Raw genomic sequence first — 144179 nt, 5'->3', positions numbered from 1 at the left:
TTCATATACCATGTAATCACCCAAAGTGTACAATCAGTGGTTCATAATATCATCATATAGCTGTGCAATTATCATCACAATTGACTTTTTGTGTGGAAAATAACATACACACAAAAAAGCAATACATTTCAAAGCACAGCTCGGCAATTAGTTGTAGAACAGATTTCAGAGTTTGGTATGGGTCACAATTCCACAATTTTAGGTTTTTATTCCTACCTGTTCTAAAGTACTAGAGACTAAAAGAAATATCAATATAATAATTCAGTAATCATACTCATTTGTTAAACCCTATCTTCTCTGTATAACTCCACCATCACCTTTGATCTTTCCATCCCTCTCTTTAGGGGCAGTTGGGCTATGTCCATTCTAACTTTTTCATGTTGGAAAGGGCAGTTGATAATATGGGATAGGGGGACGGAACTCGTTGATGTTCTGGAGAGGCTGGGCCCTCTGCATTTCAGGACTTCTCTGGTCCAAGAGCCCATCTGGAGGTTGTAGGTTTCTGGAAAGTTAATTTAGTGCATGAAACCTTTGTAGAATCTCATATATTGCCCTACGTGTTCTTTAGGATTAACAGGAATGGTTTTGGTTGAGGTTTGGCAAGCTACAATAGGTAGCGATGTCTAACTGTAGCTTGCATAAGAGTGACCTCCAGAGTAGTCTCTCGACTCTATTTGAACTCTCTCAGCCACAGATACCTTATTTCTTACACTTCTTTTCTCCCTTTTGGTCAGGATGGTATTGTTGATCCCATGGTGCTAGGGCCAGGCTGATCCCTGGGAGTCATCTCCCATGCTGCCAGGGAGACTTTCACCCATGGATGTCTTGTCGCACGTAGAGGGGAAGGCAATGATTTCACTTGCAGACTTGGACATAGAGAAAGAGAGGCCACATACGAGCAACAGAAGAGATCCTCCAGAAGTAACTTTTAAGCATACCTATAGGTAGGCTAAGCTTCTCCACTACATACATAAGCTTCACAAGAGCAAGCCTCAAGATCAAGGGCTTGGCCTATTGATTTGGCTGTCCCTAATATTTGACACAGTATCAGGGGTTCCCGAGGTGGTAAAGTTTAATGATTCCGTACTTTCTCTCCCCTCCCCCAAATGACTTTGCCAATACTTTTGGTTATCTGCTTAATATACTCAGGATGCATCCAGGCATTACAGTAAACTATACTGGATTACAGGCTCTTATTCTTATTCTGGGCTCCCTGTGTTTGGATTGTTTCAACGATCTGTCCAGACAGGTTAAGTTAGATTATGCTACAAAAAATTTAGGTTCTGGAGAAAATAAACCTTTCTTCCTTTGGTCTCAAAGAGTAAATGAGGTTCTAAAATATACCCAATGTCTTAATTACCTTAATTCTGAATTACCTTAATCTCAACCTGATTGGCTTCAATCTTATCTCTAAATACCAGGTTATACATATATAAAACTGCCTCTCAAACTCCAGAAATAACTCTGGACTAAATGTGACTGCTACAAGAGCTTACAATCTAGGCTCCTGTTTTTATGGTAAGTATTTTCTAAATGAGACCATAGAATATTTGCTCTTTTGTTTTCAGCTTATTTTGCCTCACCAAATGTCCCAGGTTGATTCACAATGTTGCACACCTCACAACTTCATTCTTTTTTGTAGTAGCACAATATTCAATCATATGTAATACCCTGTCATTCTCCAATCTACTTCTCAGTCAGTATATCCTTCAGCCACTTCCATTCATTGAGCATCATGTATAATGTCCAATGTCAACAGTCCATCAACACTCAGTTTTAGATAATTTCATTATTCTACAATGGGGATTTATTAGTTTACAAATTTACAGTTCAAAGGCCATGAAAATGTCCCAATTAAGGCATCAATAGGACAATAACTTCTCTGAAGAAAGGCAGCTGGCCTCTGAAGTTATTCTGTCAGATAGCAAGGCGCATGGCCAGTGACTGATGGTCCTTTGCTCCCAGGTGTTTTTTGCTTTCAGCTCTTGGTTCCAGTGGCCTCTTCTCTGAGCTTCTGTGGGTCCTCTCTTAACAACTCCGGGACTTTTCTCTCTAAGCTCTCTTTGCTTTTTTTTCTCTTTTATCCTCCCTTAAAGGCCTCCAGTAAAGGATTAAGACCCGCCTTGAATTGGGTGGGTCATATCTCAATTGAGCCAACCTGAGCAAAAGTTCCCACCCATAGCAGGTCCAGAATCACAGGAATGGATTTAAAGAACATGGCTTTTTCTGGGGTACATAACAGCTTCAAACCAGCACACTGACCAAGCAACCCTAAGATCCTGTCACAGCAGATTGGACTCTGGATTGGGGCTGGACTCATCAACTGAGTCACTAGCTGGCCTAGGGCCTGCGAAGGTGGTAACAACTGAGCAATGCTCTGCATCACCAGAACAGTATCTCCAAATGGACCACACAGATTCTTTGTCTCTTGTGGAGTTTGAACTTGAGACATTAAAAGAGACTCAGAAGATAGCACAAAGCACTCAAACATACACACCATGGGTGTCCCAGAAGGAGGAGAGAAGGGAAAAAGAGAAGGAAGAATATTTGAGTAAATAATGGTCAAAAAATTCCTCCCAACTCTTACGAAAGACACAAATACACATGTCCAAGAAACTCAGCATACTCTAAACAGAGTAAATCCTAGTAGACCAACTCCAAGAACATATTAATCAAAATGTCAAATGCCAATGATAAGGAGAATACTGAAAGCAGCAAGAGAAAAGCAATTCATAACATACAAGGGAAGCCTGATAAGACTCACTTCTGATTTCTCATCAAAAACCATGGTAATGAGAAGGCAGTGATGTGATATACTTAAGGGACTAAAGGAGAAAAACTGCCAGCCAAAAGCTATTGTTCACAAATGAGGGAGAGGAAACTTCCAGGAAGATGGCCGATTAGAGTAGCTTGAAATTAGCCCTTCTCCATGGAAAGGTTAGAGAAGGGACAGGAGGGTGACTGAGGTGGCAATTTGGGAGTGAGGCTGACCTGGGAGAGCCTTCTGCACCACATGCGGCAGCCGTGGTTGCAGAGGCCGAGGAAGTGAGAGGCAGAAAGCTGGAGCCTGGCACAGAGGCGCAGAGCCCGCGGGAGTGCACTGATGGGAGCTGGGGACTAGGAAGTAAGCCAGGCCGCGTTCCTTGGGCGAGCTACCCTCACCAGTGCAGCCCTGTGACCGGACACTCACCCACAACCTACACACCTGAACCCAATCAATCGCTTCCATTCCCTGTGCTCCAGGTGCCCCCACCCAACCAGCCCCCAGTACATGTACCTGCCCCCCACCCCCACCCCAAGTGCAGCCCAACCCACCTCTCCTACACCCCTCCTGAGCACTACCTCCCCCTCCCTGTTCCTTGCAGGCTGTTGCCAGCACATAAAGGCTGTGGGCACTAACCTCCACACCCCACCCCCAGCCCACAGTGTCACATAGCCTCACCCCGCCCTCCCTGAGCACAGCGCATCCTTTTAGAGACCCACGCATGCGCACAGACCCCAATCACGTTATTCAGCTCTGGGAACCGCACTTTATAGCAGTCCTAGAACTGCACATGCTCATAGCCCTCAGCCTCACTTCCCAGCTCTGAGACAGTGCTGACCCGAGCAGCTGGGTCACATCTGCTACCAGTCCACGAAGGCGTAATGCCAACCTGCTGCCACAGCTCTACGCATGCACACAAAGGGCCCTTGCCTTAGATCAGCACACACCAGGGTTACGCCCCCCAGACCGATGCACCCACGCAGCTACATACTCCCTGGAAGCTTGGCGCCCATGTTCACAATATCAGTGTAACAATTGCAACCTGCACCTATACCTGCCCTGAAACAAATCGCCGTACTGAGTGCTTTACCCCATGCCTTGCTCCCTGCTGTACAACCATCCTACAAACACAAGGCCTTAGACTACTGAAAGAAATCAATTCCCAAAGTAAATCAATCAACATATTTACATGCCACAAAGACAGCAGAGCACTCAGCATATCACAATGCAGACAGATATAGCCCTGCATAATGACCAAATTAAAACACCAGAAGAGACACAGACATAGGAACAACTAATCAAAGCTGTTCATACAACTCTACTTAATAAAATAAATGGGATAGCAAATGTCAAGAAGACGGTAGAAGAGTACAAAGAGGTATTTGAAAGAATAAATAGAAAAATAGCAGAAATCATAGAGATTAAAGACTCTGTTGACCAAATAAAGAACATACTAGAGGCACACAACACCAAGTTTGAAGAGACAGAAGAAAGAATAGGTGACATAGAGGACAGGATAATTGACTTTGAAGACTCAAAACAGCAAATGGCAAAAGAGGTGGAAAAAGTTGAATGGGAACTCAGGGAAATGATAGACAAAACAAAGCACTCAAATATAAGAATCATTGATGTCCCAGAAGAAGAAGCGAGCAGTAAAGGGCCAGGAAGAGTAGTTGAGGGTACAATAGGGGAAAATTTCCCAACCTTCATAAAGGACATAAATGTACAAGTCAAAGAAGCCCAAAGAACTCCAAACAGAATAAATCCAAACAGGCCTTCCCCAAGGTACATACTAATCAGTCTGTCAAACGTTGAAGAGAAGCAGAAAATCCGCAAAGCAGCATGAGAAAAACAATCAACTACATACAAGGGAAATCAAATAAGACTGAGTTCAGACTACTCAACTAGCACCCTGGAGGCGAGAAGGCAGTGGTATGATATATTCAAGATCCTGAAAGAGAAAAACTTCCAGCGAAGAATTCTGTACCCAGGTAAATTGTCCTTCAAAATTGAGGGAGAGATTAAAGTTTTAACAGACAATGAAGTCCTGAGAGAATTTGTCAACAAGAGACTGGCCCTACAAGAAATACTAAAAGGAGTTCTGCCGGCTGAAAAAAAAGACAGGAGAGGGAGGTCTGGAGGAGGGCATAGAATTGAAGAGTACCACTAAGGGTAATTTAAAGAATACAAAGAGAAAGAGGGAAAATAATATATAGATCTGACATATAAAATAAAAAGGATAAATGGTGAAATCAAGAAACGCCTTTTCAGTGATAACTTTGAATATTAACGGGATAAACTCAGCAATTAAAAGATGCAGATTGGTAGAATGGACTAAGAAACATAATCCAGCTATATGCTGCTTACAAGAGACTCATCTTAGACACAAGGATACAAATAAATTGAAAGTGAAAAGATAGAAAAAGATTTTCCATGCAAGTTGTAGCCAAAAGAAGGCAGGAGTAGCTATATTAATATTGGACAAAATAGATTTAAATATAAAGACATCAAAAGAGACAAAGAAGGATACTATATACTAATTAAAAGGTCAATTGACCGAGAAGATATAACAATCATAAATGTTCATGCTCCCAATCAAGGAGCTCCAAAGTACATGAGACAGACGTTGGCAAAACTGAAGGGAGTGATAGATCTTTCAACAATAAGAGTAGGAGATTTCAATACACCACTCTGCTCAGAACAACCAGACAGAAGGTGAACAAGGAAATAGACAAGTTAAATAACTTGATAAATGAATTACACCTAACAGACATACATAGGCCATTGCACCCAAAGCACAAGCTTATATATTTTTCTCTAGTGCTCATGGAACATTCTCTAGGATAGATCATATGCTGGGCACAAAACAGATCTTTATAAATTTAAAAATACTGAAATTATTCAAAGCACTTTCTCTGATCACAATGGGATTAAGCTGGATCTCAATAACCACCAAAGAACAAGAACATTCACAAATATATGGAGATTAAATAACACACTCTTAAATAACCAGTGGGTCAAAGATAAAATTGCTAGAGAAATCAGTAGTTATCTGGAGATGAATGAAATTGAGAATACAATTTATCAGAACTTATGGGATGCAGCAAAGGCTGTGCTGAGAGGGAAATTTATTGCCTTAAATGCCTATATAAAAGAACAAGAAAGAGCAAAAATCAAAGATTTAATGGCAAACTTGGAGGAACTTGAGAAACAACAGCAAACTAACCCCAAAGCAAATGGGAGAAGAGAAATAACAATGATTAAAGCAGAGATAAATGGAATGGGAGAACAAAAGAACAGTAGAAAGAATCAATAAAGCCAACAGTTGGTTCTTTCAGAAAATCAATAAAATTGATGGGCCACTAGCAAGACTGACAAAGAAAAAAAGAGAGACAATGCAAATAAGCAAAATCAGAAATGAGAAGGAGTGCATTACCACAGACCCTGAAGAAATAAAAGAAATCATAAGAGGATACTATGAGCAAATATATGCCAACAAACTAGACAACTTAGATGAAATGGAAAAATTCCCGGAGACACACAAACAAGCTACACTGATTCATGAAGAAGTAGATTTCAACAAACCAATCACAAGTGAAGAGATTCATCCAGTCATCAAAAATCTTCCTACAAAGAAAAGCCCAGGACCAGGTGGCTTCACAGGGGAATTTTATCAAACAATCCAGAAAGAATGAACACCAATCCTACTCAAACTTTTCCAAAAAAACTGAGGAAAAAGGAACTCTGCCTAACGCATTTTATGAAGCTAATATCATTTTAATACCAAAACAGGATAAAGATGCTATAAGAAAGGAAAACTACAGGCCAATCTCCCTAATGAATATAAATGCAAAAATTCTCAATAAAATATTAGCAAAGCAAATCCAACAGCACATTAAAAGAATTATACACCATGACCAAGTGGGGTTTATACCATGAATGCAAGGATGGTTCAACACAAGAAAATCAATTAATGTAATACAGCACATTAACAAATCAAAAGGGGGAAATCACGTGATCATCTCAATGATATCGAAAAAGGATTCAACAAAATGCAGCATCCTTTCTAAAGAAAACACTCCAAAATATAGGAATCAAAGGTAACTACCTCAATATGATGAAGGGAATATATGAAAAACCAATAGCCAGCATGTACTCAATGGAGAGAGATTGAAAGCTTTCCCCCTAAGATCAGGTATAAGACAAGGATGCCCACTGTGACCACTATTTTTCAACATTGTGCTAGAAGTTCTAGCTAGAGCAATCAGGCAGGACAAAGAAATAAAAGGCATCCAAATTGGAAAGAAAGAAGTAAAACTTTCATTATTTGCAGAGGATATGATACTATACTTGGAAGATCCTGAGAAATCTGCAGCAGTTACTTGAGCTAATAAATTCAGCAAGGTGGTGGGATATAAAATTAATGTGCAAGAATCAGTAACATTTCTATACACAAGCAATGACCTAGCTGAGGAGTTAGTTAAGGAAAAAATTCCATCCAAAGTAGCAACTAAAAGAATCAAATACTAAGGAATGAACTTAACTAGGGACATAAAGGACTTGTACATAGAAAACTACATAACATTGCTAAAAGAAATCAAAGGAGATCTAAATAGGTGGAAAGACATTCCCTGCTCATGGATAGGAAGGCTAAATATAGTTAAAATGTCAGTTCTCCCCAAATTGATCTACAGATTCAAACACAGGATCTATCAAAATTCCAACAACCTACTTTGAAGATTTGGAAACGCTAACTACCAAATTCATCTGGAAGGGAAAGGGACCCTGAATAGCTAAAAGCATCCTTAAAAAAAGAACAAAGTGGGAGGACTAACACTCCCTGACTTTAAAACCTGTTATAAAGCCACAGTGGTCAAAACAGCATGGTACTGGCAAAAAGACAGAAGCATTGACCAATGAGATCAAATTGAGAGTGCAGAAACAGACCGCCAAATCTATGGTCAACTGGATTTTTGACAAATCCTTTGAACTGGGACAAAATAGTCTTTTCAATAATTGGGTATGGAAGAACTAGATATCAACAGCCAAGAGAATGCAAGAGGAGCCCTATCTTACACCTTACACAAAAATTAACTCAAAGTGGATCAAACAGCTAAATATAAGAATTAGCACCATAGACCTTCTAGAAGATGATGTAGGGAAACCTCTTCAAGACCTAGTAGTAGGAGGTAGCTTCCTAAACTTCCTAAGCATGCCATCTTAAAGCCTCGGAAAGTATGTACAAGCGGTAAGAGAAAGAAAGAGGAGATTAATGTTGGCAGTCTGGACTTCAGCAAGAAGATTCTTTGCCCACCCTGGCACCTCCTGGAGAACATCATTGCTGGAGCAGCCACCAATAACTTGTGTTTATTCCAGGACAGAATCAACTAGCGAGGCCGATGTGAAGACCACATCTTACCTTGCATAATTAAGCCCGGCTGTTTTTTTCACCAGGGAAAAGGCATCCTTGTCCTCTCTGCTTATAATGGTGATGCATGTCCTTCCCCTGGAGACCTGGGAGATGCTGCCTCGCTGGACGCTGTGGGGGGCTCTGTCTTTAGGGAGGTGGGGCGTGAATGCCACAGCTTATGGAACCACCCACACGAGGCAGAATTGATGGCCCTGCTCAATAAAGGACATTTAAAAAAAGAAAAGATATGCTAAGAGACAAAGATGACACTATATATCAATAAAAGAGTCAATCCACAAGAAGAAAAAACAATAAAAAATATTTATATACTCCCCCCCAGAACACATGAGGAAAACACTGGCAAAACTGAAGGGAGGAAAAGACACCTCTTCGATAATAGCTGGAGACCTTAATACACTACTTTCACCAATAGACAGAAAATCTAGATAGAGGATCAATAATGAAACAGAGAACATGAATGATATGATAATTGGACTAAACCTAACAGACATACAAAACATTGCACCCCAAAACAGCAGGATATACATTCTTCTCAAATGCACATGCATCTTTCTCCAGGATAATGTGAGGGTGGTTCAACATAGACCACATGCTGGGCCATGAAACAACTCTCAATAGATTTAGAAAGATTGAAATCATGCAAAACATCTTCTCTGACCATAATGAAATGGAACTGGAAATCAATAACAGGTGGAAAAACTGGAAAATCTGCAAATGTATGGAAGTTAAATAACAAACTCTGTTAAACAATCAGTGAGTCACAGAAGAGATTGCAAGGGAAATTAGTAAATATCTTGATTGAATGAAAATGAGAAGACGAAATATCAGAACTTAATGAGATACAGAGAAGACAGCACAGAGAGGGAAATTTATAGTCCTAAATGCTTACATTTTTAAAAAAGCTAAAATCAGAGGCTTAAACTGCACACCTGGAGGAACTAGAAAAAAGAACACCAAACTAACCCCAAAGGAAGTAGAAGGAAAGGAAAAGCAATGATTACAAATATATGAAATTGCATATTAAAAAAAACAATATGGAGAATTAACTAACAAAACCAAAATTTGGCTCTTTGAAAAGGTCAATAAAATTGACAAACCTTTAGCTAGACTGACAAAGGAATTTAAAAAAAAAAAAGGAAGATGCAATTAAAGTCAGAAATGACGGGGGGGACATTACTACTAATCCTACAGAAATAAAAAGGATCATAAGTGGATACCAAGACCAACTGTTTGCCAACAAATCAGACAACCTAGATGAAATGGACAAATGTCTAGTAACACAAAAACAACCTACACTGAATCTGCAAGAAATAGAAGACTTCAACAGACCAATTACAAACAAAGAGATAGAATCGGTCATCAAAAACTTCCCCCCAAAAGTAAAACCCAAGATCAGAAGGCCTCACAGGTAAATTCTACTTGTCACCCCCCAAAAAATCAATACCAATCTTGCTCAAACTCTTGCAAAAAACTGAAGAGTAGAGAATCCTACCTAACTCATTCTATAAAGCCAGCATCACCCTAATACCAAAGCTGGATAAAGATACTACAACAAAAGAAAATTTGTAGACCAATTTCTCTCATGAATGTAGATACAAAAATCCTCAACAAAATACTTGCAAACCAAGTCCAATAGCACATCAAAAGTTTTATACCCCATGATCAAGTTGGTTTTATCCCAGGAATGCAAGGATGGTTCAACCTAAGAAAATCAATTAATGTAATATATCACATCAACAAGACAAAGGGGAAAATCCACATGATCCTCTCAATTGACACAGAAAAATATTTGACAAAATTCAACATTCCTTCTTGATAAAAACACTTGGAAAAATAGGAATAGAAGGAAACTTTCTCAATGTTATAAAGAGTATATATGAAAAACCCACGGTAACATCATACTCAATGGTGAAAGACTGAAAGATTTCCTCTAAAATCTAGAATGAGCCAAGGATGCCCACTGTTACCACTGTTATCCCACATTGTTCTGGAAGTTCTTGCACAGAGCAGTTAGGCAAGGAAAAGGGGTAAAAGGCACCTAAATTGGAAAGGAAGAAGTAAAACTTTCACTATCTGCAAATGACATGATCCTATATATAAGAATCCCAGAAAATCAACAACAAAGCTACTAGAGCTAATAAACAAATTCAGCAAAGCAGCAGGGCAAAAGAGCAACATACAAAAATCAGTTGTGTTTCCATACACTAGTAATGAGCAATCTGAGGAGGAAATTAAAGAACAGGGTCAGCATTTAGCAGGACAGTAGTGTCGCTAACTGTGCCTTTTTATAATCTTCTACAAAGTCACAGATCAATGTCAATGAGATATTTTATGATCTGGTCAGACACATAAATAGAGAAATACCAGTGGAAAAGAAGAACCCTGAAAAGAATCATATCTACTGCTCTAGATGTACAGCAGTCAGCAGCTCTGCGCTACATTACAAGAATGAAAAACTGTTGCTAATTGAAAAGTGCCAGCATTCTAGACGTCAACAAATAAATCTGAAGAGCCCGCTTCTATTTTATATATTATATGAAGAATTTAGATCTTATATTGGTTTGCACAAATTCCCTGGAGAACAAAATTGCTCTGTGTATATCTCTTGGAAAATGAGACAATAGTATTTCTCCTTTGCAATAGCAGTCATAACAGATGTCATAACAGATGTGAAAATAAATATACTTGACTCTAATATGATTATTTAAAAAGCATGGCTCTATTTCAAGTGTTAGATATTGCTTCTATAATCAAATTATTTCATATTAACCTTTTTATCATGATTCTTCCCTGTGAAGCACTAAAAACTTGAACCATTATACTTTATATCAGTAATGATAGAGATATGAAATTTCCCCTCAACTCATTGTAGCAGATAACTTTTTGAATCCTTGACTTCATTTTATATTTTAGAAATTGTGAAAAATCATTCTGTTATTATATTATAATTGAAATTGTGTATAATGCTTTGGAAAATGGGTCTTTTATAGGGGAAAAAACTGGGATAACTAACTTCTATGGTTTTCAAGGATAAAATATATAATATACTAAACCAACTCTAATATTGCTTTTTGTGTTTTCCTGTCAGATTAAATTACAGGTTTTATGGATGATTAAGTTTTAGTACATTTTAATTTGCTTTGTGTGTTTTTGTTATTGTTTCTAGATTGAAGATCCTTGTTTTATAATGACCAGATTGTTTTAAATGTGACTGGTCCACCCTTTCTGCCTGACACCTACAGAATATTCAGCTTTGAGCCCTACGAAGTAACCAGCGACTTCTCTGAAGACAGACCTCAGGCTTTTTATTCTGGATATGTTTGTTCCTACTATACAGTAAAATACTTCAGACTATATCGAATAGTTTTGTATATTCTCTCTTGGTCTTAAAGATTGCATCTTATTGAATGAAAATATCCCACTGTGTATTATATTTATGCATAAAAATAAATTTAATACTATATGAGGGTTTAATTTTTACTATTTCAAATCGGCCACAGCTTGTAATTTCATCAAGGGAAACCTATTGCCATTGTTACTTTGTTGGGTCTGAGCCCACCAATGAAATGTTTTGCAAAAATTTTCCAACTTGCTTTACAATAGATTGAAGGATCTGAGAGAGGTCAGTGAAAGTTAAAAAGACAAAGGAATGTGTCTATTGTTTTTGCTCTGACTATATGAAGTAGTTTAGTACTAGTATGGAAAAGATTACTAAGTTAAAAAATTCAGTTGGCTCTAGTGGTGCTTTTCTTTTCCTTCCCAGTTCCTTCCACTTTTCAAAGAACGGGGCTTAAATGGGACATGCACCTAGGGTAATATTGCCTAAACATTCTCCTTAGAGAAAAGTAAAGCAAACAGCTTGTTAGTCATTTAAGCGGTGGAGAAGGAAAGAACCAAGCTTAGGAAGCCCTTTTGTCCTTGAATATTAAGGAAGAGACCAGTCCCCAAAATTCTAAATCATTGCTTAGTATCAGAGCTGGATACTGTTTTGCTGTAACTGGGTGTGAAGAAGCACTCGCTCGTGCATCTGGCTGAGATTTTTCCAGGAGTGTGGTCAGCCCATCAGTTACTAAGTTGAAATTTAAAACTCAAATTTCAAATGTAAGTTCTGATCAACCTGAGAGAATGAAAAATATATATTGTAAAAAATATTTGGAAATTGTATTATTTTCATTTTCTAATAAAGCTTAGTTTTCTAACACTAAGATGAGAAAGGAAGGAAAGAAGGAAGAAAAAGGAATGAAGTTCTAATGCATGCAACAACTTAGATGACCCTTGAGGACATTATGCTGAGTGCATGCACAAAAGGACAAATATTGTATGATCTCATTGATATGAACTAATCATAATAAGCAAACTCATAAAGTTAGAATCTAGAATATAGGTGACCAGGGGATAGATTGGGGTAAAGAATGCGGCACTAGTGCTTAATATGTACAGAATTTCTGTTTAGGTTGATTGTAAAGGTTTGGAAAAGGACGGTAGTGATGGTAGCACATTATTGTGAGTGTAATTAACAGTAACGAGTTATTTATGTGTATGTGATTGAAAGGGGACTTTTTGGGCCATGAATGCTTATTTTCAGTGGAATGAAAGTAAGAAGATAAAACATGGGACTGTATGACACAGTGAGCCATGTTGTGGATAATGGCCTAAAACAATATTTTAATGAATGAATGAATGAATATTTAATATTCTTTCATCATTTGTAAATAAGGTACCACACTAATGCAAAGTGTGAACTATAGGGGAGTATTGTAAATCTTGACATACAAACAATAGGGAAGTAGATGGGAACACTGTAGTTTTTCCATGACATTTCTGTAAACCTACAACTTCTTTAATTAAAAACAATGATTTAAAAAGAAATTTTTATTGAGTGAAAGAAACCAGACACAAAGTACTACAAATGGTCTGATTCCATTTATATAAAATGTCAATATAAACAAATCTGTAGAGACAGTAAAAGATGAGTGACTATGTAAGCATGGAGAAAGATAGAGGGAATGAGTGGTGACTGCTGAGGGGAATGGGGTCTTTCTTTTTAGAATAATGAAAATGTTCTAAAATGTATTGTGATGATGCATGCACAACTCTGTGAATATACTCAAGGCCGTTGATTGTACACTTTGGATGGATCGTATGGTATGTGAATATTTCTCAATAAAACTGCTTACAAAGCGAGGGAGTGGGACTAGTAACTGTGGGTAAAGCCAGAAGTAGAGAAATAGTCAAAGAGAAAGCAATAAACAGAACCCAGCCATACGCTGAAGCTGGAGTGAGTTGAAACCATAACTGGTTATGAGATCAAAACCATTTGTAAACAAAAGTAAAGAAGTAACTTCCCCCACAGGTGCCTGCCCCACTTCCTAAACAAGAAGGGGAAGCTGTTCAAAATCACTACTACTCAAAGGTTCAATATGTTCTTTTTTGGCTGTTACTTGCATCTACTGTCATATCATCGTAGCCAACCTTATTAGATCCCAAAGTATCACAGACCTAAACTTGGGACCCTGGGACCCCAACTGGATCAGACAGTGTGAAAAAGAGAAAACTTTTCCAAACCTAAGTCCTGGTACACTGTGGTGCTGTTAAGCTAGCACTGAGAACCATTCTACCTGCTTTTACATGCAGTCATCAAGCTAGATCATGAGTGCCTGGAAAGCCGCTGTATCATTTGTTAAATCTTAAATTTTATACTCTTCTGTGGTTCATTTTTATATTGCACACTTAAAAAATTATATGCTTTTGTTATAATGACTATTTTTCTAGAGAATTTAGCATTTTAAAAGAAGAACCTGTTTTCCTCTGGTCCCACTGAATTACAGATGGACAGAGAGCTAGAAGAACGCTAATGAGGTCCCACCTCTCACCTCCAAGTTACAAGGAGGTTCACCTACTGAAGACAGCTGCATCCTAGCCTGGGCAGGCCTAGGGTAGGATGCCAGCCCAGCCATGCATCACATCAAAATACCCTAGACTCTTTGCCTGTTTGCAATATATGGGTACGGTTGAAGGAAACTAATAAGTGATAATGCAGGATATTATGGATGAGTCATAGCCAGAACCAGTACCATCCTCAAGTCTAAAGAGTTTTAAGGGGAACTGAATTTGAATACATCTGAGGGCTAAAATTTTACCAGGAGGAAAGGGAAGTCAAGTTGGTTTTGAGTAAGCCAGAGCAATGAGATCAAGAAAAGATTAACAGAGGTGAGGTGGTTGACCACGGAACAGTGAAACTAGACAGGGAGATGCTTATTACCCTAATGGCAGAGGAATAACAGATGTATGCAAACTCAGTCCACGCCCAAAGCTAGAGTCTTCCAGTTCCCAGGCCTTATTCCAGTCTCAGTGAGGCCCGAGCTATAAAGCCATCCTTGAGTTCAGTCTCCCTGTTATTATGAGTAATTTCACAATTAATCCCACAGAGGTTGCCCAAGTAAACCTTTATTCCTGGAAATCTAACAAGCCTGATTAAAATGAAAACCCAGACACTTATATGAAAAAAAATGTGTGCTTCCAGTATGAAGAAACGTTATCTCACTGAAAAAAAAATAAAAGATGTAAACAAAACATTTTGCTTGACTGACATTTATGAAGATATCATTTTCTCCCAAATTATATTACCATGATTGTAATCAAAATCCCAATGACATCTGAAACAAAATTATTCTAAAGTTCACCATAAAGGTTAAATACATGATAGGCAGGGCAAGATGGTGGCATAGTGAAGTGTGGAATTTAGTTAGTCTGCCAGAGCAGAATAGCCAGGAACAGTACAGAACAACTGCTGGGGAATATCAGTGACCAGACACACCAGACACACCAGCCTGGATCAGGTGGAACAACTGAAATCCCACATAGAACTATAAGTCCCCCAAGCCATGGAAGCTAGCACCCCTCACCAATGGGCGTGGCAGGCTGGTTCCCTGTGAGGAAAGGAAACAGACTTTACTAGCAGCAAGACTTTATCTCAACCAAGCTCCAATTGTGGAATTAATTAACAAAATCTGACTACTGAAAGCAGGCCCCCAGCACAGACAAACTTGGAATAAGCACTAAAGGAACTAGGAGTTTTTGCCCTGGAAGAGATGGGGTGGGGATGATGGCAGGGGGGACAAAAATCAACAGACACTTTTGGAGTTGGACAGCACAAAATATTGGGAAATGGCTGGACCCCAAGGAAAGGGGGGCACATAGAGCCTGGAGATACACAGAGCCATGTGTGAACTCAAACTCTTGATTGGCAAACTGGAGGAGGGTGGGTCCAGTTCCAAAAGATTTCTTTGCTTCTTTTTATTTTATCTTTAATAGCTTATTAGATAGAACTGCAAGCATTCTCAGGCTCCAGCACTGCTCCAGGCAAGGGTGGAATTAAGATGGTCTGAGAGACACAGTACCTAGTCATGTGAAAGGGGTAAATTCCCTAAAGGGCACATCTTCCCCAAGAAAATGGGGTGGGGCCCAGCTCAAGTGGAATCCCTCTCTCAAGGAACTTAGGCCCCAGGGACTAAAAACAGAAGCAATCAATGCCCACCTACTGCCTCACCTCTGTCTCAGCCACATCCCTGAAAGAGAGAGGTTGCTGAAATTGAAGGCACCACATCACTTTAAGCTGCTGAAAAGTCATGGGCAGACAATATTAAATATAAAATATTTTCAGACAAACAATCACTGAGAGAATTTGTGACTAAGAGAATGGTTCTATGCGAAATACTAAAGGGAGCACTACAGGCAGATAGGAAAAATGCAGGAGAGAGAGGCCTGGAGAAGAATGTAGAAATGAAGACTATCAGTAAAAGTAAAAAGAGAAAAAAAATTAGATATGACATATAAAACCCAAAAGACAAAATGGTAGAAGAAAGTACTGCCTTTGTGGTAATAATATTAAATGTTAATGGATTAAACTACCCAATCAAAAGATATAGACTGGCAGAATGGATTAAAAAGCAGTCATCTATATGCTGTCTACAGGAGACTCACTTTAGACCCAAGGATAAAAAATAGATCGAAAGTGAAAGATATTGGGAAAAGATATTTCATTCAAACAACAACCAGAAAAAGCAGGGGTGGTATACTAATTAGACTTCAAATTAGACTTCAAATATGAAACAATTAAAAGAGACAAAGAAGGACACTATGTATTAATATGAGGAACAATTCAACAAGAAGACATAAAAATCATTAATATTTATGCACCCAGCCAGAGTGCTCAAAAATACATGAGGAAACACTGAAGGGAGAAGTAGACACTTCTATCATAATAGTTGGAGATTTCAATTCCCCACTCTCATGAATGGATAGAACATCTAGAAAGAGGATCAATAAGGAAACAGAGATTTTGAATAATATGAACTAGACCTAACAGACATTTACATATTACGCCCCAAACAGCAGGATATACATTTTCTCAAGTGCTCATAGGTTATTCTGTAGGCTGGGTCACAAGGTGTTCTAGTTTGCTAGCTGCCGGAATGCAACACACCAGAGATGGATTGGCTTTTAATAAAAGGGGATTTATTTTGTTGGTTCTTCAGAGGAAAGGCAGCTAACTTTCCACTGAGGTTCTTTCTTATGTGGAAGGCACAAGATGGTCTCTGCTGGTCTTCTCTCCAGGCCCCTGGGTTTGAACAACTTTCCCCTGGGTGACTTCTTTCTGCATCTCCAAAGGCCTGGGCTGAGCTGCTAGTGCTGAGATGAGGAATGCTGAGCTGCTAGGCTGTGCTACATTGGGTTCTCTCATTTAAGCACCAGCCAATTAAGTCAAACGTCACTCATTGCAGCAGACACGCCTCCTAGCCGACTGCAGATGTAATTAGCAATAGATGAGATTCACGTACCATTGGTTTGTGTCTGCAGCAACAGAAATAGGTATGCTCACCTGGCCAAGTTGACAACTGAATCTAACTAACACACAAGGCAAGTCTCAATAAATTTTAAAAGACTGAAATATACAAAACACTTCATCAGATCATAATGTACTGAAGTTGGCGATCAATAACAAGGCAGAGAGCTAGAAAATTCAGAAATATATTGAGGATAAACAACGCATTCTTAAACCACCAGTGGGTCAAGCAAGCAATTACAAGAGAAAGCAGTAAACACCTTGAGGCAAATGAAAATGAAAACACAACATATCAATAGTTATAGGATGCAGAAATGCAGTGCTGAGAGGGACATTTATTTCCTTAAATGCCTATATTAAAAAGAAGAAACAACAAAAATCAAAGAATTAACTGTTTACTTGGAAGAACAAGAGAAAGAACAGCAAACTAACCCCTAAGCAGACAAAAGGAAAGAAATCACAAAGATCAGAGCAGAAATAAATGAAATCAATAATATGAAAGCAATCGAGAAAAATCAATGAACCAGAAGGTGTTTCTTTTGAGAAAAACCAATAAAATTGATGGACCCTTAGCTAGGCTGACAAAAAAAAGGGGGGGGGGGCGGTGTGCAAATAAATAAAATTATAAATGAAAGACAGGACATAACTACTGACCCCACAGAAACAAAGGAAGTAATGAGAGGATACTATGAGCAACTATATGCTAATAAACTAGACATCATAGATGAAATGCACAACTTCCTAGAAAGTCATGAACAACCAACATTAGCTTGAGAAGAAATAGTTGACCTCAACAAGCTAACCCATAAGTAAAGAAATTGAATCAGTCACAAGAAGCTCCCCCCCAAAAAAAGTTCAAGACCAGATGGCTTCACATATGAATTCTGCCAAGCATTGAAGAAATAGTACCAATCCTCCTCAATCTCCTCAAAAAAAATTGAAGAAGAGGGAAAGCTACCTAACTCATTTTATGAAGCCAACATTACCCTAATACCAAAGCCAGACTTCAACTACAAGAAAAAACCAAAGCCACATTTCAACTACAAGAATAGAAAATTATGGACCAATCTCTTTAATGAATATAGATATAAAAATGCTCAACAAAATACTTGCAAACTGAATCCAACAGCACATTGAAAGAATTATACACCACAGCTAAGTGGGATTTATTCCAGGTATGCAAGGCTGTTTCAACACAAGAAAATAATTTAACGTAATACACCTTATCAGTAAGTCAAAGCAGAAAAATCACATGGTCATCTCAACTCATGCAGAAAAAGCATTTGACAAAATTCAACATCCTTGAAAATACTTCAAAGGATAGGAATAGAAGGGAACTTCCTCAACTTGATAAAAGGAATATATGAAAAACCCACAGCTAGCATCATCCTCAACAGGGAAGACTGAAAGCTTTCCCTCTAAGATCAGGAACAAGACAAGGATGCCAGCAGTCACCATTGTTATTCAACATTGTACTGGAAGTTCTAGCCAGAGAAATTAGACAAGAAAAAGAAATAAAAAGCATCCAAATTGGAAAGGAAGAAGAAAACTCTCACTGTTTGCCCATGACATGGTATTATATGTCAAAAATCCCGAAAAATCTACAGCAAAGCTACTAGAGCTAATAAATGAGTACAGCAAAGTGGCAGGGTAAGTGGGCAGCACCCCAAAATCAGTACTGTTTCTCTATACTAGTGATGAGCAATCTGAGGAGGAAGTCAAGAAAAAAATTCCATTTACAATAGCAACCAAAAGAATAAAATATTTAGGTATAAATTTAACTAAGGATACAAAGACTATACATAGAAAACTACAAGAAATTGCTAGGACCTAAACAAATGGAAGGGCATACTGTGTTCATGGATTGAAAGACTAAATATAGTTAAGATGTAAATTCTACATGAATGATTTATAGATTCAATGCAACACCAATTAAAATACCAAAAACTTACTTTGCAGAAATAGAAAAACCAATAACCAAATTTATTTAGAATGGCAGGGTGCTCTGAATAGCTAAAAGTATCTTTAGAATGAGAAATGAAGAGGGAGGTCTCACAATACCTGTCTTTAAAGCATATTATGAAGCTACAGTGGTCAAAACAGCATGGTACTGGCATAAAGATAGATATTCTAGCCAATGGAATCTAATTGAGTGTTCAGAAAAGACCCTCTTATCTATGGACAATGGATCTTTAATAAGGCAGTCAAGCTAACCCACCAGAGACAGAGCAGCTGCTTCAATACGTGGTGTTTGGAGAATTGGATATTCATATGCAAAAGAATAAAAGGGTCTCCATATCTCAGACATTACACAAAAATTAACTCAAAATGGATCAAATACCTAAACATTAGAATTAAGACTACAAAACTGTTAGAAGAAAATGTAGGGAAATATAAATCTTGTAATAGGAGGCAGTTTCCTAGACCTTACACCCAAAGCATAAGCATTGAAAAAAGTAATAGATAAATGGGATCTCTTCAAAATTAAACACTTTTGTGCATCAAAGAACTTTGTCAAGGAAGTAAAAAGGCAGCCTACACAACGGGAGACAATGTTTGGAAACCACATATCAGATAAAGGTTTAGTATCCAGAATGTATTAAAAGATTCTTCAACTAAACAACAAAAAGACAAACAACCCAATTAAAAAATGGGCAAAAGACATGAACACAAACCTCTCAGAAAAGGAAATACAAATGGCTAAAAAGGCACATGAAAAGATGGTCAACTTCCCTGGCTACTAGGGAAATACAAATCAAACCCACAATGAGATATCATCTCATACCCACTAGAATGGCCATTATAAACAAACAAACAAACATGGTGCCTGCCCATGCAAAAAAAAACAAAAACAAACAGAAAACCAGTGCTGGAGAGGATGTAGAGAAAGAGGCACATTTATCCACTGTTGGTGGGAGTGTAAAATGGTACAACTGCTCTGGAAGGGAGTTTGGTGGTGAAAGTCAAACTCACCAGCAATAAGGCAGGACACAGAGTTCTGGCAAAAACTTTATTTCAGGGAGAAACTGAGTGACTCGGCACCATTTCAAGAGAGAAACAACCACCCCAAGGTGGGAGGGGATGGGTTTTGATGGCTTAAATTTGAGGCATTGGGTTTGATTCCTGGTGCCTGCCCATGCATAAAAAAGAGAGAGAGAGAGAGAGAGAGAGAGAGAGAGAGAGAGAGAGAGAGAGAGAGAGAGAGAGAGAGAGAGAGAGAGAGAGAGAGAGAGAGAGAAAGAAAGAAGAAACCTTGTCTGCCCTGAAGTGGCAGGGGATAGGTTTTTATGGCTTAAGGTTGGGGGTTTGGGGGGAATGGTTAGGTAACTTTCTATTGGCTTGCTTTCAGAATTAGGAAGTTAAGTTAGGAGTTGGCAGTGCTTCACTGGTAAAGACAAAATTAAGTGCTGCCTGAAGCATGCAGGGTTGTAACTATCTCTGCTGGAGGGTGGAGGTTGAGTCATGGGGGTTATTATAAGAGGGCAGCTGCTGGACTGTGAAAAGACGCAGGCTAAGGTGGGAGAGCTGTTCGAAATATTTGCCAGAGGTAGGTCACATCATGGAGGAAAGGGGTCCTGTTCTCCAGGCCTAGCAGGGGTTCCTCAGAAAGTAAAGTACAGAACCGCCATATGATCCAGCAATCCCATTACTAGACACACATCCAGAGAAACTGAATGTAAGATCACAAACAGACATTTGCACACACTAGTGTTTATACCAAATAAACACTGGAAACAGCCCAAATATCCATCAACAGATGAGTGGCTAAACAGGCTGTGGTATATACATACAATGGAATATTATGCAGCTGTAAGACAGAATAAAGTTACAAAACATGTAACAACATGGATGGACCTTGAGGACATTATGCTGAGTGAGATTAGCCAGAAACAAAAGGATGAATACTGTATGGTCTCACTGATATGAACTAATGTGAATGAGCGAACTTTGAGAGTTAGAGTTAAGAACACAGGTTATCAGAAGATAGAAATAGGGTCGAGATTGGGCATTTGGTGCTGAAGGAGTACAGATTGCGCAGTAGGACAAATTGTAAAAATTCAGAAATGGATAGCACAATACTGTCTGATGGTAGCACAGTAATATAAGTACACTGAATGAAGCTGAGTGTGAGTATGGTTGAGGGAGGAAGACTGGAGGCATGTATGAAACCAGAAGGAAAGATAGAGGATAAAGAACAAGATGGTATAATTTAGGAAGGCTTATAATGGACTTGAATGGGCATTAAATGTACAAATATAAAAACGTTATTGCGTGGCAGAGAACAAATGAATGTCAACATTGCAAGGTGTTGAAAATGACGGGCATACAGGAAAAGTTACAGTCAATGTAAGCTGGGGTCTATAGTCTACAGTGATGTTGTAATATGCTTCCACTGAAGGTAACAAAGGCATTATGCCAAAACTAAATGTCAACAAGCCGGGTACATGGGGGAGGTGTATGGATTCTATGTGGAAGAAAAGGAAAGGTCCTCATATAGGTTTGGTGCAAAGGCATGTCTGTTTACTTAGGTTGGATTGTATGATGTGTGAATAAAATTGGCTAAAAAATGACAGAAAAAAGTGCCAGAGAAAATGTGGAGAAAGATATGTTGTAGGAAGCTGAGAGGTGCAACCCCTTGGAGTGAAGAGCGGTGGTTCCACTGGAGTCTAGCGGTGGGGTTGTAGGATGATCCTGAAACCCCATTGCTCAGTCTATACCTGGAGGAACCGAAAATTGGGGACATGAATGGACATTTGCACACTGGCGTCTATGGTGGCAGTGTTCCCCTTTCACAATGGCCTAAGGGTACAATGACTGGGGAATAGAAGGGGAAACTGTGTTTGCATACAATGGACTACTGTGCGGCTGCAAGAAGGAGTGTGTTATGAGGCATGCAATTAGGTGAATGAACCTTGAGGACAGTATGTTGAATGAAATGGCAGAAACAAAAAGACATATATTATCATGCCTAATTCATAAGGACTAACTAGAATATACAAACTCAGAGAATTGAAGTTGAGCATATGGGTTATCGGGTTGAGGCCTATTGTAAAGGGTCGTAAATTGTAAGCTCTTACGGCAGTCAGGAATAGTAACTGATATTTCTAAATTCTGAGATGCTGAGCTGTTTGTGTATAACCTGGGCATTCCCTGAAATTCTGGGTACTTCTGTGACTCCTGAGACTCAGAGTTAGAGCTCTAAAGCAATGAAAGTCAGCATTACCCCATTCAGCAACTGTTTGAAAAGCTGCAAAAGTGATCAGACTTCATCTAGAGGTATGAATGAAACTGATCTGGATAGGACTAAGGTAAATCAGAATACTGGGTAAAGGATGATTTGGCCCATATTTTCAAACCTCAACCTCTGCACATGATCAAATGGAAAAATGTTTATTTGGTGCAAAATTGTTATTTTGGATAGCACATTATCTAGTTGAATGTGTATGGTCAGTATTCTAGTTTGCTAGCTGCCAGAATGCAACACACCAGAGTTGGATTGCCTTTTAATAAAAGGGGATTCATTTGGTTAGTTCTTCAGAGGAAAGGCAGCTAACTTTCCACTGAGGTTCTTTCTTACGTGGGAAGGCACAGGATGGTCTCTGCTGGCCTTCTCTCCAGGCTCCTGGGTTCCAACAACTTTCCCTGGGGTGATTTCTTTCTGCATCTCCAAAGGCCTGGGCTGAGCTGTGAGTGCTGAGAGGAGGAATGCCGAGCTGCTTAGACTGTGCTACTTTGTGCTCTCTCATTTAAGCATCCAGCCAATTAAGTCAAACATCATTCGTTGCAGCAAGCACGTCTCCTAATCGACTGCAGTTTCATGTACCATTGGCTCTTGTCTGCAGCAACAAAACTAGGTACGTTCACCTGGCCAAGTTGACAACTGAATCTAACTACCACAGTTTACTTGAAAACCATAAGCACACGGAGTCTTCAATAGGATGTGAAATCTTGTTGGTTGTACAGGTTAGTGTGATGTCCTGATATATCCCAGGGTAATTTGCACAGAGAATAAAAATGTATTTACAAAGTTCCCTTGGGGGACTAGAGAGAAAGGAGGAAATATTCAACTTCCAGGGAGTCCTGGAATGAGCTGGGGCTCAACACTATCGAAATGAGAAAGCCTTCTTGACCAAAAGGGGGAAGAGAGAAATGAGAAAAAATAAACCCTTAGTGGCTGAGAGATTTCAAACAGATTTGGCAGGTTATCCTGGAGGTTATTCTTACACCTTATATAGATATCCCCATTTTAGTTTATAGTGTATTGGAGTGACCAGAGGGAAGTACCTGAAACTGTTGAACTGTGTTCCAGTAGCCTTGATTTTTTTTTTAACTTTTAAAAATTTTTAATGTAACATATATACAAAGCAAAGAAATAAGAAAGCAATAGTTTTCAAAGCAGTCTTCAACAAGTAGCTACGGGACAGATCCCAGAGTTTGTCATGGGCTACCATACCACCCTCCCAGATTTTTCTTTCTAGCTGCTCCAGAATAGGAGCCAGTAGCCTTGATTCTTGAAGGCAATTGTATAATGATATAGCTTTTACAGTGTGACTGTGTGACTGTGAAAACCTTATGCCTGATGCTCTCTTTACCCAGGGTACAGACAGATGAATGGGGAAAAAAAAGAAATAATAGGGGGACATAAAGGGTAAAAACTGGGTAGATTGAAATACTGTCGGTCAGTGAGAGGGTATGGGATATGTGAGTTCCACACATGCATGTGCGTAACTCAGATTTATTTGGTACTTACTATATGGCTTTCTCTTCACTATATAGCCTTATGAGGAAAGTATTCTTTTCTGCACTTCACAAAGAAGGAAACTGAGATGTAGAGAAATTAGATTAACTTGTCCAAGGTCACAGCAGTGATGGTAGCAGAGCCAAGACTCATAACTAGGTCTGTCCAACTCCAAAGCCCACTATCTTAATGACCACCATGAACCATGAAACACTGACAAGAGATTAAGATCCCCAAAGTGATGACATCTCTTGTCTTGCAAAGCTTTTGCATCAAAAGAATAATATATGAAATAATAAACATTGTTACCTAAGCAGATTAAAAAATACAACTAGAAGAGCAAAAGAGAATGATTACGTTGAGTAAAGATCAACAACCAACAAATTCACTCACGTCAATGTTTTGTAAACAGCATTTATAATATTATAATTATCAGGATTTTTTTCTGACCCCTTTTATGCAGTGCTCTCCCAGAGAATAAAAGGACAGATACCTTCTATCACTTTGTAGCCCCAATACCTAGAATATGCAATAAATATTTAAATATACAAAGAATTCCCTAAGCATTAATATTAACATAAACATTAACATTAGAGCATGGAAGGCCCTACGTCACAGTCTTTACAACAGTAAAATGAAAGGGCGTCTTTTAAAATTACTTCTTAAAACTTAAATGTTTATTGTAGAATAATAATGAAGTATAATGTATAATAAAGTTTTAAAACTCAAATGCGATTATTTATATAAAAAAGGGAAACCATGATACATGCACACAGAAAAGTATATTGAACCCATCTACAAATGTTTATAAAGATTTTTTTTAATGGAGAATGCTCAAATTAAGCTAATCATGAAATGAAATTGAATACATATCATATGCAATTATATTTTTACATACATGGAAAAAAGACTGAAAGCAAAATAATGTTAACAGTGATTATCCAAGGGGAGGTGGGATAATGAGAATTTAATTTTACTTTTTTTTTTTTCCATTTTAATTTTTTTTTATTTTTATTTTTTTATTAACGGAAAGAAAAAAAAAAAAGAAATTAACACAACATTTAGAAATCATACCATTCTACATATGCACTCAGTAATTCTTAACATCATCACATAGATGCATGATCATTGTTTCTTAGTACATTTGTATCGGTTTAGAGGAACTAGCAACACAACAGAAAAAGATATAAAATGTTAATATAAAGAAGAGAAATAAAAGTAGTAATAATAGTAAAAAACAACAACAAACAAACCAACAAGCAAACAAAAACAAAAAAAACCCTATAGCTCAGATGCAGCTTCATTCAGTATTTTAACATGATTACTTTACAATTAGGTATTATTGTGCTGTCCATTTTTGAGTTTTTGTATCTAGTCCTGTTGCACAATCTGTATCCCTTCAGCTTCAATTACCCATTGTCTTACCCTGTTTCTAACTCCTGCTGAACTCTGTTACCAATGACATATTTCAAGTTTATTCTCGAATGTCCGTTCACATCAGTGGGACCATACAGTATTTGTCCTTTAGTTTTTGGCTGGATTCACTCAGCATAATATTCTCTAGGTCCATCCATGTTATTACATGGTTCATAAGTTTATCTTGTCTTAAAGCTGCATAATATTCCATCGTATGTATATACCACAGTTTGTTTAGCCACTCTTCTGTTGATGGAGATTTTGGCTGTTTCCATCTCTTTGCAATTGTAAATAACGCTGCTATAAACATTGGTGTGCAAATGTCCGTTTGTGTCTTTGCCCTTAAGTCCTTTGAGTAGATACCTAGCAATGGTATTGCTGGGTCGTATGGCAATTCTATATTCAGCTTTTTGAGGAACCGCAAAACTGCCTTCCACAGTGGTCGCACCCTTTGACATTCCCACCAACAGTGGATAAGTGTGCCTCTTTCTCCGCATCCTCTCCAGCACTTGTCATTTTCTGTTTTGTTGATAATGGCCATTCTGGTGGGTGTGAGATGATATCTCATTGTGGTTTTGATTTGCATTTCTCTAATGGCCAGGGACATTGAGCATCTCTTCATGTGCCTCTTGGCCATCCCTATTTCTTCTTCTGGTAGGTGTCTGTTTAAGTCTTTTTCCCATTTTGTAATTGGGTTGGCTGTCTTTTTGTTGTTGAGTTGAACAATCTCTTTATAAATTCTGGATACTAGACCTTTATCTGATATGTCGTTTCCAAATATTGTCTCCCATTGTGTAGGCTGTCTTTCTACTTTCTTGATGAAGTTCTTTGATGCACAAAAGTGTTTAATTTTGAGGAGCTCCCATTTATTTATTTCCTTCTTCAGTGCTCTTGCTTTAGGTTTAAGGTCCATAAAACCACCTCCAGTTGTAAGATCCATAAGATATCTCCCAACATTTTCCTCTAACTGTTTTATGGTCTTAGACCTAATGTTTAGATCTTTGATCCATTTTGAGTTAACTTTTGTATACGGTGTGAGAGATGGGTCTTCTTTCATTCTTTTGCATATGGATATCCAGTTCTCTAGGCACCATTTATTGAAGAGACTGTTCTGTCCCAGGTGAGTTGGCTTGACTGCCTTATCAAAGATCAAATGTCCATAGATGAGAGGGTCTATATCTGAGCACTCTATTCGATTCCATTGGTCGATATATCTATCTTTATGCCAATACCATGCTGTTTTGACCACTGTGGCTTCATAATATGCCTTAAAGTCAGGCAGCGCGAGACCTCCAGCTTCGTTTTTTTTCCTCAAGATGTTTTTAGCAATTCGGGGCACCCTGCCCTTCCAGATAAATTTGCTTATTGGTTTTTCTATTTCTGAAAAATAAGTTGTTGGGATTTTGATTGGTATTGCATTGAATCTGTAAATCAATTTAGGTAGGATTGACATCTTGACTATATTTAGTCTTCCAATCCATGAACACGGTATGCCCTTCCATCTATTTAGGTCTTCTGTGATTTATTTTAACAGTTTTTTGTAGTTTTCCTTGTATAGGTTTTTTGTCTCTTTGGTTAAATTTATTCCTAGGTATTTTATTCTTTTAGTTGCGATTGTAAATGGGATTCGTTTCTTGATTTCCCCCTCAGCTTGTTCATTACTAGTGTATAGAAAAGCTACAGATTTTTGAATGTTGATCTTGTAGCCTGCTACTTTGCTGTACTCATTTATTAGCTCTAGCAATTTTGTTGTGGATTTTTCTGGGTTTTCTACATATAGTATCATATTGTCTGCAAACAGTGATAGTTTTACTTCTTCCTTTCCTATTTTGATGCCTTGTATTTCTTTTTCTTGCCTAATTGCTCTGGCTAGAACTTCCAACACAATGTTGAATAATAGTGGTGATAGTGGACATCCTTGTCTTGTTCCTGATCTTAGGGGGAAAGTTTTCAAATTTTCCCCATTGAGGATGATATTAGCTGTGGGTTTTTCATATATTCCCTCTATCATTTTAAGGAAGTTCCCTTGTATTCCTATCTTTTGAATTGTTTTCAGCAGGAAAGGATGTTGAATCTTGTCAAATGCCTTCTCTGCATCAATTGAGATGATCATGTGATTTTTCTGCTTTGATTTGTTGATATGGTGTATTACATTAATTGATTTTCTTATGTTGAACCATCCTTGCATACCTGGGATGAATCCTACTTGGTCATGATGTATAATTCTTTTAATGTGTTGTTGGATACGATTTGCTAGAATTTTATTGAGAATTTTTGCATCTGTATTCATTAGAGAGATTGGTCTGTAGTTTTCTTTTTTTGTAATATCTTTGCCTGGTTTTGGTATGAGGGTGATGTTGGCTTCATAGAATGAATTAGGTAGTTTTCCCTCCACTTCGATTATGTTGAACAGTTTGAGGAGAGTAGGTACTAATTCTTTCTGGAATGTTTGATAGAATTCACATGTGAAGCCGTCTGGTCCTGGACTTTTCTTTTTAGGGAGCTTTTGAATAACTAATTCAATCTCTTTACTTGTGATTGGTTTGTTGAGGTCGTCTATTTCTTCTTGAGTCAAAGTTGGTTGTTCATGTCTTTCCAGGAACCTGTCCATTTCATCTAAATTGTTGTATTTATTAGTGTAAAGTTGTTCATAGTATCCTGTTATTACCTCCTTTATTTCTGTGAGGTCAGTAGTTATGTCTCCTCTTTCATTTCTAATCTTATTTATTTGCATCCTCTCTCTTCTTCTTTTTGTCAATCTTGCTAAGGGCCCATCAATCTTGTTGATTTTCTCATAGAACCAACTTCTGGTCTTATTGATTTTCTCTATTGTTTTCATGTTTTCAATTACATTTATTTCTGCTCTAATCTTTGTTATTTCTTTCCTTTTGCTTGCTTTGGGATTAGTTTGCTGTTCTTTCTCCAGTTCTTCCAATTGGACAGTTAATTCCTGCATTTTTGCCTTTTCTTCTTTTCTGATAAAGGCATTTAGGGCAATAAATTTCCCTCTTAGCACTGCCTTTGCTGCGTCCCATAAGTTTTGGTATGTTGTGTCTTCATTTTCATTTGCCTCTAGGTATTTACTAATTTCTCTTGCAATTTCTTCTTTGACCCACTTGTTGTTTAAGAGTGTGTTGTTGAGCCTCCATGTATTTATGAATTTTCTGGCACTCCGCCTATTATTGATTTCCAACTTCATTCCTTTATGATCCGAGAAAGTGTTGTGTATGATTTCAATATTTTTAAATTTCTTAAGACTTGCTTTGTGACCCAGCATATGGTCTATCTTTGTGAATGATCCATGAGCACTTGAAAAAAAGGTGTATCCTGCTGTTGTGGGATGTAATGTCCTATAAATGTCTGTTAAGTCAAGCTCATTTATAGTAATATTCAGGTTCTCCATTTCTTTATTGATCCTCTGTGTAGATGTTCTGTCCATTGATGAGAGTGGTGAATTGAAGTCTCCAACTATTATGGTATGTGTGTCTATTTCCCTTTTCAGTGTTTGCAGTGTATTCCTCACGTATTTTGGGGCATTCTGGTTTGGTGCGTAAATATTTATGATTGTTATGTCTTCTTGCTTAATTGTTCCTTTTAATAGTATATAGTGTCCTTCTTTGTCTCTTTTAACTGTTTTACATTTGAAGTCTAACTTGTTGGATATTAGTATAGCCACTCCTGCTCTTTTCTGGTTGTTATTTGCATGAAATATCTTTTCCCAACCTTTCACTTTCAACCTATATTTATCTTTGGGTCTAAGATGTGTTTCCTGTAGACAGCATATAGAAGGATCCTGTTTTTTAATCCATTCTGCCAGTCTATGTCTTTTAATTGGGGAATTCAGTCCATTGACATTTAGAGTTATTACTGTTTGGATAATATTTTCCTCTACCATTTTGCCTTTTGTATTATATATATCATATCTGACTTTCCTTCTTTCTACACTTTTCTCCATGTCTCTCTCTTCTGTCTTTTTGGTTCTGACTCTAGTGCTTCCTTTAGTATTTCTTGCAGAGCTGGTCTCTTGGTCACAAATTCTTTCAGTGACTTTTTGTCTGAGAATGTTTTAATTTCTCCCTCATTTTTGAAGGACAATTTTGCTGGATATAGGAGTCTTGGCTGGCAGTTTTTCTCTTTTAGTAATTTAAATATATCATCCCACTGTCTTCTAGCTTCCATGGTTTCTGCTGAGAAATCTACACATAGTCTTATTGGGTTTCCCTTGTATGTGACAGATTGTTTTTCTCTCGCTGCTTTCAAGATCCTCTCTTTCTCTTTGACCTCTGACATTCTAACTAGTAAGTGTCTTGGGGAACGCCTATTTGTGTCTAATTTCTTTGGGGTGCGCTGCACTTCTTGGATCTTTAATTTTAGGTCTTTCATAAGAGTTGGGAAATTTTCAGTGATAATTTCTTCCATTAGTTTTTCTCCTCCTTTTCCCTTCTCTTCTCCTTCTGGGATACCCACTACACGTATATTTGTACGGTTCACATTGTCCTTGAGTTCCCTGATACCTTGTTCAAATTTTTCCATTCTTTTCCGGATAGTTTCTGTTTTTTTTTGGAATTCAGATGTTTCATCCTCCAAATCACTAATTCTATCTTCTGTTTCTTTAAATCTGTCGTTGTAGGTATCCATTGTTTTTTCCATCTTTTCTACTTTATCTTTCACTTCCATAAGTTATGTGATTTGTTTTTTCAGTTTTTCTATTTCTTCTTTATGTTCAGCCCATGTCTTCTTCATGTCCTCCCTCAATTTATCGATTTCGTTTTTGAAGAGGTTTTCCATTTCTGTTCGTATATTCAGCATTAGTTGTTTCAGCTCCTGTATCTCATTTGAACTATTGGTTTCTTCGTTTGACTGGGCCATATGTTCAATTTTCTGAGCGTGATCCGTTATCTTCTGCTGGCGTCTGGGCATTTAGTCAGATTTCCCTGGGTGTTCGACCCCACAGGTTGAAAGATTTTTCTGTGCAATCTCTGGGTTCTGTTTTTCTTATCCTGCCCAGTAGGTGGCGCTTGTGGCACACGTTTGTCTACGGGTTCCACCAGTTAAAGTTGCTGTGGGTCCTTTAACTCTGGAAAATTCTCGCCGTAGGGGAGGTTCGGCCGCCGAAGCGTCTTGGAAGAATGCCAGCCGGCCTGGGGTTCCGAATGTGGGGAGGGTTGCCGGCTGCTGCAGCACGGGAGAGCGTCCGGCCGAATTAGCTAGTCGGCCCAGGGCACCAAGCGTGGCGGGAGGGCGCCAGCTGTCGCAGCCCGGGAGAGTGCACTATACCCAGCCGACGGGGGAGTCACGTGTTTGGAAGGGATCCCCCGGTCACTGTTCTCCGCAGTCTGGGGATTTCCGACCCAACTGTCTCTGTTGTTCCGGGGGGCCTCGTGTGGTGGGGGCACCAGCCGCCGCGGCCTAAGGGGACCGCCTGTCCAATTCTACCAGCTGGCCTGGGAAGGTGGAAGGGAGGGACTCCGGTCGCTTGCCGTCCCACCCAGGAAAGCCCGTGCCCCTTGGTGATCTCACCGGAGCTGGTTCTCCCAGATAGTCAGCCGTTCCAGGATGGGGTACTCCGTCCCTTTGATCTCCCTCGTGGCTCCGGGAGCTGCTCTGTATTATCTCCACTCCCCCAGTAGCTGTTCTGGAGGAGGAAAGGTGAGGGCGGCAAGGCTGTAGAGGCTGGTGGTGGAGGAGCTGGTGAAGGCGGGGGAAGAGGGCACCGTGGTGGTTGGAGAGCGGCCGGAGCAGGAGGGGGAGGAGGGGGGAGAAGGAGGGCGGGCGGGTCGGCTGCTGCGGGGCGTTGGCGCCGCGCGGCGGGCCGGCGGAGAAAGAGAGGGGAGAAGGAGGGCGGGCGGGTCGGCTGCTGCGGGGCGTTGGCGCCGCGCGGCGGGCCGGCGGAGAAAGAGAGGGGAGAAGGAGGGCGGGCGGGTCGGCTGCTGCGGGGCGTTGGCGCCGCGCGGCGGGCCGGCGGAGAAAGAGAGGGGAGAAGGAGGGCGGGCGGGTCGGCTGCTGCGGGGCGTTCTAATTTTACTTTTTAAGTAATTTTTTTCATTTTTTTTTAATTCTGGTAGCATACATACAACCTAAAATTAATTATCTCAGCCATTTTCAAATATACAATTTGATAGTGTTAAATACAATCTCAATGTTGTGCTACCGGCTCACCATCCAGCACCAAAACTCTTCCATCACCTTAAACAGAAACTGTAATATTTCCTTATTTTCACATTTCTAGATTCTTCACATTTTCCTCAGTGAGAAAAATTTTTTGAAAAATAAACTTTATTTTTCTAAAACAGCAGAAAGAAAGAGCAAGTAATTTGGTCTCAATCTAGAGTTTATCAAGAGGGCATTCTGAGGTTATTATCAAATGTTTGTATAGATTAAAGTACACAAACAGTGTTTAAACAATTGATAACTGCTATTGCCCAGGAGCAAATGCCCAGAGGAAGTCCAGTATGCATGTATAATTGAATCTTAATCTTATTCAAAAGAATGAGTCTTTGATAGACTTCAACTCTTTTCTGTAATATGTTCAGATAATTAAAACTCTGTTAACTCCAATTTAGCTTGTTTGACATTTTCAATTTTTAATACATTTAATTCCATTGTCTGACTTATGCCCAAACATTAGATAAAATAGTTAATGGTACTCACAATAATTTATTTAAATGACAAGTCATTATTCTAACACCTATTTGCTTATATGAACATTGGTGAACTGTAAAATTCAGCAATGTACTCAAGGTTAAATGAAGTTCAAGGGTGGGTCACAGTGGCTTAGCAGGCAGAATTTTTGCCTGCGTGCCGGAGACCTGGGTTCAATTCCCGGTGCCTGCCCATGCCAAAAAAAAAGATGAAATTCTAAAAGGACAAAGTTTGAAGATAACAGCTTTGAAGTGTGATGTTTGAAGGACTCACATTTTGATTTTGAAACTTACTGTAAATGTACAGTAATCAAACAGTGTAGTACTGGAATAAAGACAGATATATAGATTGATGGAAAAGAATTGAGAGTCCCAAAATAACCCTCATATTTAGGGTCAAACAGTTTTTGACAAGGATCCCCAGACAATTCAATGGAGAAAGAATAGTCTTTTAAATGATGCTGGGACAACTGGATAGCCATATGTGAAAGAAAAAGTTGGACCCTTTTTTTACACTATTAAAAAAAAAAAACTCCATGCTAGAATCAAAACAATAAAACTCTTAAAAGAAAACATAAAAGTAAATCTCATGACTTTGGGTTAAACAAAATTTTCTTAGCTACAATGCCAAAAACATAAGTGAGAAAAATAAACAGAGATAAATTAAACTTTATTAAATAAAAAACTTTAATGCTTCAAAGGACACCATCAAGACAGTGAAATTACAAGCCACAGAACAGGAGGAAATATTTGGAAAGCATAAGGGACTAGAGTATAAATGGATTCTTTCAGTACAATAGTAAAAAGACAAATGACCCAATTAAAAATGGGCAGAAGACTTAAATAGACATTTCTCCAAATATGTGTAAATGGTCAATAAGCACATGAAAAGATGCTCAATATCTTTAGCCATTAGGGACATGCAAATCAAAACCACAACAAGATACTGTGATGGTTGGGTTTATGTGTCAACTTGGCCAGGTGATGGTGCCCAGTTGTCTGGTCAGGCAAGCACTGGCCTATCGTTGCTGTGAGGACATTTCATGGACTTAAATCATCAGCACATTGATTGTATCTATGGCTGATTAACATAGGCAGTCAGCTAAGGGGAGTGTCTTCTGCAATGAGAGATGTTTAAGATAATCAGTTGTAGGCTTTAAAGTAGAAGTCAGAAGAGAGATTCTCCATTTCAGCTAGCCAGCCTTTCCTGGGGAATTCATGAAGACCTTCATCAGAGTTTCCAGCTCACGGTCCGCCCTACAGAACTTGGACTTGTGCATCCCCACAGTTGCATGAGATACCTTTATAAAATCTTACATTTACAGATATCTCCTGTTGGTTCTGTTTCCCTAGAGAATCCTGACTACTTCAGATACCATTTCACACCCACTAGAATGGCCACTATTTTTTTTTTATGGAAGATTACAAGTGTTATAGAGGATGTAGAGAAATAGACACTCTTGTTCATTGCTAGTGAGAACATAAAATGGTACAGTTGTTATGGAAAACAGCTTGGGGTTCCTCAGAAAGTCAAGTATAGAATTACCATAAGATTCAGCAATCCTACAGCCAGGTATATATTCAAAAGAATGAAAAGCAGGGACTTGGACAGATAGCTGCAACTGATGTTCATAGCAACATTATTCACAATAGCCAAAGGATGGAAAGAATCCAATTCTCCATCAACAGATGAATGAATAAACACAATATAGTATATATATATGATAGGATAGGCTCTTTTTTTTTTTTTTTTTTTTTTTTTGGTATGGGCAGGCACTGGGAATCAAACCCAGGTCTCCTAACATGGCAGATGAGAACTCTGCCTGCTGAGCCACCGTGGCCCCCCCAATAGGATATGATCCAGCCATAAAAAAGGAATGAGGTTATGATGCATGCAACAATACAGATAAACCTTAGAGACTTTGTGGTGAGTGAAATAAAATAGACACAAAAGGACAAACATTGTATGATCTCACTGATTTGAAATAATTAGGATAAGAAAATCGATACAATTCAGAAGTGGAATACAAGTTACCAGGGGCCATTATGGGGATAGCAAATGGAGAATCAATGCTTAATTTGTACAGTTTCTGTTTGGGATGAAGGAAAATATTCAAAACAAGAGCCCAAACTGCAATCAACTCAGAGTGTGGAATAGAAACATTTTCAGAAACACAAACACTTACCTTCCATGTATGCTGCACTTTGACAAAATGAGTTAATGAGATAGAAAATAGGTGGAATTTAACTAAGGGCTCCAGCTAAGAAGCAAGGGAAGGTTCAGGATGACAGCTCTTCCTCATGCCTAGAGAGCAATCAGTCCAGATTTCAGGGGGATGATGAAAGGCAGGGAAGGAGGTCTCCAAAGGGGTCGGGGGAAGAACGGACAGATTATTTTATGTGTTGAAGCCTTTGGAAAAATTGCTAGGCATTTGACTGATCTGTTGGGATATTTAGAAAAAAAATTAGCAGTGAGTACGTGGAACGCTAAGACAATGGGGAAATACGGTAATTATTAAACCAAGTAAATAAAAGTTATAGAGTAACCCTGAAGAAACCCTGAAAAAACATCCAACGATCCAAAAAATGACCCCTTAGGAAACAGCCATCATTTGGGTGCTTGCCCCATTCTAGAAATTCACGCCCAGTCCATGTTAAACAGTGAAGCAATGACACCCAAAAAAATAGCGATGTGGATGTAAGTGACATACAGAAGCTTATATAAAGAAATAATCACGAAACCTTGTGTCTGATGCTCCTTTTATCTACCTTGTCAACAGACGAGTAGAACATATGGAATAAAAATAAATAATGGGGGAACAAATGTTAAAATAAATTTAGTTTGAAATGCTAGTGGTCAATGACAGGGAGGGGTAAGGGGTATGGTATGTATAAATTTCTGTTTCTTTTTATTTCTTTTCCTGAATAGATGCAAATGTTCCAAGAAATGATCATGATAATGAATCTGCAACTATGTGATGATATTGTGAATTACTGATTATACATGTAGAACAGAATGATCAAAAGTTAAGAATATTTGTGTTTGTTTAGTGTTTTTTGGTATTTAAAAATTTTTTTTAATTAAAAAAAAAGAAGCTAATCATGGAAAGGGTTTATCAACTACCAAGGAAGGTCACTAAGGTTACATCTTTTCTATCTCTTTCCTCCTCTCCCCAATATCAAGGGATAAGCATAGGAAGAGTGGCAGTGCAAGGAAGCAGGACACAGGGACAAACGTACCCCCTCTCCTCAACTAGAGGCACAGGTTTAGCCTGTGCTGAAGAGAAAAGGTTTGAATCAAACAGGAATTGTGTTATTAAAATGAACAAAACTGGATCCTAGCAACAGAAAAGGGAGTTCTAATAACCAAGCAACTTGAAGTATTATGGAATCAGGCTGAGATATCATCAAGGAAGTTTGCTCTTCAAAGGAATTAAAAAAAAGAGAGAGGTTTGACATGGAACAGCAGCAGTTTTTGAAAACTAACAAAAAAATTGTTAGACCATTGCATTTAAGGCCAGTTACACAAATTAGACAAATATCGGATAAGTGCTATGCAAAGAATTGAAACAGATGTGATGTGATGTGATGGTGAATGTGTTACAGCCTTAGGATGGACAATCAGGAAAGCCACTATGAGAGGCTACAATTAATTTCAGGGCAGAGTAAAGGAACCAGTGATAGGAAAATTGGGAAAGAGGTGGCAATTTCCCAGAAACAAGCTACAACCAGGGAAAGGGCTGAGCTTGGTGTGTTTGAGGAACAAAAATAAGCCCAGTTTGGCTCAAGTGTGGAGGCTAGGAGAATGGCATGGAATGAGATCAGAAAAATAGGCAGGGGTCAGATCACAAAAGTTGACCCCAATGGCAGAGGGAGCAGGCCTCCCTCTTTCTGGTGACTGCAAGGCAAAGTTGCATTTTTTTCTAGTGGGCCAGATATGGGTCCAGAGGAAGGTGTGGTACCAGGGGCCCTGTCCTAGATGCCAGTCTGGAGAAGCAAGGAGACAGTAAGGGAGAGCAGATTGCCGGCAGCCAAGAGCTAAGGGGGGCATGATAGAAGTCAAAGGACCTACAGTCAAGATTCTCCACGGGGAAATTGCCAAAGAACCCACAAAAGCACACTCTTAGGGGAAAAGTGTTGGTGTTTAACTTTGGCCACACTCAGAGGACACCAGCTCCAAGCTGTATCTGTGAAAGCTAATAAGATGATTTTCTGCCCGCTTACATAGCCAACCCAGAGGGTCCATAGACAAAACCTAGAGAATAAGGGGGGCAAGTCAGGGCAGCAGTGAGAGCAGGTCATGCCTGCCAGAAACATACCTGAAAGAGGTGCAGCAGAAAAAATGGAGGGTAAAGCTCAAAGATAGTGAGGATTTAAGTTATTTTTTTCTTTTTTGAATACTTTTTAAATTGTAAACAATAAACAAACATATATTCTTGACATACAAACATTCTTTCTCAATAGGCTTTTTTCTTTTTTTCTTTTTTTTGGCATGGGTAGGCACCAGGAATTGAACTTGGGTCGAATTGAACCCAGGTCTCTGGCATGGCAGGCAAGAACTCTGCCTGCTGAGCCACCATGGCCCGCCCAGACATACAAACATTCTTAACATAGTTATAATCAATGAAGTTTTGACATTGGACTAGACTGAAAATTTTATCATCTGAAAAAGACAAGACTATTCAATAATATTCTTCTGAGTGGCCAGAAAATGCATGGGGCCAAATAATTCCTCCCGAGACCGGGAAGGAAAGAAACAAAAATATCAAAATGGATATGTCTGGGTGGCAGATTTTTTTTTTTCTTTCCTTTTGCTTCTTTCTATTTTTAAGTTTTTCTCTAATGATATTGTTCAATTAAAGTTTGTTTTTTTGTTGAAGAAAGTACTACACCTAATTCAACCAAGAACAACAGGGTGGTTTAAATGGCCCTTGAGGTGATTTTTTTTTTAATCTTTTAAAATTTTTATTTATTAAACATACCAACATACAAACACAAACATTCTCACCATATGATCATTCCATTCTTGATATATGATCGATAACTCACAATATCATCACATAGTTGCATTTTCATCATCATGATCATTTCTTAGAACATTTGCATCAATTCAGAAAAAGAAATAAAAAGAAAACAGAAAAAAATCCATACATGCCATACCCCTTACCTCTCCCTTTCATTGATCACCAGCATTTCAATCTACTAAGTTTATTTTAACATTTGTTCCCCTTATTATTTATTTATTTTTAATCCATACGTTTCACTCGTCTGTTGATAAGGTAGATAAAAGGAGCATCAGACACAAGGTTTCCTTGAGATGATTTTGAAGCTGATTGGTTTTGGCAGGTGGCAGCATGATCTTTCTGTTGGTGGGGGGAGAGGAGGCCCATGGCGTATTTGTGTAAAAAAAGGTTGGGCAGCTTGGCTGGAGTCAGTGTAAATGTAGAGAATAGTGGCAGAGAAAACCAGCAGTAAGGCTGTAGCTGGAGACACCTTTGTACACAAGCAAACAGTCTTACCCAAGTTCACTTAAGTGAGGCAGGGTGTTTGATAAGGACATGCAGAAGAACCCAGGAAAAGCTGACCAAAAAGGCCCAAGAAAGTGGGGACACTGAAGGGGGGCCCTGGATCAAAGGACACTCTGGGAACCTAAAAGGAAAGAGTGTGGGTCTTCGATTTGGGGCTTCATCTTTAATATGATTCAGCTGCTGTCTGCGTGTCTCCTGCATCTTTCTGTACTGCTGCCAGCGGGCATCTTTCTCTCTGCTCTGTAGGCTACACCCGGCCTCTTCCCTATCTAATTGGTGCAGCTCCCACCGCTAATTGCCTCATTCTCTTGGGATGTTTTAGCTCAATTCCTGACGTTGGGAAAACAATTGGGCCCGCTCATTATTCGGTACCAGTTCGATAACATTACAGGCTGGCGACCTTTAGGTTCACCCATGGGGCCGGAAGTAGGAGAGTCCCGTGAGCATTTTGACTGTGGGGTGGGGGCTGAGGACAGAAAGGTACAGCCATCTGGGACAAATCATAGCTGCCTTAAGGCTGCCTCTTCAGCAGGAGCGGTGGCCGGGGCATTTCCATCTAACGAAGGGATCTGAGCCCATTTGGGGTTGGTTATCCATTATAGTAAGGAATGGACCAAAATATGGAAAGTGCTAAATTCCAGAGTAAGAAAATCTCTACTTAATTGTGTAGGTAATAGGGACTTTAGAAGTCGGTTCCTGTCTCTCTCTCTTTGGGCACAGTAGGGTGGATTTTGGGTGCAGGCTAGGCATTCTGCTTTTTCTTTCCTATAATTCAAAAGGACAGCTACCTCCCCATGGAACTTTCACAGAGCCTAGGGTATCACTCAAGGAATACAGGATAAGAGAAATGTCTGTGTGAAAATTCCTGATGCTCAACAGTAAGAGCTCTAACATAATTGCCATCTAACACAGGTAAAAAGAAACCATTCGAGGATATAAAATCCACCAGGATGTAACCTCATGCATGAGTAAGCCCAGACTATGAGGTGAAGAAGGTATCATTGCTTTTTGCTGCCACAATGTGTAAAGAGCAAAAAGAGAATGCAAATATTTTTACCAAAGGTGAAAAAATTTAGGAGCTGGCTGTTTGAGTAGGTAAGTGGCCAAATTTGAGAAATAAGGAAGATATAGAGGTTTTCATGCTCTGGACAGTTGTCCTTGTAAGATTCTGTCAGACAAGGAAGGCATACATTATGCCTTTCTCAGCCATGAACACATTATGAATACTAAATATTCAATGACAAGAAGAATCTGGTAAACTCTAAAAACTATATTACAATTGGTGATTTTTTTTTTTGAACCTTGAAGACAATGCTGAGTGAAATAAGCCATTTATGAAAGAATAAATACTGTATGATTCTGCTTTTATGACCATGGTAAAGGTAAACTCAGAGGTTTATAGTACAGAATATAGAAGACCTAGAGATACACGGAAGCTAGAAATGGATGAACAGTTAGCTAATGTAAGGGAATAGATAGAAGTGAAGGTCTTCTATTATTTATCTATGGTAATAAATATTGCCATGATGAAGGGGAACATGATTGAAAGGGGTTGTCTAGACCCATGCATCCCACCAATTAACACTACAAATATAAATAACTTCTTGCATGAACTCCTTCAAAGGTATGAATCTTGTACAAATTGGGTATAATTTCAAGGTATAGGGGGGAAATGTTATTGCATGTTATGGGCTATGTTTAACAGAAAACTTTAACAGTACCTCAGCAATATCAGGGTAAATAAAGGGGGAGGGACAGGAGTTAAGGGTAGCACATTATTCGATCATACGTATACATCATCTTTCACCCATCCACTTCTCAGTCAGTGCATCGTTCAGCCACCTCCATTCTTTGGGCATCATGTGTAATGTCCAAAGTCAACAGTCCATCAACACTTTCAGTTTTAGATAATTTCCTTGTTCCCAAGAGAAAGATGACCAATAAACACACCCTCACCAAATAGGAAATCCAAATCTTCCCTTAATTCTTGTCCCGAAGTTGTGAGGCATGCAACATTGTGAATAAACTTGTGGGATATTTGGTGATCAAAATAAGCCAGAAACAAATGGGCAAATATTGTATGGTCTCATTTAGAAAATACTTATAAGAAAATTGGGGCCTAGGTTGTAAGCTCTTATAGCAGTCACATTTAGTCCAGAGCAGAAATGGTTATTTCTGGATTTTGAGAGGTTGTACTGTATGTGTATAATCTGCTGTTTAGAGATAATATCGAAGCTGATCAGGTAGAGATTAAGGTCATTCAGAAAACAGGGGTAAGGAAGACATTATCTATATCTTAGAACCTCATCTACTCTTTGAGACCAAAAGAAGAAAGGTTTATTTTCTCCAAAATCTAAATTTTCTGTAGCACATAATCTAACTCAACCTGTGTGGACAGATCATTTAAACAATGCAAACATAGGGAGCCCAGAATGAGAATGAGGGCCTTTAATCCTGTATAGCTTAATGTAATGCCTGGATACATCCCAGAGTATATTAAGCAGATAATCAAATAGTATTGGCAAAGTTCCTTCAGGGTTGGGAGAAAAAGTGTGGAAGTATTAAACTTTACCACCAGGGAAACCCTGGGTACTGTGTCAAACATTAAGGACACCCAAATCAATAGGCCAAGCCCTTGATCTTGAGGCTTGCTCTTGTGAAGCTTATGTGTATAGCGGAAAAGCTCAGCCTACCTATAGGCATGCCTAAGAGTTACTTCTGAAGAACCTCTTCTGTTGCTCAGATGTGGCCTCACTCTCTCTAAGCCCAACTCTGCAAGTGAAATCATTGCCCTCCCCCTACATGGGACATGATATCCAGGGGTGAAAGTCTCCCTGGCAGAATGGGAGATGACTCCCAGGGATGAGCCTGGCACTGGCACTGTGGGATCAATGACGCCATCCTGATCAAAGGGGAGAAAAGAAGTATAACAAATAAAGTATCAGTGGCTGAGAGTTCAAACAGGGTTGAGAGGCTACTCTGGAGCTCACTCTTACACAAGCTTCGGTTAGACATTACTGCCTATCGTAGCCTGCCAAACCCCACCAAACCATTTCTGACAATCCTAAAGAACACTTAGGGCAATATATAAGATTCTACAAAGGTATAAGATTCTACAAATGTTCCATGCAGTAGAGTAACTTTCCAGAAACTTAGAACTTCCAGATGGGTCCCTAGACAAGGTAAGTCCTGAAATGTAGTAAGGCAGCCTCTCAGAACATCAAGTAGTTCCATCCCCCTATTCCATATTATTGACAGCCCCTTCCAACATGAAAAAGTTAGAATGGGCATAGCCCAAATACCCCTAAAGAGTGGAAGATCAAAGGTGATGGTGGAGTTATACAGAGAAGGTAGGGTTTAACAAATGAGTATGATTGCTGAATTATATATTTTTAGGTAAAAACCTAAAATTGTGGAATTGTAGCCCATACCAAACTCTGAAATCTGTTCTACAACTAACTGTTGTGATGTGCTTTGAAATTTATTGCTTTTTTTGTATGTTTTTTTTTATTATTATTTTTTTTACATGGGCAGGCACTGGGAATCGAACCCGGGTCCTCGGGCATGTCAGGCAAGCATTCTTGCCTGCTGAGCCACCGTGGCCCACCCTGTATGTTATTTTTAACAAAAAAGAAAAAAGTCAATAGCAATAATAAATGCACAGCTATATGATACTTTGTACACTTTGGATTACATGGTATGTAAATATATATCAATAAAACTGCATTAAATTAAAAAAAGAATTAGTGATCTTTAAAATCCATTCAATAAATAAGTATTAAACACATACCACATTGAATGGTCTTTGCCAAAGGCAGGAAGAGTCAGGCTTCAATAGGTGTTTAGTAAGTATTGATAAACTATAGTCAATAAAATAACCTTCAGTATGATTTCTCAGGAACTACACGGCCCTCTTAACTTCTAATTTTCATTTGAAATAAGTTCCTCTGTCTCTACTATTGTTCAGTGATCTATATTCTTAGATTTAAGCCATTGAGTCTTCAATATTTTCTACAAAGGGTTCATTTTAGCATCAGACCAAGTTTTAGAGTTTCTAATAATGTTGTTATATTCTCCCTCCCACAATCCTACATTTGTAACCCGGAAGTTAGGATGTAAGGAATGGTTTTGGTTTCTGAATCATTATATAGATATTCCTTTTTGCCTTCTGGTATATTGGAGTAGACAGAGGGAAATACCTGAAATCTTTGAATTGTAATCAACTGCCTTGATCTCTGATGACTTTATCTTTATTTTGTGCTCTTGTGATTGTAAAAACCTTGTGACTGACCCTCACTTGTACTCATTTTATCTGGCTTTTCCACTTTGGAGTCTTGTGATCACTGAAGACAGCCCAGAACTAACCCACCCAATTCCAAAGTTATCTTGATAATCAAAACTGATTTAAACAAAATGGGCCTGCCTGACATGCACAGGAGTTTAGACTTAAACATCACACCCATCGTCATTAAGGCTGCCATTTTCTTACACACATTTTGTGACTAAGCATGTAATCAATCTTCACATGCTCAATAATTAGATCACCTCCAATCCCATCATCTGGAGCCACTGTGCCCATTACCCTAAAACCTGCCCATTTTTTTGATACTATGAAACGATCAGAATTACTGCAGTTGGGGAAGACAGATTATTGGGCCAATAAGGCATCTGCTCTCCTGTTTCGTGCCTAGCAATAAACTTTCTCTCTTCCAAACCCAGGTATCTCAGGAATTGGTCAGAGTGCATCGGGCAGAGAACCCAGCACCCTTGTCCAGTAACATGTTGCCAAGTGATCCTGCTTATTTTGATAATCAATTTTTCCAGATAAAGTCAACTGCTGAATCAGTGTGTGGCTCACATAAATATTCTAATAATTAAGCCAGGAAGGTATAGTAATTCCAAAAGTGAAAGGACAGAAATAAAAACGAAAAGCTAGAAGTCCTTTATGTTAACATTTTATTTAAACCAGTACAAGCACCATGCTTAACAAAACTGTCCAAAATAAACATGCAGTTTGAACTAGCAGAGACTGAAACCACAGCATCAAGTTGTGCCAGTTGTTGATTTTGTTAAACGACAGGGAACCGTTAAAATTCACAAGATTGACCACTAACGTTTCAAGCCTCCGGAATGAGATTATATCAGACTATATAAAAGAACTGTCCTGGCATGTTAGTGTTCTCAAACAATATTCAAGTAATTACCATGTGTATGAACAATATTCCAAAAAGCAAGAAACAGTTTCCATCATGGCCCTAATGTAGTTTTAAATATTACACGAACATGATCATTGATCTGAAATGCCAAATGGTGTAACAGGAGACAAATTTCTCAAGAACATTCAACTTGAGAGCACTGGTTTTAAGTGACCTAGAAGATTGCTTATATTCTTCCAGAAATACAAAAGAAGATTTGACCAGAAATGTTTGAGACACTCCTTCACCTAAGTTGTAAAGGCTCAAAATCTACAAAGTTTCCAGTATTTTCAGTCTATTGAACAAATAGGGAAAGCAACCATACTAATATATGAATTGATAGAATACGAGTTACTCTCTACTTCCACCGAATATCAGCATTTAAACTCTTATGAAAACATCTACTCACCACTCGTCCACATTATGGATTAATGATATTGCTCGGGTTTTAAAAGTAGTCCAAACATTTTAAGAATGCCTTCCCTTCTGTCTATCAGTGAGGGATAAATGACCAAATTTAATTTGGCAATAAACACCCCAAACTGTAAATTCTTAGTTAAGTGTCAGACCAGGATACAGTTATGGCTATGCCTGACTCCTGAAAACAAGAGATAAAAAGGGAGGGAAAAGTGCTGACATTTGCTACAAAGATTTTTTAGTAACGACATAAAAATTTAGCAACACCCTTTTAAACTATTTAACAGTATATTTAACTGCACGAGGCATTTAGTAAACTTTTTAGAAATAGACCATTCAAACATTTATTGTAAAAGTCAATTTAAGAAAAACAGCCAGTTGACCAACTTTTTTCTTAACATAATTGCTTCAATACCATAACAAACTGAATACTATTCAAAACTTAGACATTTTGGAATTTCAGCACAGTAACCTGAGAACAGTTTTTTTCATATGTAATTTAAGTTGCCACAAAAACCATACTAAAAACATACCATAATTACTAGCTGGTTTTATTCTGACAACATTAGATGCTATGCAGAATGCAAGGCCAACATTTTCAAAACTAACCATGAAGGAGGTTCCCAGGATCAAAATCTGCTGCCAAAAAAGAAAGATTAAGATTTAAGACTGAATGGGAATAGCCTATACCAGAATGCTATGGAATGTTACAACTGGAATTATGAAATCTGAAATTACTACTTGAGAGGAGGCAGAAAAAGAGATCATATATTTTGAACAATGCAAAATTTGGTCACATGAAAGGGAAATGTAGATAAAAGTTTGTGAACATTTGAGAGCACTGTATTTGTAAATCTCCTTTTAGGATATTTAATAGTATACAGAGGGAGTAAAAAATTGTGCTACCAATTACCTATTCTCAATCTGTTGTCTTGCAAGATACATGCTTTTGATAAGGACAGTCAGACAAGCTCCATAAAACATGGTTTGTCACAGCAATTTGTCACTGTTAGGGAAGAGTGAACTAAGAGTTCTATGTATGGAAGGTCAATATTATCTGATAATCTAACATTATGGAAGATAGAGCTTTCAAATTAAAAAATACACACAGACAAAAAAACCCCACCCAAGACAAAACAAGGAACCTCATATAAAAATGTTTTACAACACTAATTTTTCTTATTGCTGTGAACCAGGGGAAATAAAATTTTAATTCCTTCATTCAAAAACATTAAAAACACTCTCCATTCTCTTGGATCACATTTGCATTTCAACTGAATTCTAAACGAGAAGCTATTCTCCAATATGAAAATACTTGTTTAAAGAATTCATTAACTTCCTGGATGAAGTTCTCTCTCTCTGGAAATTATTGGAATAAAGACTCCTTTCCATTCATTATAAGAAAAGCAAATAACTGCTCTAATACTTTCTCGTTCTATTGCTTCTTGATTTATAGATTAATGATACCAAATAGTTAAGTTCTAAGTGTTGGGAAGAGAAAATGCTGTATTCAGTATTGTGAAAATTCCAACTATCTTTACCTCTATATTAAAGTTGGCATAGAAACCTCAAAAAGGACAAAGAACATATCAATGGAAAATATGCCAACATAAAAAATGTCTCTTCTAGTTCTGAAATGTCTAAGATATTCTTAATATAAGAATTCACTCACCAAATTAGTCTCTACATAGTCTCTAGGCCTTGAGTCAAATTAATGTTAAATAGTTTTCTTAAACGTTTGTTAAAGTACACTATATATGAAAATCCTTGTTTTATGACAATTAACTAGACTAGTTAATTATTCAGGTGTCCAATTTAGAATATCTTCTGACATTCAGGATATAAGATAGGATTTCTATTGATATGCTAATATTATTAACTATGGTCAGTTTTAAGATAAGTAATTTTTTCATATGGCACAAACCTAACCACAAAAATACCTAAAATTATAACTCTCAACTGCCACGTATTCACCAATGCAAGCGATAGTGGGAATTTTAAAAATATTAAGTTGATTTTATTACAAATTTTGGATACACATACTAGAAAACTGTTTTATTTGGACCCTTTACAAAAGTATTAATTTCACCAAATCTAGAATACCGGCAGTGAAAAAGTTTTTAAACTAACTTTAAAGTTAACAAACCAAAGGCACAGTATTAACACATTTAAAATAACTAGTTTTCTTAGAATATTAGGAGGTACTTTATAAATAAAGTGTTATTAACCTAGGTTAAAAACTATCTAGAAATGACATAATTAGGAATGAAGCCCTTGATTAGTTACAACCCACCAATTTCTAAGACTAAGATGCTATTTCCGTAAGAAGAAAACCCAAAAATCCTAACTTTATCATAAAATCTAACTCCCAGATCTGAAGAATGAGTGAGTGATAAAAATAGTTTCTGAACTTGATTTAAAAAGAGGGAACCAAAAAAGGTACGGCTTGATGAAAAAATGTACTTCTAATGCAGATTACACAACAGGAAATCATTATTCATGGCTCAAAACTGGGTCACTCAAGTCTTTAACCTCAAATTAATTTCAAAGATTTGACAAGTGATAATATGCTATTTTCATATATAAACTGCTAATATCCAGTATTGGTCCAAAGGAGGCAACTGTTGTCTATCACAATTGAATATTCACTTTCCAATGGTGTCCGTAAATAGTAACAAATTCTGAACCATACATTATAGAAATTAGTCACAAGAGTGCAAAAAGTCCCTGGAGAGAAATAGTCCATCGAACAATTACAAATATAAGGAAACACTTTACAAAGTTTCATTACTATGAAGATAATTTCCTCTTTGTTCAAACTTTGCACAAATGAAAAATTTTTCTTTGCCAGTACAGCCTATATACTGGAAAAGGAAACAAGACTGTAAATAACAGTGCAATTTTAGGCATAAATAAGTATTTATGTCTGGTTCCAGTATGGTCAGGTTAATACATAAATACTTTAGAAACACAGAAGTAAGTTCACATTAGTGGAAAAATCCAAGTTTCTCGCGTAACCACTCTTCAGTTAGATCCTCGGTATTTCTTATTTCAAATACCTTAAGGAAAAAAAAACTCAGGTTATACTCTAACACTCTCAAAAAAAAAAATTAAAACATATATTTGAGTTTTAAATACCAGATTCTGCTACCTTTCGTACTGGTGATGATTTAACCTGTGTAAATTAGATATACCTTTTGGGAGGTTCTTTACTTCTTTTAAGTGTTAAAGTATAAAGCTATCAAACCTTAGCAATCAAAAGGGCATAAAATCTAAATTCCCTTATAAGCACCCATCAAGGAATATCCTAAAAGAGCAATTCTGTAACTCTCACCCACTCGAAGAGACAAAGAATTCTCCACATACACAACTAAAATCAGCCTAATTAGGAACTGGAGGGACATATACTGGTCCTCCGCAGTTTGAGCTTCAAATGGAAAAATGGAAAAAACAGTTGCAGGTTGCTTAGACAAGGATGGAAAAGAGATCCAAAGCCACACATCTCCAGCTAGAATTTGAACTAGCACACGTCCAGAAAGTATAATGGATTTCAACTTCAACCATCTTCTTTTTTTTTTAAGAGAAGATATCTCATGAGCAAGTCAAAAATAAATACTACCTTGGTTAGTTCAGCTGTTTGGACTAGCTTATTCTTACTTCCAGCATACATCATCTGTTGTTCAGGTTTACATCCTGGAAGAGTTTAGTGTAGAAATGAGACTTAGATTTTGAAAATGATGGACTTTCATTATTTATTTTTTTTAAATGACACACTTTATAACTGAATTTACCAAAAAACCCAGGCTAAATATATACCGGTTGTATTTTGAGAGTCTTCTATTGAATACTGCCACATGGACAAAGAGACATAACTAAATTATAAATAAGCAAGTCTACAGGGCAGCAAAAATAAAGGAGACTAGATCTATGTAGACCCTCAATTTTCTAGGGATGCACATATACACACACACACACACACACACACCTTAAATGAGGCTATTTAACATACTTCATCTTTAAAAACAGCACAAAATCTGTCTATAAAATTTGTTTAATTACATCAGGGCCACACATGCATTATTTAAAGAAATTCACTTACCAACAGGACTGGAGAAAATAAAGCACAAAGGATATGAAACTCTTCCATCATCATGTTGATATTTATAACTATACACAATGAAGGTTTTTCTGAAGTTAAAGAAACTAAAGTTGCTGCTTTATTTGAGCCTGGCACTTAATAAAATTCTGAAAGAAAATACACAGCTGGGGAATTACTGAGTGACAAATTTCTAACCTATCCATATAAACCACACCATTATTCATTATCTTTCCATAAAATCATCACACTAATGCATCAACTTCTCATCTTTTCTAATCAAGTGCGCATACATGCTTTCATCTGGTTATGACCAGAGTATAGAAGGAAAGATTCCAAAATATTTATCTTTTAAAAGTTGACCAAATAAGCTTCACAAATAAGTCTGACCTCTGAAAAAGATAAATCTTTTTAAGCGACAAAGAAAAGGATATCGAGGTTGTCGTTCAGGTAGTTCATCTTTAAGTTCATCAGGTGAAATGCCCTAAAGCCGTAAGGGAAAAGCAACTTTTAAACATTTTCTTACCCATAAATCCTTAAGATGATACAATTATCATCTATTCTACTTGTAGTTGTAAATTCATAACATGCCACAAAGTAAAATTTTATTTAACTAAATTTACATACACTAAGATCACTAACCTTTTAATTCAATCAAAGCCAATTCCATTTATTTCTGCTTATTAAATAAGCAAGAGGCTGTGAGGCTCAGTAATGGCCTATGCTATTGTTCCAATTATCAGAAAATGCTGAGTGAGATACACCGACCATCCAGAGGAAACAACAATGTCTGATTTAGGGGAAGAAGAATTCAATTCTTTTCACTCTAAATTAGCTATTTAATTTGCCAAACTAAATAGCTGTAAGTATTTAGTTTCTTAAGTACTATTCAACCAATTAAGAAGCAAGCTACAAAAGTTGACTTGGTTTTTACTGGGCATACAGCCTTAATTTCTATCACTTATTACATTGGGTTTCATTAATGCTATAAAGATGGTGGTTAACTTGCATCTGATGTTCCTTTTATCTACAGTTTGGACAGATGAATAAAACATATGGATTAAGAATAAATAAATAATGGAGGGACAAATGTTAAAATTAAAAAATATATACATTAGATAGAAAGAAATACTACTTGGTCAATGAGAGGGAGGGGTAAGGGGTACAGTATGCATGAATTTTTTCTTTCTATTTCTTTTTCTGGAGTGATGCAAATGTTCTAAAAAATGATCATGGTGATGACTATACAACTATGTGATGATATTGTGAGTCACTGATTGTACACCATGTATGGAATGTTTGTAAAGGATGTATGTGTTTTTACATTGTTGTATCAATAAAAATTTAAAAAAAAAAAAAAAAAAGATGGTGGGCAGGCCATGATGGCTCAGCAGGCAGGAATGCTTGCCTGTGATGCCAGAGGACCCGGGTTCGATTTCCGGTGCCTGCCCATGTAAAAAAAAACAAAAGATGGTGGTTATCAAGACAATACTCTAAACAGTAATTCGCATATGCTTTTTATGCATAGTAAGCATGTACTTAAAGGAGATTCAGAACTAAGTACATATGACAACATTGCTTAATATGTAATAATAGTTTAACTATAAAATTTTATTTATCCGATAGAACAAACCTCAAGCTCCTCATCCAGTACCACCAGGCGTTTATCCTTGTCAATTTTCACTAAAATAAAAACACAATAAATGTAAACTATGATTCTGTGTGACCTTGACCTACCTATTCCACAGACTCAGCCCTTTTTATTTCTTTTCCATCTAAAATTAAAACATCAACAAACCCAAGCATCAAACTCTTTAGCAGTTTTGGTTTATGGTCTATTAGCTTGCTTTGCTTTGCAAGCACTTAGCTTTTAAAAACTTTTACCCACAATCCACAAAATCACAGCACCTTTTTGCTTATTTATGTCAGCTCCTTAAATTTATGTATGTATATGAAGAACTCGGTAGCTTAAACACTTATTTTTCTTCCTAGAAAAATAAGAAAAGGTTTGAAAGGGTACTGCGATTTGTGAATGGTCTATGTGCAGCATCGTTTGAACTTCAAGGGAATGTGAAAGAGGGTTGAGGAATGCGTAACTGCCTGATTCCCAGCTTCTCCAGAATCAGTATTTCATGATGCAGTATCACTATTCTGAAAAAGTAAACTACCAAAATATCATAGATATCTATATTCAAATACATTTAACAAAACAACCCAAAGCCTAATAGAAATATTTTTAGATAATCTATGTCTCTATTCTTTTCCATTTGTCTGTAAAGTTGACCACATTTTTGTTTTTTACACCAATTTCATGGTAATCCTATGAGATACAATGATTTCAAATAGCTTTACTTTTTGTGGTAAAACGGGACTGACATACATTTTCACTTTAAGAACTATATGCTTATATTGTATTTATTTGTAATAGAACCAGAATTCATGACAAGTTTTCATTTTCTTTGATTAATTCACATTTGCCAAATGCACCTCTGTTAAGCGCAGTCAATAGATTTTTATATTTTTACCCCCTCATCCTTCATCTTTCTAAATCACTACTCACATATTAAATATTATCTAAGAACAAAGGAACATTTGTATAACATTAGATAAGGAACATTTTTATAACATTAGATATGATGCATAATGGGGGAAATAATAGGTAAATAATTCTTTCCATTTTCAGAAGTCAATGACACTTAAAAGTACTGTCTAAGAAATCAGGATTCAAGTCCAGAATTAGAGTAAGGTCCAAAGTCACTTTGAACACAATACTGAGCTTTACCGTTTCAGGTTAGGCATAAAGATTTCTGTTAAGTATGACTGGCCAGGCTATTCTTAGTTTCCTGAGGAATTTAAGGATGGTGCTGCATAGGTCACTACAAACGGGAATCTTTATTCCCCAAGTGACCAAGAAGACTGTCTTCTCCAAAGCTGTGTAGGCAGCTGAAAGGACTGCGGAAGAGATGGGACACTTCATCCCATTAGCTGTTACTTACTTCTAAAAAATGATCTAAAAAGAGAAAAATGTTAAAAGGAAGAAGCAACATTACTTTCTAAAGGTTCAGTTTATTCAATGTAGCTGTCAGTACTGACAGACCAAAGCTAACTAAGACCATAAAACTTTGGGACACACTTTTAGCTTACTTATAATAGCAGCGTTGTTTGTTTCTTTGCGAAAACGAAACTTTCTTAGTTTTTCCACTAAATCTTCAGCAACATCACAAACCACCAAAGACTCACTCTAGAAAAGAAAAAAACTGTGTATAAATTGCTATGATTTTAATATTTGTACATGTTAAAGTTATAAAGCCAATACATTTAAAAAGCTACACTGATAGCTATAAATGTCAATTACGTGAAAAGTATTCAAGTGAAACAAATGAACTCTTAGGAAACTTTTAAATCTACCAAGCTTTGGATCTACATTATTTAATCATACATATTAGTTCATTTTATATGTAGGTATACTACGATTTTATATATGTAATATACTATACATATGTAGGGTATACTATGATTTTTCTCTTTGGCTAGTAAATGACTCAAAGAACCAGACACATCATAATGTGTAATTTCATCAGAATTGGAGAGGAAGAGAAGAATATGGGAAAAGTCAAGGATTACTGACCACTGTTAGAAAATAAGGCAAGTATAAGATTTCTGCACTAAGTAGAAAGAACAGGAAAATCATCATATTGTATTTAGAATTAATAAGGCCTTGGTTCATTTGTGGGCTCAAAACCAAGAAAGAAAATGCAAATAACTAAAGTATGAAAAATAAACCATACCAGTAAAGACCAATAAAATTTTTAATTTTAATTAAATGACTATAGGGATAGAAATAAAGGAGCTTATTAAGATGGTATGAAGGTAAAACCAGATAAAACAAATATAAAAGACAAACAATGCTCAAATTTCCCTCACTCTCTTGAATTTTTATAGTTGGTTTGACTGAGGTTCCAAACAAGTTCACACACTTTGGTCTCTTTAAATATAGGTTCCCCCTGCTTCAGGGTAATTGGAACACATGTGAAACCAATGCTAAATACATGTTTCATCATAACCTAAAAGGATTAAGGCTTCTACATTTTTAAGTTAAAATTAAAATTTAATAAAAGCCTGCTTTTTTTTGATCCTGTAAAAAAAAGGATTTCATTGGGCAAATGAAAACATACATTAAAAGAGGAAATGACTATCAATTTTAAATTGTTCTTGAAATTCAGAATGCTGGTAATATGTACAGTGCAATCTACTGTAAGCCATGCTATCATCCAATCAAAGTACATCCTATTGAACCAATAAAGAATGCCCCTACAGGAGTTATATACTTTCATTCTTTTAGTTCTCTTTAGAGAAAGAGATTTCAAGTCACGTGGAGCTTCCTAAAGCTAGTATTCAACCCATACATTTGTTTCTATTTTTCAAGAAAGCTACAGAAGTAAAAAAAACTAGAAATTCCACTTTCTCTTCAACCAAAGGTAGAATCCATTATCAAAATAAACAGATTCTTTTTGATTAGGCAAAGACCAGTTTGTTACGAATATTATCTTTCAACTATGACACTGTGAACTGCTTGTGCAATCTTCACATTCTAACGATCAGAAACTAGGGGAGCACAGGTAAAATTCAGTTGTAGAATTCTTGCCTGCCATGCAGGAGACCTAGGTGACTCCCAGCCTGTGTACCCCTACAAAAAATTTAAAATTAAATATGAGAAACCAAGTGGAAAATATACTGTGATTAATTTGTTTGGTTCTTTCTGCATTTTCACTAGTCCCAATATCACAGTATAAGGTACAAAATTTCTTCCTACAAGAAAGACGACTCAGGCTTAGCCAACTCTAATTGCTTACAATTTGTAGAACCCTTAAGTATGATGCCCTGAAGACAACAATGGTAACACACAAAGTAAAGTGGAGAGTTGAGCTCAAGTTTTCATTCATTAGTTTATTCATATAATAAACGTTTATTTTTTTTTTTTTTTTTTTTTTTTTTTTTTTTTAAAGGAAAGACAGAGAGAAGGAAGGAAGGATAGAAGGAAGGAAGGAAGGGAAACATCTTTTAAACATTTTCTTGTTTTATTGTATTCCGTTTCTCCGTTTTTGTTACATGGGCTGGGGCCGGGAATCGAACCGAGGTCCTCCGGCATAGCAGGCAAGCACTTTGCCCGCTGAGCCACCGCGGCCCAACGTTTATTTTTTATAAACTTTTTTTATCATGAAATATAACATATTCAAAAAAAACAATAAATTTCCAACTATACTTCAACAAGTAGTTATAGAACAGATTTTAAAGTTTGGTAAGGTTTAAAGTTCCATGATGTTTTGCTTTTTCTTCTAGCTGCTACAAGACACTGGAGATAATTAGAAATATCAATATAATGATGCAGCAGTCGTACTCATTTGTTAAATCCTATCTTCTCTGTTATATTCTTCCTTCTCTTTAAATAACATGTATACATAAATGCAATAAAGTTCAAAGTACATCGCAACAAGTAGTTGTAGAACAAATTTCAGAGTTTGGTATGGGTTGTAATTCCACAATTTTACATTTTTATTTTTAGTTGCTCTAAGGTAATGGAGACTAAAAGAAATATCAGGATATTGATTCAGTATTAAACCCGACATCATATAATGAACATTTAATGAGTGCCAGGCTAAGTGCTAAATTCTAAGGATACAGCATATAAAAAATAAATATAAGTAAGCTATTGTCCTCACAGAATTTATATTATAGTGGGAGTGCAGGAATTAAGAAGCATGTAATTTTAACAGGGGTATTTACAGTAGTTCTCACGAGGAAGAGGAACAGACTTCAGTCGAAAGGATGAGGCAGAAAAATGTAAAATTACGGAAGTGATAAGGGCTAGGAAGGAGAGGCATACGATGCTGAGAACTTATGACTTGGAACAATAGCATAGTCACAAGAGGCTTCCCCGGAATTCTGGCATTTGAAGGTCCAAAATTGCCTGCACAAAAATCCCTCTGATTAAAGTGAGCACAGCACATCCCAGACAATGAAAAGTCGATGCGACTTAAACATAGAGAACAAACAGGCACATGGGACTAAAGGAAGTTGGTATGGGCTGGAGAACACAGGGTCCAGTGTATTAAGTGTATTGGTTTCTATCCTATAAGCAAAAGAAAACCACTAAGGTATTACAAGCAGGGTGGTAATGGAAAACATGATCTGATTTGCGTTCTGAAAAGATCGTATTTGCCGTAGTGTGGACAAGAAACAGGCACAAGGCCATTATATGGGAATCATGAGAAGCCACTTTCAAGTCTGTCCACCAAACAGTCTGGAATAAATACTAGCCATTAAATACAGCAAGACTAGCAAAACTTGTCCAGATGAGAGATGGAGTGTAGCTTAAACAAATTGATGAGGATAATAATGAACAGCAGTAGGTAAATACTGTTGATAGTTACTATGTATTAAACACTGTGGGAAACGCTGTGATACATTCTTTATACTCAAAACAATCTCATAAGATAATGTTATTATCCCCATTTTGCAGGAATTAAGGCTTAGAGAGGCTAAAGATCTTCCCCAAAGTTTACCCAGCTAGGAGTCAAAATTTAAGCCAGGAAGCCTCATCTTTAGTCCACTCTTCCATTCTCTTTACCATTACAAAGAAGCAGGTCATAGATCAAATACTGGGGCGGTGAGGATGGGGTTGGTGGTAAAGAAAAGTGTGATGACTCCTTCTGGCTTGTATAACACATTGGATAATTCTATGTTTCACTGAGCTAGGGAGCACTGAGAGAGGTCAGGTTTGAGAGGAAACAGCATGAGTTCTATTTTGGACAAACTGAAATGGCTCTGAGGCACCCAAGTGGGAAAGGGCTTCCCAAGGGATGTCAATTAAGTAGTTGAATATAAAAAGATCTGGAATAGATCTCAGAAGCAAGATCTGAAATACAAATTTATGAGTTACCTGCATATCGGTTAGTGGAGAATATAGAATGGAAAAGGAGGACCCAACTTAGAAAGACTCCTACTTGTGATGTCTACAGAAAGGAAAATAATCTGCATGGGAGACAAATGGACCAGCAGAAGTGGGAGAAAAACCAGTGTGCATGAGTCCTGCATTCCAGAAGCCAATGTCACGGAAGAGAATGCTTCAAAACGGAGACAGTGGTCAGTCTGGAATGGAGCTGAAAGGTCAGGAAAGATAGGAACGGAAGAGTCCCCTGGATTTAGTGGCCAATACAAAACCTATTCAATGGATATGGGTTGAGAAGTGAATGGGAAATCAGAGACTGGGCAGTGTTTTTTGTTTCTAATGAAAGAAACCGGAGCATATTTAAAAAACAGACGGGAGCGATCCACAAAATCCTTCCTGGGCAGATGCCTTAGTCCTCCACTTTATTTATGAGCGTGGACGGCCCAACCCAGATGAGAAAAGGAGCCAAGGCCCTGAGACCCGGTGAAACGAAAGCGTCTGAGAATCACTTGCAGGCCAAGCACCAAAGCCTTATCCACTGCTATAATCCGAGGAGAAAGAGAATGAGGAGAAATTCTCAGAAGCACACCGGGAGAAGGTGGCAGAAGCTAAGACGAGACCCTGAGAATGGAATCAGAATCCAAGCCCTCGGTGCAAACGTTACCAGGCGGGGGACGGTCGGGCCTCCCGGACCTCTGGGCCTGGCCCTGGCGGGGAAACTGGCGCTGGGAGGAGCGCTCCGGCCTCCTCAACCCTTCAGCTCAGGGGTTGGCAACCCTGCCAGAGGGGACCGGTGAGGGCGAACCCCCCCCCCCACACACAAGCCGGCCGCACCCTCGTGCCAGAGCCCGCTGGGTGGGCGGCCCTGGGCCGGGCTGGGAGGATGCTGCCCTTGGGCGCGGCGGCCATGGAAGGCCAAGTTTCTGGCTGTGGGCGACCGCCAGCCGCCGGGGCGGAAGCAGCAACCCACCCACCCTGGGCGCCGGGCGCCGGGTGCCACCACCCGCTCCGGAAAACAGGAAAGCCCGACGGGTTGGCCCGGCCCTCGGGTCCCCGCCCTCCTCCGGCGGCAACTCACCATTTTCCTTCCGGCCGTCAGCAACCTCTCGGCTTCCCCCAGGCCCCTTTAAGAATGGCGCGGCGGCACCTCCCTTCCTGCCCGGCGCCCGGCAGAATCGCTCCCACCTCCCCGCGCGGCCGCGGCGGGCCGGCACGTGACGGCAGACGGAGGGCGGCGCGGCTCAAAATTTGTCGGAAAGCGCGCGCTAGCGCGCCTCTCCACCCTCGGGGGGAGTGTGTTCTCCCCGCTGCAAGGGAAGAGCGGTCCCCAGGCGCCGCCTTCCCAACAGCCTGGTGCATGGTTCCTGTGAACCGTTCCCTGGGCTCTGAGAGGCGTTCCAGTGACACGACTAAGTTCGTGTGTATGGACTGCAGCCTCCCTTCCTCTTAGGCCCCTCCCAAAGCCCGTGCCCGACCCCCACCACCTTCCAAGACGTGGGTAACGCGTTTCTTTTTTTTCTCCTCGGCGGTGTTTTATCAAATTGATAGGTCAAAATTTTCTCTCCTTCTGCTGCTTGGTCCAGTGAGTCGCCAACCTCTCGAAGCTCTCCTGCGCGTCCCGCCTGCGTGTGCACGGGCGCTTGTCGATTTCGTGTCCTTTCGTGTGTCCCGTGTCCTGCCGACCAGACCGCGTGGACAGCAAGGCCTCTGGCTCGTTCGCGTTTGCATCGCTTGTGGAGCAGGTCCACTTTGAGATGTGGTTAAGAAAGTGGTGGGGAAGAAGTTTGTGCTAGGAAAAAATTCATTCAGGTATCTTCAACAGAAAAATCTGCGTGGGACAGGACCTTACCGTCTCTCCCCCAGCTCCTAGCACGGTTCCCACGCCACCGTAGGTGTCCTGCGAAGATTTGCTGAACCAGTGAAAGGTTCAGAGAGATAGGAAATTCCAGAACATGATTCTCTCTGCATCCTGCTTCATTAATATTAGACTTATTTTAAAGTTTCTATTAAATGTTCAGACTTAATGAACTGTAAGCATACTAACAAATAACATTTAATGGGGGTTCAAAATATATGAACGACTTTCACATAGTACTTACATTTTCTTGTTTGTTAATTAGAAAAATAAAAGTATTAGCTGTAAGAAATCCCACAACTCAGCCACAGTCTCATGGTAATCCACCCCCATAATACTTTTTACTGTGGGAAGAAAATGGATACATTTAGCACATTACCATGTAAGAAATGGTGGGAGAGTGAATAATTAATTGTTACTGGTCCATGAGCAATGTTATTTGACAACTTTAGCATAGGTTCTCTCCCCTCCCCCTATCCTTTCCTATCTCTCTCCCCTGCTCTTGGGAGGAATTGGAGGAAAAGGTAAGAAAATTGACATTTAGCCCCGTCATCACACCTGATAAATAGTGTGTTTTTCTTTGTTTTGTTTCCTAGGTGGTATCAGCTAAGAGATAGACTGGTCTCATCCTTAATCCAAGAGAGATTGGCAAGAATGGTTTACTGACAAGAAAAGCAAACTGATGAAAGTATGATTTGTTTTATTATATGGGGAGTATAAAATGAATATAGACTATTTAGACATTTTGTTTGAATTCAATCTATAATAAATATTTAATAATCAGAAAAAAACAGCTATCTAAAATAACCTTTAGGTATGTTATTCTGGAATAAAAAAGATTCTAGAATGTTTTCCAACATTTTTATGCCTTGAGAGACTTAAACTAACACTAGGCCTGGGCACATGCCCAAGCTCTACTTGTGCAGAAAGAACGTACCCAACAAAGTCTAATAAAGAGTCCGAGAACTTAACTACGGTATGAATCGCCACCAAGTCCCAGACTAACTGCTGAGTAGCTCGTATAAGGGACAGACCCAAACAGCGTAGCAAAGACTGAAAACTGAACTGCCATTGTGTGTCTTGATTGTGGTGATGAGTACACAATCTCTATGTGTTTGTCAAAACTCATAGGACTATATACCCAAAAGAGTGAATGTTACTGTATGTAAATTAAAAAATTTCTTTAATGAAAGGAATAGACTGTGGGGACAGAGGCAAAAGCAAAGACCATTTAGGAGGCTGTTGTAATAACCAAGACAAGACTCGGCTTGACTCAAGGTAGAAACAGTGATTTGGTGGGAAGTGCCCAGAGCCAGTAGGATTTTCTATGTCAGAGTGTAATACATTGAATTATGTACCCCAAAAAAGATATGTTCTCAATCTTAATTCACATTCATCTAGGTGAGAACTCATGTGTAAATAGGATCTTTTGAAGGTGTTCTTTTTAATTAGGGTGTGATGCAACTGAGTCAGGCTGAGCCTTAATCTCTATTAGTGGAGTCCTTTATAAGCAGAAGAAATTCAGACATGGGCAGAGAAGGTCATACAGGAACAAAAAGCTGTAAGGCAGCAGAAACCAGAAGAGCAGACACAAGAGGGAAGGGAAGGAGGGAGAGAAGGAGAGAGAATTAAAAACCCAGACAAAACTCATAGGAAAGGGGATGCAAAGATAGTTCAGTGATAGAATTCTTGCCTGCCATGTTGGAGACTCAGGTTCGATTTATGGCCCGCGAAAACAAACAGGCAAAGAAAGAAAGAAACAAATTCAACAAATAAAAGGATACTCACCTGAAAAAAGAATGAAATGTGACTCCAGGTATATAGGATACAAAAGCAAACTCATTGGAAAAAGTTGTTAAAAGAAAAATATAGCATAGTTCTGGTCATGTATTATAAATACCTTAATTGAGGGGTTAGTGCTTCCATATTGTTAATTTTATGACAATATAAAATTGCTATGATGTGTAGAAAATTCAAATAAAGACATTAATTAAAATGTAATCATTATACTATATCATAAGTTCGTGATTTTAGAAAGTCAGTGAGTGTAATTGCAGTGCTCTTTAAAGAACATATTATGCTTGAGATTTCCTCTTAAATGGTATTAAAAAGCGATAACCTTTTGGTATTATCACCCATCATCTGAATCCCCTAGCTCCTCCCCTCGCCCTGCTGCCTTCTGCTTTTCGAAGAAGAGTCTCCCTGTGTACGGCTTCATTTCATCCACATTTAAACTTCTTCCTCTGGGCCAAGATAGCCATGCTTTTAGGCTTTCACATCTATAATTCAATGAATTAAACCATCCCGGGAAGGGGTATGACTTTGGGCAATCCCTGAAGGGGCTGACAGCTGAGGGCTGAAAAGTGGCATTTAATGTACACCATCTGGTACAGGAAGTGGAGACAATGACATAAGCAAAGTATTGCCCAGTGGGAAGGAAGGAAAGTATCCCCGACGGATGTGGTGGAGAGCCTGGGAAGGAGAAGAGGGCTAGATCAAGTGCATTAAGCAGTCTCCCCACCAGGTCTGGCTTCCTTCTCCTGGCCAAAATCTCAGGATGGGTAGTGCAAGTTGGGGAGCGGTTGTAGTAGAAATATCCAAATAAATATGTTACTGGAGAACCTGAAGAGATTGGAGCTGGAAGTCCGCTTTCCCTCTGAGAAAGGAGGAGAGGCCTTGCATTTGGCTCAGCACATTAACGTGGTGCAGGACCAGTAGCATCATTGGTGGAGGTGGCCTGGTTTGGTAGCTTGAGGTAACTGTTAACAGTTTATCGGTGATCTCCATTTGACATGAGGGTATATCTGCATATTCGTACATCCCCCCCATAAGTGAAACTGGAAATGGCAACATGCTGAGGAACCAGAAGAGCTAAGAGGCTATGATGTGTGCGGGTGTTACTGACAGAGGTAAATGACGGCGGCTCTGGGTTTCCGTACTGTGCGCCAGCCCATTACCTACAAAGGCCGGGAGGAACTTGTTGCACCTGCATGAGTCCACAGGGGCCATGCAGACCTGAGGTCCCATTATCCCCATGCCCACCAGGAGACCACGTGAACGCCCTGTAATTCAGATGCTATTTTAGAGAGAAGAGAAGAGGGAGAGAGGGAGAAGACACTAAGAATTTCATTGAAAGAGACCAGCTTTCTGATAGGGGCAATTAAACTTGAGACTAAACTATCTTTAATTGATAAATTTAAGTGCTCCTTCTTTTTCCCCTTTTACTAATCAGTGGAGTGAGGATTCAAGAGCAAAACTAGGTCAGTTATAGATAATAAAGAAGAGCATTCTTCCTGTTCATCTGAGAGTTTTTAGTTTTTATGCTAATGTAGTTACTTGGTGCTAAGTAGTCTAATGGACATGTGCTTCTTTCATTGATTTATTAATTCAATAACTGTGTATTGAGCAACCACCAGACATATGCTAATCTCAAACATTAATTAGGTATTCTTGTGCTTGAAAGCTGGGTATCTAAAGGCTAACCAGGAGTGTTCAGACACATCAGGGTCAGGAGTGCTCCCGTGCAAGATACACATGGGGTGCTAAGGGAAAGGCATCTCTGAGGGTAGGGAAGGATTCAGAAACACTTCCTGGAGAAGGGAACTTCAGAGCTGAATGTTTAAGGATAACTAGAATTTACCTGGAGAAGGAGAGAGAGGAAAGAAGAAGACCTTTGCAAGGAGAGAAAAGAGCATAGGCATACAGAGAATTCCAGGATCTGCAAATTCCCAACTTCATTGATTTTAGGGTTCATTTTCTCTCCCAGGTTTTAACTTCTCTGCAATCAGAATGCACCTAACCATTCAGGGCATTTTACAATTTCATTCTTGGTGACAGGTAAAATAAAGTTGACTCTTAAAGCAGATTACCCCAAAGCAAATGAAGCTTAAGCTTTGGGAACTTTTTATACTTAATTTTGTTTTTGTGATTTTGTGTTCACCTTCTTAAAGTGTATCCTGATGGCATACACATCAAGCCTCACAAATCCTGCATCCATCTCTAGTGTTTCCTAGAAAATTGTTAATTAAATAGGACTAAAAATTAGGATTTGTAGGGAATGGTAAAAAGGAGGAGAGGAGATCAGGAATGAATAATGAGGGATTAGAGAATTTAAGATCAGATTTCAGTGCATGACAAACACATTCGTGCAATTGATGGTAGAAGCCAGAAACCTCAACTCCTGCCTCTCTCTTATCCTTCATGTACAAACCATAATTAGGACTAGGACCTGGATACTTCTTCTATGGCAAACACTCCTAGTTCTCCCCCAAACTGTTTCCTCCTCCTTCTACAAGTAATAGAACCTAATAGTTAGTTGGGCACATGGCTACCTTGAACAAAGACTGTTTTCCAGTTTTCCTTACAGTTAAAAGTGGACATGAGGCTGAGTTCTGGCCAATGAGATATGTAGTATACCCTTAAAGTCACCTTAAACGGAAGTAGTGTCTCATTCTTCATTCCTTTCCTACCCCCTGTTAATAGGAATATGGAGATGATGGCTGGGGCTGCAGCAGCCATCATGGACCATAGGGTGAGGTGACCTTGGGAATGGGGGCCACATATGGTAGAGCAAACAGAAGAAGCCTGGGTTACTTACACTGTGGATCACTATACTAACCCTGCATTGCCTACTGTATTAGTTAAGGTTCTCTAGAGAAACAGAATCAACAGGGAACACTCGCAAATATAAAGTTTATAAAAGTGTCTCATGTGACTGTGGGAACACAGAGTCCTAAATCCATAGGGCAGGCTGTGAAACCGACAATTCCAATGGAGGGTCTGGATGAACTCCACAGGAGAGGCTCGCCAACCGAAGCAGGAAGAGAGCCTGTCTCTTCTGAATCCTCCTTAAAAGGCTTCCAGTGATTAGATTAAGCATCACTCATTGCAGAAAACACTCCCTTTTGGCTGATTACAAATGGAATCAACTGTGGATGCAGCTGATGTGATCATGATTTAATTCTATGAAATGTCCTCATTGCAACAGACAGGCCAGCACTTGCCCAACTAGACAAACAGGTACCACCACTTGGCCAAGTTAACGCATGAACCTGACCATGACACCTACCTTTGCACTTTTACCTGAAAGGGGAAAAAACTATTTTGATTAAGACAGTCTTGTTTTTGGCTTTCTGTCACTCACAGATTAAATTATTTCTAAGTAACAGTCTACTTTGCTGCAAGTCATCATTACCATCCTAATCAGAGTTATCGGTATTTTTTTGTCTTGACTTTCAAAAGAGTCTATTCACTGATACCCCCACATTCACTCCTGTCCTTCCTGACCTTCCCATCAGTTTTCTACAGAATAACCAAAGTGATTGATTCAAAAGGCAAACTGATCTCCACTCTTCTTCTTCAACCCTCTTAGAGGCTTTTTTTATTACTTTTAGGGCGAGTTGAGTTCATTAAAATGGCAAGACTCCAGCAGAGTCTGGGTCCTACCTCTCTCTCCCTCTTCGTACCAGTCCCCTCCTCACCATCCAGGCTTTAGTGACATTGGCCTTCCAATTTCTTGGGTTTGCTGTGGTTTCTCCCACCTCAATGCCTTTGCATGTGTTACAGCTTTTTTATATATTTATACAAATAAAAGTTTATTGTGCAAAATTAAGGCTGCCTGTCATTTTCAAATTCAACAAAGCAATGTCATGTCTTCGAGGTACCAAATGGACTTCCTTAAAACCACGTAACTGATTAAACAGCATGAAGAACATCATCCTATTAGTCTCTTCTGGTAAGTTATTAAGGACTAAAATAGAATTTGGAGGATAATCAGGAACCTGAGGATTTGGTGTTGTATTTCCTTGGGTGTTGGTTGAATTTGGTGTTCCCAGACCAGACTTTCTGTTTGCAGTTGTTGCAGTCTGTTCCACAGTTTTGGCTTTTTTCTTTTCTTTGTCAGTAAATGTGCCATGTATTTTAGATATTGTATCAGAATCTGATTTTGCATACTGGATTTGCATTGGTTTACCATAAAATGGAAATCCTTGTAACTGTCTCCAGGCGTTTGTGGATGAGCCCAGTTCCTTAAGTATATGGAAGACCTGCCCCCTCGTCCTCATAGTCTTCAAAGCTACCATATCTACCACATGGCCAAACTGAGAAAACAGGGCATACAGGGATCCTTCAATTCTTCTGTTTAAATTTTGTCATTCATATTGTTGATATAAATTGGGTGTGATTGGGACTGATATCCATGTTTTCATTTAAATTGTCCAAATAACCTGAGGCCTGCACAGTCTCCTGGCATGTGTTGTAGCTTTTGTTCTAAGTGCTATTCTGTCCTCCTGTCCCTTTGCATGATAAACTATCAGATCTCAGCTCAACTAACTTTTCTTCGGAGAAGACTTCCCTGATCTACCTCACCAAGGCAACTAGTTCTCCCATTATATATTCTCATAGATCCATGAATCTCCATTTAATAGCTCTTACTATAATTTTGTCTTTACATTTTCATCAACATTCTTTGGTTAATGCCAGTCTTTTCTATTAGATAATAAGCTCCATGAGAACAGGGAAATGCCATTGCCTTAGTTTGTTAGGGCTGCTGTAACAAAGTATGAAAAATTGGAGGACTTAAAACAGAAATTTATTGTCTCACAGTTCCATTTGTTTATGACCCTATTTCCAAATAAGGTCATATTTATAGGGGAGACTCCTTCCAACCTTCTGGTGGTTTCCTGGCAATCCTTGCTCTTCAATGTCTATCTCAGTTGTCACATGACATTCTTCTCTCTGTGTGTGTCTGGGTATCCTCGCCCCTTCTTATAAAGACACCAGTCATAGTGGATTAATGGCCTGCCCTACTCCAGGGTGGCATCATTTGAAGTGAACAAATTCCATTTGTTTATGACCCTATTTCCAAATAAGGTCATATTTATAGGTATGGGGGTTAGGACATCAACATACATTTTTTAGGGGAAACACAGTTCAACTTACAACAACTTTTGCTTATTATTGTTTCCCTAGTGCCTATTCCAGTGTCTGGCATATATCTGATACTTGGATATTTCCTGAATTAATAAATGAGAAATAAGTGGGAGTCAGATCATGTAGAGGTGGGTATGCCCTTCATTCTCAAGGAAATATAGTGTGACATGCAAAGGTTTTCAGCTGTGTTGTCAGATAATTGTTTTAGTTTGTCAAAGCTGCTGGAATGCAATATACCACAAATGGAGCGGCTTTTAAAAAGTGATTTTATTAAGTTGCAAGTTTGCTGTTCTAAGGCCATGAAAATGTCTAAATTAAGGCACCAACGAAAGGTTACCTTCACTCAAGAAAGGCTGATACCATCTGGCACACCTCTGTCAGCTGTAAGGCACGTGGTGCTGTCTTCTAGCTTTTCTTCCTCATTTCATAGCTTCCTTCCCCAGGGGTATTTTCCTTTTGCATGTCCAAAGATCTTTGGTTGTGTGGGCTCTGTCAGCACTAAAGCTTTTTCCAAAATGGTTCCATCTTAAAGGACTCCTGTAAGCAACCTCACCTTGAATGGGTGGAGATATACCTCCATGGAAACCATCTAATCAAAACTTACCATCCATAATTGGGTGGGACACATCTTCATAGAAATAATAAAAAGATCCCACCCAGCAATATTGAATGAGGATTAAAGAACATGGCTTTTCTGGGGTACACGACAGTTTCAAGCCAGCACAATAATGTATTATGGAAAATCATTTTTTGCCAGCAGTGTGCAGAATGCTTTAGAAAGAATCTATGTCGGAAGTAGGGTGACAAGTTACAAGTGGGAAATGACAAGGACTTGAGTTAGGGTTGTATCAGTTCCTATTCTTTCTGAGAATTCTTCAGATTGGATCTCAGTTTTTCATATTGCTGGTTTGGAATTTGGTTTTCATGGCCTGGTTGGCGCATTGTCTTTGTCCATCTTTTTCCATCTTCCAGTGTGTTGCTGCTGTAATTTTGTTTCCTGCTCTTGTTTTTGTTGATTAAAAAAACAAAAACAAAAATGCTTTGCTATAGTTTTAGTGGAATTTTGGAAGGGTGCAAAATTAGGTGCAGGTATTTAATATACCACTTAAGCCTGGAAATCTCTACATTTTATGTTATGAAATTCTTTATTGTTTTATTATAATAAAATTGCCTTTCAAATTGGCCACATTTTTGTTAAGTGACAATAGCAAATGAGGGCAAAATTTTGGATGAAAGGTGGAGACTGCAAATTAGTTTTGAAGGGCAGTATTTCTCCAGAATTTTTAATATGTGCATAGTTTTTGAATCCTAGGAATTTATAGTAAGGAAATAATTTAGCTTTAAGGATGCTAATTACAGTGTTGTTTATAACAATGAAAAAAATTGGCCAACAATTGAGAGTTGATTTAATCAACTATAGTACTTTCACAAGCTAGATACGTAATCACTAAAAATGCTATAGAATCCAAGTGATGTGACGGTGGCTCAGTGGCAGAATTCTCGCCTGCCATGCCAGATACCTGGGTTGGATTCCTGGTTCCTGTCCATGCAAAGAAAAAGAAAAAAAAAAAAGGGAAATGTTATAGAACGAAAGCTTCTTACATAGTGCAACTCTACTGAATACATGATCATTTTCTAAGGAGCGTGTGAAGCCACAGAACAAACTTAGCTCATCTTACTACCCCACCATCAATTTTATTGGTCACTTGGGAGTGTGGCTGACATTACTAGTTGCCTATCCTGAGGTTCATTCTCCCTTTCTTCCTTGGTAATAAAATCCCTCTTTGTAGATTTTGCTGATCAGAATAAAAGACATTTCCTGGTCTCTGTGTGACTTTGGGATTGAACTGAAACCAATGAGATGTCAGTGAAAGTTTCATGAGGGACTTCTAGAAGGCTACCTAGATGCAGCTGACTCAACCCAGATAAGGGGATGGTTGAACATTTCTCTTGTAAATTACTATACTTAAAAGCTTCTGCTTGGTTAAAAATTATCCATAAAAATATATGGATAGATAGACAGATATATAAAAATTAGAGTGAAAACGAATACAAAAAATGTTCAAATATCTGACTAATTCTAATTTGAGGGATGTAGGGGGAGGAGAAAAAGAGGGAGGAAAGTTGATTTATTTTTGTGATTCTCTTGGATACGAAATGCTGTTTTTCCTCTATCATTAAATCAATCTGAAAAGGTCGACAACCCTTATATAAGTTGCTTGTGGTAGAAACTCCTTTTGTTTGTTTCTTTGTTTTGTATAGTGCCTATTAGTAAGTCTTCCAGATAACACAAGAACAGGTGTGGGGTTATCTTACTTTGTAGAATCCCGGATGCTGACCCGACTCCTCCTCCCAAATTTGCCTGGAATCTAATATGCAGGATTTAAAATCGGTGCACTTGGATTTCGGACTGTGCCGGGGCAGACTAGCCGAGAACTCACTTGCTGAATATCAAACCCGGGAGTCCCCGGCAGGACAAGTAGGGGCTCTGCCCCCCTGCCCGGGCAGGAGCTTGCGAACCAACGAAAGGGGCGTGGCGTAGCGAACCAAAGAGAGGGGCGTGGCGTAGCGAACCCGACGAGAGGGGCGTGGCGTACCCTTTAGGCGACGTCCTGATTGGTCTGCCTGCTCCGAAGGGCTGACCCCGAGTCTAGCCTACAAGAACTCCAGGCTAGCACCGAGCTACAAAATTTGTCCTCTCCGGGGCACCGTCGCGCCTGTGTCCCGGGCCCAATGGGCTGGGCTGGACGCTGGAGTCCGGCTCAGCGAAGGAGAGGAGCCTGATGGCCGCGGTATTTCTGGTGACGCTCTATGAGTACTCCCCGCTTTTCTACATCGCGGTGGTCTTTACCTGCTTCATCGTGACCACCGGCCTGGTATTGGGATGGTAAGTATTCCGGGGCTAGGGGTAAGAGGCGGACAGCCGCGGGATGAAGGAGCGGTGGGCTGCAGGGTCACTGGACGGGGGCGTTGGGGGCAGTGGGGAGCCAGCGCCGACGGCTTCGACCGGCCCCGGGAAGAAAACGAGGTGGGCACGGCTCCTGCGTCACTGCCCTGCACCACGGTGCCTATCCCGTCGCGGGGGGCGTCTGGACCGGGTGAATTGGGGTGTTTTACCTAGCTTTGTTTCCAGGTGATACAGCGCCAGAAAGGGGCTAGTGCGAGTACTGCGTTAGGATGCTTGTCCAACAGGCTGCTTTCCAATGGACGCCTACTGTGTGCGCGGGATAACTCAGTCAAGGGTACAGGGCACTGTCTTACTTGGCCTCACATCTACCGAATACTCCACATTTTGAAATGTGATTTAGTCGCTGGAACTATAGAATCCTAATTTTAGTGCTGGAAGATAGCTGAGAGATTGGTTGCATTAGGGAATAGAGCTAGTTTACCCTTTGGAGACCAGGAGAACAGACAGTTAGATAATACCCCAGCAATTCTTCTAGAGATTCCAAAATTTCTTTCTTGAGATGCCCCTGTATCATTTTAGACAAACCTTATGAATACTGCTGGTGGAAACCATTTTTTTCTCCCACATAGTTTTTCTAGACCGCAGCCACCAAAGTTCCTTTGGAAATACGGTGTTTCCAAATAGGTCAACGGTAGCTCTAAATGGATCACATCTGTGGCCTGGGACATAAGAGAGAGAGCTCCAGTGAGTGGAGAGACTTGAGCTGGATTTTGAAGAATGAGTAGTTTGAAAAGTAAATGGAGAAGAGAAGGTAATTCAGAGAACACAGCATGAGCACGGGGGAAGAGGAGATACATGCTGATGAATAGAGTAGGCTGTGTAGAAGGAGTTAAAAAATACTCTTTGATCACATATATGTGGTTATTTAGAGAATGTGCAGACCGTTATCAGTTTCTGGAAATATATACAACCTTTAGGAACTAACCAGAGTATCACTATTTCTACATTGTCTCCCATCCCACCAGCAAAAGACTGTAAAATTCCTTGTTCGGCAGTGGGGGAGGGGTAAGGCCAGTCTTACACAATTTGTTACTCTTGACCCATCAAATTTTACTGCTGTTTTTCATTTTCAAGAAAGTTTGTAGTTGATGTTAAGACGTTGCCCAAGTGAGGGTAGGCCATGGTGGCTCAGCAGGCAGAGTTCTTACCTGCCATGCCAGAGACTCAGGTTCGATTCCCAGTGCCTGCCCATGCAAAAAATAAAATAAAATAAAAGCCACTCTAATTGGTGCTGACTTCGACAAAGTATATGGTTCCATGTACTAAAATTGGAACGATACAGAGGAGATTAGCATGGCCTCTGCACTCAAGGATGACATGCAAATTCGTGAAGCGTTCCATATTTTTCAACTTATTAAATTCCCCCTTTAAAAGCCAAAAAAAGAAGTTGCCCAAGTGAGAAAAGCAGTCTTAACACAGGATTTCTTTTTTTTTTTAATTAAAAAAAAAATTAACAACAAACAAACAAAACAGTAAGATATTCCATTCTACATATATAATCAGTTAATTCTTAATATCATCACATAGTTGCATATTCATCATTTCTTAGAACATTTGCATTAATTTAGAAAAAGAAATAAAGACAACAGAAAAAGAGATAAAACAATAACAGAAAAAAAAGTTATACATACCATACCCCTTACCCCTCACTTTCATTTACCACTAGCCTTTCAAACTAAATTTATTTTAACATTTGTTCCCCCTATTATTTATTTTTATTCCATATGTTCTACTCTTTTGTTGATATGGTATATAAAAGGAGCATCAGACACAAGATTTTCACATTCACAGAGACACATTGTGAAAGCTATATCATTGTTCAATCATCATCAAGAAATATGGCTACTGGAGCACAGCTCTACATTTTCAGGCAGTTCCCTCCAGCCTCTCCACTACATCTTGAACAACAAGGTGATATCTATACTTAATGCATAAGAATAACCTTCAGGATAATCTCTCAGCCATTGACAGTCTCATTTCACTCTTCCCCCTTTTGGTCGAGAAGGTTCTCTCAATCCCTTGATGTTAACTCTCAGCTCATTCTAGGGCTTTTCTCAGTCCCTTGACGCTGAGTCTCCATTCATTCCAAGATCTCTGTCCCACGTTGCCAGGAAGGTCCACACCCATGGGAGTCATGTCCCACGCAGAGAGGGGGAGGGTGGTGAGACTGCTCATCATGTTGGCTGGAGAGAGAGGCCACATCTGAGCAACGAAAGAGGCTCTCTTGGGGGTGACTCTTAGGCCTAAATTGTAAGTAGACTTGACCTATCCTTTTGGGGTTAAACAAACCCCAAGACTGGGGGCTCAGCCTGTAGCTTTGGTTGTCCACACTGCTTGATTAACACAGGATTTCTTAATGACTATAATGTTAATGTTATTTTCTTAAACAATTTTCTTGCACTAAGAACAGTAGGCAACTAGTTGATCATTCCATTATATGCTTAAAATTTTATTTTCAATGGGTCAGCTAATTAGATATCTGTCTTTAGTATTGGGAAAGGGAAATTGATTGAAGGCTGTACTGATAGTGGTGGGTGGAAAGTAGTTAGGTATCTCTTTTCTGGGACAGTTAAGAGACAGACCTTGAAGTCAAACAGACCAAGGTTCAAGTCCTGGCTCTGGCTCTGCTAGGCTTAAGACTTGGTTTGAAACTTTAATGATTGCCTAACTCCCTTATTTAGGTATGACTTATGCAAAGGTGGAATCCCAGGTAATTGTAGAACTCTCTTTTTGGATGTCTGGGCTAAGCACTGCTGAGGCCACAAGAAACATGTATGTGCTGGTCACTTCTATTCTGATTTTGGCCTAACCAGTCACCCTGAGCCTAACTCAACAATTCTTGATCTGGATTAGCTTCACCCATGTAGATAAAACTTTTTACTAGTGTTTATATGCAAACCGAAGTAAGTCAAGGCCACAGATTCATCAGCTAGAAATGCTGAAAACTTTGGACACACCGTCTGGATTTCATTAACAGCATCTTTCCAGTAGTACCCTAGGCAGAATGGTGAACCAGTTAAACCACCATGCTTTTCATCCTTTTTTAAAATCTCTATTGGTCTTTTTTTTTTTTTTAACTTTATTACTGCTCTGAGTTTCTCATTGCTTCCTCTCTCCATTGCTGCTCTCTTTTCACTATATGGGAGTAGAGAAAGAACAGGAGCACCTGGTCATTGGAACCCCAATAGCAACAGCAAAAAATCATGTGACTGGAAGTATGGTATTTCTGCTTAATTACATGGTGGCTGCTGTGAGCATGCTTCAACTAATAGCTTACATTTATTAAGCTCCTACTATTTGCCAGGCACTGTATAAAAGAAGTCCAAAATGCCATATCCATGCTTTAATAATCAAGGACTCTGACTCAGCAGCCTGGCTTCCTCTTGACTGTAGGTTATTAAGCTGTTGTGTCTCGGCTTCAAGCCACCCTTAGGTACTTTGTTTTTTGATGTCAGGGTACAACCTCTAAGCCACATTTCTCCTGTGCCATTCCCTGATTGAAGGGAAGGTTAGGTGCCCTTGATGAAGGAACCAGTACTGTCACAAGTGGATATGGTGAATTGAATCATCCTCCAAATATATCCCAAAGCCTATTGCCTCTCAGCTGCAAACACACCCTTCTGTGATCTGCTCTGTGATGCTGAGGCTAGGACTTTGCAAAACACTTTTCCATTTTGCTAGTTGGCTCTCTGTTAGGCTCTGCCAAAGGCAAGGGTGAGAAAGAGAATGGAAGGCTGGAGGAAGAAGACCTCTCTGACCATTTGTTTCCTTTTCCTGCTCTGTAACACTGTAGCAGTTCTCCTTCACCCTAGCAGTGACAATGGGCCTCAGTAACAGCAGTTAATTTTAGCTTACAATTTTTCCTCCTTCCTAGAACCAGCCTTATTGTAATCCTTCAGAGATATCCCATTACCTGGCCACCACTCTCTCCAGCTTTGGGGGATCCCTTCTCCAAGCTTCTAAATTGTAATAATTTCAGAATCTTTCCTTTGTATCCCCAGATCTAGCCCAGATCTAGGAGTATTAACTGCTTCCTGCTAGGATACCTCAGTGTTCTCATCTTGCCATTTTAGTTCTCCTGTGCTTGGTTAACAATACTTTATATTAAATTGTTTATGTTTAAATAATTGGTGCAGTTCTTGTCTGCTGCCAACCTTGACTGTTATACTGACCTTGGCTATTTTTCATCTCACTTGTAAATACTTCTGGTTGTATGTGTGATGAGGTTGGTGATGAGGTGCAGATTCCGTCTTAGGAAAATAATTTAACTTTAGTCTGTATATGTGTAAGGTGTTAAGTATGTGATGCCTGCATTGGCAAGAATTTCTTTTTAACAACCTAGAAGAAAACACAAAACTGTTAGAGCTTTCCAGAGCTTAGCAAGCCTTTAAGATCACCTATTGCACCTTTCTTTTTACAATTAAAGGCACAGAATTTTAGAGATTGAGTCACTTTCTCGAAGTCCTGCTCTTAGCATGGCAGTTCCCTTAGGTACAACCTTCCTCCCAGAGATTTTCACATGGATGGTTTTTATATGCTGATGCAGTCTCATACAACTAGCCAACTGAGAACATCAATTCCTCTGTCCTTGAGAGATTGCACAGGAGAGAAGGCCCCCCAAACTAACAGCTGCCAGTGTGTTTTCTGATTGGTTTCAGAACTGAAGGCTGAAGGGATGATAGAAATTGTTTACTTTTGAGCCTGAAACTTTAGTTTCAAAATAACATTTATTCATGAGGGACTTCAAGAAACTCTAGCCACAAGGAAAGGAGGTCAGTCTTACTGATTCACCTGCTGGCAGAAGTTTAGGAAGTGTGAGCAGAGTAAGACGTTTGTAGTACTCAATATTTTGTAGTAATTCACTGAACTATATGTCTGTTTTGTTTATTTTCTGTATGTATGTTGTCTTTCACAATAAAAAGCTTAAATAAGAAAAAATAATTTAAAAAGTCAAAGATTGAACAAGATTCATAATCTCAATTTTAAAAGATGGATATGAGCCAAGTCAGACCCTAGAATATTAAAAAATGTAGACCCAAGATTAAGCATGAGAAATGAGAAATCCAGAGAGGTGAATTTCTTTTAATAATAGGTGTGCTTTGCCAACTCTTGATATGATGCTTTGGATAGACATGCTTAGAGAGAACTGACATTTTGCATCTCAAATATTCTGGAGTGTATACAAAGCCACAGAGTGGATATGGTGTATCTTCCTAGAACATTGCTTTTATGTAAAGATTTAGAGAAAAAAATAATTTTTTCTATTAAAACTAGTTATACCATAGAGTAAGACGTATTTCAGAGAAATTTCATGTTCATATTGGACTACTTCCAGATATTTCCCCAAATCCCTGATGTTTTTGGATTCTGGTCCTTATGTCTTGAAGGATTCTTTAGTTAAAAGTTTTGAGTGCAACATGATAAAGTATGTGAAAAAACAATGCTTGAACCTACTGTAGAAAGGAACACCACAAGATCTGAGTTCTGGTTTGTAATGTTGGTAGCATGAGTATAAGGAGCCCAACAGTGAAAGTTAAAAAAAAAAAAAAGAAATTGAAGTATTAAAGTGGTGAGAAAGGGGCTAGGGAGTCTGAGTATATTCAGAATGGTGTTTTCCTTTGTTTTTTGTTTTTTTTTTGCTCAAGGCGTGAAGGAACGAAGGAAACGAGGGGAAGTGTGGTACTATGTCTGTAATAGAAAGGTAATATTTTGTGTTTCATTACTCCAAATTTCTGATAACTACTAAAAGACACTGGAAGAATGATGAACAGTGGAGATGTAAGTTGCATGTTAGTTGCTTCTGAGGATCAAAGAGGAGGGGTTACTGGATTTCTTTTTTTCTCTCTAGCCCTTCTCTGCCAACCCCTAACCCCACTGCATTAACAATATCAACTGCTAAAACCAGTTATAAATACTTTACAGGTGGGGATGTAGTGGGGTGCATTAACAGAAAGACCACACAATATCGAATTGCAAGCCAATTAGGAGTCTTTATTAGCCTGCCAGCGACTGCCTCAGAAATCCCAAGAAGGAGGATTCAGAGAGCAGCACCGTGGGGCTTGCAAGGTGGACTTATAAAGGCTGAAACGGCAAGCTTATTCACAGAAGCAGAGAAGTGGCGTTTGTTTCACAGACCCACATCCTGGTTTTGCAGCTGTGAGCAAGCAAGCTTATCTACAGAAGCAAAGGGTGCTATTAGCTTTTGCGAGAACAGGTTTGTGTGATTCCCACATCCTGACCCCATTACCGGGTGTTCTTCATGGGTCTGGGGGGGACTTTCCACTCGGCTGGGGTCGAGCTCCTGATCCTCTACAGGGAAAGGACTTACAAAGAGGTTAAGTGATTGCTTAGGTCACATGGTTATTGTCTTGTTCCTCATCTTAGGAAGAAAGCTTTGACTCTTTTTCCATTAAATTTGAGGCTAGTTGTACATTTTTATTAGTTTGAGGAAGTTCCTTCACATTCTACTTTTTTTTATGTTAATAATTTTTTTTTGTTTTTCTTTTTTTTAAATTGTGAAATATAGCACATATACAAAAAAGCAATAAATTTCCAAATACATTCTAACAACTAGTTATAGAACAGATTTTAAAGTTTGGTATGAGTTACAATTCCATGATTTTTTGTTTTTTCTTCTAGCTGCTCCAAGACACTGGAGACTAACAGAAATATCGATGTAATGATTCAGCAGTCATTTGTTAAACCCTATCTTCTCTGTTATTATACTCCGCTTTAAATAACATATATATGTAAAAGCAGTACATTTCAAAGTACATCGCAATGATTAGTTGTAGAACAGATTTCAGAGTTTGGTATGGGTTACAATTCCACAATTTTAGGTTTTTATTTCTAGCTGCTCTAAGGTACTGGAGACTAAAAGAAATATCAGTATAATGATTCAGCACTCATACTTATTTGTTAAACCCGACCTTCTCTGTATAACTCCATCACCTTTGATCTTTCTCCCACTCTTTAGGGGTATTTGGGCTATGTCCCTTCTAACTTTTTCGTATTGGAAAGGGCTGTTGATAAAATGGGATAGGTGGATGGAGCTAGTTGGTGTTTTGGAAGGGCTGGCCCCTCTACATTTTAGGATTTATCTGGTCCAGGGACCCATCTGGAGGTTGTAGGCTTTGGAGAGTTACCCTAGTGCATGGAACTTTTGTAGAATTTTATATACTGCCCTAGGTAGTCTTTAGAATTGGCAGAAATGGTTTTTCTTGGGATTTGGCAAATTATGATAGGTAGCAATGTCTAACTGAAGCATACGTAAGCGTGACCTCCAGTGTAGCTTCTCAACTCTGTTTGAACTCTCCCAGCCACTGATACTTTATTTGTTACACTTTTCCCCATTTTGGTCAGGATGACATCATTTATCCCACAGTGCCAGGGCCAGACTTATCCCTGGGGATCATCTCTCATGCCACCAGGGAGAGTTTCATCCCTGGATGTCATGTCCTGTGTAGGGAGAAGGGCAATGATTTCACTTGCAGAGTTGGGCTTAGAGAGAGAAAGACCACATCTGAGCAACAAAAGAAGTCTTCTGGAGGTGACTCTTAGGCACACCTATAGCTAGGCTAAGCTTCTCTGCTACATACATAAGCTTCACAAGAGCAAGCCTCAAGATCAAGGGCTTGGCCTATTGATTTGGGTGTCCCTAATGTTTGACACAGTATCCGAGGTTTCCCTGGTGGTAAAGTTTAATAGTTTCAAAATTTTTCTCCCATCCCTCAAGAGACTTTTCCAGTACTTTTCATTAACTGCTTAATATTCTTTGGGATGTATCCAGGCATTACATTAAGCTATACAGGATTAAAGGCTCTCATTCTTATTCTGGGCTCCCTGTGTTTGGTTGTTTAAATGATCTATCCAGACAGGTTGAGTTAGATTATGTGCTACAGAAAACCTAGGTTCTGGACATGATAAAACTTTCTTCCTTTAGTCTGCAAGAGTAGGTGAAACTATAAAATACAGGCAGTGTGTTCCTTACCCCTGTATTCTGAATTACCTTAATTCCAACCTGATCAGCTTTGTTCTTATCTCTGAATACCAGGTTATACGTCTATAAAACAGCCCCTCAAAATCCAGAAATAACAATTACTACTCTCGACTAAATATAACTTCTATAAGAGCTTACAATGTAGGCCCGGGTTTTCTTGTATTTTCTAAATGAGACGTACACTATTTGCTCTTTTGTTTCTGGCTTATTTTGCCTCACCATATGTTCCACAGGTTCATTCACATTGTTGCATGCCTCACAACTTTGTTCCTTTTTGTAGCAGCGCTGTGTTCGATCATATGTTTACACCATCATTCACCAATCTACTTCTTGGTCAGTGTGTCTTTCAGCCACCTCTATGTACTGGGCCTCATGTATAATGTCCAAAGTTAACAGTTCATCAGCACTCTCAATGTTAGATAATTTCATTGTTCTCAAGAGAAAGATAGCCAATAAACACATCCTCACCAAATAGAAAATCCAAACCTCTCCTTAACTCTTGTCCCTCCCCCCATTATGTACCCCTGGTGTTGCTGAGGTACTGTTGATGTTTTCCTGTTAAACATAGCCCAGACCATGCAGTATCATTTTCCCCCTATACCCCAAACTTCTACACTCTTTGTACAAGAGTCATATCTTTGCAGTAGTTCGTGCAAGAACTTATTTATATTTGTAGTGTTAATTGGTGGGACACATGAGTCTATACAATCCCTTTCAGTCATGCTCACCTTCAATATGGTGATATTACTTATAGACCCACTAGTGAACCACCTTCACTCCTATCTATTCCCTTACAGTTAAGTTCAACCTCATTAGCAAACTGTTCACCCATCTCAAGCTTCTGTGTATCTCTAGGTTCCCTATATTCTGTACTATAAGCCTCTGATTTTACCTTTATCATGGTCATAAAAGTGGAATCATACAGTATCTGTCCTTTTGTGTCTGGTTTATTTCACTCAGCATTATGTCCTCAAGGCTCATCCATCTTGTCATGTGCTTCAGGACATCATTTTGTCGTACTGTACTGCGTTCTATCATATGCATATATTACATTTTGTTAATCCACTTGTGTTGTTGGGCACTTGGATTATTCCGTCTTTTAGTGATTGGGAATAGTCCTGCTCTGAACATCGGTGTGGAAATCTCTGTGTCACGGCTTTCAGCTCTTCTGGGTATATACTGAGTAGTGTTTTGCTGGGTCATAGGGCAACTTGATATTTAGTTTTCCGAGGAACTGCCAGACTGTCTTCCATAGTAGTTGTGCCATTATACATTCCAAACAGCAGCCCATAAATGTTTCTCCACATCCTCTCCAACATTTATAGTTTCCTGTTTGTTTAATAGCAGCCATTCTTATAGATGTGAGGTGGCATCTCATTGTAGTCTTGATCTCCATTTCCCTTATAGCCAATGAGAATGAGCATCTCTTCATGTGCTTTTTAGCCATCTGTATTTGCTCTTCAGAAAAGTGCCTATTCATTTCTTTAACTTGCTTTATAATTAGGTTGCTTGTTCTTTTGTTGTTTTGTTGTATGATTTCTTTATGTATATAAGATATCAAACCTTTATCCAATGTATGATTTCCAAATATTTTTTCCCATTGAGTTGCTGCCTTTTTGAGAAAGTCTTTTGAGGCACAATAGCATTTGATTTTGAGGAGTTCCCATTTATCTATTTTTGCTTTTGTTGCTTGCGCTTTGGGTTTAACGTTTAGAAAGGTTTTTGTATCTAGTCCTGTTGCACAGTCTGTATCCCTTCAGCTTCAATTACCCATTGTCTTACCCTGTTTCTAACTCCTGCTGAACTCTGTTACCAATGACATATTTCAAGTTTATTCTCGAATGTCCGTTCACATCAGTGGGACCATATAGTATTTGTCCTTTAGTTTTTGGCTGGATTCACTCAGCATAATATTCTCTAGGTCCATCCATGTTATTACATGGTTCATAAGTTTATCTTGTCTTAAAGCTGCATAATAAAAAAATAAAATAAATAAAGTTTAGAAAGGTACCTCCCATTACTAGGTCTTGAAGATGTTTCCCTACGTTTTCTTCCAGGACCTTTAAGGTACTGGTTCTTATGTTTAGATATTTGATCTGATTTGAGTTAATTTTTGTACGGGGTGTAGGTAGGGGTCCGCTTTCATTCTCCTGGTTCTTGACATCCATTTCTCCCATGCCCATTTATTGAAAAGACTCTTTTGTCCTAGTTCAGTGGATTTGGGGGCCTTGTCGAAGATTAGTTTATCATAGATTTGGTGGTCTATTTCTGTGCTCTTGATTTGATTCCATTGGTTAGTACTTCTGTCTTTGTGCCAGTATCATGCTGTTTTGACCACTGTGACTTTATAATAGGTTTTAAAATTGGGGCGTGTTTATCCCTCACTTCATTCTTCTTTTTTAGGATGCTTTTAGCTATGTAGGGTTTCTTTCCCTTCAAGATGAATTTGGTAACGAGCTTTTCCAAGTCTTCAGAATAGGCTGATGGAATTTTAAGTGACACCGTGTTGAATCTGTGGATCAATTTGGGTAGAATTGACATCTTAACTACATTTAACCTTCCTATCCATGAGCATGGAATGTCGAAAAGTTTAGATCTTCTTTGATTTCTTTTAACAGTGTTATGTAGTTCTCTGTGTACAAGTCCTTTACATCCCTAATTAAGTTCATTCCTAGATACCTGGTTCTTTTAGTTGCTATTTTGAATGGAATTTTTTCCTTACTTGACTCCGCAGTTATGTCATTGCTTGTGTATATAAATATTGCTGATTTTTGCCTATTAATTTTATAGGGTTCTCCAGAGAAACAGAATCAACAGGGAACACTTGCAAATATAAAATTTATAAGTGTCTCGCGTGACTGCAGGAACGCAGAGTCCAAAATCCACAGGGCAGGCTGTGACGCTGACGACTCCTATGGATGGCCTGGATGAACTCCACAGGAGAGGCTCACCAGCCGAAGCAGGAATGGGACCTGTCTCCTCTGAGTCCTCCTTAAAAGGCGTCTGGTGATTAGATTAAGCATCACTAATTATAGAAGACACTCCCCTTTGGCCGATTACAAATGAAATCAGCTATGGAGGCAGCTGACATGATCATGACCTAATCCTATGAAATGTCCTCATTGCAACAGACAGGACAGCACTTGCCCACTCAGATAAGCAGGTACCACAACTTGGCCAAGTTGACATATGTCCCTAACCATGACAGCCTGCCACCTTCCTGAATTTATTAGCTCAGTAACTTTGTTGTAGATTTCTCAGGATTTTCCAAGTACAGCATCATGTCATCTGCAAATAATGAAAGTTTTACTTCTTCCTTACCTATTTGATGCCTTTTATTCCTTTTTCCTGCCTGACTGCCCTCGCTAGAGCTTCTAGTACAGTGTTGAACACTAGTGGTGACAAGGGGCATCCTTGTCTCTGTCCCAATCTTAGAGGAAAAGCTTTCAGTCACTCAACATTGAGTACAAGGCTGGCTGTGGGTTTTTCACATTTGCCTCTTATCATGTTGAGGAAGTTATGTTTGATTCCTGCCTTTTGGAGTGTTTTTTTCAGAAAATGATGTTGAATTTTGTCGAATGCTTTTTTAGCATCAATTGAGATGATCATATGCTTTTTCCCTTACTATTTGTTAATGTGCTTATTACATTAACTGATTTTCTTGTGTTGACCCATCCTTGCGTTCCTGATCTAAACCCCAGTTGGTTATGGTGTATAATTCTTTTAATGTGCTGTCTTTGATTTGCTAATATTTTATTGAGAATTTTTGCATCTATTTTCATTAGGGAGATTGGCCTGTAGTTTTCCTTTCTTGTAGCATCTTTTCCCAATTTTGGTATTAAAGTGATGTCAGCTTCATAAAATGAATTAGGTAGAGTTGCCTTTTCCTCAGTTTTTTGAAAAAGTTTGAGCAGGATTTGTGTTAGGTCTTTTTGGAATGTTTGATAAAATTTCCTTGTGAAGCCATCCGGCCCTGGGCTTTTCTTTGTAGGAAGATTTTTGATGACTGATTGAATCTCTTTACTTGTGATTGGTTTGTTGAGATTTTCTATTTCTTCCTGAGTCAATGTAACTTGTTTGTGTGTTTCCAGGAATTTGCCCATTTCATCTAAGTTGTCTTGTTTGTTGGCGTATAGTTGTTCATATTATCCTCTCGTGATTTCTTTTATTTCTTCAGGGTCTGTGGTAACACACCCCTTCTCATTTCTGATTTTGTTTATTTGCATCCTCTGTTTTTTTCTTTGTCAGCCTTGCTAGTGACCCGTTGATTTTTTCGAAGAACCAACTTTTTGGTTTTATTGATTCTTTCTATTGTTCTTTAGTTCCCCTATTCCATTTAACTCTGCTTTAGTCATTGTTCTTTCTCTTCTGTTTGCTTTGAGGTTAGTTTGCTATTCTTCCTTAGGTTCCTCCAGGTGAGCAGTAAGTCCTCGATTTTTGCTCTTTCTTCTTTTTTAGTATAGGCATTTAGGACAAAAATTTCCCTCTCACCACAGCTTTTGTCGCATTCCATAAGTTCTAATATGTTGTGTTCTCATTTTCTTTTGTCTCCAGATGGCAATTGATTTCTCTAGTAATTTTTTATTTGACCCACTTGTTGTTTAAGAGTATGTTATTTAATCTCTCTATGTTTGTAAATGTTCTTGTTCTTTAGTGGTTATTGATTTCCAGCTTCACTCCATTGTGATCAGCGAAAGTGCTTTGAATAATTTCAGTGTTTTTAAATTTATGAAGACCTGTCTTGTGCCCTAGCATATTATCTGTCCTGGATGTTCCCTGAGCACTAGAGAAGAAGGTATATCTTGGTGTTTAGTGGTGTGACAACCTATATATGTCTGTTAGGTCTACTTCATTTATCAAATAGTTTAAGTTGTCTATTTCCTTGTTGATCCTTTGTCTCATTGTTCTGTCTATAGAGAGGGTAGTGTATTGAAGTCTTCTGTTATTATTGTTGAAACATCTATTGTTCCCTTCAGTTTTGCCTTGTTTGCCTCATGTAATTTGGTGCTCATTGATTTGGACCTTAAACATTTATGATTGTTATATCTTCTTCGTGAATTGTCCCTTTTTTAATATGTGATGTCCTTCCTTGTCACTTACAGCATCTTTACATTTAAAGTCTATTTTGTCTGATACCAGTGTAGCTACTCCTTTTTTCTCTTGGTTACAGCTTGCATGGAACATCTTTTTCCATCCTTTCACTTTCAACCTATTGTATCTTTGGGTCTAAGATGAGTCTCTTGTAAGCAGCATATAAATAGATCATATTTTGAAATCCATTCTGTCAGTCTGTATCTTTTAATTGGCATTTAGTCTGCTGATATTCAAAGTTATTACTGTAGAGGTAGTTCTTGAATCTGTCCTCTTATCCTTTGCTTTTTATTTCTTTGTTAATTTATTTATAGATTCTTTTCCCTCTTTATCTTTTTATTGTTTAAGTTACCTTTACTGATACTCTTTAGTTCTGTACCTTCCTCCATACCTCTCTCTTGTCTTTTTTCAGCCAGCAGAAATCCCTTTAGCATGTCTTGTAGGGCAGGTCTCTTGTTAATAAATTCTCTCAGCATTTGTTTGTCTGTGAGAAATTTAATCTATCCCTCACTTTTGAAAAATGACTTTGCTGGATAAAGAATTCTTGGCTGGGAGTCTTTGTCTTTCAGAATCTTAAATACATCTTACTTCTGCCTTCTTGCCTCCGTGGTGCCTGTTGAGTAGTCTGAACTTAGTCTTTTGTGGCTTCCCTTGTATGTGGTGAATCATTTTTCTCTTGCTGCTTTCAGGACTTTATACTTCTCTTCAGCATTTGAGAGTCACATTAGTATGTGTCTTTTAGGAGGTCTATTTGGATTTATTGTATGTGGGGTTTTTTGGGCTTCTTTGGTATGCATATTCATGTCTTTTATAAGAGTTGGGGTGTTTTCCCCCGTTATCTGCTCAACGAATCTTCCTAGCCCTTTACTCTTCTCTTTTCCTTTTGGGACCCTGTTGATTCTTATATTTGAGTACTTTGTGTTCATTTGCCTGAGCTCCATTTCTGCTTTTTTCCCATCTTCTTTGCCATTTGTTCTTTTGTACATTAGAAATCAGTTGTTCTCATGGGTTATCAGGTTGGGGCCTATTGTAAAGGGTCCTAGATTGTCAGCTCTTACAGCAGTCACATATATCCAGTAGGTGTAAGTGTTAATTCTAAATTCTGAGATTCTGAGCTGTTTGTATATAACCTGGTCATTCCCAGAAACTTCAGGTATTTATGTGATACCGAAGACTCTGAGACTATGAAAGTCAGCAGTACCCAATATAGGAACTGTTTAAAAAGTTGGAAAAGTGATCAGACTTCAAGTAGAGATATGCATGAAGCTGATCTGGATAGAACTAAGGTATATCAGAATACAGGGTAAAGGATAATATTTTAAAACTTCAACTTCTGTGTGAGACTAAGAGGAGAGATGTTTATTTTTTGCAAAATTTATATTTTGTGTAGTGCATTACCTTATTTAACTTGTATGTCAGTTTAGTTGAACATCACAAGTACAAGGAATCTTGAGTACGGCATGAGATTTTGTTGGTTTGTCCAGGTTAGTGTGATGCCCCGATGTATCCCAGAGTAATTTGGGCAGTGAATAAACAAGTATTTGTAAAGCCCCCTTGGGAGACTGGGAAGAAAGGAGGAAATATTTAACTTCCCCATTTAGAAAATTTCTGATATTCTCACAAGCAGTAGGGACAACCAAATCAGTAGGCCAAGACCTTGTTCTTGGGGTTCATCCCTATTCAATTTATTCCTGCAAAGGATAGGCTAAACATACCTAAAATTAGGACTAAGAGTCACCTCCAGAGAACTTCTTTTGTTGCTCAAATATCACCTCTCTCTCTAAGCCAACTTGGCAGGTGAACTCACTGCTCGCCCCCCCCCACGTGGGACATGACTCCCAGGTATGTAAATCTCCCTGGCAGCATGGGATAGAAATCCTGGGATGAGCCGGAACCTGGAATCAAGGGATTGAGAAAACCTTCTTGATCAAAAGGGGAAGAGAGAAATGACACAATATAAAGTTTCAGTGGCTGAGAGATTTCAGACAGAGTCGAGAAGTTATCCTGGTGGTTATTCTTATGCACTATATAGATATCCCTTTTTAGTTTATGGTATGTTGGAGTGTCTGGAGGGAAGTACCTGAAACTGTTGAACTGTATTCCAGTAGCCTTGATTCTTGAAAATGATTTTGTAAAGATACAACATTTAAAATGTGATTGTGTGATTATGAAAACTTTGCGTCTGATAGTCCTTTTATCCAGGGTATGGACAGATGAGTAAATAAATATGGGTAATAAATAATAAGGGGGAAAAAGGGGAAAATAAATTGGTAGATGGAAATAGTAGTGGTCAGTGAGAGAGAGGGTAAGATGTATGGTATGTATGTTTTTTTTTTTTCTTTTTCTTTTTCTAGAGTGATATAAATGTTTTTAAAAATGATCATGGTGATGAATACACAACTATGTGATGATACTGTAAGCCATTGATTGTACGCCATGTATGGTCTGTATGTGTGTGAAGATTTATCAATAAAAATATTTAAAGGAAAAATAATTCAGTTGTCCTGTCCTCTAGTTGGCGTATTCTTTCTTTTGCCTCTTCAAATCTGCTGTTGTGTGCCTGTAGTACAGTTTTAACTTGTTCTGCAGTATCTTTCATCTCTGTGATATTTGCTGTTTTTCTGTTTATTCTTTCAAATTCTTCTTTATGTTCTTCTAGTGTTTTCTTGACATCCTTTAATGCATTAGCTCATGCACTGAATTTATTTAGGAGATTTTTATGACTGTCTTTGATTAGTTGTTCCACATTTTTTGTCTTGTTGGTGTTGTAACTTGCCCCTTGGCCTGGCCATGTCTGCCTTCATGTCCGTGACCTTGTGATTTTATGTTGGCTTCAAGGCATTTGAGTGTCTTCATAAGGTTATTTTGGAAGTTGATTTCCCTTACCTGTCTGAGGTTTTGTATTTGCTTGCGTTTGCGTTAAAGGTCTCCTTTTGCTCTTGGATTGTCAATAACTCCCCACCAAACAAGGCTGGATCTCATGCAGCAGATACGACTCTACTTGAAGATCTCTTGAAAGTGAAGCTGATAGGCTGTTTGCCAGACTGCACTTTCTGTGTCTTCCCAACAGATGGAGTCTTTGGCCACCTTTTCCCTTCAGGCTTCACCTCTCCTGGACTGCAGAAGTCAGCTGAAGCAGGATGGAGACCTGGTGCAGTTCCAGCCAAGGCTGCTGGTCTCGGCGTACACGGAAAGCTGCCAACCTCTGGGTTGGGTGGTACACAGTGTGCACCTTGGGGGAGAATCTGCTTGTGGGCCCAGTGGTCCTGGTGGTTGCGTGACTCCTGTATGGGATGACCTTGGGCTGTAGGACTGAGTATTGTGTGTTTAGTTTCTAAATATTTGAAAAATTTCCAGATGCCTTTCTGTTATGATTTATAATTTTATTTCATGGTTAGCAGAGAACATAGTTTGTATGATTTGACTTCTTATAAATTTATTGACTTATTTGTGGCCCAGAATGTGGTCTCTCTGGTCAGCGTTCAGTGTGCACGTAAAAAGAATGTTTACTCTGCTGTTGTTGGATATCTATAAATGTCAGGTCATATGGTTGATGCTGTTGTTCAAGTGTTTGGTATCCTTACTGATTTCCTTTTTTCTGGTTCAGCCAATTATTGACTCGATCAAGACTGTTGAAATCTCTAACTATAAAAGGATTTTTCTATTTTTCCTTACAGTTGTTTTTGCTTCATTTTCTGAAGTTCTGTTAATATGGTGCATAAACATTTAGGATTGTTGAATCTGCTTGATGAATTATGAGATGGCTGTCCTTACTCCTAGTAATATTCTTTGCTGTGAGGTTTACTTTGTATGGGATTAATATAGCCACTGCTGCTTTCTTCAAATTAGTGTTAACAGTTATATCTTTTTCTGCTATTCTGCCTGTAACCTATTTTTGTTTTTATATTTAAAGTGAGATTCTGGTAGGCAGCATATAGTTGGTTCTTGCTTTTTTGTCCATTCTGATCATCTCTTCCTTTTAATTGGAGAGTTTAAATCATTCATATTTAATGTATTTTAATATATATTATTTAAAGTTACCATCTTTCTATTTGTTTCCTAATTACCCCATCTATTCTTTGTTTCCTTTTCCTTCTTTATCATCCTTCATTTGCATCAATTAAGTAATTTATGTTATCTCCTTTCTTGGTTTATTAGCCAAAAAAAAAAACTTTAAGTGGTTGCTTTAGGATTTATAATTTATCTCTAACCTACCAAGTAATTTTATACCACTTCATATGTAGTAAAAAACATCTTACAATAGTATATTTACTTTCCTGGCCTTCCTGGATTTTGTGATATTATTGTCATATATTTTACTTGTGCATATGGTATAAAACCCCACAATGCATTGATACTGTCTTTGCCTTACCTGACTTTTTTCTAAAAGAGATTTAAATAATAAGAAAAATTTTTTTATATTTCCTCACACAGTTATCATTTTGGTTTTCTTCACTACTTTGTGTCAGTCCAGGTGGTGTCATTTTCCTTCTTCCTGAATGACTTCCTCTAATGTTTCTTGAGCATATCTGTTGGTGAGGAATTCTTTCAGTGGTTGCTATGTCTGAAAAGGTATTTATTTTGCTTTTGCAAGATATTGTCACTGATATAGAATTGTAGTTTGACAGGTGTTTTTTTTTCCCAGTTATTAAAAAATGTTCTGTCTTTTGTGTTTCCGATAAGAAAGCTACTGATTCTTGTCTTCGTTCTTTTGTATATAGTGTGTCATTTTTCTTTGGCTGCTTTTAAGACTTCCTCTTTATCACTGGTTTTAAGCAATTGGATTGTGATATGCCTTAGTATAATTTTCTTTATTTCCTTGTCTTGGAGTTCACTGAGTGTCCTGGACCTGGGGAGTCATAGTTATGCACAAATATGGACAATTTGGAAACATGATGTATTCAAATGCTTTTTCTGGCCTCCGCCCTTCCTCAGAAGGCTTCAGTTGTATGTGTATTGGACTGCTTGAAGTTGTTCCTTTGCACATTGATGCTGTGTTCATTTTTGTTGAGTCTTTTTTTCTTTTCCGTGTTTCATTTTTGATAATTTCTATTGCTATGTCTTCAAGTTTACTAATCTTTTATTCTGTAATATTTAATCTGCTGTTACTCCCATTCAGTGTATTTTTCATCTCTAATATAGTTTTCATATCTTGAAGTTGATTTGGGTCTCTTTTTATGTCTTCCATGCCTCTACTTATCATGCTTTCCTATTACTTACTTCTTGAATATGTGGAATAGCCATAACAACTATTTTAATGTTCTTGTGTACTAATTCTATCATCTGTATCATTTCTGTGTCTGATTAGGTTTCCCCTCTTTGTGGGTTTTATTTGTAACTTTGTATGCTTGGTAATTTTTGTTTGGATGCTAAACATTTTGAATTGAACCTTATTACATGCTGGATATTTTTGTATTCCTTTATCTTGAACTCTGTGTTAGGATCCAGTTAAGTTATTTGGAAACAGTTTGATCTTTATAGTCTTGGTTTTGTGTTTTGTTAGGCAGGACCAGTGTATTGATATCCATCTGCTCTATAAAATTATATTTATTCATGTGTTTCAAAAGTTCTTAAATTGTCAACCTAAATTTTAGTGGAAGAGTTTTTTTTTTCCTTTTCTTTTCTTCCTTTGTCCTGATCCTTACTGTCTAGTCATTTTTTCTTATAACATTTTTTATTGTTAAATATAATATTTATACAAAGAAAAAAATCAATGATTTTTCAAAGTATGCTTCAACGAGTAGTTATAGAACAGACTTCAGAGTTTGTTATAAATTACCATTCTACTATTTCAGATTTTTCCTTCTAGCTGCTCCAAAACACTAGAGACTAGAAGAAATATTTTTTTCTTTTTTTTGAACAATAACCTATATATATAAAAGCAATAAATTTCAAAGCACAGCATAACATTTAGTTGTAGAACAGATTTTGGAGTTACCATTCCACAATTTTAAGTTTTTACTTCTAGGTGCTGTAAGATACTGGAAACTAAAAAAATATCAATATAATGGTTCAGCAATCATACTCATTTATTAAACCCTACCTTCTTTGTATAACTCCACCATCACCTCTTATTTTCTCCTACTTATTAGGAGTGTTTGGGCTATATCCATTCTATATCCTTTCGTGTTGTAAGGGGCTGTAGGTAATGTGAAATAGGGGGATGGAACTAGTTGATGTTCTGGAGAGACTAGCCTCTCTACATTTCAGGACTTATCTGGTCTAAGGACCCATCTAGAGGTTGTAGGTTTCTGGAAAGTTACCATAGTATGGGGAACCTTTGTAGAATCTTATATATTGCCCTAGATGTTCTTTAGGATTGGCAGAAATGGTTTCAATTAGGGTTAGCCATTTTTTCTTAAACTTTTTATTTTGAAATAATTTGAAACTTACAAGAGTTACAAAAATAACACAGAAACAATACATAAAATTCCTAATATGCCCCCCACCCAGATACCCAGATTTGCTATTAACATTTTGCCACATTTATTTCCTTTTTCCTCCCTTCCTTCCTCCCTTCTTTCCTTCTTGTCTGTTTTCTAAACATTTGAGAGTGGGTTACATACACCATGTTACTCTAACATTTAACACTTCTATGTGCATTTCCGAAAACAAGGACACTCACTATGTAAGCACCATAAGTGTGGCTATCAAGTTAAGTAAGTTTAACACTTGTAAAAAGTATACAGTCCATATTCCAATTTTTTCATTTGTCCCAATGCTGTCATTTTGGACATGTTGTCCTTTATTAGATCCAGTCCAGGATTATGTATTGTATTGCATTTAGTTGTTACTGTCTCTTTAAATTGTGGTAACCTATATACAAGTCTAAAATTTCCCATCTCAACAACTTCCAAACGTACATTTCAGTGGCATTAATCACATTTGCAATATTGTGCTACCATCACCATGATCTATTACCAAAACTTTTCCTTCACCCCAAACAGAAACCCTGCACCCATTATGCATTAACTCCACACTTTCCCCTTGCACCTGGTAACGTGTACTCTACTTTCTCTGTGAATTTGAATATGCTAGTTATTTCATATGAGTGACATCATACAAAATCTGTCAGTTTGTGCCTGTCTTCCTTCACTCAATGTCTTTAAAAGTTTATCCATGTTGTAGCATGTTTCAGAATTTCATTCCTTTTTATGGCTGAATAGTGTTCCATTGTATGTATGTATCACATTTTGTTTATCCATTCATCTATTGATGGATATTTGTCTTGCTTTCTCCTTTTGTCTCTTGTGAATAATGCTGCTGTGGTCATTAGTCTACAAATATCTGATTGAGTCACTACTTTCAGTTAATTAGGGTATATACCTACAAGTGACATGGCCAGGTCATGTGGTAATTCTATGTTTAACTTTTTGAAGAACTACCAAACAATTTTCCATAGCTGTTGTATCATTTTATATTTTCACCAGTGTTCTAGTTTGCTAGCTGCCGGAATGCAATATACCAGAAATGGAATGGCTTTTAAAAAGGGGAATTTAATAAAGTTGCTAGTTTACAGTTGTAAGGCCGAGAAGATGTTCCAGTTAAAACAAGTCTATAGAAATGTCCCATCAAAGGTATCCAGGGAAAGATACCTTGGTTCAAGAAGGCTGATGAAGTTCAGGGTCTCTCTCTCAAGTGGAAAGGCACATGGTGAACACAGTCAGGATTTTTCTCTCATCTGGAAAGGCATGTAGCAAATACGGTCAGGGTCCCTCTCTCATTTGGAAGGGCACGTGGCGAACACAGTGTCATCTGCTAGCTTCTTCTGGCTTCCTGTTTCATGAAGCTCCCCGGGAGGCATTTTCTTTCTTCATTTCCAAAGGTCGCTGGCTGGTAGACTCTGCTTCTCGTGGCTATGTCGTTCTGCTCTGCTCCCTCTGAATCTCCATTCTCCAGGATGTTTATTTTTTGTTTTTTGTTTATTTTTTATAAAAGTTTCTTTTATAGAACTCCAGAAACTTATCAAGACCCACCCAAATGGGTGGAGACATGTAGTCACCTAATCCAGCTTAACAACCACTCTTGATTTAATTATATCTCCAGGGAGATGATCTGATTACAGTTTCAAGCATACAATATTGAATAGGGATTATTCTGCCTTTATGAAATAGGATTTAGATTCAAACATGGCTTTTCTAGGGGACATACATCCTTTCAAACCAGCACAACCAATAATTAAGAGGATTGCTATTTCACCACATCCTTGCCAGCACTTGTTTTCCACGTTTGAAATAATAGCTGTTTTATTTAGTGTGAGATGGTATTTCCTTGTAGTTTTGATTTGCATTTTTTCCCCTAATGGATAATGATGTTCAGCATCTTTTCTTTTGCTCATTAACAATTTGTATATTTTCTTTGTAGAAATGTCAATTCAAGGGCTTTGAACATTTAAAAATGGGGCAGTTTATCATATTTGTTGCTAAGTTTGTCCAGTCATTTTGCAGTTACCTCCACCCATCTTCCCAAGCCCCATTCTAGGACCATGTACTATAATATGCGCTTCTGCCTGATATTGATATTGGCTTAGCCCAGCTCCTGGTTTCAAGTTGTGAACCAGGCTCTGGCCCTTGTGTTGAGTAGACAATCTGTAAGGCACCCATACTATGTAAAAGCTTGCTGCCATTGCCTGCTGTCAGACTCAGAGCCCATCAGATCATGGCGTCAGTCTTATTCATTATTTTATGTTTCTTTTCCTTTTCATATTCATAAATATATTTGTCTTTGAATCCAACTGTGTCTTGTTTTCCAGTATTTTATTATGAAGATTTTTAAACATACGGAAAACTTGAGAGAATTATATAGTGAATACTTATATGCCTATCCCTTAGAGTCTACAATTTCATTTTACTGTAATTTTGTTATTACCTATCTGTCCATTCATTCATCCTTTTATTCACCCATCAGTCCATCTTATTTTGATGAACCTAGAGTAAGTTGTGTTCTTCACTGATAAGTATTTCACCATTGCATATTATTAGCTAGAGTTCTATATATTTTTTTAGTTCTTTTTTTCTTCTGAGGCAATATTTACATCCAATGAAACTTACATATCTTAAGCATACTATTTGCTGAGTGTTAACAAACATCTATAAAACTATCAACTATGTGGTTATAACATACAACTCAAATGCCCATCAAGATACTGAATGTTACCTTCACAGTAGAAAGCTCCCTTATGCCCTTTCCCAATCAATCCTACTTTTACACCTCCAGAAGCAATCTTTTTAAAAAAATTTCCCCAACAGATCAGTTTTGCCTGTTCTAGAATATCATATAGTGGAATCATATAGCATGTACTCTTTTGTGTAAAGTTTCTTTTGCACTGCATGATGTTTTTCAGATTCATCCATATGGCTGTATCAATAGCTTGTTCCTTTTTAATGCTGAGTACTGATTTCTTTGGATAAATATACCACAGCTTTATTTAATCATGTCATCAGGGTCTTTTTTTTTTTTTTTTTGCATGGGCAGGCACCAGGAATTGAACCAGGTCTTTGGCATGACAGGCGAGAACTCTGCCTGCTGAGCCACCATGGCCCACCTAGGGTCTTTTAATTTACATTTTTATTTTGTATCTATCACTGTTATATGTTTGAGTAGTAAGAACTGCATCAAAGTCTGAACATAAATGTGCCATCTTAACGTGAAGTCTTTTTTTAACTGGTATGCTTTCTTTTTGGGTTATTTTATTTAAATTGAGTAAATTTAGCTGCTTTATAATTTTAGTAGGAATGGAGTTCCATCTCTTTCATTTTTCTGTCTAAGTCAGTTTAATATGGATTATCAGAATTTACGTTTTTATATGATTAAAAAATTTTTTTCAATGAAATTATTAAATATGTAAAATGTTGATAAACCGATTAAAAGCATATGATATTATTAAAATCCCTGAAGCTAAGCTATATAAGAAATAGTAAGCTATGCACACATGGTAAATTATGAAGAAATGTTGGTTATAATAATGCAAAGCTAGTTCAAAGCAAGAAAAAAGGATCAAATATGATATCATATTTAATAATATAATTTCTATAATATTTTATTAGTAATATCAGAGACATTTACTATAGTTTTACATATGTTTATAATAAAACAAAGAATATATAAAGCAAAAACTTAACATTACATTTAATGGGAAAACATTAGAGAAATCTTTTTTAAAAACAAGGTAAAAATAAGGGTGACATGTCACCACATTCTTGTTTGAAGAAGAAATAAAGAGAATAAAGTTAGAAGCGGAATAATTAAATATTTTCGCACTCTGCTTGTATGCCTGGAAACGTCAAAGAAATTCCCCCAAATTATCAAAGGTATAAAAGGGCGATTACAAAAATTATTTGCTAACAACTTATGTATAAAACCAAGAATCGAGGTGAAATTATAAAGAAAATTATCCATTTGCAAGGGTAACTACTAATAAAAAAATACTTGTGGGTCAATTTCAATAACATCTTCCCAAACAGCCCCTTTCTGAGGAAGGTGATTATGATGTCCCATTTTAGTTCTCCTCCTTTTCTCTTAAAACCATACAATAGATTGAAGCTTTCTGGACCATGTTGATCCCTTGGAAACCCTCCCATCTCCTCTCCTAGCTGATCTAGTCTCTTTACCCAGTGGTTTCTGGTTGGCTGAGCCCCTTTGAGCTCTTTCATCTCTACCCTTTCTCCCTCTAAGGCATAGGGAAATAAACCCTGAATTCAGAGCTCTCCCTCCCTGCACTGCCTCATTTTGTCACCGTCTGGCTCACGGTGGCCATTGCAAATGCACCTTGAAGAGATTAGGAGCCAGAGGAGAGCCATGATGCTGCGAGCCCTCACCTTGGCTGCCTTGCTGAGTCCTGGAGGAGCTGGGCCCCCTAGGGTGAGTGCTCGGGAGGACCAGAGCTGTGGAATGGGAGAGGCAGGCCCCAATAAGTAGGGGCTGTTTTCTTGCCTATTCTCTTCCTTCATGATTCCCTTATTTGAGGTTCTCTTTTGCTTCCTCTCATTCTTACAACAGTAATAGACACCATTTACCAGGTGCCAAACTTCATTTCAGCCTCACAACAACCTTTTCAGGAAGGTAGTTATTATCCCCATTTTAGAAATGAAGGCACTGAGGCTAAGAGATTAAGACATGTGCCAAACATCCTGATGTCAGAGCCGGTGAGTGGAGAGGCAAAACAATGCATCCTTTTCTTTCTTTCTCATAAATTTCAGAGTTAAATCTCTTTTTTTAAAAAAAATTTTTTAAACATAACAACATAACATTCTTACCATATGATCATTCCATTCTTAGTATATAATTAGTAACTCACAATATCATCATGTAGTTGTATATTCATCATCATGATCATTTCTTGGAACATTTGTATCAGTTCAGAAAAAGAAATAAAAAGAAAGCAAAAAAAATTCATACATACCATACCCCTTTCATTGATCACTATCATTTCAAACTAAATTTATTTTAACATTTGTTCCCTATTATTTATTTTTATTCCATATGTTCTACTCATTTGTTGACAAGGCAGATGAAAGGAGCGTCAGACACAAGGTTTTCACAATCACACAGTCACATTGTGAAAGCTGTATCATTATTCAGTCATCCTCAAGAAACATGGCTACTGGAACACAGCTGTACATTTTCAGGCAGTTCCCTCCAGCCTCTCCATTACCTCTTGGATAACAAGGTGATGTCTACTTAATGCGTAAAAATAACCTCCAGGATAACCTCTCGACTCTGTTTGGAATCTCTTAGCCATTGACACTTTATTTTATCTCATTTCTCTCTTTCCCCTTTTGGTTGAGAAGGTTTTCTGAAACCCTTGATGCTGAGTCCCAGCTCATTCTAGCATTTCTGTCCCATGTTGCCAGGAAGGTCCACACCCCTGGGAGTCATGTCCTATGTAGAAAGGAGGATTTGGTGAGTTTGCTTGTCGTGTTGGCTGAGAAAGAGAGGCCACATCTGAGCAAGAATTAAACCTCTTGAAATAGGAGTCTGCAATGCCTGCTTTTGCTTTTCTCTCATTTTGTTAAGTCCTCAACCCATTTAATTCTCCCTTTTGCTGTAACCACATCTCTGAAGCTGCCCTCAGTGTGACTATTATGACCTCCAAACAGAAACCAGAAACCCCTTATTTGCCTGTAGCTTGCTTCTCTCCTTGCTAATATGCTGACCATTTCCTTCTCCCTGGAACACACTAGTCCTGTGTCTTTGGAGAAAGTATTATTTGTAAATGAAGGACTATATTTGATGTTTTAAAAGTTCTCATCCAATAAATAATTTGAAATGGTCTGTACATTAAATATGTTGTTGTGTATCACATAATCTAGACAATTTAATAATGTTATCATGATTTTACTGTTATATTAAGTATAATTTATCTGTGATCACAATATTCCTTTTTTTAACAGTGCAACTCTTTGTTTTCAAGAATATGTTGATTCAGCCTACTGAGCAATATATTACAATTACGTGGGTTCTCTAATCTCTTTTAATTCTAAATTAATCCTGCAATATAATACAAATTTGGATTCTTAACCTTTTTTTATAAAGCCTATTTTAAAAGGAATAGATAATGAAGCACAACATGCTTTATGTATAACAAGATTTCAACATTTGTTTAAATTATATTTTATTTTTTACTTTTCTTCAGGTTTGGTTGGGATGTTCCAGTAATTCTGAGAAACTCAGAAGAAACCCAGTTCAGCACAAGAGTTTTCAAAAAACAAATGAGACAAGTCAAGAATCCTTTTGGCTTAGAGATCGCTAATCCATCTTCAGCCTCAATCACAAGTTAGTGACTGGTTTCCAAGTGTTTTCACTTATTATGTGCTCTTTTCTTAGCCCCTTTTATTTTCTTGCACTATGTATTTTCTCCAAACTTTAGCAAAAATTTGTTGCTGGGACTGTACCACATATTGGAGATACAAAGTTGAATAATTTACAAACTTTGACCTAAGAAACTCACCAGCTAATAAACAGACATAAATATGTATACAAATGAGAAGATGTTAATGAGAACTGTTAGGACACTGCACCATTTACATTGGCCTTCAGTCAAGTGAGAAATGTAGGGGATAGTGTAGTCTAAGTACAGTTAGTATATGGTTGTTAGCCTTCTAAAGACTAACTGTCCTTAACTCTGAAATGGTATTTTGATATTAATTATTTTGGTATAAAATATAATTTTTGTTGCTGTTAATAATAGATGGTAGTTGTTGGTTATATACTTCCCTGGAAAAATAAGTTGTCTGTAGGGCCATCAGAGAAACATTGGTAGGAAATGGACTGAGTTATAAAGAAAGAAGTGGTTAAGTGTGCTAAGGAGGGGACACCTGTTCAGGAAAGCCTCTTTTTTCTCCCTCCCTCCCATTCTTTCTTTTTTGTTTCTGAGTAGTCTTGAAATATAAGTAGATGTTTACTCTTAGGGTTGGGTGGAGATCTAGGTACAGGGAGAAGCATGAATAAAGCACTGAGGTAGGATAGAAACAGAATAATATATTAGAGAAACAGTAAGAGAGAAGCGTCTAGGACGACTCTGGTTCTTTGCTTAGGTCGTTTGTAGACAGATCCCATAACTGAGTCAGGGAGTGCAGTAAGAACGGAAGACAGTAACAGTGTACGGCTTGAAGTGCCTTTATGACAGTGAAGTAGAAATATTGAGTAGGAAGTTCTAGATATGGTTCTGTTGTTTCATAAAGAGTTTTAGGCTGTGGCCCTTCTACCTTTTAAACTTGCTCATATTTCTCTTATCTTTAAAAACAAATTAATGATAAATGCACATCTATATGATGATATTGTGAACCATTGATTGTACACTTTGAATATTCCATTGTATGTGAATATATAATATATATATATCATAAAAAACTAATTAAAAAGATCAAAGGAGAAAGTAGAGTTATAAAAGAGAAAATAGGATTTAACAAATGAATATGATTCCTAAATCTTTATATTAATATTTCTTTTAGTCTCCAGTGTCTAAGAGAAGCCAGAAGGAAAAACCAAAAATTGTGAAATCTGAAATCTGTTCTATAACTAATTGTTATTTAGGTATGCGTTGAAATTTATTGCTTTTTTTGTATAAATGTTATTTTTCACAATAAAAAATTTAAAAAACAAACAAGCCAACCAGAGCTTTCTCAGCTTTTCATTTTACTCAGTTTTTAATATTTTATTTTTCACAATAAAAAATTAAAAAACAAACAAGTCAACCAAAGCTTTCTGAGCTTTTCATTTTACTTAGGTTACTGCCCTATTTCTGTTTTTCACTTCACACACAGACATTTGCCTTCCACTCTTTTTTTTTAAGTTTAATTTATTTTATTTTTTTAAGATTTTAAATTCTTTATTCTTTAATGTGGTGCATGATTACATCAATTTTTTTCTCATATAGTTGTGCATTTATTATCATAAATTTTTTTTGGTGAAAAATAATAGCTATAACAAAACAAATTTCAAAGCATATCACAACAATTAGTTGTAGAACAGATTTCAGAGTTTCGTGTGGTTTACAGTTCGACAATTTTAGGTTTTTACTTCTAGCTGCTCTAAGATACTAGAGACTAAAATAAATATCAGTATAAAGAGTCTGCACTCATACTCATTTGTTAAACCCGATCTTGTCTGTATAACTCCACCATCACCTATGATCTTTCTCCCACTCTTTAGGGATATTTGGGCTGTGCCCATTCTTACTTTTTGATGTTGGAGAGGGTCTGTCAGTAATTTTTTCATGTTGGAGGGGGCTAGGGGGATGGAACTAGCTGATGTTCTGGAGAGGCTGGTTCCTCTACATTTCAGGACTTATCTGGTCCAGGGACCCATCTGGAGGTTGTAGGTTTTGGAAAGTGACCCTAGCGCATGGAACCTTTGTAGACTCATATGATGCCCTAAGTGTTCTTTAGGATTGGCAGAAATGGTTTTGGTTGAGGTTTGGCAAGCTATGATATGTAGCAATGTCTAACTGAAGCTTGTGTAAGAGTGACCTCCAGTGTAGCCTCTCAACTCTATTTGAACTCTCTTAACCACTGATACCTTATTTGTACACTTCTTTTTCCCCTTTTGATCAGGACAGCATTGTTTATCCCACAGTGCCAGGGCCAGGCTTATTCCTGGGAGTGATCTCCCATGTCGCCAGGGAGCCTTTTACCTCTGGATGTCATGTCCTACATAGTGGGGAGGGCAGTGATTTCACTTGCAGAGTTGGGCTTAGAGACAGAGAGACCACATCTGAGCAACAACAGAGGTCCTCTAGAGGTCACTCTTAGGCACACCGATAGGTAGGCTAAGCTTCTCTGCTACATACATCAGCTTCACAAGAGCAAGTCTCAAGACCAAGGGCTTGGCCTATTGATTTGGGTGTCCCTAATATTTGGCACCAGTATCCAGGGTTTCCCCGGTGGTAAAGTTTAATAGTTCTGTAATTTTTATTCCATCCTTCAAGGGACTTTGCCAATACATCTTGATTTCTGTTTAATATACTTTGGGATTTATCCAGGCATTACATTAGGCTATATAGGAGTAAAGGCTTTCATTCTCATTCTGGGCTCTCTGTGTCTGCAATGTTTAAATGAGCTATCCAGACAGGTTGAGTTAGATTTTGTGCTACAGAAAACTTAGGTTCTGGGCATAATAAAACTTTCTTCCTTTGGTCTCCAAGAGTAGGTGAAGTTCTAAAATACAGGAAGAGTGTTCCTTACCCCTGTATTCTGAATTACCTTAATCCTGACCTTCATTCTTATCTCTGAATACCAGATTATACACATACAGCACAGCCTCTCAAAATCCAGAAGTAATAATTACCGCTCCAGACTAAATGTAACTGCTGTAAGAGTTATAATTTAGGCCCCTGTTTTCTTATAAGTATTTTCTAAATGTGACCATGCAATATTTGGTCTTTTGTTTCTGGCTTATTTTGCCTCACCAAATGTCCCATAGGTTTATTCACAGTGTTGTATGCCTCACAGCTTCGTTCCTTTGTGTAGCAGCACAATATTCAGTCATATGTATATATCATCGTTTGCCAATGTACTTCTCAGTTAGTGCATCCTTCAGACACCTCCATTCATTGGGCATTATGTGTAATGTTCAAAGTCAACAGTCCATCAACACTCTCAATTTAGATAATTTCATTGTTCCCATGAGAAAGATAACCAATAAACACACCGTTAGCAAAAAGAAAATCCAAAGTTCAGCTTAACTCTTGTCCCTCCTTGGTACCTGTACCATTACAGTACATAAGTGTCCCAGTTTCTCCACATTCTCTCCAACATTTGTAGTTTCCTGCTTGTTTAATAGCAGCCTTCTTTTTTTTTGTATGCCGTGTGGCGGGGTCACATTTCATTCTTTTTCCATGTGAGTATCCCATTATTGCAGCATCATTTGTTGAATTATTTGTTTGTTTTTGTTGGTTTCCTTTGTTTGTTTTAGGAAGTGCGTGGGCCAGGAATCAAATCCAGGTCTCCCGCATGGGAGGCAAGCATTCTACCACGGAGCTACCCTTGCATCGCCCTCTCTGTTCATTTTTAAACAGTTTTATTCACACATCATACAGTCCATCCAAGCATATAGACATGCCCTAGCCACCACAATTTATCTGAAGAAATTTCCTTTTCTTCCACAAGGAATCCGTACCGCTCCCCCATGCCCCCTCTACCTGTTAACTTTTCGTTTTGGCATAATGCCATTGTTACATTCAGTGGAAGCATATTACAATGTTACTGTCGACTGTAGACCCTAGTTTGCATTGATTGTACTTCTTCTCATATACCATCTATTTTCAACACCCTGCATTATTGACATTCATTTGTTCTCCCTCATGCAAAGATGCTTTTTTATTTGTACATTTAATCATCATCGTCCACTCTAGGCATTTCTAAATTCTCAGTCTTTATCCTCTATCTTTTCTTCTGGTTTTGTATGTATCCTCAGCCCTTCTCCTTCAATCATACTCAAATTCAGCTTCGTTCAGTATACTTATATTATTGTGCTACAATCCATTTCTGAATTTTTACAGTCATTTCTGTCACACAGTCTGTATTCCTTCACCACCAATTACCCAATCTGTACCCTATTTCTATCTCCTGATGACCTCTGTTCTTAACTTTAACTCTCAAAGTTCACTCATTAGCATTAGTCTATATTAGTGAGACCATACAGGATTTGTCCTTTTATTTCTAGCTAATTTCACTCAGCATAAAGTCCTCATGGTTTATCCACATGGTTACATGCTTCGTGACCTTATTCTGTCTTACAGCTGCATAATATTCCATTGTAGGTATATATCACAGCTTGTTTAGCCACTCATCTGTTGATGGACATTTGATCTGTTTCCATTTCTTGGCAACCATAAATAATATTGCTATAAACATTGGTGTGCAGATGTCTGCTTGTGTCCTTGCCCTTAAGTCCCCTGAATATATACCTAGTAATGGGATTGCTGGATGATATGGCAATTCTATACTTAGCTTCCTGAGGACCTGCCAAACTCCCTTCCAGAGCAGTTGTACCATTTCACATTCCCACTTTTTCCACATCCTCTCCCACACTTGTCGCTGTTTTTTGATAATGGCCATTGTAGTGGGTGTCAGATGATACCTCATTTTGTGCACATCTCAGGAGGGGTTGGGCAGGACTGTGTACCTGCCCAGGAGAGGTAGATTGGGCTGGGGCAGGGGCGTGTGTATGCGCAGGGTGGGGGTGGGGGCCAGAGACTTGTGGGGTTGGGGGGAGGGGTTTAGGGTGGGGGCACTTGGAGCCTGATGGGGGACGGGTGACTGGATTCAGGTGCGTGACCTGTGGAGAGAGTAGTGGGGCGGGAAACGGGGATGGCGCACGTGAGTGTGGCGCATTAGCGAAGATAGCTTGGCTCACTTCTTTGTCCCCATTTCCCTTTCTGTACACTCCTGAGGCTCTGGGCTTCCATTTGGAAAGAGGTGCATTAGGCTGTTTGCACTGGAAGATTTCCAGTTCTCTGCGTCTCAGTTCTTCAGCTTCTGCAACCAGGGCCACCCTGAGTGGTATAGAAGACTCTCCCAGTGGAATTGCCATCTCATTCGCCTTCCTATCACTTTTCTGGCTGTTCCTTAGGGCAGGGGTGAACTTGATGTATCCTCTTCTGGCGTCATCCTCCCCTGCCTACTACTCTTAATGTGCTTTCTTTTTAGTCCTCAGTGCAGTATAGTGTGATTTTTGTTTACATCCCTCTACTGAAATGACTTCTCTAAGGTCATTACTTACCACATTTTCTCCCCATCTCAGACCCTATAAGCCATCAAATTCAGTGAATGGGAGTGACATCAGCTAGACAGTGGAGTGACACATTCCAGAGTTCCTTTTCCCTACAGAAGTTAAAAAAAAAAAAAAAAAAACTGGCAGCAAATCTTTCTCAGACCTCTGGAAAATAATTAAAGGTTTGTAATAATGGGTGAGTCCTGAATCAAGAAAAAGGCAACTTAAAATGGTCAGTAGACCTCGTGGCATCTCTGCCAGCCCTCCCCACATCCCCTCCCAGCCTTGTGTGGGTGCCTGGTCTCAGTTCTGGAGGGAGCAGAGTAGCCTGCAACATGCTAGGGTGCATGTGTGTCTGTACCATTCTGTCTGCTGGCAGCCTGAAGGACTGAACCAGGATGATGGTGGCGAGGTTGCCTTCCTAGAACTTGCCCATCATGTAGAAGCAACTTGCTGGGCAGCCGATACACTGTAAGAAAACAGTCAAGTAAAAGCTGTATGGGGCAAAGGATTACCTGTTTTTAAGACGTTCAGTATCCACACAGAACCAGGAAGAAATACTATTTCCTCAGGAAATGGGACATTTGCATCTCTGTAAACAGTTGAATACCTAGGCCACAAACACATGCCCCGTACAAGATGCGTGTTCAGAAAAGAGAGGGAGGACCATTTGCATTCTTCTCAAGCTGTTCTTTAGACCTCTTGTGAGGCTGGCTGAAGACTGAAGGAGAGCACTTGCTGAAGCTGGTCTGCAAGCTCTGGGAAAAATGTTTGATTGTTGTTGTCATTAGCATCTGACATTCAAGAAATCACAGTCATAAAATTAACTGTATATAAGCTTAAGGAACAGACATCTTAGTGACTAAATTCCAGAGAGGATGCATTAAAATACTAGGATGTCTAGTGTACAACAAAAGATTACAGGCGGGTAATCTTTTATAGGAAACATCAGCTCATGCAAAGGAACAAAATAAAGCATTAGAAACCATCAATGAAGGACATTTTGCATATAGCTGACAAAGACTTTTTAAAAATGGGCTTGGGTGGGCAGTGGTGGTGCTGTGGTAGTTCTTGCCTGCCATACCAGAGACCTGGGTTCAATTCCTGGTGCCTGCCCATGCCAAAAAAAAAAAAAAAGGGCTTATGTTTGTTCAAATAGCTAAATGAAAATGCAGAAAAAGAAGTTAAGGAAATTGAAAAAAAATATATGAACAAAAAGAAAATTTCTAAAAAGTAATAGATATAAAGAGGAACCAAACAGAAATACTGAAGCTGAAGACAACAGTAACTGAAATAAAAAACTCCCTACAGAGAACTAACAGCTGATTTGAGCTGGCAAAAGAAAAAAAAAATCAGTGAACTTGAAGACAGGATAATTGAAATTATTTAGTCTGAGTGAAAGGAAGAAAACAGAGCTTAAGTGATCTGTGGGGCACCATCAGCTATACTGTTATACAGTTTATGGGAGTTCCAGAAGGAGGAAAAAGGGAGAAATGGGCAGAAAGCATATGCAAATAAGAAATGGGTGAAAACTTTCCAATTTAATAAGAGGTATGAATACATACATCCAAGAAGTTAAATACAGCAAGTTAAACACAAAGAGACCCACATTTAGACTCCCAATCAAATTGCCAAACGCCAAAGACAGAGAGAGGCTGCAAGAAACACCACATCATGTACAATGTTGCCTCAATTAAATCAAGTACCAATTTCTTAGTGGAAGACATGGAGACAAGAAGGCAGTAGGATGACATGTGAAAGTGCTCAAATTAAAAACTGCCCACCAAAATTCTATATCTGGCAAAACTGTCCTTCAAAAATGGGGGAGGAATTATAACATTCCAGACCAACAAAAGCTGAGGTATTTTGCCACTAATAGGCTGGCCCTACAAGATATGCTAAAGGAAGTTCTTCATGTAGAAAGGAAAGGACACTAGACCATAGGAAAGCTGCATGAATAACTAAAGATTTCCTTAATAGTAATTACATGGGTTAATGTAAATGCCAGTTCTGTTTTACTTTTGATTTGTAACTGTCTTTTTACTTCTTACCAAATCTAAAATCCAAATGCATAAAATTTTATGAATCTATGATTTTGGACACAATGAATACAAATATAAGTTTTGTTATGAGAACAACATAAAAGTAGGGAGAAAAAAGTTTACAAGGAACATACTTTGTATATGCTATTGAAGGTTAAATTAGTATTAAATAAAGTGAGATTGTTATAGACTTAGGATGGTAAATTTAAACCACATGGTAACCACAAAGAAAATATCAGAAACATATATGAAGATGGAAACAAGATGGGATTCTAAAGGGTTGGTTATGAAAGATTAATTAAATACAAGAGAGGGCAGAGGATGGAAGGACAAAAAGATGTAAGGCTTACAAAAACCAAAGAACAAAATGGCCGAAGTAATTCCGGCCTTATCATTTTGAATGAACATAGGTGGGGGTGCAAGGGCAGTTCAGTGGTAGAATTCTCACTTGCCATGCGGGAGACCCGGGTTCGATTCCCAGCCCGTGCATTTCCCAAAAACAAACAAGAATTCAACAGATAGTGGTGCAGTAATGGGATACTCACATGGAAAGAGAATGGGATACTCACATGGAAAGAGAATGAAATGTGACCCCTGCCATACAGCATACAGAAAAAAAATGATAAATGAACATAGGTTAAACTTTCTAAGAAAAAGGTAGACATTAGCAGAGTGGATAAAAAGCAAAACCCAAGTAAATGCTGTTTACAAGAGACTTACTTTCAAATCAGGGCACAAGTAGGTTGAAAGTGAAAGGATGGAAAACATGTGCCAAGCAAATATTAACCAAAAGAGGAGCAAGAGTCCATGTGACGGAAAACCAGGATCACTGGTAGCCAGCTCCAGAATGCCACAGTCTTGTAGGAGAAACTAGCACCTTGATGACATCTTGATTTTGGACTTTTCCTAGCCAATAAATCTCATTGTTTAAGCCCACCCACTGCATGGCATTTGCTTAGCAACCAGAGAATTAAAATTTGTTCCTGCAATAAAAGAGTAAGAACATCAGCAATTGTGGCAAAATGTTAAAATTGATGGATAGATCTGGGTATCTGGGAGGGTAGGGGTTTTTTGGAGTTCTGTGTACCGGGTCTGAATTATTTTTGTAACTGTTCTCTAACATATGAAAGCATTTCAAAATAAAAAGTTTAAAATTAAAAAGAGAGAGAGAGAGAGAGAACAGGAGTGACTACAATGATGATATCAAACAAAAGAGAGTAATAAAACTGTTAATTGGGACAAGGAAGGACTTCCTTGTTTTCACTGGTAAATTGACCAAACATTCAAAGAAGAGTTAATAACAATCCTGCTGAAACTTTTCCATAAAGTTGAAAGAGAGTGAATATTTCCTAATTGTTCTGTGAGCCCAGCATCACCCTATAGCAAAGCCAGATAAAGGTATCACAAGAGAAAAAAATTAAAGACTAATATCCCTTATAAATATAGATGTAAAAATTCTCAACAAAATACTAGCAAACTGAATCCAGCAGCACATTAAAAGGATTATATACCATGATCAAGTGGGATATATATCCCAGGAATGCAAGGGTGGTTTATCATAAGAAAATCAGTGTAATACACCACATTAATAGAATGAAGGTGGGGGTGGTGGAATGCACATAATCATTTAAATGGTTTCAGAAAAGACATTTAACAAAATTCAACACCATTTCTTTTTTTAATTTTTATTAATAAAACCAATCAACATACAATATGGGCATTCTTTTTTGTCACATAGTTGTATATTTATCATCATGATCATTTCTTAGAAAACTTGCATCAATTCAGAAAAAGAAATTTTAAAAAAACAGAAAAAAATTCATACATACCATACCCCTTACTCCTCCCTTTCATTGATCACTAGCATTTCAATCTACTAAATTTATTTTAACATTTGTTCCCCCTATTGTTTATTTATTTTTAATCCGTATGTTTTTTAGCCTTGTCTCTTCTCCCTTTCACCAGGCCCCACCCAGGGCTTCTGTTTGAAAGGCACTGCATGCTGATGGCTTCCAAAGCTCTTTCCAGTTCAGGTTCTCCAATACCCAGGAGACTGTCTATGTCTTCATCTCTAGGCCTCTCCCCATGCAGTGCCATCACTTGCCCCCACACCTGCTCTTCCTGGTGGTTGAAATAGTAGTGGCTGTTGGGTATGTAGTACATCTTTTCTTAGAAAGGCCTGAGCCTGTACTATGATGGCATTATAAACTTTTTGTTTTGAAATAATTTCAGGCTTAACAGGGCAGCTGCAAAAATAACACAAAACCCATATAGAGAATCTAGCATGTCCTCCACCCAGATACTCAAATCCACCAACTTTTTTTTTTTATTATTAATTAACGGAAAAAAAGAAATTAACCCAACATTTAGAAATCATGCCATTCTACATATGCAATCAGTAATTCTTAGCATCATCACATAGATGCATGATCATCGTTTCTTAGTACATTTGCATCGGTTTAGAAGAACTAGCAACACAACATAAAAAGATATAGAATGTTAATATAGAGAAAAAATAAAAGTAATAATAATAGTTAAAAAAAAAACAAAAAACCTATAGCTCAGATGCAGTTTCATTCAGTGTTTTAACATGATTACTTTACAATTAGGTATTATTGTGCTGTCCATTTTTGAGTTTTTGTATCTAGTCCTGTTGCACAGTCTGTATCCCTTCAGCCCCAGTTACCCATTATCTTACCCTGTTTCTAACTCCTGCTGGACTCTGTTACCAATGACATATTCCAAGTTTATTCTCGAATGTCCGTTCACATCAGTGGGACCATACAGTATTTGTCCTTTGGTTTTTGGCTAGACTCACTCAGCATAATGTTCTCTAGGTCCATCCATGTTATTACATGCTTCATAAGTTTATTCTGTCTTAAAGCTGCATAATATTCCATCGTATGTATATACCACAGTTTGTTTAGCCACTCTTCTGTTGATGGACATTTTGGCTGTTTCCATCTCTTTGCAATTGTAAATAACGCTGCTATAAACATTGGTGTGCAAATGTCCGTTTGTGTCTTTGCCCTTAAGTCCTTTGAGTAGATACCTAGCAATGGTATTGCTGGGTCGTATGGCAATTCTATATTCAGCTTTTTGAGGAACCGCCAAACTGCCTTCCACAGTGGTTGCACCATTTGACATTCCCACCAACAGTGGATAAGTGTGCCTCCTCCGCATCCTCTCCAGCACTTGTCATTTTCTGTTTTGTTGATAATGGCCATTCTGGTGGGTGTGAGATGATATCTCATTGTGGTTTTGATTTGCATTTCTTTAATGGCCAGGGACATTGAGCATCTCTTCATGTGCCTTTTGGCCATTTGTATTTCCTCTTCTGAGAGGTGTCTGTTCAAGTCTTTTTCCCATTTTGTAATTGGGTTGGCTGTCTTTTTGTTGTTGAGTTGAATAATCTCTTTATAAATTCTGGATACTAGACCTTTATCTGATATGTCATTTCCAAATATTGTCTCCCATTGTGTAGGCTGTCTTCCTACTTTCTTGATGAAGTTCTTTGATGCACAAAAGCGTTTAATTTTGAGGAGCTCCCATTTCTTTCTTTCTTTCTTCAGTGCTCTTGCTTTAGGTTTAAGGTCCATAAAACCGCCTCCAATTGTAAGATTCATGATATCTCCCTACATTTTCCTCTAACTGTTTTATGGTCTTAGACCTAATGTTTAGATCTTTGATCCATTTTGAGTTAACTTTTGTATAGGGTGTGAGATACGGGTCCTCTTTCATTCTTTTGCATATGGATATCCAGTTCTCTAGGCACCATTTATTGAAGAGACTGTTCTGTCCCAGGTGAATTGGCTTGACTGCCTTATCAAAGATCAAATGTCCATAGATGAGAGGGTCTATATCTGAGCACTCTATTCGATTCCATTGGTCGATATATCTATCTTTATGCCAATACCATGCTGTTTTGACCACTGTGGCTTCATAATATGCCTTAAAGTCCGGCAGCGTGAGACCTCCAGCTTCGTTTTTTTTAACCTCAAGATACTTAAAAAAAAAAACAAACTCAGAAACTAGGAATAAAAAGAAACTTCCTCAACATGATAAAGGATATATATGAAACACCCATAGCTAACATCATGCTCAACCATGAAAGACTGAAAATTCTGTGCAAAAACAAACAACAGATCAAGACTCCTGGAGGGGGGCTAGAAGAAAGGAAACTTCCTCCTGGAGGTGAACAATTGCACAAAAAGTACAATCTTAACAACTGCAGCATATATGCAGGGCAAGAATCAGATGAAGAAGAGCTGAGGAAATCTAAACAAATAGGCTGTTCTGAAGGTCTAGAATAAGTTAGACCAAGCATCAAAGAAGAGCCATAACATGAAACCAATCAACAATAAAAACCTAGAAGAGGGCGAAATGGACCTTCAGAGTTAACTCATCAAGATGCTCAGATGCCTAGACATTAGCCAAAACTGATAAACCATACTAAGAAACAGAAGATACAGCTTAGACAGGGAACAAATTAAAACTTCAGAGGAGAATTGAAAATTCAAACAATTAATAATAGATGTCCAAATAAATCTCCTAATTCAATTCAAGAAGATGAAGGAAAATATGGATAAAGAACTAAAGAATATTAAGAAGACAATGTGTGAGCATAGAGAAGAATTGCAAGTATGAAAAGAAGCATAAATTATGGTGGTACAGTGCTAGAGATTAAAAATATACTAGAGGGTGGTGCTACAGCTCAGTGGCAGAGTTCTCATCTGCCATGCCAGAGACCTGGGTTCGGTTCCCAGTGCCTGCCCATGTTAAAAACAAAAACAAAAACACTAGAATATAGCGGAGAAGCTTAGCCTACCTATAGTATGCCTAAGAGTTACTTCTGGAGGACCTCTTTTGTTGCTCAGATGTTGCTTCACTCTCTCTAAGCCCAACTCTGCATGTGAAACCATTGCCCTTTCCCCTAGTGGGACATGACATCCAGGGGTGGGAGATAACCCCCCAGGGATGAGTCTAGCCTGGCACCATGGGATCAACAATGCCATCCTGACCAAAAACAGGAAAGGAAGTATAACAAATAAGGTATCAATATCTGAGAGAGTTCAAATAGTTGAGAAGCTACTCTGGAGGTCACTTTTACACAAGCTTCAGTTAGACATTGCTACCTATCATAACTTGCCATACCCCAAGCAAAACCACTCCAGCCAATCCCAAAGAACACCTAGGGTATCATATAGCATTCTACAAAGGTTCCAAGCACTAGGATAACTTTGCAGAAACCTACAACCTCCGTATGGGTCCCTGGACCAGGTAAGTCCTGAAATCTAGAGGAGTTTGGCTCTCCAGAACATCAGCTAGTTCCATCTCCCTACCCCATATAATTGACAGCCCCTTCTAACATGAGAGAGTTAGAACAGGCATAGCCCAAATACCCTTGTGGTAGTTAAATTCAGTTGTCAACTTGGCCAGGTGAAGGTGCCTAGATCTGTTGCTGTGGACATGAGCCAATTGCGTGTGAACCTCATCTGTTGCTGATTACATGTGCAGTTGGTTAGGAGGTGTGCCTGCTGCAATGAATGATGTTTGATTTAATTGTCTGGTGCTTAAATGAGAGAGCTCAACGTAGCACAGCCCAAGTAGCTCAGCATACCTCATCTCAGCATTCACAGCTCAGCCCAGGCATTTGGAGATGCAGAAAGAAATCACCCTGGAGAAAGTTGTTGGAACCCAGAGTCCTGGAGAGAAGGCCAATGGAGAGCGCCCTGTGCCTTCCCATGTAAGAAAGAACCTTAGTTGAAAGTTGGCTGCCTTTCCTCTGAAGAACTATACGTTAACAAAATAAGTCCCCTTTTATTGAAAGCCAATCCATCTCTGGTATGTTGCATTCCGGCAGCTAGCAAACTACAACAACCCTAAAGAGTACGAGAAAGATCAAAGGTGATGGTGGAGTTATACAGAGAAGGTAGGGTTTAACAAACAAGTATGATTACTTAATCGTTTTGCTGATATTTCTTTTAGTCTCCAGTATCTTAAAACAGCTAAAAGTAAAGACCTAAAATTGTGGAATTGTAACCCATACCAAACTCTGAAATCTGTTCTATAACTAATTGTGCTGTGCTTTCTGAAGTTTATTGCTTTTTTGTATATGTTACTTTTCACACACACAAAAAAAAGTTGATTGTGATAATTTTTTAAAAAAGCATTTATTCCTTCTAGCTTCCAATGTTCTGGAGCAACTTGAAGGGAAAATCTGAGATGGTGATATGGTAGCCCATGACAACTCTGGGATCTGTTCTGTAACTACTTGTTGAAGAGTGCTTTGAAAACTATTTTCTTTCTTTACTTGTATATATGTTATACTATACAATAAAAAAAGTTTAAAAAAATACACTAGAGGCATACAACAATAGATTTCAACTGGTGGAAGAAAGAGTTGATGAACTAAAAAAACAGAACAATCAAAATCACAGTCAGAAGAACAGATGGAGAAAGAGCAGAAAAATTGAGCAGTGCCTCGTTTGAGTGACAGCGTGAAGTGCACAAATATACATGTCATGTTGTCCCAGAAGGAGAAGTGAAGGGAAATGGGACACAAAGAATATTTAAGGAAATAATGGCTGAAGATTTCCCAACTCTTATGAAAGACATAAATAAGCATATCCAAGAAGTGTAATATACGCCAAACAAAACAAATCCTGATAGACTTTGTCCAAGACACATACTAATCAGAATGTGAAATGCCAAAGATAGAGAATTCTGAAATCAGCAAGAGATAAGTGATTTGTCACATATGAGCGATCCTCAGTGAGACCAAATACCGATTTTGCAGAAACCATGGAGGCAAGAAGGCAGTGGTATGATATATTTAAGCTATTAGAAGAGGAAAACTGTCAGCTAAAAATATTTTATCCAGACGAACTGTCCTCCTGAAGTGAAGAGGAGTTAAAAATATTCACATATAAAACAAATTGAGAGAGTTTTTCAACAAGAGATCTGCCTCACAAGAACTATTAAAGGGAGTTGTGAAGGTTGAAAGGAAAAGACCAGGAGTGAGTGGCTTAGAGATGTATGAAGAAATGAAGATCACCAGTAAGGGTACTAAAAGGGTAAATGCAGAATCCAGTAATACTGATTTGTCAATATACAGCTCTACTCTTTAATTCTTATAGAATCAGAATACACCTGAACAAGAAAAAGGCTTATTTCCTGATAATGGACATGCAAAATATAAAATGTTAAACTATAACAAAAACAACATAAAGAGGGGAAACAGAGGGATATAGGAGCAGAGAACATGCATGCTATTGAAGCTAACTTGGTATATTTTCACATTGCTAGGTCATAGATGTAGATTGTGTAATATAAACCCCCAGGTAACCACAAAGAAAATATTTTAAAAATATGCAGAAACTAAAAGGAGAAAGAGACCAGTCAGATACATCACAAAAAATCAGCTACACTGAAAAGGACATTGTAATAAAGGAAAACAGATATTATATATATATATTTAAAACATAAAAACCAAAGGTCAAAATAGCTGAAGTAAGTACTGCCTTTACAGTAATAACGCTGAATGTTAATGGGATTGAACTCCCCAATCAAAAGACACAGTTTCACATAATGGATTTAAAAAGTATGATGAACTATATGCTGTTTATAAGAGACTCACCTTAGACCCGTAGACACGAGTAAGTTGAAAATGAAAGGATGGGAAAAAGATATTCAGTGCAAAAAGGAGCTGGGGTAGCTATACTAATATTGGGTAAAACAGACTTTAAAGCTGCAATATGAAACAAAGGAAGTAACTATATGTTAATATAAGGCACAATCTACCAAAAAGAGATAAGAATCTTAAATATTTGTGTACCTAACTACAGTGCCCAAAAACACCTGAGGCCAACACTGGCAAAACTACAATAATTGTTGGAAACTTAAATATACTACTTTCGCCAATAAAACATGTAAACAGAGGATCAATAAGGAAATGGAGAGCTTGAGTAATATGATAAACGAACTAGATCTGGCAGACATATACAGAACGTTGTACCCCAAAACAGTAGGTTATACATTCTTCTCAAGTGCACATGGATCATTCCCCAGGATAGACCATGTTATGTCATAAAACAAGTCTCAGTAAATTTAGAAAGATTGAAATCATACAAAGCATCTTCTCTGACTGCTATGGAATGAAACTGGAAATCAGTAACAGGCAGAAAACTGGAAAATCCACAAATATATACAAATTAAATAATGTCGTATTAAACAATCAATGGGTCATGGAAGAGATTCCAAGGGAAATCAGAAATATCTTGAAATGAATGCAGACAAGAACACAACATCTTAAAACTTATGAGATGCAGGGGGTGCAAGGGTAATTCAGTGGTAGAATTCTCAGAGACCCAGGTTCGATTCCTGACCTATGTTTCCCCAAAACAAGCATGCAAACAAAAAACAGCGAAACAGAAATTCAACAAATAGTGGTACAATAATGATTCTCGTGAAAAAAGAATGAAATGTGACCCCATAGCATATCAAAAAAAAAAAAAATCGTAAAAACAAAACAACAAAATGTATGGGATGCAGTGAAGGCAGTGCTGAAAGGGAAATTTATAGTCCTAAACAGTTACATTAAAGAAGAAAGAGGTAAAGTCAAAGACCTAACAGCATACCTGGAGGAACTAGAAAAGGAACAACAAACTAACTCCAAAGGAAGCAGCAAGAAAGAAATAACAAAGATCAGTATAGAAATAAATGAAATTGAGTATAAAAAGCAATAAGGAGAATTAACAAACCAAAAGTTGGTTCTTTGAAAAGATCAATAAAATTGACAAGCCCTTAGCTAGACTGACAAGTAAAAAAAGAATATGCAAATAAATAAAATCAGAAATGAGAGGATGGCATTACTCTTGACCCACAGATATAAAAAAGATCATAAGAGGATACTATGAGCAACTGTATGCCAGTGAATTAGACAACTTAAATGAAATGGACAACTCTTACTCTTAGAAACACAAACTTACACTGAGTCGTCAGGAAATAGAAGATGTCAACAGACCAATTATAAGCAAAGAGATAGAATCAGTCATCAAAACTCTTCCAAAAAGAGGGCAGTGCAATGGTGGCTCAGTGGCAGAATTCTCGCCTCCCATGCCAGAGACCTGGGGTTGATTCCTGGAGCCTGCCCATGACAAAAAAAATGCTTCCGAAAAGAAAAGCCCAGAACAGATGGCATCACAGGTGAATTCTACCAATCATTCCAAGAAGAATTAATACCAGTCCTGCTCAAACTCTTCCAAAAAACTGAAGAGGAGGGAACATTTCCTAACTCATTCTATGAGATAAATATCACCCTAATACCAAAGTTGGATAAAGAAATCTCTGCAAGAGAAAATTATAGACCAATTTCTCTCTTAAGTATAGATGCAGAAATCCTCAACAAAATACTTGCTAAATGGTAGGGTATAAGATCAACATGCAAAAATTTGTAGTATTTTCATACACTAGTAATAAGCAAGCTAAGGACAAAATCAAGAATAAAATTCCATTTACAATAGCAATTAAAAGAATCAAATATCTAGGAATAAACGTAACCAAGGATGTAAAGGACTAGTACACAGAAACTATAAACCATTGCTAAAAGAAATCCAAGAAGACCTAAATAATGGAAGAATATTTCTTCTGCATAGATTGGAAGACTAAATATCATTAAGATGTTAATTCTACCAAAATGCTCTACAGATTCAATGCAATCCCAATCAAAATTCCAACAGCCTTTGCAGAAATGGAAAAACCAATGATCAGATTTACTTGGAAGGTAAGGGGCCCCAAATAGCCAAAAACAGAAAAATATGAACAAAGAAGGAGGGCTTGACACTTCCTGACTTTAAAACGTGTTACAAAGCTACAGTGGTCAAAACAGCATAGTTCTGGCACAAGGATATATATCTAAAGTTCAGATATAGACCCTCATATCTATGGCCAATTGATTTTATACAAGATTGCCAAGTCCACTCAATTGGGAAAGAATAGTCTCTTCAAGAAGTCATGTTGGCAGAAGGCTAGAGGTGGGGTTGCCATATGATCCTGAAACCCTATTGCTAGGTACATACTTGGAAGAGCTAAGAGTGAGGACATGAACGCACACTGGTATTTATGGCAGCAGTGTTCGCAATTTGCAATAGATGGAGAGGGCCTAAGGGTACATCAACTAAGGAATGGAGGGGAGAGTTATGGTGTATACTTACAGTGGACTGCTGAGCAGCTGCAAGAGGGAATGAAGTTGTGAGGCATGCAGCTAGGCGAATGAACCTTGAGGTATATTGAATGCAGTGTCAGAAACAAAAAGACAAGTATTATCATGCCTCAGTCATATGGACAAACTATAATAAACAAACTCAGAGAATTGAAGTCAAGAGCATGGGCTATCGGATTGGGGCCTCTTGTAAAGGTTTCTGGATTGTAAGCTCTTATAGCAGTCACATACATTCCAGAGTTGTAATTGTTTTTCTCAATTCTGAGATGCACAAAATTGTGCTATTTTGTCCTTATTAGCTGTTTGTGTATAACCTGGTTGTTCCCTGCAATTTCAGGTATTTGTCTAACACCTGAGACTCAGAATTAGAGCTCTGAAGCTATGAAAGTCAGCTGTACCCCATACAGCAACTGTTTAAAAAGTTGAAAACGTGATCAGACTTCAAATAGAGGTATGAATGAAGCTGATCTGGATAGGACTAAGGTAAATCAGAATACAGGGTAAAGGATGACATGGTCTGAATTTTAAAACTTCAACTTCCGTGTGAATCCAAAGAAAGATGTTCATTTTGGGCAAAATTTGTATTTTGGGTAGCGCACTATCTAATTTAACTTGTATGGTCAGTTTATTCAAACACGATAATTACATGGAATCTTGAAAAGGGGATGAGATCTTATTGATTTATACTGGTTAGTGTGATGCCTTGATACAATCCCAGAGTAATTTAGACAGAATAAAAATGTATTTGCAAAGTCCCCTTAGAGGACTGAGGAGAACTGAGGAAATATTCAACCCCCAAACATTGGGGAAATTCCTGATGTTCTCGTAAGCAGTGGGGACAACCAGTTCAATAGTCTGAGCCCTCAATCTTGGAGCTTGCCCTTATGAAAATTATTCCTGCAAAGTAGAAGCTAAGCCTATTTATTATTATGCCCAAGAGTCACCCCCAGAGAACCTCTTTTATTGCTCAGAAGTGGCCTTTCTCTCTAAGTTAACTCAGCAGGTAAACTCATTGCCTTCCCTCCTACATGGGACTTGACTCCCAGGAGTGTAAATCTCCCCAGCAATGTGGAATATTACTCCTGGGGATGAGCTGGGACCCAGCATCATGGAATTAAGAAAGCCTTCCTGGACAGAACAGAGAAAGGAGAAATGAGACAAAATAAATTTGAGAGATTTCAAGCAGAGCTGAGAGATTGTCCTGTAGGTTATTCTTATGCATTACATAGATATCCCTTTTTAGTTTATGGTGTATTGGAGTGGCTAGAGGGAAAGTTGAACTGTATTCTGGTAGACTTGATTCTTGAAGAGATGATTGAACTATATAGCTTTTATGGTGTGACTATGTGATTGTGAAATGGTACATGTCTAATTCTCCCTTTATCCAGGGTATGGACAGATGAATTAAAAAATAAGGAGAAAAAATAAATTGATAATAGGGAAGAATAAGATTTAAAAAATTGGGTAGATTATAATACTAGTGGTCAGTGAGAGAGAGGGGTAAAGGGTATGGGATGTATGGGTTTTTTTCCTTTTTCTTTCTTTTTCTGGAGTGATTCAAATGTTATAAAAATGATCATGACAAGCTGTGATGATATTGTGAGCCACTGATTGTTTACTTTGGAGGGACTGCATGGAGTGTGAAAATATCTCAGTAAAAATACTAAAAGAAAAAGAAATGTTGCTGGGAGAACTGTATACCCATATGCCAAAGAATGAAAGAGGACCCCTATCTCACACCATATAGAAAAGTTAACTTCAAATGAACCAAAGACCTAAATATGAGAGGCAGGACTATAAAACTCTTAGAAGAAAAGGTAGGGAAGCATCTTCAGTACCTTGTGTTAGGCAAGTTTCTTAGACTTTACTCCCAAAGCACAAGCAATGAAAGAAAAAAATATATAAATGGCACCTCCTCAAAATTAAAAAACTTTTGTGATTCACAGGATTTTATCACAAAAGTGAAAGACAGCCTCATGATGGGAAAAAATATTTGGAAACCACTTATCCAATAAAGGTTTATTATCCAGAATATATAATGAACTTCTACAACTCAACAAGGAGACAAACAACCCTATTAAAAATGTGCAAAAAGGGCAATGGTGGCTCATTGGCAGAGTCCTTGCCTGCCATGCCAGAGACCTGGGTTTGATTCCTGCTGCCTACCCTTGTAAAAAAAAAATATGCAAAAAACGTGAATGGACATTTCTCCAAAGAGGATATACATATGACTAAAAAGCACATGAAAAGATACTCAACATCACTAGCTATTAGGAAAATGCAAATCAAAACCATGAGATATCATTTTGCACTCACTAGAATGGCTGCTTTTTAAAAAACAGAAAAATTACAAGTATTGATGAGGATGTGGAGAAATAGGAACACTCATTTATTGCTATTAGGAACATAAAATGGTGCAGCTGCTGTGGAAGATAGGTTGTCAGTTCCTCAGGAAGCTAATAATAGAATTGCCAAATGACCCAACAATCCCACTGTTAATTATATACCCAGAAGAATTGAAGGCAGGGACTCGTATATATTTGATGGGTCTCATATGACCCAGCATTTCAAAAAATGGAAGCCATCCAAATGTCCATCAGCAGATAAATTGATATACAAAATATGGCATATACATACAATGGATATTATTCAGCCCTGTAACGAATTGAAATTCTGATAAATGCAACAACATGGATGAACCTTGAAGAGACATCATGTTGAGTGGAATAAGTCAGACACAAAAAGAAAAGAATATATGATTTCACTGATGTGAAATACCTGTCACAGAGACTGAGTACACGTTACCTAGGGCAGGGAATGGAGAGTTAATGCATAATAGTGCAGGATGTCTGTTTGGGGCAAGGAGTTGTTTCAAAAATGGACAGCGAAAAAACAAAATGGATGGCGACTTACATTGTGAATGTGGTTAAAGCCACTGAGTTGTATCCTTGGGAGTAATTGTGATGATGAAATTTATGTTTGTTTATGTTACCACAATTTGAAAAAGAGAAAAAGCAAAACTAAAGAGACAATGACAATTAAATGCAATACATGATCCCTGAGTGGATCTAACAATGGAGGAAAAAAATGCCCAAAAGGAGGTTATTGGGACAAGTGAAATAAAAACTGCTGTATAGACTGTGCTTTGTATTAATATTAGTTTTCTTGAACTTGATAATTATACTTAAAGTGGTCACATAAGTGTATTTCTTTGTTCTTAGGAAGTATATATGAAGGTGTTGTGTTCAAAAGAAGCATGATATTTTCAACCTACTAACAAATGTTTAGAAGCAATAATAGAGAGATAGAATAACATAACATGTGATACAGTGTTACTCTTTGATAAATCTGGGTAGGGGTTATATTGGAGTTCTCTCTTTTTTGTTTTTTTAAATCAGTCAGTGTTTTATTTCTCCGTGCCTCTGATCATACCATTTCCTTTACCGGGAATGATCAGAAAATACTAATTCATTCTTCAAGACCTAGCTGGCTGAGGCCTCTTCTCTGAAGTTTCCCACATTCTTTTTTTTTATGATCATTCCATTCTACATATATAATCAATAATTCTCAATATCATCACATAGTTGCATATTCATCATCATGATCATTTCTTAGAACATTTGTATCAATTCAGAAAAAGAAATAAAAAGACAAGAGAGAAATAAAACGAAAACAGAAGAAAAGAAAAATTATGCATACCATACCCCTTACCCCTTCCTTTCATTGATCACTAACATTTCAAACTAAATTTATTTTAACATTTGTTCCCCCTATTATTTATTTTTATTCCATATGTTCTACTCATCTGTTGACAAGGTAGATGAGAGGAGCATCAGATACAGGGTTTTCACAATCACACAGTCACATTGTGAAAGCTCTATCATTATTGAATCATCATCAAGAAACATAGCTACTGGAACACAACTCTACATTTTCAGGCAGTTCCCTCCAGCCTCTCCATTACCTCTTGGATAACAATGTGATATCTACTTAATGCGTAAGAATAACCTCCAGGATAACCTCTCAACTCTGTTTGGAATCTCTCAGCCATTGACACTGTCTCATTTCACTCTTCCCCCTTTTGGTCTAGAGGGTTTTCTCAATCCCTTGATACTGGGTCTCAGCTCATTCTAGGGTTTTTCTCAGTCCCTTGATGCTGAGTCTCAGCTCATTCTAGGATTTCTGTCCCACGTTGCCAGGAAGGTCCACACCCTGGGAGTCTTGCCCCACGTAGACGGGGGAGGGTGGTGAGTTTGCTTGTTGTGTTGGCTGGAGAGAGAGAGGCCACATCTGAGTAACAAAAGAGGTTCTCTTGGGGGTGACTCTTAGGCCTAATTCTAAGTAGGCTTGACCTATCCTTTGTGGGGTTAAGTTTCATATGAATAAACCCCAAGACTGGAGGCTCAGCCTATAGCTTTGGTTGTCTACACTGCTTGTGAGAATATCAAGAATTCAACTTGGGGACATTGAATTTTCCCCCATTCTCACCATTCCCCAAAGGAGACTTTGCAAGTACTTTTCCACTCACTGATAGAATCACTCTGTGATTCATCGGGGCATCACTCTGAACAAACCAACAAAATCTCATGTCCTACCCAAGGTTCCATGTACTTATTATGTTGTTCAACCAAGCTATCTACATAAGTTATATTAGGAGATGCACTAGTCGAAATATGAATTTTGTACCAAATAAACATTCTTTGCTTTAGTCTCACACATAAGTTGAAATTTTAAAATATAAATTACCATCTATTTTCAGCACCCTGCAGTAATGACATTCCTTTGTTCTTCCTCATGCAAGAACATTTTTAAAATATGTACATTTAGTCACTATTGTTATACACTCTAGGCATTCCTAGATTATACCATCTCAATCTTTATCGTCTTTCTTTCTGATTTCATTTATGCCCCCAGCCCTCCTCCCTCTATCATTTTCACATTCAGCTTCATTCAGTGTTTTAACATAATTGTATTACAGTTAGGTAGTATTGTGCTGTCCATTTCTGAGTTTTTATATTCAGTCCTGTTGCACAATCTGTATCCCTTCAGCTCCAGTTACCCAATATCTTACCCTTTTTCTATCTCCTGATGGTCTCTGTTACCAACAAAATATTCCAAGTTTATTCACTAATGTCAGTTCATATCAGTGAGACCATACAGTATTTTTCCTTTTGTTTTTGGCTAATCTCACTCAGCATAATGTCCTTAAGGTCCATCCATGTTGTTATATACTTCATAACTTTGTTCTGTCTTACAGCTGCATAATATTCCATCATATGTATATGCCACAGTTTGTTTAGCCACCCATCTGTTGATGGACATTTTGGCTGTTTCCATCTCTTGGTAACTGTAAATAATGCTGCTGTAAATGTTGGTGTGCAAATGTCCATTTGTGTCCTTGCCCTCATGTCCTTTGAGTAGAGACAGCATATAGGTGGGTTCCGTTACCTAATCCATTCTGCCAGTCCATGTCCCCCGATTGGGGAGCTTAATCCATCAACATTCAGTGTTATTACTTCAGGGACAGTCAGTACCCTCCTCTATCATTTTCCCTTTTGGATTTTATGTGTCCTATCTAATTTTCCTTCTTTTTACCTTTACTTATAGTCTTCCTTTATACACTCTTCTCCACACCTCTCTCTTCTACCTTCATATCTGTCTCTAGTGCTCCCTTTAGTATTTCTTGCAGAGCTGGTCTCTTGGTCACAAATTCTCTCGGTGATTTTTTTGTCTGAAAATGTTTTAATTTCTCCCTCATTTTTGAAGAACAGTTTTGCTGGATATAGAATTCTTGGTTGGCAGATTTTCTCTTTTAATAATTTAAATATATCATCCCACTGTCTTCTCGCCTCCATGGTTTCTGCTAAGAAATCTTCACATAGTCTTATTGGGCTTCCCTTGTATGGGATGGATTGCTTTTCCTTGCTGCTTTCAAGATTCTCTCTTTCTCTTTGACCTCCGACATTCTGATTAGTAAATGTCTTGGAGTACGTCTATTTGGATCTTTTCTCTTTGGGATACGCTGCACTTCTTGGATCTGTAATTTTAAGTCTTTCGTAAGAGTTGGGAAAATTTCAGTGATAATTTCCTCCATTAGTTTTTCTCCTCCTTTTCCCTTCTCTTCTCCTTCTGGGACACCCACAACACGTATATTTATGCTCTTCAAATTGTCCTTCAATTCCCTGAGTCCCTGCTTATATTTTTTCCATTTTTTTCCCTTTGTTTTCTTTTTCTTGTCGGATTTCAGATGTTCTAACCTCCAGTTCACTAATCCTGTGTTCTGCCTCTCAAAATCTAACATTGTAGGTTTCCATTGTGTTTTCATCTCTTCTACTGCACCTTTCATTCCCATAAGTTCTGTGATTTGTTTTTTCAAATTTTCAATTTCTTCTTTTTGTTCATTCCTTGCCTTCTTTATATCCTCCCTCAATTCACTGATTTAGTTTTGGATGAGGTTTTCCATGTCTGTTCGTATATTCTGAATTAATTGTTTCAGCTCCTATATCTCATTTGAATTGTTGGTTTGTTCCTTTGACTGGGCCATATCTTCAGTTTTCCTAGTGTGATTTGTCATTTTTTGCTGGCGTCTAGGCATTTAATTATTTAATTAGTTTATTCTGGAGATTGCTTTCACTTCTTTTACCTAGGGTTTTCTTGCTGGATGAATTTGTTGTCTGTCTGTTCTTTGACATTCAGTTCAGCTTTTTCTGGACCTCTAGCTTAGGTTTTGTTTAACAGAGGAGAATTTTTTAGTTCTTGTTTTCTTGTTTCTTGCCCTGCTCATATGGTGCCTTTTCCTCCCCCACCCTTAGGAGGCTTTACTTAGGTATTATAAACCCCAGCCAGATTTTCCCAGACCAAACTGGGCTCCTATCAGGAGGAAAGAGTCACCTGCATTTGTTTTCCCTGAGAGTGAGACCCAGTAGGTTGAAAGACTTTCCTGTGAAGTCCCTGGACTCTGTTTTTCTTATCCTGCCCAATATGTGACACTGTCTGCTTGCAGGTCCCACCAGCATAAGGTGATGTGGTAGCTTTAACTTTGGCAGACTCTCCCTGCTGGGGGCGTGGTGGAGACAGAGGAGAGGTTGTAGGCTGGTTTTAATGGCTTCAAATTACCAAGCCCTGGGGTCTGAATTCCTTGAGGAAGGGATTCCACCTGAGTTGGGTTTCACCCCTTCCCTGGAGAAGGCACAGGCTCCAGACAGGCCCTCAAATGAGCTTGTTTCTGCCTATGCCTGGGGCAGTTGCAGCCTGAGAAGCTCTGCTGCTGTATCCAAAGGCAGTCAAGCCTTTGTAGAAACACAGCCACAAAAACCTATTTCCTTTTTTTTTTTTTTTTCCTTTTTCTGTCAGCCCTGCCCCCTTGGCGCAGGGTCAAAAATGAGCGACCTCAGCTTTGACCAGGTTCACCTGAGCTGGGGGCCTATTTTTAGTAGTCAGAATTTGTTAATTAATTCCCCGATTGGCATTTGATTGGGCTCAGCCCCTCCTGCTGTTAAAGTCTCTTTCCTTTCCCCTCTGCAAAGCAGCCTGTGGGGGAGGGGCGCTGGCCGCTGCGGCTTGGGGAACTCATGGTTCTGGGGGGGCTCGCAACCAGTCCAGCTGGATCAGACTGGTGTACGCTGTGTGTCCGGTCACTGACATGGCCCTAGGAGCTGTTCTGTACTGTTTCTGGTTATTTAGTAGTTGTTCTGGAGGATGAACTAAAACACACACATTGCTAAGCTGCTGTCTTGATCTGGAGTTCTCATTTTTAAAGTTAATTTTGCATTTTCAGGTGAGCTTGAAATTATTTCAAAATAAAGTTTTTAAAAAATCCAGTGTATGCTTTTTAGGCTTGAGTTTCTGCTATTTTTGTAGTATATTATAGAGCTGATCATTTCTTTCCTTCTTGTACCATTTCTTTGACTTGTGTGAATAGCTTTGTCTAGTCATCTTTCTACCTCTAACTTCTAGGATCTAATCACTTGTCAAATTCAGTTTACTTAGTCAGTAAGATTCACAAACTTTTAGTACATCTTGACAAGGGGAAAGCACAAAATATCTTATTCTTTCTCTTTAGCTGTTAATACTATACTATTACCCTAGATTTTGAAGAGAACTAGAGGTCTCATTTGCTTTTTCTAATGATGGAAAATGGGTTCATTCTGACTCTTTTTTCACTTGGAAACACCAACTTTCAAGGTATAACACAGAGAAACTAATTTGTTTAGGAAACTCTAAAGGTGTACACACCCGATTAAAGTGTGCAGAATAATAGTGGTTCAACGATATCTCACCTCCATGCACATGTTTTTAGACCTGCTACAGTGTCCTATCTGTCTCTTGAGGAGGCGTTTCCAGTAAAGAAGTCTACCAGCACAGAGCAGTTCTTCATGCAGTTCAGTTCTGCAGCTGTGCTGTAGAATTTTGCTATATATTTTACTGAAAAAGTAGAAAGAGCCAATAAATTGTGAGCAAACACAGGGTACTTGTGAACCAGAAAAGTATAAGGAAATCCAACAGTCTGCCTTTCAGGGAGAAATATGGTCAGGTTGAGCCAATCCTGGCAATTATTAGAAGCAAATTGGAAAGATACCCAGTAAAAAGCAGACCTTTCAGCTATGCCTACACACTAGGTGCTAACCATTATTTTAGTATGTGAAAAACATTTTCAATGTGTGGACTTACAGCATGTTTATTGACATATTTTGATTTAAGCAGTACTAATGCCTATTATTTCATTATGTCTTTTATGAGGTAATAAGGAGATGGATATTGATGGAGGCTGTATATGGCCAAATAAAATTCACCCATGGAAAAGTAGGTGTTACTGAAGATGTCAAAACAGGACCTGAAAGAATATCCGGAATAATATCTAACATTTTAAAATGTTATTTCATGTGTTGATAGTTTTTTGTTTTTTTACCACTGTCCTCACGGTGCCTGGCACATAGCAGGAGAGGGAAGGAGAACATATGGAGAAAGGATTTACTTGATATAAACCAAGGAATCAGTTTTAGTTTTAGTCATTTCGTTCTGTTTACTAGGGGTAGGTTGTATGGGTTTTTTAAGTTTATTATATAATGATATTGTTCTTGGATTTATGATGTTTACATATCCCCAATATAGAGGTGTTAATGAAATTGAAAGTAGGTACCCAATATATTGAGGTGAATTAATTTGGTTCAGGAATTCTGTCCTTTTGAAAACAGCTTACTTGTATTTTAGGTTATTCACCCTGGTAAGAACTAACACAGTAAGAGGGTTAGGCAAAAATAGCACACATAGCTTTTTTTTTTTTTTAATTAGAGAAGTTGTAGCAATTCGTGAAAGAACGTTTTTATAATTGGACTATTAACTTAAGTCCATCATTTACAATAGGGTTCATTCTTTGTGTTGTAAATTTTTATGGTATTTTTATTTTTATTCTAATAACATACAGCTTTTTTAGAGGTGATTGTGAACCTCCGTTGTCTACAACCTGAAATATTCATCTCCCAGTACTCTAGTTTTATTATCCTCATGCCTGATATCATTATATATTGTTTGAACAAACCCTCACAGGGATTCTTTCTCCAGAAGTTTTATAGCTGTTTTGCCCTATTGTTTCTCTTTTTTAAAATGGCTCAACCCAATTGATTATAATCCTTTTTTTTTTCAGATTTCTGCAAGGTTGTGTCTTATACTCTGCTTTATTTGGCTGTTACAGCCAGACTGGATAAGGTTGACAGAAATCACATACATGCTGCTTCACTTAATTTTTATTTTGACTTTTCTGGTTTATTCTTTTGTCCCATTTCTATTCATGCTATTGATCTAAGATGGTATTGTGTTTGTACTGAATTTTAGAAAACTAAGAACATAATAATGGGAACTCTCTTTGCAAAAGAAGTGGGAAAAACAAAAGGAGAATAGTTTTGCATAGGGATATTTGATCCATCATCAGAACATGGTATAAATCTGTACATTTTCTTCTCCATTTATATAATAAACAAATTTAGGAAAGATTATGGAGAGAGGAATTTTATGGAATACATACTTTTTTCATAATTTATTAATTTCAGAGATTAAAAGTCTGATTAATATCCAATTGCTATTGGTCTCTAGCACTTTCATTCAAATAGTGCAAAGTTATAAACAAGCCTTTTATGCAGGGCTGAACCTTTTAAATTCTTTTTATAAAGCAAGTAAACTGTTCTTGAAGTTGAGGGTTTGTTTTTTATGGCTTTTATACTTCCACTGTTCTTTTAAATAAATATTAACAACCCATATATGTGGGTATTCCCCTCTTGAGATAACCAGTAGCATAACCATACATACTTTTTTCTACCTTGCAATTTTTTTTTTATATGCTGTATGGCAGGGCTCACATTTCATTCTTTCTCCATGTGAGTATCCCATTACTGCAGCACCATTTGTTAAATTTTTGTTTGTTTGTTTTTTATTATTTATTTATTTATTTTACATGGGCAGGCACCAGGAATCGAACCCGGGTCCTCTGGCATGGCAGGCAAGTGTTCTTGCCTGCTGAGCCACCGTGGCCCTCCCTGTTTATTTGTTTTTTCTTTCTTTCTTTGCTTGTTTGTTTGTTTGGGGAAGTGTATGGGCCAAGAATCAAACCCAGGTCTCCCGAATTGTAGGCGAAAATTCTACCACTGAACTACCCTTGCACCCCTTCTGCCTTGCTTTTTTCATTTAACAATATATTCTGAATATCATTTCGTACTGGTAGGCACAGATATTCTGCTATGCCTTAGGATATTTTGCATATCACATAGGATATTAACAGTGTGGCAAGAATATATATTAAGTTGTCAGCGAGTATATTACTGTTAATAAAGTTAATTTCTTTTTAATATTTTTCCCACCAGTGATCATCTTTGCACCCTGTGTGTTCTGCATATCCGCTTTTGGAGACAGGTCTACTCTGCTGTACTGTTTCTTGTAGATACGATTAGAATGGTAGGTCATCAGGCATGAACTGTATCTCAGATATGAAAAGCTATATGAAAGAGTCTTGCAGTCACCAATAGACCCATCAGTTCCCGTTTTTTAAAATTGATAACTTCCAAGTTTAAATGTATAGATAATCCCCCAAGAAAGAGCTTATTGATAGAGCTCAAAAACTGCATAGACATTGAGATTTTTATAGCTCTTGTCTTAGTGTTCAGTTCCTCCATTTACAGGCACATACGCTATACAAGTTCTTCTGACTGCCATCAACCAGCCAGCATCCAAAAGGAAGCATTTTTATTCACCATGTATAGTTGTAGTAGATGTCACAGTAGGTAATTTTCTCATTTGTTTTTTACAGCTGGCATAACCTTGACCACAGATTGCCTTGAAGATAGTCTTCTTACATGCTACTGGGGGTGCAGTGTTCAAAAATTATATGAAGCTCTGCAGAAGCATGTTTACTGCTTCAGAATAAACACTCCCCAAGCATCAGAAAATGCTCTGTATAGTGAATATCTCCATCAAGAACAGTATTTGTATCCTTTTATCTGATATATCCATCAGCAGATGAAAAATTTGGACATTGGACTTCTCCCGGATACAAGAAAGTGTTAGTTACTGTTGATCATTTTGGGTTTATTATTGTTCCTTTGGCTAAAGTGACAATTTACCTTTACATTTTTCAAAAAAGTATTAAAAAGGACAGCAAAGAAGAAATATATTGCCAGTTACCAAGAGATACCAAAATTGAAGACTTTGGTTCAGTGCCCCGATCACGCTATCCTTTGGTAGTGTTGTTGACCTTAGCTGATGAGGATGACCGAGAAATTTATGATATTGTAAGTAATTTAAATATTCTAAAAGCGTTTCTCTTTAAGTGGTTTGGATCATGGTTTTTATTTATTTGATGGCATAAGAAAAGGTTTTATTTTGATTTCTGAAGCTATATTTTGGCCTGAATACATTTCCCCTTAAAAATATATATATGGGAAGTACCACTGTATAATTTTCATGCCTGTAACAGCTCCTTCAGAGTATAGCTTTTTTTTTTTCATTATAGTTGACAAGAATATGACTTTATTTTTAAAATAAAAGACCGAATGATGGTTAAGTTAATTTCATCATTCTATTATCTGTTAGGTTTTCTATATAGGAAAAGTCAATTGGGAAGCATGTTTATTTTAGCACTGAATCAGTAAGCATGGTAATGATCTGCAGTGCTCAATTTTAACACAGTATATCTACTCTTTTCTCTGCATGCTTGCAGTCACCTTGTTTCCATCATAGCCCCTGCTGTACCTACATTTTAAATATACCTGGTCCCTATGTTTTCAGTAATTACAGTAATCTCCTTTTCTCATTATGTGCTAATTATTTCTTTAGTTGTTGGGCTCACCCCTATTAAGATAAAATCTTAGAGATCTAAGACAACCTAAGCTCTGACAATTCTCTGAGTATGGTAGAAGCTTTATACATAAACTTTTGATAAAATTGTATCATGGAAAGAATAAACACAGTTTATTGCTTATTTTCTGAAGTGCTTGATACAGATATGTTCATTATATATGGTCACACTTTTTTATCGTACTTTTTAATATATAAAATGTATTTGCTAGTATTAACTTATTTACTCCTTCCACGAACCTTGTGTGTGAGGGAAAATATCCTTGTTATACAGAGGAAGACAGATTGAGAAGATAAATGCCAGTTATTCAGGCGGTAGGAGATGAAACCAGGGCTTGACTCCAGGATCCCTGAGCCCTGCGCCAGGGCCCATTCCTCAGTCGGGTGTCTGCTCAGAGAACAAGCTGGCGGTCACCTTTGGAAGGAGACTTTTATTGGGAAATCTGGACCCTGCTCATTAGCAATTAAGCTTCTCTAGTTTTTTGTTTTTTTAATCTTATCAAGTTGAAGTTCCTTTGAGCTGAAGTCTGTTTGCTTTTTCCAATTAAAACTCATTCCAAGCAATGTTAGCAAGCCTCATAGTGCTTCACAGTAAACGTCTCCTGAGCTGCCTGCACATGAGGCAGTGTGCATGAGAGATCTTCTGTTCTCTCTTTCCTTTCTTTTCTTTCCCTCCCTCCCCTCATTCCTCCTCTCCCCACCCCCCCTTCTCCCTTTCTCCCTTGTACAATGTTAGTGGAAATGTAAAATTGTGTAGCTGTTATGGAAAATAGTTTGGTGCTTCCTCAAAAAGTTTAACATAGAACTAACTACTGCATGACCTGGAAATCACACTTCTAGGTGTATGCTCAAAAGAAATTGAAAACAGGGACTCAAAACAGGTATTTCCACACTGATGTTTATAGCAGCATTATTCACAATAGCCAAAAGATGGAAACAACCCAAGTGTCCATCAACAAAATATGATAAATATTTATGAAGTAGACTATTATTTGGCCATAAAAAGGAATGAAGTTCTGATACATGTGACAGCACAGATGAATCTTGAAGATACCATGTTGAGTGAAATAAGCCAGACACAAATACTGTATGATCTCACTGATATGGAATAACTAACTAGAACAGGCGAATTCATAGAGTCAGAAACTAGAATATAAGTTACTAGGGGCCAGAGTAGGGGTAGGGAATTGGGACAGAATTTCTTTGTTTGGGAGGATGGAAAAGTTTTGGTAATGGATGGTGGTGAAGCACAGCAGTGTGAGTGTAATTAATACCACTGAACCGAATGCTTGAAAGTGGTTAAAATGGGAAATTTTTGATTGTATGTATCACAATAAAAATTTAAAAAGTAATTTTAAAAAGAACTATATTTAGATAGTACAGTTAGGAACCAGCTTGTTTTAGACAGATGAAGGAAAGCAAGGGTTTTTCGTGCAAGATTTAGACTTAACATTTTTTACATGTACTTAATTACATTGCTTTTTTTCTGTACTTTCAACATAATACATGTTCATGGTAGGAAAATACTTAGAAAATGTAGATAAGCCAAAAAGAGAAAAATGCAAGTACCTACATTCTGTTATCCAAAGGTAACCACTATGAACATTTGTATGCATCTTTCCAGAACTTTATAGATGTAAGTTCTAAACAAAAATGGTATCATATTAATGTACTATTTTGTGACCTGTCATTTAGTAATATATTTTGAATATCTTTTCTATGTCAAATATATATCTACTATATTACTTTTATCACTAGCATGAAAACTTCAGACTTTTAATACTGAATCAAAAATTAGTATTATGAGCTTATAACATACTATCTTCTAAGCTGCATGTGATGATTCTTTACCTCTAAGTAAAATAGTTCAAAGTATATTTCTTAAAAGTAGAGATGTTCTCTTATAAAACTACAGTGTAGTTACCAACTTCATAAATATAGCATCAATATTATATTTTATCCAATCTGTTATCAATATTCAATTCTGTCACCCAATCTAACAATGTTCTTTATAACAGTTTTTCACCCCTCTAGGACAGAATCTAGTCTAGGGTCAGATATTGTATTGGTCCTTTGTCTGTTATGAAATTAGCAATTCTGAAGAACAGTTATTCACACACAACCTTTTTTTTAAAGAAAAAAAACAAGCAGAGCATTCTTCATTTTGTGTTTGTGTGATGTGTCCTCTTGACTACATTTGGAATAAAATTATGCATAGGCGATGTTGTGCCCTTTTCAGATGTGATAACATCTGGAGGCATGTACTGTTCTTTCCTTCACTGATAATATTAATTTTAATCTCTCAGTCGGGCTGTTTTCCAGTTTCTCCACTGTTCTGCTTTGTTTCTAGCAACCAGTAGGTAGTGTGCAGGGAGATACTTTAAGGCCATCTAAATATCCTACTTCTTATCAGAATTTCCCCCTAGATTGATCATTCTTGCAGCTCCTATCTTTACCATGATGGTTGGAAAATAATTATTTTCCAACTCCAGCATTTCAACGCACATTTACTAGTCAACGTGCAGCATTCTGCTGTAAGCATGAAACCTCCCTTCTTGCCCATTTATTTATTTATTTGTTTGCATATTTATCTGTCTGTTATCTGTATTGACTTAAGGATTCCTGTTTTTTCCCCCCCAGTTGTCTATAATTCATTATTGAATTTAGTTATTTTGGTCTTCAAACGGCCTTTTCTTTCTTCTGTGTCCAAGACTGAGAGTTTTATAGTCAAACATTATGTTCTATAAGTTACTTGCATTAGTCCTCCCAGAATTCAAAACTGTGCAAAGTATATACTCAGAGAGATGTTGCTTCCTTCCATATTCCTTCCACCCCTATCTCCCCACACTCTAACCCTTGTAGACAACCAGTTAAGTGTTTTCTGGATTTTCCTTCCTGTGTTTCTTATCATAATGATATGTATATCTTCTTTCTTACATCAAAGGTAACATGCTGGATATATATGTGTGTGATATAACATGCTCTTTTGCATTTTACTTTTTTTACTTAATATCTCCTGGAAATTTCTCTGTCATAGTTAATAGAGATCTTCATCACTTTTTTTTTTAACGTTTTATTATGAAATATATGTACAAAGAAAAGAAAAAAAAAGCAATGTTTTCAAAGTACACTTCAACAAGTAGTCACAGAACAGATTCAGAGTTTGTTTTGGGTTACCATTCCAGTATTTCAGATTTTTCCTTCCAACTGCTCCAAAACACTGGAGGCTAGAAGAAATATCAGTATAGTGATTCAGCAGTCGTACTCATTTGTTAAATTCTATTTTCTCTTAATAACTCCGCCTTTGATCATTCTTCTAACTAAAGGGATCTTTAAGCGATGCCCATTCTGCCTTTTTCATGTTGAGAAAGGGTGTCAACCTCAAAGGATAGGGGGAGGTAATTAGTTGATAATCTTGGAGAGGCTGTTCCCTCTGGGTTTCAGGATTTATCTGGTCTAGGAACCCTTTGGAAATTATACATTTCAGGAAAGCAGACTCAGTGCATGAACTTTTAGGGTCTCAGTTCAAGTCCTACGTGTTCTTAAGAGTTAACAGAAGTGATGTTGGTTGGGATTTAACAGACCATGGCAATGAGCACTAACTGAAGCTTGCATAAGAATATCCTCCAGAGTAGCTCCTTGACTCTATTTGATCTCTCTTAGCCACTGATGCCGTATTTTGTTACACTTCTTTTCCCCTTTTCGTCAGGAGGGCATTGTTGATCCAGTAGTGGCAGGAAGACTTGCACCCCTGAATATCATGTCCCACTAAGGGGAAGAGGAGTGATTTTCCTTGCAGAGTTGGGCCTAGAGAGGGAGAGAGAGAGAGAGAGAGAGGGCACATCTGAACAAAGAGGGTTCCTGGAAGCAACTACGGAAATAAGTTTCACAAGGGCAGGCCTCAAAATCAAGGGCTTGGCCTGTTTTCTTCAGAGTCCCCAGTGGTTGAGAGGGTACTCAGGGTTTCTCAGATGGGAAAGTTCAGTAGTTTCATATATATATTTTTTTCCTTCAGACCCTCAAGGGAATCTACTGATACTTTTTAAATATCAGCCTAGCATAGTCTGAGATGTATTTTAGTATTACATTAAGCTATGCAGAATTACAAGGCCTTGTTCCCTTTCCGGACTCCAGGAGTTTAAGTTGTTTAAATGAGCTGTCCAGACAGGTTGATTTAGATTGTGTGTTACAGAAAATTTAAGTTCTGGACATTATATAAACTCTCTGCATTTGGTGAAGGTCTAGAATACACAGGCTGTCATCTTTTACCCTGCATTCTGATTTACCTTAGTCCCAGCCAGATTGCCTTTGTTTTTATCTGTAATTGAGGCCTGATCTCTTTTTCTGTTACTTTAACTGTTACTGTATAAAGCTGTGCTAACTTTCAGGGCTGCAGCCCTCCAGGTGTCACGGAGTTACTCCAAGTTCCAGGGAAATGCCAGCTGATACACATATAACTCAGAGTCCCAGAATTGAGAAATACATTTACAACTTCAAGCTAAGTGTGGCCGCTGTAATAGCTTACAATCTAGGCTCCAATTTTCTTATAAGTATTTTCTGAAAGAGACCTTAGCATTTTGTTCTTTTGTTTCTGGCTTATTTTGCACACTACATTGTCCCCAAGGTTTATTCAGTTGGTTGAGTGCTTCTCAGCGTCCTTCATTTCCGTAGGCACACCATAGTCCATCATGCAACTGGATCACAGTTCGCCACCCTGCTTCTCAGTCGTTGTACTCTTTGGCTCCCTCCACCTATTGGGCATCATTGATAATGTCCAAGATAAACAAACCATGTCTTACAGTATCCTCGCTTGGTTGTACAGTCAGCAGCACTTTCAATTTTAGACAAATTTCACTGGTCCATAGAGACAAAGAATTGACAAAATAGTGTCACCAAATATCAAATCAAAACTACTCCTTATCAGTTGTCCCTCCTCCCCCAGTTAGTTGACCCTGGTAGTGCTGTGGTACTGTTGATGTTTTCCTCTTAACTATTGGCCATAGCACACAATTTTAGTTTCCCCCATACCCCTCAACTATTGACTCTTTGTCCAATGTCATACTTTTGAAATAGTTCATTGAGAACTTAATCAGTGCGATACATGTACTATATATCCCATTTCAGTCATCATCACCTTCCATATGGCAATATTACTTGTAACCCCACTGTTTAGTTACCATCACTTCTTTCTGATCCCTTGCATTTAAATTCAGCCTCAGTGGGTGGCCTTTCCCCCATCTCTTGCTTCTGTGTACCTCTAGGTCTGCTATATTCTACAGTGTAACCTCTGAGGTTACCTTTACCAGAGTCATAATAGTGAAATCATACAGTATCTGTCCTTTCATGTCTGACTTATTTCACTTAGCATTATGTCCTCAAAGTTCATCAACCCATCTGTTGATGAACACTTGAATTGTTTCCATCTTTTCACAGTTGTGTATAGTGCTGCTATGCACATTGGTGTGCAGATGTCTGCTTTCAGCTCTTCTGGGTTTATACCGAGTATTTGTATTGCTGGGTCAGAGGGCAACTCAATATTTAATTTTCTGAGGAATCACCAAACTTTTCCACAGTGGCTGGACCATTATACAATACCAACAGTGAATAAGCATTCCATTTTCTCCATATACTCTCCAACATTTGTAGTTTCCTGTTTGTTTAATAGCAGCCATTCTTATAGGTGTGAGGTGATACCTTATTATTGTCTTGATTTGCATTTCCCTTATAACTAATGAAAATGAGCATCTCTTCATGTGCCTTTTAGCCATTTGTATTTTCTCTTTGGAAAAGTATCTATCTATTCATATCCTCTTCCCATTTTATAGTTGGGTTATTTGTCCTTTCCTTCTCGAGTTGTATCATTTCTTTATGTACACAGGATATCAAGCCTTTATCCAATATGTGGTCTCCATATATTGTCTCTCATTGAGTTGGCTGCCTCTTCACCTTTTTGACAAAGTCCTTTAAGACACAGAAGCTCTTGATCTTAAGGAGTTCACATTTATCTATTTTTTCTTTAGCTGCTTGTGCTTTACATATAAAGTTTAAGAACCTACCTCCTAACCTCCTATTACTAGATCTCGAAGTTGTTTCTGTACATTTTCTTCTAGGAGTTTTATGGTACTGGCTCTTACATTTAGATCTTTAATCCATTTTGAATTAATTTTTGTATAGGGTGTAAGGTAGGGATCCCCTTTCATTCTTTTGGCTATTGATAGCCAATTCTCCCATGTCCATTTATTGAAAAGACTATCCTGTCCCAGTTCAGTGGATTTGGAAGCCTTATTGAAGATCAGTTGTCCTTAGATTTGGCGGTCTGTCTCCGCACTCTCAATTCAATTCCATTGGTAGATACTTCTGTCTTTGTGCCAGTACCATGCTGTTTTGATCACAGTGGCTTAAAGTCAGGAGTAGAGTGAAATAGCCCTCCCATCTCACTCTTCTTTTTTTAGGATATCTTTAGCTTTTGGGAGTCTCTTTCCTTTACAAATAAATTTGATAACTAGCTTTTCTAGCTCTTCAAAGTAGGTTGTTGGCATTTTGATTGGTATTGTATTGAATCTGTAGATCAATTTGGGCAGAATTGTTAAGATGTCAATTTAACAACATTCAACTTTTCTATCCATGAGCATGGAATGTCTTTCCATCTATTTAGGTCGTTTTTTATATCGTTTAGCAATTTTTTCATAGTTTTCTAGGTACAAGTCCTTGATATCCCTGGTTTAGGCTTATTCCTAGATCCCTGATTCTTTGGTCACTATTTTGAGAAAAACGTGTATCCTGCTGTTGTGGGGTGTAATGTTTTGTAAATGTCTGTTAAGTGTGGTTCACTTATCATATTATTCAAAATCTCTCTTTCCTTAATGATCATCTGTCTAAATGTTCTATCCATTGATGAGAGTGGGGAATTGAAGTCTCCAACTATTATTGTAGAGATGTCTACTTTGCCCTTCAGTGTTGTCAGTGCTTACCTTATGTATTTTGGAGCACTCTGGCTCAGTGCTCAAATATTTATGATTGTAATGTCTTCTTGTTGAATTGCTCCTTTTATTAATACATAATGTCCTCCTTTGTCTCTTTTAATTGTTTCATATTTTAAGTCTAAGTTGTCAGATACTAGTATAGCCACCCCAACTTATTTCTGATTGTTGTTTCCATGAAATATCTTTTTCCAGCCTTTCCCGTTGAATCTGTTTTTGTCCTTGAGTCTAAATTGAGTCTCCTGTAGATAGCATATAGATGGGTCCTGTTTGTTAATCCATTCTGCCAGTCTGTGTCTTTTGATTGGGGAGTTTAATCCATTAACATTTAATGTGATTACTGTAAAGGCAGTCATTTCTTCTACCATTTTGTCTTTTGGATTTTATATGTCATATCTGATTTTTTTTTCTCTTTTTACCTTTACAGGGTAGATAGTCTTCATTTCTACACTCTTCTCTAGACTTCTCTCTTCTGTCTTTTCGTATCTGCCTGTAATGGTCTCTTAGTCACAAACTCGCTCAGTGATTGTTTGTCTGAAAATATTATAAACTCCCCCTCATTTTCGAAGGACAGTTTTGCTGGATATAGAATTCTTGGTTGTCAGATTTTGTCTTTCAGAATCTTAAATATATCATATGACTGCCTTCTTGCCTCTATTATTTCTGCTGAGAAATCCACACAGTTGTATTGAACTTCCTTGTATGTGATGGGTTACTTTTTCTCTTGCTCCTTTCAAAATTCTCTCTGTCTTTGACATTTGAAAATTTGATTAGTAAGTGTCTTGGAGTATGTCTATTTGGATCTATTCTGTAGGGGTATGCTGCACTTCTTGTAGCTGTAATTTTATGTTTTTCATAACATATGGGAAGTTTTCAATGATAATTTCCTCCGTTAGTCATTCTCCCCCTTTTCCCTTCTCTTCTTCTGGGACACCCTTAATACGTATATTCATGCACTTCATGTTGGCATTAAATTTCCTGAGAACCCTGCTCATATTTTCCTATTCTTTTCCCTGTCTTTTCTTTTATGTGTAGGATTTTGGAATTTCTGTCCTCTAATTCACTAATCCTTTTGTTTTCCCTGTTCAAATCTACTGTTGTAGGTTTTGTTAGTTTGCAAGCTGACAGAATATAATGTGCCAAAACTGGAACAGCTTTTAGAAAGGGGAATTTAATAAGATGCAAGTTTACAGTTTTAAGGAAGTGAAAGTGTCCAAATTAAGGCACCAAAAAGAGTTTAACCTTCACTCATGAAAGGCCGATTGGTCTGGAACACCTCTGTCAGCTGGGAAGTCACATGGTGGCATCTCCTAGACCCTTGCTCCTGCACTTGGTTGCTTTCAGTCTCTGTCCATGTGGTGATTTCTCACTTTACTTCTCCAGGGCTGGCTTTTATCTCTTGGCTTCCCTTGGCTCTCTCCAGGTTCTGGTTTGTTTAACATCTCATGGCAATGTCTGCTGGGGTCCACGCATCTCCAAATATATGTGTTTCTATTTTCCACATGTTCACATTTGTGTCAGTGCTGCTGTGAAGTTTCTGCTGACTCTGAGGCTTCTGTCATTTCTGTCAGCTCTGAAGTTTCTCTCTAAAATATTTCCTCTTTTATAGGATTCCAGTAAACTAATGAAGCCCCACCTAGAATGGGGGGAGTCACATCTCTATGTAATCAAAAGTGGATACCCACAATTGGGTGTTATATCTCCATGGGGATAATTTAATCAAAATATTGCAACCTGCGGTGTTGAATTAAGATTAAAAGAAATGGCTGTCTCCACAAGATTGGATAAGGATTAAAACATGGCTTTTCTGGGGTACTTAATGTTTTCAAACCAGCACATAAGTCTCCATTGTTTTTTAAATCTCTCTAGTGTGACTTTCATTCCCATAAATTATTTGATTTGTTTTTGCAAACTTTCTAGTTCTTCTTTATGTTCACCCAGTGTCTTCTTTATATCCTTCATCTCCTTTGCAATATCTTCCCTCAGCTTGTTGATTTAATTTCTGATGTGATTTTACATGTCTGTTCAAACATCCTGAGTTAGTTGTTTCAACTCCTGTATCTCATTTGAAATGTTGATTTGTTCCTTTGGGCTGTATCTTCTATTTTCCTAGTGTGACTCATTATATTTTGCTGGTGTCTAGGCATATGATTTCCTTAATTAGTTTATTTTGGATGTTGTTTTCACTCTTTTACCTACAGATTTCTTGTTGAATGGCTTTGTTCTCTGACATTCAGTTCAACTTATTCTAGACTTCTAGCATAGGTTCTGTTTAGCTGATCCGAATTTTTCAGCTCTTGTTTTTCTGTTTCTTGCCCTTCCTATATGGAACCATTTTTTGAGGAGGGTCTCCTTAGATATGATCAACTCTTGTCACTTTTTCCCAGACCAGACAGGCCCGCATCTCAGGAGGAGAGAGTAGCCAATATCATTTCCCTGAGGATGAGACCCAACAGGTCAGACTTTTCTGTGAAGCCTCTAGACTCTCTGCTTTTCCTATCCTGTCCAGCCAGCACATGACATTTGTGTGCCCGCAGCTTCCCACCAATGTAAAGTGGTGTTGTGCCTTTAATTTCAGCAGGGTCTCCCTGCCAGTGGTGTGGTTGAGACAGAGGCTGAGGTAGAGGGCAGGCTTAGGTTGTGTACTGGTTTGCTAACACTGCTGGAATGCAATATACCAGAAATGGAATGGCTTTAATAAAAGGAATTTAATATATAGGGTAGATGGAAATGCTAGTGGTCAATGAGAGAGAGGGGTAAGGGGTATGGTATGGTATGTATGAGTTTTTTCTTTTTTCTTTTTATTTCTTTTTCTGGAGTAATGCAAACGTTCTAAGAAGTGATCATGGTAATGAATATGCAACTATGTGATGAGCCATTGATTATACACCAAGTATGGAATGTTCATATGTTAAGAATGTTTGTGTTTGTATGTTGTTTTGTTTGGTCAATAAAAAAAAAATATATATATATATATATATATATATATATAAGGAATTTAAGAAGTTGCAAGTTTACAGTTAAAGCTGTGAAAATTAAGGCACCAACAAGAGGTTACCTTCACTCAAGAAACGCTAATGCTGTCTGGAACACCTCTGTCAGCTGGCATATGGCTTGTGTCTGCTGACCCTTGTCCCCAGTTCATTGCATCTAGCTTCTGATTCCAGTGGTTTCCTCTCTAAGTGTCTGTGGACCTTCACTTAGTTCCTCTGGGCCAGCAACTGTGGGGTCTGGTCTGCTTGGCATCTCGTGGTGAGGCACATGGCGGTGTCTGCTTGGCTCTGCCTATGTCTAGGCATCTGCTCTCTCTGTCAGCACTCCAAGCATCTCCACACATCTGTGTCTCAGTCAGCTCTGAACAACTGTTCTCCAAGCATCTGTGTCTGAGGTTTCTCCAAAGTGTTTCCCCCTTTAAAGGACTCTAGTAAACTAATCAAGACCCACTTTGAGTGGGCAGATTTACATCTCCAGCTAATCAAAAGGCCACACCCACAATTGGGCATGCCACATCTCCATGGCATATTATCGCCATGGAGATAATCAAAAGTTTCTACCCTACACTGTTGAATCAGAAATGGCTGCCCCTACAAGATTGGATCAGTATTAAAATATGGCTTTTCTGGGGTGCATAAGAGTTTCAAACCAGCAGAGGTTATTTCATTTTTCCGGCCCCTGGGGCCTGAATTCCCTTCAGGAATTCATTGAGGGTCATCACTTGAGCTGGACCCCACCCCCCTTTCCTTGGGGAAGATACATCCTTAGGGATTGTCCCCATTCACCTGGCTGTTTACTTTGTCTGTCAGACACACCTTAATCCCACCCTTACCTGGGGCAGTGTTGAAGCCTGAGAGTGCTGGCAGTTCTATCTAATGAGCTGTTAAGAAGCAGCAACAACAGCAAAAATGTTAAAAAGTTAAAACAAAACAAAAGACAAAAAAGGCTTTTTCAGAGCCAGATCCCATTCCCCCGGTTTGCCAGTTAAGAGCTGGAGTTGGTACATGTCTATGTGTGTCCCCAGACTCTTTGTGCTCCCTTTTCTTGGAGTCCAGCCCTCTTGTGCTGTCCAACTCAGAAAGCTCTGGGGTTTTTTGTTTGTTTGTTTCCCACCAGCCCCACCCCCTCTCTGCCAGGGCAAAAACCCCTGGTTCCTTTAGTGTTTACTCCAGGTTTATTTGTACTCCAGACCTGTTTACAGCAGTTCAGATTTGTTAATTAATTCCTCAGTTGGAGCTTGGTTGAGCTAACTTACAACTAACTTACGACCTGTAAAGTCTCCTTCCTTTCCCCTCAGGGAACCAGCTTGCCATGCCCATGGGGAAGGGGTGCCAGCATCCATGACTTGGGAAACTTACAGTTCCATGTGGGATCTTAGCCATTCCACCCTTTCCAGACTGATGTATGATGTATATATCCAGTCACTGATGTCCCCCCAACAGTTATTCTATACAGTTCCTGGTTATTTACTAGCTGCTCTAGAGAATGAACTAAAATCCATACCTCACTATGCCGCCATCTAGCCCCACCTCAGTGGTTACTATTTGGAATGGAACTTTTTCCTTAATTGTCTCTTCAGATAGGTAATTACTTGTGTATAGAAACATTACTGATTTTTGCACGTTAATCCTGTATTCTGCCACTTTGCTGACTTTGTTTATTGGCTCAAGTAGCTTTGTCATAATTTATCAGGATTTCCCAAGTGTATGATCATGTCATCTGGAAATAATGAAAGTTTTACTTCTTCCTTTTCCATTTGGATGCCTACTATTTTCTTTTTCCTGTCTAATCACTCCATCTAGGACTTACAGTACAATGGTGAATAATTGTGGTGACAATGGGCATCCTTGTCTCATTCCCTGTCTTAGGGGGTGTTTTAGTTTATAGGCTGCTGGAATGCGATATACCAGAAATGAAATGGCTTTTAGAAAGGGGAATTTATAAAGTTGCAAGTTTACAGTTCTAAGGCCATAAAAATGTCCAATTAAGGCATCCAGGGGAAGATATTTTGGTTCAAGAAGACCCCTGATGTTCAGGGTTTCTCTCTCAACGGGAAAGGCACATGGCAATGTCTGCTAGCTTTCCCTCCAGGTTTCTCCAGTGGATTCCCCAGGGGCGTCTTCTTTCTTCATCTCCAGTGGTCTGGCTCTGTAGGCTCTGTTGGCTTGAAAGCTTTTTCCAAAATGGTTCCCTCTTAAAGGCCTCTAGTAAGCAACCCAACCTTGAATGGGTAGAGACACATCTCCATGAAAACCATATGATCAAAAGTTACCACCCACACACAGTTTGGGTGAATCACATCTCCATGGAAACAATAAAAAAGTTCCTCTTCAGCAATATTGAATGAGGATTAAAGGACATGACTTTTCTAGGGTACATAATAGCTTCAAACCAGCACAGGGGGAATGCTTTTAATCTCTTGCTGTTGTGTATGATGCTGGCTATGGGTTTTTCATATATGCCCTTGATATTGAGGAAGTTTCCTTTGATTCTTACCTTTTTAAGTATTTTTATTAGGAAAGGATGCTGAATTTTCTTGAATGCGTTTTCAGTCTCAATCAATATGATCATGTGATTTTTCCCTTTCCCTTTGTTAGTGTGCTGTATTTCCTCATGTTTTTTAAGAGTGGCATAGTATTCCATTGTTTGGATGTGTGTATGTGCCATAGTTATTCCACCTATCTCCTATGTAGCTAGGTTAGACATCCATGTAGCTTCCAGTAACAGTCCTGCAATAATTAATAAACAGTGCTAATGCACTTTAATATGGTTGGGGTTGTATGGTTGAAAGATAAATTCAGATTGTTTTGTTAAATGTTGCCAAAGTCCCCTCCATTGCAGTTTTTGGAGCTGTACCTTTTTTTTTTTTTTTTTAACATTTACCAGCAATGTTTGGGAATTCCTTTTTCTCGTTAGAGTGTATTGACATAAGTGTATTCTAACTTTTGTCAATCTAATGGGTATGAAATGGTATCTCAGTAAAGTTTTAGTTTGCTTTTATCTTAGTGTGAGTGAATTTGAACATCTTTAACTGCGCTTCAGGGCCATCGTCGTATCTTTTTGTTAATTGTTTATGCTGTTTGCCCATTTTTTTAGTATTTTTGGTCATTTTATCTTCAACCCTTAAAAGTTCTTCATAAATTAAGGATTTTAACCATTAATGTGTGATATATATTATGAATATTTTCCTCCTGATTTCTTGTATGTCTTTACCTTTGCTTATAGTGTTTTTTATCATATGTTTTTAATTTTTTTTATATTTATAGTCAGATGTATCAATCTTAACCTGCCTCTGAGGTTCGAGTCATAGTTGGAAACCTTTCCCTACACAAAAACTAAAAGAGAATTCACCCATTTCCTTCTAATACTTGTATGGTTTTATTTTTTCACATTTAGATCTTATGCTTTCAGAGTTTTATCCTTGTGTATAGTATGAGGTATGCATCTAACTTACATTTTTGCAAATGGTGGATATCTAGTTGTCCTCTAGTGATTTGAGATGTTACCTTTACCATATTTTTAGTTGGGTCTGTTTCTTGACTGCTTATTCTATTCCATCAATTTATCTATTCATGCCCCAGGTTATAGTCCTTTGTAGTATTTTTAATATCTGATAGAACTCATAGCTCTCCATTTTCAGTGTTTCCCAGATGTTGTATGTTTATTTTTCCATGTTAGAATTTTTGAAATCAATTTGTTGAGTTTGGCTCTCTATAAAAAAGCCCATTGGCGTTTTTATTGGGATCACATTAAATTTGTAAATTAACATCAGCGTAAACTGAACAAGAGATTGATGCCCTTCCATTTGTTCAAATCTACTTGTGTACCTTTCTAGAGTGTTTTATAATTTTCTTCATTTAGGTTTTAAACATTTCTTGATAAACTTATTCCTAAATAATAAGTAGTGTTTTCTCATTCATTATATCTTTTAATTGGTTATTATTGTATATAAAAATGTTCATTTTTTCACACAAGATTTTTATATTGAATTTATTTTAATATAATTTATCTTTTAAAGGATGTAATTTGCCTTATACTGTTAAATGGAAATATTAGAAGACAGGTATGACATACTCAAAACTTGTTAGGTTATTTCATCAAAATATGAAGCATAATGGCTCTTTCTACAGTTTCTTGAAAAATTTGATGATACAAAAAAGGGGTAAGAAGGTTTTTTAACTCTCAAAGAATTTACAAAATAATTTCAGAGGCCGCACATATTCTTAGAAATGACTATATTATAGTAATTTTATAATAAAATTTTTTAAAGTATGCATAAATTAATGGCTCATATTCTTGTAACCTAATTTTACCTATAGTGATGCCCCATTTAACAAATCTTTCAGCAGTGAGGCTCCTTTATAATGAAACTGGCTGGTTATTTTTTTAATTTTCAAGAATCATATTTTTTTAATTTTCAAGAATTTATCATATAAAATATTATGAGAGAAAACTGCTGGGTGACCAAGACTGCCTGGAACAATTTTTGGAGACTTTATGTATATCTGAAAATGTATACTCATTCTTGATTGATAGTTTTGGTATAGAATACTGCTAAAATAATTTTCCTTGATACTTCTGAAAGTGTTAATTCATCTGCTACCCTCCAGTGTCACTAACTGAGGAGTCTAAAGCCACTGAAGTTTCTTATATTTTGTATGAGACCTGTTTTTTCTCCCTAGGAAAAAAGTCTCTCTATTGGAATCTTCCTTTTGTCTCAGTGTTTTGAAATTTCACAGTGCTTTGCCTTTGGCGTGATTCTATTTTCAACTGTTGTGTTGTGTGCTCATTTGGCCCTTTTGATCTTGAGACACTTGTCCTTCCATCCTGGGAAATTTACTTGAATTATTTAATTCATAATTTCTCCATTTTCTCTGTTCTGCCCTTCTTGAAATTTCTGTATTCTGCCGTTAGACCTCCTGGACAGTGCTCCTCTGAGTTTGTTTTAGTGTATTCTTTATTGCAGGGTCTGTCTTCTTCTCTTCTTAGTTTCTGGGAGGTTTTCTAACTTTTTAAAAGTTATATTGATTTATAATTGACGTACAATAAGCTGCACATATTTAAAGTATATGATGTGATGTATGAACACGTATCACCACAATGAAATAATGAACGTGAGCGTCCTCTCCCAAAAGCTTCCTCAGGCCTCTTTGTAACCCTCCCTCCTTCTTCTCTCTGCTTCCTCCTTCCTCTCTCTTCAGTTCCCAGAAACCACTGATCTGTTTTCTGTCACTATCTATTAGTTTGCATTTCTAGACCTTTCTATAAATGGAATCATATACTATCTACTCTTTGTCTTCTTTCACTCAGCATGCTTAGAGATTCGTGCATGTTGTTGCTGGTGTCAGTACTACATTCCTTTTTATTATATCTTATTGTATGGATATAACACAGTTTGTTCATCTGTTGATAAATATTTGGTTTGGTTCCAGTGTTTGGCTATTACAGATAAGGCTGCTGTGAACATTCTAGTGCCAGTCTTTGTGTGGACACATGCTTTAATTTCTCTCTGGGTAAATACTTAGAAGTGGAATGGCTGAATCATATGGAAAATGTATGTTTAGCTTTTAAAGTATCTGCATTTTTTTCAAAGTGGCTTACCATTTTACATTCCCACCAGCAGTTCATGAGCGAATTCTTGTTTCTCCACATCCTCACAACACTTGGTTTGGTCAGTCTTTTTAATTTAGCCATTCCAATAGGTATGTAGTAGTACCTTATGGTGGCTTTAATTTCCATTTCCTTAATACATAATGTGCTTTGTCTTCTGTGTATATAGACAACATGCCAATACCTATCTCACTTTAAGTGAGTAATTAATTACGGTAGTTTTTATTATTAACAAAATAGAGAAAGGAATAAAAATACTTTAATGCCCTACTTTCATTGTTCTTAACCTTCCTTGTTCACTCTCCTTCCTAAGAAATTACCTTTAGAGTTTTCAGTAAGCTAATGTCTGTTAAGCACTGTCTATTCTTGTTTTCCTTTTTCCAATAACTATATGTTATAATCTAATTTGGGAGATAGGCTTACTTATTTTGAATACAGACTTTTTTCAGGATTTTATATCATTTCATAGTAATTCTGCTATATCTATTTCATAATTAAAATAACTCAGGCAAAAATATGTGGTTAACTGGTTTCTCTTCAGAGATTATAATTTAAGAGTTGGATTAGTGCACATTTTCTAATTCATCAACCTCTTATTTTTACTTGAGATGCATTTTTCACATGTCTGTGAAATAATATGAGGAGGTAAAGTACTGACCAGTGTTCAATTTTTATTTTTAGATTTCAATGGTGTCAGTAATTCATATTCCTGATAAGACTTATAAACTTTCCTGCAGAATATTGTATCAATATTTACTCCTGGCTCAAGGTCAATTTTATGATCTTAAGGTAAGTTGTACTTTATAAGTCTTATCTCTGTCTCTTCTATTTGTAGAGTTTCAAAGAATGACTATAACACGATAATTAGATTTTTCAGTGAGTTATAGAAAGTTAGCTAACGAATGTTATAAATTCAGATATTTTACACAAAAGATTTTTTTCTCTATGGTTGATACCTTCCTTTGCAGTCTTTTGTGACATGTTATCTTATTTTCCTAGGCTGCTCAGTGGTTTGGCTTAAACAGTGGGAATTTATTTGCTTATGGTTTTGAGGTTAGGAGAAAAGTCCAAATCAAGGCATCAGGTGATGCTTTCTCCCCAAAGAGTGTGGCATTTGGGGCTGGCTGCTTGCATTCCTTGATCCTTAGCTTGTCATATGGCAAGACACTGGTCTCTGTGGCCTCTCCCTTCTCTCCTGGTTCCACTGATTTCATTTTCTGGCTTCTGCTCCCTCTGTGGCTTTCTCTCTGTCTGAATTTCACTCTGCTTATAAAGAACTCCAGTAACAGAATTGAGATCTATTCTGATTGAGATGGGCCATATGTTAACTGAAGTAACCTCATCAAAAGGTCCTACTTATATAATGGGTTCAAACCTCCAAGAATGGAGTAAATTTCAGAACATGTTTTTCTGGGGTACATGCAGCCCCAAGTCACCACCCATGTGCTTAGAAAGATCCCATACAGACATTTTAAAGGGGAGATTTTCCTGTTACTTCTTTTTTCCTGGTTTCACTCCTTAGTCTCGGCTAATGAGGCCTCCCCCACCCCGCCTTTTGTTTTTATTTCCCAGCTCATAAATTTTGAGCAGCTCTTACGATCCCCAGATTTAAAGAATAGATGTCATTTGTAATTATCTTTAAATTTGTCTTTGATTTTCAGCAACTTTTCATGTCTGCAAATAATAATTCCACCCCCTCAAGTAATTCTTCTCCAGAAGAAAAGGACACAGAAAGGAGTTTGTTGGAAAAGGCTGGTCTAGCTGTGAATGAAGTGGAGTCGCCTGAGGAGAATGTTAAGGACTGTGTTGTCTGCCAGAACGGGACTGTGAACTGGGTGCTCCTGCCGTGTCGACACACGTGCTTGTGTGATGGCTGTGTTAAGTATTTCCAGCAGTGCCCAATGTGCAGGCAGTTTGTGCAGGAATCTTTTGCACTTTGTTATCAAAAAGAGCAAGATAAACACAAAACAAAAACTCTTTGAAGACATCGTTAAAACTAAAAGTACTGAACTGAAGATGCAGAGATTTTGTTCTTGGAATTAATCATAACATGGAGTCTACAGTATTGACCATCAGTGAAAATTATAGTCTAACTTCATATCTGTACAGTTCATGGATGATAAAAATTAATTATTCCTTCCTGCCTAGTATGTTAAGTACTGAAACACCATCCATGTTAATCATAAAAATTAATTTGATGCTTGAGATGAACCATTTGGCCTGTAATCAATAGAGAATATCATATAATGTTGATTAGAACAATCTTTCTAAAAAGCAGTCCATCAAAATCTGATGGCGTAAAAGTGTTAAGATTACTAGAAGTTTTCCCTTTGACATATACTGGAGTAAAAAAGCTTAATTCTTCCTAAAGTAATTGTATGTTTCAGTTTACAAAGGAGTTGGAAAGGGCTCCTTAACTTCTATTACTTTCCTGAAATATCTGTTTTTATAAATACCCATCTGTTTGGTTTCTAATTTCCCTTATCATCATAGTTATATAAACCCAAGTCTTGAGTTTTAAATATAAGTTCTTAATCATAAATGCAAGATACAACTCTTGATTGTTCTCGGCATATCATAGATTAAAATGAAACTTATCTGTAGGAGGCAGGTAGAAAATATGAATAATAAGATTGCTTATTAAATGTGAGTCGATAAGTAACATGGCACATCTTATAAAATGGAGTGTGCTCTGCCGGTGAAGATCCCTTTTCTCTGTGAGATTCATAATGCCTTACCTTGGATTTCTTCCTGCACCATGAGTCCATCCAAAATTGGAGAGGTTTTGGAGCCAGAAAATTCACTACAAAAAACACGCAAAAAATAGTGATTTTTCTAGTGCATTTCTATTCCGACTAATCCCCACGTCCCTCTGGAAAGAAAATTATTTTGTTCATTTGTCATGATATCTATATAAGAATTGAGGCACCTGATAGGCAAAAAGGACCCATCTCCCACTCTTTCCAATATGACTAAAAAAAAGAAAGGTAAACCCGAGTGTCCTGTGTCTTCAGTAGAAATTGCCTTCAACTCACCAAAAAAGTAGGTCAAGGCAAATAAACTGTGATACTTAGAGATATTTCCAAGCCCTTCTCGTCTTGTTTGTATTAATAGTGCTTTACCCTTGTATCAGTGTTTTCACATGGTATCATTTCATTCCTGTCAAATTTAGCACTCAAGAGGACATTAACTATCCTTAGTTATTTTATAAATCTAATCAAAGTTTCATCTATATTCAACAGCTAGAAAAATGAGTATTTTCCATGAGCCAGGTAGTTCTGAGCAGTCTGGGTGCAGTCAGCAGGGCTCCTGACCTCAAAATATTCACTCCTAAAAGAAGCATTGACGGCTTATTAGAAGCACATCCCCACCTCTAGAAGTTCCTTAAGCTCTTTTCCAATCCTGCTACTGTAATTAACTTAATGTTATAACAATTTTGAAAACTGATTTTGTAGTATAAATTTAAGGAATTCCCAGAGATGATTTTATCTATTCTAGCTACCCTATTTTTAAGTACATATCTATTTGTGCCTAAATTGTCCAGTAGATATTCCTAGACACCTAGTTGCTTTCTTATTTGAGATCTACCAATATAGATTCTACAGCCCATACAGTCTTACTTCATTTTGTTTAACTTTTAAAGATGATTTACCCTTAGTTCTTCATGTTGTAACTAAAGTAATTGTTTTTCCTGTCCTCAGTGGTAATAAATATGAGCACATAATAAAAAGTATGTTTCTCAGTTAAAGAGCACACTGACTCCTAGAGGCTTATATCAGAATTTTCTAGTACCATTGAATAATAACGTATTTTGTAAGCACATCTGTTAAAACAACTTGATTTGGATGGATTGCTCGATAAAATATTTGGTTTAAATAGATGAGTTGCTACTTTGAAAACTCCCAGCCAGGGTATGTCTAAGCAGTCTTGACAGGTGTCTAGCCAACCCTGCTGCAGTGATCTTTTCATCCCAGCTTACTACTGAGAGTCCTTAATGTCTAAACCAGATCTAAGGAAGGAACTTAAAACTATTACTTAAGTACTGAACACACATCCTTGAATTACTTCCCATGGGGTTATCTTCTTTTTTAATTTTACCATTAGTTGTGGAATGAATAGCTTTGTCTTAGCTTGTGGGAATTGGAACCATCAACATAGATAAACTGGGGTTGGGGAAGGGTAGGAGGAACTGATTTCAGTCACCTATATTCTTAGAGTAAATCAATCTTTCTGCCTTGGCTGGTGTATATCCCTCTGGACAATCCCCTAACTCCATTTTCCAAGATTTGAATCCCAAGTCCCCTTTTCTGTGTTTTTTTTTTTTTTCCATTTCTCCCTATAGCATGTGCCAACTGAATCTTGTTATTGCCTGCTTTTTATTGTGACATCTAATTCCTGGACCACTGGTTCTATTCTAATAGTTCATAACTTGCTCCTGGGTTCCCTGCTCAACTACTTCAAACATGTTTTTATCTCAGCTTGCTTTTGACCTCTCCACCCTCCCTACCCCACCAGCCCACAAACTTGGTTTAACTCAACTGTCAGTTTCCTCACTGCTATTAGCACAGAAGATCAAGTGGCCTGCTCTAGTTTGCTAGCTGTCGGAATGAATATACCAGAAATGGAATGACTTTTAAAAAGGGGAATTTAGTAAGTTGCTTATTTGCAGTTCTAAGGCTGAGAAAATGTTCCAGTTAAAACAAGTCTATAGAAATGTCCAATCTAAGGCATCCAGGAAAAGATACCTTGGTTCAAGAAGGCCAGTGAAGTTCAGGGTTTCTCTCGCAAGTGAGAAGGCACATGGCAAACAAGGTCAGGGTTCCTCCCTCATCTGGAAAGGCATGTGGCGAACACAGTGTCATCTGTTAGCTTTCTCTCCTGGCTTCCCTTCACGAAGCTCCCTGGGAGGCGTTTTCCTTCTTCATCTCCAAAGGTCGCTAGTGGACTCTGCTTTGTGGTGCTGCAGCATTCTCTGCTCTCTCTGAATCTCCCATTCTCCAAAATGTTTCTCCTTTTATAGGACTCCAGAAACTTCTCAAGACCCACCCAAATGGGTGGAGACATGTTGTTGCCTAATCCAGCTTAACAACCACTCTTGATTAAATCACATCTCCAGGGAGATGATCTGATTACAGTTTCAAACATACAGTACTGAATAGGGATTATTCTGCCTTTACAAAGTGGGATTTTGATTAAAACATGGCTTTTCTAGGGCCCATATATCCTTTCAAACCAGTACATGGCCTAATCAAATAACAGAGCCCACTATAAACTTGTAAGGCAATATAATTTGCAGGTTAAGATGATAGGCTTTGAAACCAGACATCTTGGGTTTCTATTCCAGCTCTGCCACCGACTAGTAATTATTTTGGACAAGTTACTTACCCTTGCTCTGCTTTAGTTTCCTTGTCTACAAAATGGTAATAATAATAAGAGAATCTGTCTATAGGCTATTGAGATGATTACATCAGTTAATATGTGTAAAGACTAGACATGCACATTGTAAGATATAGTAAGTTCTATGTATAAAAGGTATTACTGTTAATACTTTGCTTTGGTTTTCAAAGCCAGAGATACTCTTTTCTCTTTTTCCCTATACAGGAGATGTGTTATACCTCCCAACTGAAGATAACACCCTTGATCTCATCTCTGCTTGATCCCTGAACTCATTTGATTATTTATTCAATCATTAAATAATTGCTGAGTGGCAAATACATTATAAATTTCTTGGCATTGGAGATAATACAGTTGGTGAATAAAGCAGGCAAAAACTTTTATCTTGGAGCTTACTCTGTAGTAAAGAGATGCAGACAAATTCGAAGCAGATACGGTATATCAGATGGTGGTATATGCTAGGGAAAAATAATACTGGATGGCTGGGTAAGGAATATGAATGGTGGGTGGTGTTTCAGTTTGCTAAAGCTGCCAGAATGTACTATACCAGAAATGGGTTAACTTTTTCAAAGGGAATTTATTCGGTTAGAAATTAACAGTTCTAAGGCCACCAAAATGTCCAAACTAACAAGAGGATACCTGCACTGCAGAAAGCAGTGGGTTCCTGTGTCACATGGGCAGGCACATGGCTCTTCTCTCCTAGATTGGCTTCAAAATGGCTCTCTCAGCCCTATGGGTACTTCTGGCTTCTCCTGGGGTGTTTTTCTTTCTGTGCTTTGTCTTTCCATGAGCTGTGTTAAAGGACCCCAGTAAAAGATGAAGATGCGAAGACCCACCTTGAATGGGTGAGGTCACATCTCCATGGAAACAGCCTAATCAAAAGGTCCCATCCAACAATATGTCTGCCTCCACAAGATTAGATTAAAAGAACATGACTTCCAAACAGTCGAGAGGTTATCCTGGAGGTTATTCTTATGCATTAAGTAGATATCACCTTGTTAGTCAAGATGTAATGGAGAGGCTGGAGGAAACTGCCCGAAAATGTAGAGCTGTGTTCCAGTACACATGTTTCTTGAAGATGATTGTATAATGATACAGCTTTCACAATGTGACTGTGTGATTGTGAAAACCTTGTGTCTGATGCTCCTTTTATCTACCTTATGGACAGACAAGTAAAACATATGGACTAAAAATAAATAAATAATAAGGAGAGCAAATGTTTAAAAAAAAAGACAACTTATCTGGAGACATAACAGTTTCAAACCAGCGCAGGTGGACATGGGGTAACTACTTCAAATAAGATGGTCAGTGGATACCTCACCAAGAATTTTAGCAGAGACCTAAAGGAGGCCAGGAAGTGAGCCAAGGGATTGTATAGGTGAAGAGGCCTTAAATAGAAGCTTGAGAGTTGCAATTTACCAAGATGGAAACGATTGAAAAACAAGCAGATTTAGAGGAACAGAGAGGTTTCATTCTTATTGTTTTAGATACTAGTTGGAAATTCAAGTAAGACGTGTC

General features: G+C 37.9%; 3 protein-coding genes and 1 non-coding gene across 6 annotated transcripts; 3 read left to right on the top strand and 1 right to left on the bottom strand.

Moving 5' to 3' along the window:
* Positions 1 to 42306: 42306 nt before the first annotated feature.
* On the bottom strand, positions 42307 to 55222 carry GMFB (glia maturation factor beta). Of its 2 annotated transcripts, none has more exons than XM_077122601.1 (7): positions 55100 to 55222; positions 50217 to 50313; positions 48706 to 48755; positions 47507 to 47556; positions 47076 to 47158; positions 46596 to 46669; positions 42307 to 46035 (listed from the first exon to the last, which is right to left on the bottom strand). In XM_077122601.1, the coding sequence occupies exons 1-7, from the start codon at positions 55100 to 55102 to the stop codon at positions 45964 to 45966; spliced, it is 429 nt and encodes a 142-aa protein (XP_076978716.1). In that variant the 5' UTR covers positions 55103 to 55222; the 3' UTR covers positions 42307 to 45963. The 2 variants fall into 2 exon arrangements, with proteins under 2 accessions (XP_076978716.1, XP_076978717.1); XM_077122602.1 differs by lacking the exon at positions 55100 to 55222 and adding an exon at positions 52857 to 54474.
* LOC143651804 (uncharacterized) lies at positions 54516 to 56611 on the top strand. 2 transcript variants are annotated; one of them, XM_077122603.1, is made up of 3 exons: positions 54516 to 54814; positions 55605 to 55763; positions 56473 to 56611. In XM_077122603.1, exons 1-3 carry the CDS (start codon positions 54649 to 54651, stop codon positions 56484 to 56486), a joined length of 339 nt encoding a protein of 112 aa, XP_076978718.1. In that variant the 5' UTR covers positions 54516 to 54648; the 3' UTR covers positions 56487 to 56611. The 2 variants fall into 2 exon arrangements, 1 of the variants encoding a protein (XP_076978718.1); XR_013160229.1 differs by lacking the exon at positions 54516 to 54814 and adding an exon at positions 55287 to 55515 and having other exon boundaries at positions 55605 to 56611.
* An 8867-nt stretch (positions 56612 to 65478) lies between these two features.
* Positions 65479 to 143874, top strand: CGRRF1 (cell growth regulator with ring finger domain 1). The gene is made up of 6 exons (XM_077122589.1): positions 65479 to 65693; positions 91499 to 91638; positions 120638 to 120815; positions 120971 to 121118; positions 137949 to 138056; positions 138929 to 143874. The coding sequence occupies exons 1-6, from the start codon at positions 65590 to 65592 to the stop codon at positions 139247 to 139249; spliced, it is 999 nt and encodes a 332-aa protein (XP_076978704.1). The 5' UTR covers positions 65479 to 65589; the 3' UTR covers positions 139250 to 143874.
* On the top strand, positions 67020 to 67121 carry LOC143652767 (U6 spliceosomal RNA). The gene has a single exon (XR_013160830.1). It is a non-coding gene; the product is annotated as a U6 spliceosomal RNA (small nuclear RNA).
* Positions 143875 to 144179: the final 305 nt, after the last annotated feature.

Source organism: Tamandua tetradactyla, chromosome 12, assembly GCF_023851605.1.
Source record: "Tamandua tetradactyla isolate mTamTet1 chromosome 12, mTamTet1.pri, whole genome shotgun sequence".
Classification (NCBI taxonomy): domain Eukaryota; kingdom Metazoa; phylum Chordata; class Mammalia; order Pilosa; family Myrmecophagidae; genus Tamandua; species Tamandua tetradactyla.
The sequence above is the reverse complement of the archived record's forward strand: the minus strand, read 5'-3'. Positions and strand labels throughout refer to the sequence as shown.

Excerpts from the sequence above, each read along its gene's own strand:
- CGRRF1 (XM_077122589.1), top strand. The coding sequence starts at position 65,590 with ATGGCCGCGGTATTTCTGGTGACGCTCTATGAGTACTCCCCGCTTTTC. Across the intron at positions 91,639-120,637 it reads ATCTTCAGCCTCAATCACAA|CTGGCATAACCTTGACCACA; the intron begins GTTAGTGACTGG and ends TGTTTTTTACAG. Across the intron at positions 138,057-138,928 it reads GTCAATTTTATGATCTTAAG|CAACTTTTCATGTCTGCAAA; the intron begins GTAAGTTGTACT and ends TTTGATTTTCAG.
- LOC143651804 (XM_077122603.1), top strand. The coding sequence starts at position 54,649 with ATGGAATCAGAATCCAAGCCCTCGGTGCAAACGTTACCAGGCGGGGGA. Across the intron at positions 54,815-55,604 it reads AACCCTGCCAGAGGGGACCG|TGAGTCGCCAACCTCTCGAA; the intron begins GTGAGGGCGAAC and ends TGCTTGGTCCAG.
- GMFB (XM_077122601.1), bottom strand. Across the intron at positions 47,159-47,506 it reads CTACCTGAACGACAACCTCG|CTTCATTGTGTATAGTTATA; the intron begins ATATCCTTTTCT and ends CTTCAGAAAAAC. Across the intron at positions 46,036-46,595 it reads AAACAGCTGAACTAACCAAG|GTATTTGAAATAAGAAATAC; the intron begins GTAGTATTTATT and ends TTTTTCCTTAAG.